Consider the following 119,791-nt stretch of genomic DNA (forward strand, 5'->3'; position numbering starts at 1 on the left):
TTCACCCTTGATGTCAGCACTAAACACTACATAAAATCCGTTGCTATTTCAATGAAGAGATGTTTTGAGGTTCGGCGCTGATTGTGTTTAAATTGCAATTCAGTGACTACAGAAAGTGGATTTGGTCCAGGTGAAACAAAACCTTATTTTTGGCCCACAAGAATTGTATTGTGGTTAGTGAATAATTTGTATACATCAGCAGTAGGTCATCCTAGATGTTTTAGGGAATGGTGCATGAAAGTCTGTAATCACAGGATCCTGCTGGCATAGGGAAAGGCATATATTATATATTTATATATTTGCACGCATACGTGTAAGATAACCACTGGTCTTGGTCATATGCTTGAAGCAGAGTGTGGCTGTCGGCAGCCTGTTGCTGCGTGAACTGTAGGTCACTGCAGTTGTGGCTACGTGCAAGTCTCGTCGTTGTTGCTCAGTCCTATCAAGTGTGAAAGGGGGATGCTTTGTTCCTGCATTACCAGGTGTCGTGAGCCAAATGACTATGAAACACTGGTAATGTCCAGCAGAACAGGGTATAGAAAGGGATTCATGGTATGCACTGTGCCATAGATCAAGGGTCTGGCTTTGCAGATTTTATATGTCCATTTTATACTCACTTTATTCTCCCTTACAAAGCTTTTATTGATGCTGTTAAATAATAAGATGCTACTGAAAACAGTAGGTGAGTGAGACATTACATTTTAATAAGGTGCACAGGAAAACGTAAATCCAGATAATGTTTCTAGGGTATAGACCCAGCAACATTAAGGGGAAAACTGAAGTAACTGTGTCCGGCTAATTACCCCCAAAATGACAACGCAAAGCTAACTACGCTTTGTTTTGGAGGACCCTAGGTATATAGGTAGCTGGTATCTCTTAAAGTTTTCTATAATTGCAAATAACCGGTATGCAAACTGAGCAACAGGGTGGAACTTCAGCCTTGGCAAAAGACACTTCTTGGGAATTGGCACTTTTTTACAACTGAAAAAAGAGCAGCACACTTCATCTTCCACCCTAGCCTACATATGGCGCAGGTTTGTATCTCACTCATGAGGAAAGGCTGAGAGAGCTGGGCCTGTTCAGCCTGGAGAAGACTGAGAGGGGATCTCATCAATGTATACAAATATCTTAAGGGAGTTGTCAAGAGGATGGGGCCAGGCTTTTTTCAGTGGTGCCCAATGACAGGACAAGGTCCAATGGGCACAAACAAACACAGGCAGTTCCATCTGAGTAGGAGGAAGAACTTCTTTGCCTTGATGGTGCACAGGCAGCCCAGAGAGGCTGTGGAGTCTCCTGCTCTGGAGACATTCAAACCCCACCGGGATGTGACCCTGTGCAACCTGCTCCAGGTGACCCTGCTTTAGCAGGGGTTGGACTGGATGGTCTCCAGAGGTGCCTTCCAACCCCGCCTGTTCTGTGATTCTGTGTGCTCTCTGTAAGTTCGTTTTTGGCTGAGGAAGGTCACTTGTGCACCTGATAGCTGCAGTATAACTGAAAGGATTCTTCAGCTTTCGAAGATGAGAGAAAATCAGGGAGATATGGTAATGATGTTTTGCTGAAGGCTGCTCTTCCCCAGTTTTAGGGGGATTGGCTATAATAAAGAACTGGTTATATGTGGGAATGGGAATTTTCCTTGTAAGTGAGATAGTTTGCTGTGGCAGGATTCACCACCAGGTGGAGATTTTATCTATCAACTAACAAGAAAAGTGCTGCTTTTTTTTTTTTTTTTTTTTTTAGGGATATAAACCATCTTTGCAAAGAATCAGTGTTGGTTTTACTTCTGCAAAAGTTGCTTTAAGTACTCTTTGGTCCAGATGAAAGCAGTTTGTGGAACCAGAGTAGTTTCCTCAACATCAGCATTCTTCCATTGGCTGAAATTTCTGGAGAGGAACACCTGAAAGCTGTTCCTGTTTCTATTTTATGTTTAACTGCCTACAAAAGGTTGGATATAGAATGTGTATCGAATTTATACCTCTTCACTGAGGTCAGGTTACTATTTCCAGACGGGGAGATGGAGCAGCAGCAGGGAAAATGTTGTCCCCCAGCACTGGTGCTGCTCCCCTTTTTTGGAGTCAGTTTGTACTGACTCCAGAAAATCAAAGGCAAATACTATTATTCTAATAATAATGATTTTTTCTGAGATGACATTTCTGTGGAAGGGAGATTGAGGCTTTGCAAACCCCACAGCATGTCTTCCTTGCAAGGCATGTACAGCCTTTAAGCACAGTTTTCAAAGCAACAAAATCTCACCAGCAGATGCATTTTTCACCCTGATTATTTTCATTCATTTTATCTGTAGCTATGGTTCAGTGGGAAAAATTAGTAAATTCCTCACTTCTCATTGGGAATACTTGCACCCCTGAAATAAAATTTGGCTCTGCCATTCTCAGATGTTTCTTAACATCTGCACATGGAACTTGTAATTCTATACATAGCGGAGTACAAACTAATACAGATTTTTTTGCCCCAGTAGTAGGTAGAACCCCCCATGACCTGTTTTTCACAACTTTTAAGGAAGCAGAAGGATTCGCTGAGGATTACTGCCCACTTTTGCTGGATGTTTGTTTATTATGGTATAACATAATAAATGATGATACGCAGCCCATTTTTACTCTTCTTACTACTTAGATGATACCTTATTTGAGAATAAGCTCTATCATTTACAATCCAAGCCACAGAAAGAGCTGTTTTGTAACTGAATGTTGCAAGGTTAAGCTGTCATCAGAAATTGTTAAATAGAAGACAGGAAAAAAAATAGAGTAATTTTAAGTAACTTGAATATAAAAAGATAAATGGATAACTTGAAATACTTTTTGTTCTTCCAGAATCTCAAGTTGTAGCTATCAAAAATGAATTTGAACAAATACTTGAACGACCAGCTGCTAAAAAATAATTAAAAAAATTACTTTGCCATCAAATGCATGGGAATGACCCCCAGGGGCTTTCACTGTGAGCTAGATGCTGTATACGTCAGGAAATGTGCTAACCAAAGGGCAAGGTGAATTAGGATTTATAATTTGCTGACGTGGGGAGGAGTAAACACTGCTTGTTTATAATATTACCACTTTATAATCATAGATTATCTCCACAAATTGGTTTTAAAATCAAATATTAAGACTTTTCAATGCATTTTTTTTCTTGTCTGTTGGTTTCTAGCTGTCCTCCTTCTGTATGGTCTAAGAACTTAAGGTTCACAGACAGCATGTGAGTTTATTCTTATTTTGTTCATATTTGGTGAAAACAACAAAATAATATACATTTAAGTTGCAGACCTGTTAAAATTGTGTCCATAGCAAGTAAAAGAGTTTTGGTGCCTATCTTAAGAGTTATAGTATCCCTAAGATTGCTTTTCCAGGAAAAAGAGTTGCATCTTCTTGCTAGTTCTGCTTGCTGATAAGTTGATTGCATGGTACGCTTTGGAGTTGAGACCAAGTAGAACACAAGTAGCTGTCTGAATGCCAGGATGCTTTTGACTTCTGCCAGGTTTCACCTGTGTAGTGGAGTGTCTGGCCATTTCCAAGATATGGCTGACTAACAGAAAGGCTCTGATGGAGCTGTGCTGCTGTGAATATTCAGGAGAGAGAGCACGAGGCTGCAAACACTGCTTTTTGTCCCTAGTGAGGTACTGATAAAGGGAGCTGCTCACAAGCACTTTAGTAAGCAACCAGTATTCTTCTGAAACAGCGAGTGGATGACACATGGTGTTGAACAAGGGTGTATTTCTATTCGTAGTTACAAAGATCCACATCAGAGCCCTGTCAGGTTTATGTTCACCATGAGCTCAGAGGTGTAACATGCAGCGTACGTACCTATCACAGCGGCTCCAAAGGGAAACTGGTGTTTGTGACACATGCACAGAAACATAAGTGAAATATTTATATGTATTTTATCAAATAGAATGAAAAAAACCATATTTTTTCCCTATCCATTTTTTGCATTTGCAGGTTTCTAATGAAAAGAAAAAATTGTCCAACTAGTAGGTTGTATAGTATCTGGGAGTTATATGGAAAGAATGTCGGTAAAACGGAGTCCTTGCATCAGCTGGTTCAAAGGAGTAAACGGAATTCAAATCAGTGGAGCTCTTTGCATGTAAACTAACAGTGAATTTATCCTCGAGCCTTTTTAATATGTTTCAAATGTTTTTCCTTCCCTTATGATTGTGGGAATCTCATCATCCTGTTTAATAGTGCAGTAATTTCCTGCCAAGTGAACCAGTTTTATTTCTTCAGTCTGTACTTTTCTATTCTTTTATTGCAAAACGATCAGTCTGAAGTTTGCTCTTACAGAAAATTTTAATACGTTGCATCCAAAGCGAAAACTGATGGGTACAATGATACAGTAACAATTCTGGATGTTCTGAAAATGCTCTTTGAAGTCTAAGGACCTTAGGAGGAGGTCGATGTCTTTAAGCTTGTTGTGCTGCCTTCTGCTAATCATAAATGTGTTAGCAGAAGTGTTTGGTTATGTAGTTACTTTGAACTTTCATGTAATCACCCATTGGTTTGGCTGCCAGTTTTCTGTCTCTTTATTCTGTCCTCATGGAACGCTCCCGTCATCTGGGTCCTGGCTTCATTGGCACCCCTAGGTTGTGCTGGAAAACAAAAATACTTCATTACCTGGATGTAAAACAAGGGAGTTTTGTTTATTTTTTCCAGGGAAATCACAGTAAAAAGTTGCCTTATTTGTGGAGTTTCTAAACTATGCAATTTTGGTATTGTTGTCCAGAACACAAAATAGATTTGTTCAGTCAAAACTACGTACGAATATAGAGTGTGCGAGATCTGGGAACTGGACTGCCTTGCACTTGACAAAAATACCATGGACAGTGATTGGCAAGAAGGGCTTGTGCACAGGCTCTGGCTGCCTACACAGACCTGTTTCAGGGGGACAAGGAGCATGAGGTTGGGGTGGGAGGTCAGTTAAATGGGGTAACTATGGCCATTGATCATTGCTTAGGAAAATGGGGGCATAACTTACTATCCAAATTAGTTTGGGTTGTTTTTTTTTCCTTCTGGAATTATCTCCACAAAAGTGTACAAAAAAATAGATGGGTAGCACAAAAAGTTATGGCTGATTTAGGCAAGACCTGAGCAAATTTGAGCCCCCCCCCCCCCCCCCCTTTTTTTTTTTTTTTCTTTTCCTTTTCAAAGAAGCCTGCCTTTGTACTCTAGCCACTGAAGAAGACACATAAATCCACAGCTTGTATTTTGTTTGGAAGCCAGTAGGGATTTTGGGGGATGCTTTCCAATATGGAAGACTGTCATTTCCATATAAAACATTTGCTTAGAGTAAACCCCATTCAAGGAACTCCTTCCATGCTTCTGTTTTTATTAATGTCTCCGAGTTCCTGCTTTAATCCTCTGACATTCTCGACAAATTCAGTTAAGAGTCAAAGATGGGAGTGAAACTAAGGTGAAAAGAGTGACTTTACATCAAATTTAACTGGTGAGATGAGCTGTGAAATGAGACACCTGTACTCTTCATTTTATCGTACTGCATTGTGGCCAGGTTTCTCCAAAACAGGCCTGTTTGCTTTGCAAATTCTTTGCCAGTTACCTGTATTATAATGTGGCTATAGGGCATCTGCGCACTTCTTGGTACGTGGTAAACATCGATTTGTTAGAAAACTAGAGAGAAAAAGAACACAAGAATTGCTTATTAATAACAGCTAAAATTCAAATCTCCGCCTTATCCAAACCTAGGTGACTGGACATTGAGTTCTCATTCTTTTAAATGAAAGTTAATGAATGAAGCCTTAGCAGAATGGCTTCCAGAACCGTGTTTTGTTTTTCAGATGAAGTGTATTAGACAATATTATTCTTTTCCTCATTGGCAAACTTGGTAGTCACAAATTTAGTCCTGCCGGACTAGTTCCTGAAAAACAAGCCCTAAATGACATAAACTAAGCTCGAAGCACTCTAGGACGAACTTTTTTCCAAGGAGTGTAGGTGAATGGAGTATGAAGTACAGCATCTTTATCCCATATGATAGTTTGAGTTTGAGGCAAAGACTGACTGAAAATTTCATCCTCGCTACCATTTTTTTTAGGTGGCAAGACTTACAGTGTCTTTTTATGGTGAATTTAAAGGAAAAGGCCATAAACAGAAGTTAGCAGGTTTTGGCACCTGCACTCTGGATCAGATCTGTGGAATATTTTTTTAATTTCAAATAATTTTTCAGAGACCTTGTTTGGATACACTCATCTATGGGATTTTCTTCCTATTTGAACTACACCTATTGGAATGGAAAAGATTTTTCTTTGTTACCTGAATGAAGAAAACCCTAGTTTTCTTTATTAGCAGTTGGCTACCAAACTTAAACTGTGATCTTCTCCACTGTTATGATTCAGTTTTCTGCAGTTTTTTGAACAGAGCCACTTTTTTTTTCCTCCATGCAGCCTCAATATACTTGGTATTTCCTATGTAGACATTTGATCATAGTTAGCTCTGAAAATACGTTAGCTCTGGAAATACGTAATGAGATTTTGTAACTCCCTTACATAAAGAAGCATCAGCTGACATTTTATCTGTTTTTTGTCATCTCGCAAAACGGCTGTAACTCATATCAGGGTAATTGCTTCTGTTATGCCATTTATAATAAGCACTGTATATCAAAACACTCAAAAGGAGATCTTGTGTGGAAAACTTCCACAGAAAATCCAACCGTTTGAGAGAAGATTTGCAAGTATTACGTTCCTCATTGCAGTCTCACGCTTTTTTGCTGTGCAGCTGGAAAGCTGGTCTGTTGTTACGCAGCAAATACCGTGCTTTGTAAGTTTTCATTGCTTTCCAGCATGCTGATGTTGAACTGGATAAAGCAAACTAGTAGGTTTTACTGAGTAGAAAATTATTTCAGCATAATGCCTTTTTACAAAAAGCACCTCTTTGGGTACTAAAGCTTATTTAGTTTAATTCTTTAATCCCTTTTCTCACTCAGTGTACAGAAAGTAAACATTATTTCTGCAAAGGGGACGTGGCTTTTTTTCTATAAGGGCATTTGCAGAATACATACCAGATCAATTTACAACAGTCCAAAAACTGCTGTTCCACCTAGAAACCTCTACGCTGCATGGTTTTGTAAGGCTTCCTGAGAATTCATAGTTTCATAAGGTGAGCTGCCTTTGGTGATTAAAAGAAGTCTACAGGTCCTGTAGCTACAACATGCATAGGTGTATTCATCAAATGCTTAAATATAAGAGCTGAACCTGGGATGTGATACAAATGCCCCTTTGTCATGTAGCTGAAACCCAGTCTTCTGTTACGGAGATTTATATTGTGTCTCAGATACAGTCACTTGCCAAAGGAGAAAAAAGGAAAAAAGCAGCAGCACTTTAGCATGAAGTGCATAAAAGAAACCATGATAGGGTTTACTGAGCAGAAGGTTGAATCTATCTCCAGTTAAAACATTTATCCACGTATGTATCTATATATAGCTAGTCCACATGCATAATCATATATGACTATAAATCATCTGTATTTTACATAATATCATCAGGCACTCAAACAAAAATATCAAGCTGCACAAAATTTGCACTGCCTAGGTGCAGTGTATATACTTCTTCTAATGTAGACATTTGTCTGCTGGGAAGCTGATTTTTTTCCTGGAAAGCTTTGATGTGCGGGGCTAGGCGGAGTGGTACAGTTCTGTGGGCGGTTACAGTTTATAAAGGTATGTGACTGCCTGTGACAGTGCAGGGATGGAGCTCAGGCAGTTCATGGTAAACTTCTGTCTGAAAAGCATGTTTAATGTAAGTATCCGGATATTTTTATAATCTTAAGTACATCCCATCATGATTTGCCACTCTTAGCTATGGATGAGTTTTCATCAAGGTCTAATATACTGCAATAATTTTTCTATATGTGAAACTCACCTGTGAATAATAATTGCGAAAGCTTATGCATCCAATGCAGTAGGACTTTTTGTTAGGGCTTTGACATTTTCAATACGTGATAGGACTTTGATGATCAATAGCAGAACCTCATGAGGTAGGTACAGCCACAGTGCGCATAATAACATTCAGCAGAGATTTATTTCGGTGCAAGTCTGTGGAAGCATGAGCTGACCTCAACTTGTCCTCCAGTTTTCAAACGCTGTTTTGCAAGTATTGCAAAGGTTGCTGTGTTGGTTGCTGTGACACTGCTGTATTTACTGTGGTCAGCAAAATAATTTTCAAGTAACTCCATTATGGTTTGCAGTATGATCAAGCATGGCTTGTCAGGTAATGACATTCAGTGCTCTCAGAAGGGGGCAGCTCCACTCTGCAACTTCTTGTGAGCCTTCACTCAGTGCCCACAGAAGATGCCATCAATGTATATTCTTCATTGTAAACTAGATGTGGATTAAAATGTTGATATTAAGATGCTGAATTCATTAAAACTTACTCTAGCTCTTCACAGCTGGGAGGCTGGAGCAGTCATCTGGTGTCAGACAAATAAAAATGTTCCATGACACAGATCCCATGGCAGCCCTTTGGGATGGACTGTTGACTGTGCCTGCACAAATTACAGTAATAGCATGTGCTGGGGTGAGGACATTCCTGGGGCAGGTTGTGCCCAGTGCAGGCTACCCAAACTCCCAAGTCTCCTTTCTAGTCATCTCCCTTTCCAGAATTGTCAGGAGTGTTTTCCAATATGTTTGTAATGCCTTGTCACTTTGCCTCGCTTTCAACATACTCTTACAATTCACAAAATCGGAAGAAATTAAGAAATAAAAGGGGTGAAATGATATTAAATGAGCTGGTTACTGTTGAAGGAAAAAAAGACACCAGGTAACTGTTCCCCGTTAACCTTTTCCTTAAAAGGCCTTTAGAAACTCAAGCAAGTGGGTGACTTGCTGTAATTATTCATAGCTACCAGTGGGAATTGAAGGCACTTGAAGAAATATTGTGAGTTAAACTACTCAGGTCAGAACAAGAATTTTAATCCAGGAATATTCTGCCAAGAAAATGTATGGCTCAAGAGAGAAAATCTGGAGAAACTCCTGCTTTTTTCTAAGTGAAATTAGATGATTACGAAGGAGACATCACATCATGTTATGTCTTGCCAAGACATATGACTCTAAGCAAGGGCAAATAATTTAGAAGTTGTTCAAATGCTTTTGTGCTTTTAGGGATAGCCAATTATGTAATGGCATAAAAAGCTGGCTGGCTTGCTGGGCTTAAAAGCAAGCCTCCAAGGGAAATAATGCCATTGTGATACTCATCAAGAAATAAAGTCTCACTGGTTTTAATTTCTTTTCCCTAGAATTTTCAGTTAGGGACAATGTATAATGATCAAAAATATAAAAATGGAAAATAAGGAGATACCAACACTGCAGCAGCTCTAAGAGATAAGACCCACAGCCCAGCTAGTTTAGTGCCTTCCAGGGAGAACATCTGACATATGCTTTTGGTGCTTGAGCTGTGTTACAGGTTTTGAACGGAGCATCATCTGCTTACCATTTCTGTTTGTGTTATCTTAGGGAAGCAGAACCTGGTGAGCTGCACTGCTGCAGAGCACCTTTTCCTGTAGGAACACTCCTTCACAAAAAGCCAAATGAGGAGATGCCTCCTGAAAGGATGTTTTCTCAGAAATGGCTGTGCTGGGTACTGAATTGTCAGCACACAGGTTAAAGGACTAAGCCATGCCTAGCTGAACATCTCGTTGCTGTTTGTAGGAGTAACACACACAATCCTGTGAACATTTTTTATTATTGTACTCCACATGATTTGTCCTGTATCATGACTTTTGCTGACATTTCTTTGGTAAGCAATTGCAAATTTGGTTTGATAGTAATGTGACTCTCTTCCACTATTTTTCTGTTTGTCCAGAGGTGGTCTTTAAAATATTTTTGGATTTATTTCTTATCCTAACCATGAGTGAAGAGAAGATAAATCATACCAACTCAACTGAAAACATTTCAGCTTGTCTTGTTCAGTTGTTTCCACCAGATGTGGCAATTCTGTGCTGGTGCCACTCTGTGCCTTGCTGTGAGTTCCTTATAGGTAGTTCATTAAGTAAATGAGGGCCCTGCAACATGTTCTGGCAATGCATGTTATTTTGGGTTTTCATTTCACATGACAGTTTTCCTGGGATTGTTGCCAGACAGTTGCCAAAGACCTCAGGCTCGTCAGCTCAGCTTTTTCTTGAGGCCAGGTTTGGGTGGAAATAGCAGGGTGTATTTCACCATTACAGAGTTCTGTCTAGGGAGCTCATTTTGTGCGGGTACCCCCAAGGAGGCATCGCTTCTTTAGGCCCTCACCAGTTCCTTTGAAGTGACTGGTTCCAGACCGTTGCAAAGGCCATCACATCTTGAGGTGGGCTCTCCGTGGTTTCTAGGTCAGCAGACAGTGGCAGGGCCCATGGGGATTACCGCTCCCAGCTGGCTCCCGGGGAGCTTTTCTTCTGTGCCTGCAGCTCCTCAAGAGTTTCAGCTCTTGCTGGGAAAAAAATGCCTGACACTGCAGCGTGTGTCGTTCCTCTTGACTTTTTTTGCAGGGAAGGGCCATAGCTCCCATGAAATAGCTCCCCTATGGCTCGCTCTAACCACAAACGTGGTCCTGAAAGGCTCCTCCACCCTCTCTCCTGGACTCGGTGAACTTCGATGATTCTGGGACAGGCCCCTGGGCATCCTGGGGTAGCTGTTAATGGAAGTGTGGATGTGGCAAGCAAAACCTCGTGAACTTCCTCTCAGTGAACTCATTTGAAATAGCTGGCACTCCTGCCTGTATCAATTAAATCCGAAGTCTTTAACGTAAAGTACTTCTTAGCTGTTGTAACTTGGCTCTTGGGGATTTTGAAATGTTTATGGACTTCCCAGAGGGTAGGAAAGAGGAGAAATATTTATGTGTAGAACATTTTGTCGTTTCACTTGGCTGGTAAGAATGTTAGCCCCCTTGCCCAAGGCTCCTTGTCCCCTGCTCTTTAACACTAATGAATGTAAATGACATAAAGGCAGTACTGTGAGAAGTCATATATTATTGTCACACTGTAAGCAATACTGAATGGGGAATTAAAAAAACAACAAATGCAAATCACTTTGCGCAGCAGGAATTACTAGGTAATCCAGGTGACATCCTGTAGTGGATTTGCGTGGCAAGGTTTTGGTAGTGGAGGGGCTACAGGGGCAGCTTCTGTGAGACGATGCCAGAAGCTTCCCCCGTGTCCAATGCACGCAACGCCAGCCAGCTCCCAGACAGACCCACCGCTGGCTAAGTCTGAGCAAGCACCTCAGGGATAGCACATTAAGAAGGGGGAGAAAAAAGATATGTGCAACACAACTGCAGTGGAAGAGAGGAGTGGGACTACGTGAGAGCAGCAGCGCTGGCACCCGGGTCGGGGCAGGGGGAGGCCGGGGGGCTCCAGGCCCGGAGCAGAGACTCCCCGGCAGCCCGTGGCGAAGCCCCCGGCGAGGCCAGCTGTGCCCCCAGCACATGGGGGGTCCATGGGGGGGCAGATCCCCACCTGCAGCTCATGGAGGACCCCACGCAGGAGCAAGTGGGTGCCCAAAGGAGGCTGTGACCTGTGGGAAGCCCACGCTGGAGCAGGTGGGTGCTCAAAGGGGGCTGTGAGCCATGAGAAGCCCACACTGGAGCAGGCTCCTGGCAGGACCCGCGGCCCCACGGAGAGGAGAGCCCAGGCTGCAGCAGGTTTGCTGGCAGGACTTGTGGCCCCGTGGGGGACCCACACTAGAGCAGTCCGTTCCTGAAGGACTGCACCCCATGAAAGGGACACATGCTGGAGCAGTTCTGGAAGAACTGCAGCCCATGGGAGGGACTCACGTTGGAGAAGGTCATGGAGAACAGTCTCCTGTGGGAGGGACCCCACGCTGGAGCAGGGGCAGAGTGTGAGGGGGAAGGAGCAGCAGAGACACCGTGCGATGAACTGACCGTCACCCCCATTCCCCGTCCCCCTGCACCGCTCAGGGGGAGGAGGCAGAGAAATCGGGAATGAAGTCTGGGAGGAAGGGAGGGGTGGGAGGAAGGTGTTTTTCTGATTTGAATGGTAATAAATTAAACTGATTTCCCAAGTAGATTGTTTTGCCCAGGATGGTAACTGCTGTTTGATCTCCTTGTCCTTATCTCAACCCATGAGCTTTCGTTATATTTTCTCTCCCGTCTGGTTGAAGACAGGAGTGATAGAGTGATTGTGGTGGGCACCTGGTATTCAGCCAGGGTCGAACCCCCACACATCCTTTTTCTATTTGCTGCATTTCACTGTGCATGTAGTGTAATGGTATCAGTTGATTTGTTCCAGCTCCCAAACAAGTCTCTGTAGCTCCGTCGAGATTTACATTGCAGTGTCTTCAAGTCTTATCCTGGGGGAGGAATATTGTAATGATTGCTGATTCCCTGGAAGTCCTCCTCAGCACAAGGCAGTGTGAGATTAAAGTGAAATGACGAACTTATGCACAACATCAAAATCTGAACAGTTAAAATGTTTGTGGTGAACAGGAGTAAACCAAGCCTGTACGCAGCTCTCTGTATTCAAACATCCAAAAGGTTTCTTACAAGGCTACCAGCCCATCAGCCGGATAACACTTCCCTAACTGTAACTTCGAATGAGTTCCTATGCAAAAACTGACTTTAGGCTTGCAGTCATCAAAAATAGTGTTGATTGGGATAATGTGTTTCATTTTATATCCTAAGCGTGTTTGGATTTTATTCACATGAAAATTTCAAAACCTCCCCTTCCCAGGGTGTTCTGATTCCAACTTAATTAGGAGGGTAATTTTAATTTTCCTCTTGATAAACTGTTTGGTGTTGGTTTTTGGGTTTTGGTTTGTTTGGTGGGTTTTTTTGCTCAGCTGCTTAACCAAAATATTAATAAATTCATGCAATCAGCAATCATAAAATCATTTAGGTTGGAAAAGACCTCCGAAATCATCAAGTCCAACAATTAACACAGGACTGCCAAGTACATCACTAAACCATGTCCTTAAGCACCACATTTTTTTTAATACCTCCAGGGATGGTGCTTCCACCACCTCCCTGGGCAGCCTGTCCCAAGGTTTGACAACCCTTTCAGTGACGAAATTTTTTCTAATATCCCATCTAAACCTCCCCTGGCACAACTTGAGGCCATTTCCTCTCGTCCTGTCACTTGTTATCTGGGAGAAGAGACTGACCCCCGCCTGCCTACAGCCCCTACAGTCAGGTAGTTGTAGAAAGTGGTAAGGTCCCCCCGAGCCTCCTCCTCTCTAGAAAAACAGCTGCTCCTCATCAGACTTTTTCTCTAGACTCTTCACCAGCTTCATTGCCCTTCTCTGCACACCAGCACCTCTACGTCCCTCCTAAAGTGAACACCCCTCCCAAAACTGAACACAGGATTGGAGGTGCAGCCTCACCAGTGCTGAGTACAGGGGGACAATCCCTTCCCTGGTCCTGCTGACCCCATGTGCTGGATACAAGCCAGGGTGCTGTTGGCTGGGCTGTTAAAGGCTGAGGCAAAGAAAGCATTAACTACCTCAGCCTTTTCCTCATCCTCTGTGGCAGTGTTCCCTGCCGCGTCCAATAAAGGATGCAGATTATCCTTGGCCCTCCTGTTTCTAATGTATTTGTAAAACCATTTATTGTTCTTTTACGGCAGTGGCCAGGCTGAGTTCTATACTGGGATTTGCCTCTCTAATCTCTGCCCTGCATAAACTCATGATATCCCTATTACAGTCCTCCGGAGCTGCCTCCCCCTTCTTCCATAGGTGGCAAACTCTCCTTTTTCCCCTGAGTTCCAGCCAAAGCTCTGTTCAGCCAGGCCGGTCTCCTTCCCCTCTGGCTCGTCTTCTGGCACATGGGGACGGGCTGCTCCTGCGCCTTTAAGACTTACTTCTTGAAGAATGTCCAGCCTTCCTGGACCCTTGGCCCTTCAGGAATGTCTCCCCAGGGACTCTGTCAACCAGGCTCTTAAACAGGCCAAAGTTGGCCCTCCAGATGTCCAAGGTAATGGTTCTGCTGACCCCCCCCACCTCCTCACTTCTCCAAGAATCAATAACTCTGTCATCTTGTGATCACTATGCCCAAGACATCCTCCGATCACCACATCACCCACCAGTCCCTCCCCGTTTGCAAACAGCGGGTCCAGCGGGGCATCTCCCCTGGCTGGCTCACTGACCCGCTGTCAGGAAGGTCTCTTCCACCCACTCCAGGAACCTCCTAGACCGTTTCCTCTCTGCTGTGCTGTATTTCCAGCAGACATTGGGGAAGTTGAAGTCCCCCACGAGAACAAGGGCTAGCGATTGTGAAATGTCTCCCAGCTGCTTATAGAATGTTTATCTGCCTCTTCATCCTGGCTGGGTGGTCTGTAACAGACTCCCACCAGGATATCTGCCTTGTTGGCCCTCCCCCTGATCCTTACCCGTAAACACTCAACCCTGCTGTCACCATCATTCAGCTCTAGGCAGTCAAAACACTCCCTGACAGAGAGCCACCCCATCACCTCTGTCTTTCTGTCTTGTCTGTCCTTTCTGAAGTTTTTGTAGTTATCCATTGCAGGACTCCAGTCACGTGAGTCCTCCCACCGTGTCTCTCTGATGGTGATTATGTCGCAGTCTTCCTGCTGCACGGTGGCTTCCAGCTCCTCCTGCTTGTGGCCCAATTTCAGACATTGGCATAGATGCACTTCAGCTGTGCTATCGATCTTGCCCCAGACACTGCCATGCCACCCCCAGGCTCAACTCTAACGAGCTTCATTTTATTCCCTTCCTGCCCTGAATCCAGTTTAACGCTCTCTCAATGAGCCCTGCTAACTCCTGATCTAGGATCCTTTTCCTGCTTTGACCCAGGTGAACCTGATCTGTTGCCAGCAGGCCTGGTGCTGCATAAACTGCCCCATGATCAAAAAAACCCTGAAATTCAGCCAGGGACACCAGGCCCAGAGCCAGGTGTTGATCTGTGCGATCTTCCAATTACACCCACCATCATTCCCCGCAACTGGCAGAATTGTTAACCTCCTTGGATTAAAAACATGCTTTCCCACCTGGCATAGCTATGTCCTCGCCTTAATGTGAATCTTTTTCTCTCACTTTGAATTTCGCATTTCATACAGGCATTTTTAAGTTAGCAGTATCTGGGGTCAATAGCAGTCTCAGTCCTGATTTTGGGACGGAGTGCTCAGCCCTGAGATCTAATCCCAGTTGTGCCCAAGGTCAGGCATTCATGATCAGGAACACTGCTAGGAAAGCTACAGAATGTGTCATTAAATGTGGTGATCTCTGCCATATCCATATTCCTATCCAGGTCTGAAAGGATGTATTCGAAGCTTGCAGCAAAAAATGTATTCCACATTTACATAATTTTTGTTTAAAATACAGCACAATGTTTTTTTTCCTGAGTCTACACAAAGTGCTTTGTTTTGACAAGAGCTGAAAGTGTTTTAGTCCAGCCTGGTATACAGACTTTCCCCTCTGCTCACTGCCTGCATCTGTTGTTGATTAGAACTGTGGCTCCCTAGAGAGGTTTTTTATGAGTATGGCTTGTGTTTTTTTCAGTTGTTTGAATTGATGCTGGAAAACAACAGGCAGTTAGGAAAACATGGAAAACAGAAGCTGGACAGACAGACTTGAAGAAACCTTGCTGTTGTTTTATGTCCAAGAGCACATCTAGAGCAGGAGAACTATCATGGTATGGTAGCCTGCACGGTTTTCAGATACAAGGTGAGCTGTGGCTGGAAAGCTTCCAAACAGACTTTCATGGATTTGTGTAAGGATTCACATAAAGCATTTCATTGTGTCTTGCAGTGGATGGAGGGTTGGAAGGATCCCTCTCCTACAGTGCTCACAAAAGTTACGGAACAAGAAGCTGCCAGCGTATTTGATTTGAATTTGTGCCTGTTTCCTTTGATGGATTTTGTGGGCCAAGAGCCGATTTCTTTGCTGAATTGAATATCACTTCAAAACTAGCTCCCTGTTCCTGCTGATTTGAGAACAAGTCATCATTTTGTTGACTTCTGTACAAAAAGGACTGCATAACTGAAATCTCTTTCTCTCCCAGCCTTCTAGCTTGTATTTTCATCTTCTTCCAGTGAGGAAAAAACTGAAAATGCCTATTTTGAGGCTTGGTATACCTGCTGGGTATTGCAGCTAAGGGGGAATATACATATAAAAGCCTCGGGGGAGGAGGGGTGGGGGGTGGGTGGGAAAGAAACAAACAAACTTTATTTTGCTAACTTCAAAAATAAAAGATAATAATTAACATTAAGGTAAACAGCACTAACAGAAATAAATGTATTGTTTAGTTACTGAATAAAGTACCATTAGACAAATTAGATCACAAATTTGAATTGATGCAAATGGTACAGGGAATTCATCCTAATATAATCCAGACAAATTTTGCGGTAGCGATAGTCACCTTTCTTGTCCTTTGAATTCACACCACCTGCTTTTGTCCATATGACGTGACTTGGTATGGGAATCATGCGAGAGGATTGTTTGCCTTCTCTAGTTACAAGAACTGTTCAGCTCACAGAGGTTGTCAAAACCCCCACCTCTTGGTTGGGGATTGGGAATTCTGGTGACCTGCAGGCTCTGCAGCACTAGGTTGTTCCTGTGTAGCTGGGACAGCGCCTTCAGTTCAGAGACTGGACTTAATAAATAATGGGCATGGCTAGTTGGTCATTTTTGGCTTGCTGTTGTTCTTTTGCCTGTTTGACAGCCCAGAGAACAAAGGTCAAAACTTAGCAAGACTGAAAACTATCATCAGTTTGTAGGTTCTCCTCCTGTTGTCTTTGCACTTCCTTCAAAAAATGAAAAATGTTGGTTTTCAAAATATTTCCCAAGGAAAATGCTCAGCATGTTTCTCTCAGCTGGTGTGCACATGCATATGATTCAGGTCCCTTTTTGCTGAAGTGTTTGGGAGTGCACCAGTCGTGAATAGCCATGTACATACATGCCCTCTGCGTCCTCCTCTCTCTCATTCTGACATCAACATTCTCCTTGCTGGGTTTCCAGTGTTTATGTTTTATGAACTCTACTAGATGAATATGTGTAAAGCATCATAAAGTATATCTAAACATAGAAAATTAAAAGTAATTGTAAAAGAAGTAACAGAAAGAAATGATGCCAAACAATTTAACATTTGTGGGAAAGTACACAAAGTTTACCTACACAACTGGTAGCTCCCAAAGACATTACTGATCTGCTTGCCAGGGAGTATGGTTAGAGAGGGCTAACCTGAGTAGGCTCAAACTTCTCGCAGGTTGTGGCAGTCTGCTTCAGCACCGCTGTAAGAACTAGTGCCGTACAACTTAAGCTGAGGCAGCCTTTTACATTTCTCACACTTGTTTTAGGTGTAAGTAAAAGTATGAAGGTTTTCCTTTGGCATACTTGCTCTTTGAGACAATGATGACATTTGGTAAAGGATCAAGTGTGGACATGGGGATCCACTGTATTGGTGTGATTTGTACACACACTCTATTGGGTATAGCTGGGTGTATTTCTGCGTACTTCTCTATAAGTATGTGCTTGAGTTTAAAAATGTGAACACCTAGACTAACAAGTCATAAAGAGCCCAACACATCTGTGCATAGCTTTTCAGGGCAACCACTTTGAGAGGAAGATGTCTGAGTAAATCGTAAAGACTCACAGGTATTTGACAAGATAGAGACTAAATACCGGCAGCTCCCAAAGGTACAGAAGACACAGCCAAAACCCAGCACACCCTTGTCAACACCACTTGAACAGAGGAGCTGTGATTAAGACTTGATAGCCGTTATCTCTTGTCCTTCATGTCATTGAAGGAAACCTGACTGCACAACCATGAAACACATTCTTGTTTTGAATGAATGTTTTTGAATGAAACACATGTGAACGCTGATCAGACTGCTTGGACACACACATCCTGGTGCTGGCCATCCTGTGGGTATGAGAGTGTGAATACGAGTAAATGAACTCAGTTTTGCTTAAAAAAAAAAAAGTCACCTTCCCCTTCTACAAGCTCTTGTACTCAACTTTGATCCATTGTTATTGTAATGTTATTTCCTCCACATTGTTTTTCAAAGGCAGCAGCAGTTTCTCATACCTATTATTTGGCTGACTTGGGCTTTATTAGGCTTTAACTTTGTAAAAAAAAAAAATAATGTTTTATGTCCTAATTTTTCAGTGACAAATCTATTATTCATTTTACTTATCCAAGCTTTAAATGCGTTTCAAAAAGCTTCTGTGAAGTAGTGGGGTTTTTTGTGCTGTTTCATCACAGCTGGAAAATAGGAAAGGTGGAGGCAAAATAAGTTTGGTCTTGTGAAGGACTTTGATTTAAAACACATCCTGTGAATATCTACATTGTGAGTGACACATCCTTGTTCCCAGGCTTTAATACACAGAATTATGGTGAGGAAAAGTGGTCAGTCATGAATTTGTCATTGTGACGGTGTGTACAGTGCGTAAAGTCCAGTCCATGAATTACACTCCTTTGCTGAATATGATTAACTAATGCTGACTTGAACTGACATACTTAGCTCTAAAAAGCCATGTATCTCCATAAAGGCAACAAAAACAGGAGTTAATACAAGTAAGTTCCTGCTGGAAAAGTTTAGAAATAGCTAAACCTGGAGAAAATTGAACGGGGAGTTGCTGGTTTTTTAAGCTACTAACACAAAGCCTAGAACAAAGATAGTGTAGGTTTATGTATTATGTTACAGATTTTTGTGTGATGCTTCTGCTGCTGTTCCACTGTGTGACCCATTCGGTTTAGGGGAGGATGAAGATCCATCTGTGTATTTCCATATACTAATCATAGATATTTATGTTCTGTGTTCAGGATTAGAGACAGTTACTTACGGACTGAGCATGATGTGCTATGGTATGGAATATCCCTTTGGCTAGTTCAGGTCAGCTCTGCTCCCTCCCAGCTCCTTGTGCACCTCCTCACTAGCAGAGCATGAGAGACTGGAAAGTCCTTGATTTTGACTAAGCGCTACTTAGCAACAACTAAAATGTCAGTGTGTTATCAACATTATTCTCATACCAAGTCCAAAACACAGCACTGCACCAGCTACTGAGATGAAAATTAACCCCAACCCAGCTGAAACCAGGACATCTGGGCAGGGGCAACCTTCTGTTAAATCCTACAGGATTTAATACACCTGGATTGCAGTGTCAGTAGGAATCTCTGGTGTTAATATATTGCAAATGATCTCCCTAGCAAGATGGATCGAAGGTTTATGATTGTGAACTCTGGATACTAGGTGTGATTTACGCTCATTGGGTTGGCCCTCTTTACACATTTTCAATTAAAATGAATTTTCCGGTACCTCTTAATGTACGCTGAGAAGGGATCTGCCAACATAATTGTATTTAGAGCAGATTTTTTGGGAAGTCCTCAAATAGGCTAAATTTAATACTGTGCCTGAAATACGTCTGCTGTGTCCCCCTACCTTTGACAGGTGTAGGTGTGATTCCATAATGGCTTTCTGCCTCAGGTGGGGTATTTTTTTTCTAACAGCAGCACTAGGTGGCACACAAGGTCAGGGCAGCACCATACTCCAGGAGCCAGGGCTCACCTGCTCCCTTGGGGCACCAGCTGAAATGACTGCGCTGAGCCTGCAGCTCACACTCCAAGGCCCGTTGCCATCTATTTCAGCTTTCTGCAAAACCCAAGAGATGCTGAAGCTGATCCTGACGACAGCCGCATTTATGTGCGATAGCCATTTGCCACATCTGGATGTATTGTGCTGCCTTCCTGCAAGTGTAGTTAATTCTACTCAAACTCTTAAAATGAAAAAATCACCTGAGAGTGAAATGCTCATAACCAACAAAAAGCAGCCTCAAGGTGGAATTGCATCCATTCTTCTCATAACTTACAAGGAAGATGGAGGCTTGGTGGTCTGTGGGGCTGCTTCAGTGCTGGATGGCTCTTGCTAAAAAGAGCGAGCTCTGCCTACAGTCTGTGCAGGGAATTCCTGCTGTAGCCGGGTCCCTGCAGTTCAAGGTGAGATCCTGGTGGGGAAGAGCATCATTGGGGCACCATGGGTTAACACTACCACTCTCACAGAAACTGTTTTCTGGTTCTGTTACACGTCATTTGTGTTGTCTTCTTGTACCTTAGCTTACTAGTACCATACTTTTTTTAGCGTACTCGAAAATGAATGAACTTTTGCATTTCTATCAATCAACTATTTTTTTCAGTTCTGGCTCATAGCCAGTATATTTCCATCTGAAGTTTTACAATCCTGATATTGATACCTATCTATCTACTTATGTATGTCTCACTTCTGGCAAATGTTTTAGCTATATCTTGTATTTCTTCCAGCAAAAAAACAGCGTGGTGGCATTTATGTCATATGTACATGTCTGTCACTATCCAAGAGACTGGATTTCTCTAGTCCTTCAGGCAAAGACAAAGGAGTGGCTGAGCAGGGTCACAGCTAGGAAGCTATGAGGCATCAAGACAAGTTGGCATATAAAACATCTAAGAGAAGAGCAAAGAATTAAAGCTGATAACGTAGTCAAGCCATCTTTCCACATGGTGAAGAGGTGGATGGGACTATGTCATGGGGAAATATCCGAGAATTGCAGTCTTTGGTGAACATTAGCCAGGTGAAAATTAAATCCAGAATCAACAAGGAATCAGAGAATGATGAGTCAGTTGACACAGGGAGATCTTTGTTATACAAGAGAGCAGCTGATGAGACCTGATGGAAAGCATCATTCTTAATCTTCAGCTTCGTTAACTTTAATTTGTTAAACCTGAGCAGGTCTAGTTGTATAGAGAAAACCTTGGCTGGTAGGTATTTCTCCTTTTTTTTTTTTAATCTTTCTTGGTTGTGAGTAATTGATGTTGTACACTATGATGCAGATTGTGTTTGCCTTGCTTTTTGTTCATGTTACTGGCTCATACCATACCAGACAGTTGTACTTACATACATACAGCGAGTGTGTGTGTGTTTTGTGTGTATATGTATGGATGTGGCACACCCAGCCACATAAACATGTACTTACAGGATTTTCTGAGACTCCAGTGTGAAAAAATAATTTGGTACGTTTGAAACTCCAGACTTGATTCCAATCTGGATAAGAAATCTATAGTATGTAATTTCTGAAGGGTCTGGGTGTAGATAAAATTGTAGATAAAATCTTGAACCATTTTTTGAACTTGTGGTCATCTCAATTTAGATGGAGATTATTTCAAGCTAATAAACCAAGTGATTCACAGGGACGCAGAGGCTTTGTGTGGTGCTGATGGTTTCAGAGTGTCACCCTGCTTGCTCTGTGGATCTCATTTGTACCAGGAGCCTGTTGCACCCAAGGTAAAATTAATGATGGAAGATCGATTTCCTGGCCTTCTTTCTCATCCTTTCCTCCTGCATTTCCATCCAATCGCTTCAGCCTGTGGATGAGAACACGGCACAGATAACTCCCTGATTTGGGAAGGAAGACTGTGTGTGTGTGCTGGGCAGCATAATCTGAGGCACTGCCTGGATCATTGCATTCCCTTCTGAGCAGAAGACAGCTGGAAGTTCAGAGCAGACCCAGAAGTAAAAAAGGTAATTAGCTGGAAGTTTTGGGTTAGCGAGGGTATTAAATTAGGTAAATATACTGCATAACTTGGCTAAATGACAATTCACTAGGCAGCTAAATATCTGCAGGTGTTGGAAGGGTATATGCAGGAGGATGAAAGAGGAGTTTCAGGTGTCTAAAAATAGCAAACAAAGTGATGGAGGAAACATCCACGCGGATGAAAGGGAGGGGATCCTTTCATAATGTCTCGCAGGCCATAACGTTCTCTCTGGGAAGTGGTGGGAGCAGGAGGGTGCTGAACAGCACGTGAGGAATGGGGAGGATGTGGCCTGGCAGCGAGAAGCAAAGCAGGCACAAAAAAAGAGGCAGGAGAGGTGGAAAAAAAAGAAATGTCCTGTTCTCTCCTCTTCTCGGCCATGCTTGGCCAGTCCTCCCGTTAGTGCGCTGCAGCTGACTTCTGGAGGCTGAGCAGCAGTGCTTTCATCTGCTAGAGCCTTTCCAGGCCCCGCTTATTTTATCTCAGTGCCTGAGAATTCATTCAGTCCTGCTTAGAGCATACATGCCATATGAATGACAGTGGATGTTTAGTTAGCAGCACGTGCATTACCTACCTATTCCCAAGAGACTGGGAGCAGGAAGCTCTGATGTTACGAGAGCCTGCGTTCAAGGTTGGCCTGGGACCAGGAGGGGTGCATGCCCATGCAGAGTAGTCAGAGCAAGAAATGCCCATTGCCTGTGCCCAGTGACGCCAACTGATGGGGTAGTTATTTCAGAAATGGCAATATGTCTGTTCTTTAGTGATGTGTTGTACTCCTAATGGGGCAACAGAAAAGAAATCAGAAGGCTTGAGAACATAACTGGAAAGAGGGAATATGAGTGGAAAAGGCTTGTGGCAGAAGGTTTTGTTTCATGACCTTTACCCATTGGTAGTGTTGTAATAAATTCTAAGGAAATTCACCTAGGAAATTGGTTGGTTGAAACAAATAATGGTCTGAAGGAGCACTTTGCAGCCATAGGCAAAGCTTAAAACCAAAGACCTGGGAAATTAATCATTAACCACAGTAGTCATTTGTTTTGAACAGTTTATTATAACAAAAGCAGTGTTTTAATGTCTCATGTCTGAGAATTATTACTCAAGCCTTACAAATTTCTCATGGTTAGGCTTAGGATAGTTTGCATACATAGAATGAAGAAAGGATTTTTTCTTGAAAAAATGAATGTGTGAACATGAGAATTAATTCCCCCAAGGGAAATGCAAGATCCTACAGGATTTGGAACGAATGTAGGTGGCCATCTATGACCCATTCCAGACCAGCCTTTAAGCATACAATTAAAATAAAGCATATGCCTACATTTCTTTGACGTCAGTTGAACTTCAACAGGGCTTAAGTGATATCCTGATTAGAGAAGCTTCCATCACCTCATACTTGTGCTGATTTAAAACTAGGATGAAACAGAAGTCCTTAAAGCCTGTGTGCCCTTTTATGTAGTATTAAAGTTCCACTGGCAAATGTGTGCACAACAGAATAAAAATGCAGCAACAAGTTATCTTCAGAACCAGAGCTAGCTGAATTATTTATTGCGAATTTTTATATAGCTTTTGCACAATTTTCTACACAGGAAGCTTTGTTTGGGGATGTACAGAAAGATGTTTCGTTACGGCAGAGGCTGCAGAGGCGGCTTTTATGTGCGCTGAATTAGATGCCGGCATGCCGCATGAGAAGGGAGGGAAGAGTTAGCCAGCAAGGAAATCAGTTGTATTCTGATAAGCATAATGCTGGAGTAAGCTCTGTGTTCTTGGCATCAAATTAGAAGGAATACTGATGTAAACTGTGCTGAACTTGCTGTCAAGTCTGGTTTGCTGTTTAGCAAGAAGAGTTGGGCTTGTTGAGATTTGGGTATTGATAATGCTTGCTGAAGGCTGGTAATGATTTATGTTACTTCTGTAGTTTAAAAAACAAACAAACAAACAAAAGCAAGCAGAATGAAAGAAGAAAGGTGGGGGTCTGTAAACCCAGAAGTGAAGAATGCAACTGCAGCTGAGGTACCTGGTCTATGTTCAGTGCTGTTTTCACAAGTGCAGCTGTGCAGAACTCCACCAAATAAAAGGAGGGACAAAGAAATGATAGATTATGGAAACACCTCAAGCATAAGAACGGCTGTGTTCTCTTCTGTTTTCTGCATCTTTACTCTTTCTAATAATTTGTGTGCTTGAGTTCCTTGTTACCATAATAATTCTTAGCTGGTGTCTTTATGAAAGTACCAATATAGTCAGCCTACTGTTTTTCTCAAGTGTTTCATTCACTTGACTGCTCCTCCAAGTGTTCTGACACGAGATGATGTCCTTCTGCCAGTAGTAGGCTGGTTTGTCTTACTGAAACATTTCACTGTCACACATTAGCAAAAATGTAGTTACACTTCAATATGTAATTATTTTTCTTCAGCTGTTTTACTTGGCAACTTTGCAGGAGTAAGCCCTGTTGTACTCATGGTAAATACAGAATTAGGTCCCCTGAGAGAATTTAATTTGGGCATATCCAGGAATGCAAAGAAGCATAATCATTGAGGACTAAGCTGTGGTACTCATTTAGTCACCAATAAAAGGGATTGTGCTCTAGCAAGTAATAATAACATCCTTACTAATTTGTGTATAAGGTTCATTTCATTCGGCAAATACTGTATATTCTTGTAATAGTGATAACTGTAAGGGGCAAGTAGATTAAGCATGAAGCTCAAGGGTGTTTTAAAAATTGCAACACTATCCTCTGATGAATACATCAAATAGGCTGAATTTACTGAAATAGGGGTTTGTAGTCGGTTCTTTTCCAGGCAAGAAAGCTGTTTTTCTGGTCTTCTGCAGTCAGATATCTGGTGCTCCCCCGAGGCAGTGGGTAAAGTGAGATTTGCAGTTTAACGGAAGGATTTGGGAGGGAGCCCTCCCAGCAGCGTGAGAAGCTGCCTGGTGGGAAGGAAGCCACCACAGCTGATGAGATGGTTGCACCTTCATTCACTGCTGCCTCGTTGGCATTGGACAGTAGCTATACTGGGGGAAATAAAGTAAGCAAAGGTCAAATACCCTGTCTGGTATTCAGCAAGCAGTTGTTTAGGAGCTCATTGAGGCTGAGGGAATGCCTGTAACATTGCATTTAATGGCTGCACGTGGACATACTCTTCATGTATTTCTCTAATCAATGAGTTCACATAGTATTTTGACCTTCACAGTGTCTTCCGGTAGTATCTTCTAGTATCTTTTGTCTTCTGTCACAAAAAAACTACCTGATTCTAGGAGGGTACAGTTCATTACTCTGAGATGTAATGAGTGAAAAGCCTAAGGCACAACCAGTGTTTATTTAGGAATCATCCACAGCAGAGATTTTAATTCTGTGTTAATTTAGCCACAGTAGATCCCCCAGATCACTCTGTCCCAGTGCACAGCATGCATCTTTGGAGCTGCAGAACAGGGTTCACAGGGCTGAAAGCCTTTTCTTGCTTTGTACAGACTTGAGCAGCAGTACTAGGGATGCAAGAGTGGGGTGAGAGGTGACCCACTCTGTGCTGTTACTGATTTATTGTTACAGTCTTGGGCTAGTAAGTTTGGCACTCCACACTGCTCAGCACTCCTCCCTCTCCTCATCTCTTTAGATTTAGGGAAACACATTTGCTAGCTGTGTTTTTGGAGGTCAGTTGCATCGGGGCCTTAGGCTTGGTGGAAGCCTAACAACTCAAATGACAAGATAGCTAATAACAGAAATGATGACTCTTTGTGAGGGGGAGAAAATTAATCCGACCCCCAAAAATTTCAGTCTGCTCTAGTACTGAATTGATGGAACAAAGCACGTTGTGTCAGTCTGCCTGCAGAACGAAATAGCCTCTGCTGTGTAGGTTCCTGCTTTAGAGATGATCTCTAGAATTAAAAAGATAACCAAAAGTTTAAGAGAATGAGGGAAGATATAGGAAAATTACCCAGAGTCTATTTGTAACTCAAAGTTGTGCAAAAAGACAAATCAAGATATTCCCAAGCCCTGGGTTCTGAGACATGAAACACAGATTTTTTTTCTTGCTATATTGGGTTGCCCAGGTATGCTGTAGAATTGTAAAACAATATTTCTAGAGGCTTCACAAGTTTTTCAGCTCTTCCGTGTTGATCTCTGTGTTGGTTGCTTTGGGTATTTTGAGATTTAGTTCTATTTCTTAACTTCTTGCAAAGTTGACTGTCAGTTTGTTATTTTGAGGAGAATGACAGATTGCTGCTGGGTAGGGTGTTGTTGGTGCAGTTTGTTTGGCCTTAATGCTTTCCAGCCGTTTCTGGGAGCAGATCAATCATTTGAGTACTTTGAATTCTTCCATTATTTATTTCTGAAGTATAACAGTACATGTGATTAACTGCCAGGATCAATTTGATAAGTAAGAGCAACTCAAAAATTCAGCTTTCAAATAGTGAGAAGTTTTCAGGTTTACTCTTATTTTGGAGGGCCTTTGACCATTTATAAGATAAAGAAAGGATTTTGTAGCTTCTCAGTGAGAGATATGTAAGTCTGTGTAATCTCTGAGAAACAGCTGGTTCCTGATTTTCTTGTTTCTATTTGTATATTAAAGCAAACATTTGAGATGTTTAACTTCCAGACTATCTATTCCTTATAGTGCAAAACAAAAACAAAGCCAGGAAAAAATAAAATATTTGCATACTACAAATGTAAAAATTGATCACTTCTGTGTGTATTCTGCAAATTTGGACTCAGTTCTTGGCAAACTTTAAAAATTCCAGGTTGGGAGATTGTTCCATACAAGAGTTTTTTTTGATTATTAGATGCTTGGTACCATCTAGATAGCATTTGCACATTGAAGTTCAGCTGTCCTAGACATATTTTGAAAATTCAAATTCAGCCTCAGTACACCAAAATATCTTAGTTGCCTTGTAACAGACAAGGACTGTGGGTCCATAGCTCTTACTGGTAGACCAGTTTCCTATTTGAGTTTAACTCGTTCTACAGAGTGCTTCTTTGTGGTTAGGGAACATTTATGTGTGTTTCTTTTGTCATAATAATGTAGTAGATTTAGGGCATTAAGGAACAAGTTTTCCTGAGAGCTGAAGACTCTTTAATGGTATCTATGAACTTCAGTGAATATTAGAACGTATTACAAAATAAAGCGACCTCTCTGCCTAGTGTAGTTTCTTATATTGGTCTTTGATATAGCGGGTTTTTATCTCTATCTTAGTTTATGGACATGAGACAAACAAAGTAACATTCGGGAGAATAAAGGCAAAATAACCTAGAGAGATTAAAGCAGAATTTATCAGCAGAAATTGCAATATCTAGCAGACACATGTGTCAAGAGCGTCTTCACCTCGGTCTGTCATACCTGGATTCCTGGGCAGTGAGCACTCCCTGGAGAATTCTCTGCTCTTTAGCAGCAGGGGCACTCTGGAAATAGCACCTGAGATTTTCACTACTCCTAGGTTTCCATTATCATTTCTGATATGGGTGTTGAGTCTCTTCTTGTGGTCACAGCAAAGCGCAGATTGATTTTAGTCAAACAAGAAGCAGAAGGGTAATGGGCATTGTGAAAGAAAAAGAATCCCTTTAGCATACGGGATAAATTGGAAATCTGGGTTTAAGTAACAAAGACAGCAGAGAATGCTGGAGTTGAAATGTTCATTGAGAGGGATGCAGCTGAAAAAATGCTTAAGCTTATTGTCACACATTCTCACTTTCTTAACTGCCTGAGCACATAGTTCCACTACAAACAGAATTGTATTAATCTGAATAAAAAAGACATTTCTGGAGTATTTTAAATGTTTAATAGAAACAGACTAATGCAAAAGAAGAAACTCTTAAAAAATACCTTGTAAGAATAAGTAATGCCTAAACGAGAAGATTATTTTTTTTTTCCAAAAAAGAAAAAAAAAGAGATTTGCTTGATATGTTACAGTACTGGAAATTTTATCATAAATAACACAACGAGAATCTTTGCCATTAAAAAAAAAAAAAAAGTACATTGTAACAGAAATGCACTCATTTAGGAGAGGAAATGTGCAAGTTAGTCTTTAACTGGAGTGTCGCCTTTGAAGAACCTGAATGAAGTATGCAGTGACCCATAATGTTCATAATAGTGTGTCAAGAGAATGTTTGTTATGCAGTAATTCTCAAAAGGGCAAACAAGGTTGTCCAAACATTACCTTTGAAACAGAACAAGGTCTTAAAAAAAAAAAAAAAAAAAAAAAGATTAGTCAGGATGAGTTTGGTACAATGCTCTGGGTGATGCTCTGTTTGTGTTGAGAAAGGAATGTACTCTGAACAATTAGAAAAGATAAGGTGGGCACCTGAAGGAGATAAGGAGACCATCAAGTCAGGAAATCGTTGAACAAAGAAGGTCTAGTCCACCTAGATCCCACCTATTGTGAATGGAATGATTGGGTGTCAAAATCAAATGAATATGTATGTAAAGATGTAACCTCTCACAAACTGTACAAAATACCTAACTTTTCACTGAAAACTTTGGAACTAGTTTGTCCGGTGCGAATAGGCTAGCTCCCCAACGTTGCACGAAGTAAATACCTTTGCTGCTTAAAGACAAAATTGGTGTCTGAGCAGTTACTCTGTGCCGTTTCGGCATCACCTTCAGCTTTTTAACAGAAATATTTTATCTCCTGAAAAGGGTCTCTCAAATACAAACTATGGGTTCCTTTCTGTTTTCTTGTGATACTTGTGTGAGTTCTTTGCAGGAAACATTTGCTTGACTGAAGCCTTAGCCCTCTCCAGGACTCTACACTTAAGCACAGCAAGTGTTCAGGCTGCTCTATACTGTCAGTGTCAGAAACAATTTCCATATTTTTTTTTTAATCATTTTTGAATCAAAAGGTTTTTCATAAGCCTCTTTGCACATGAAATACTTCCAAAAACAGAATAAGCAGTGAGTCCTGCAAATACTTATTTCCAAGACTAGTGGCATTTTCTTTATTTGAGCAACTTCCATGAATAAAGGTTTGTCAGAAGGAACATGATCATAAGGGATGGGACACGATGAAGTTCCTGAATGCCCTATATTCATATTCTTGTTATTGCTGTGATGAACAGAGTACAGTCCCCATGTGCACTTCTTTGCTTTTCACTGATGGGGCCTTCCACAGTCCTGGATATTTTGCTTTGAATATTTTGAACTACCATACTGATTAGTAGTGGGATCAAATTAACTTATTTTGATTTCTGTGTTGATGCAGTTTTTTCAGATCACAGTCTTCATTAGCTACTGGGTTTTAGATTGAATTTCAACCCAAAATGTATTTAATCTAGTTTTCTGTTTACACTTTTTTTGTACCTTTAGATGCATACAAGGTGTGAGAGGAGCACTCAAAGATGATAGCAAATTGTAGGAAATCTCCATAAATTTAATGCATCCATCCCCCATACAGCATAAGTCAATGAGATTCCCACAATGGAGCCATTCTTCATGGGATGGGGTTAGAGGTAAAGTCTTAGTAAAATAATTTTGGGGCAGATTGATAACACAAATAAAAGTGTAGCTCATGTAGCAGGATTTTGAACTGCTGATTTTGATGTTTGCAGCCTATCACTTGATTTGGTTTCACTGCAAGGTCAGTAGCTAGTGTACTACTTATCTTTGTAACTATGGTTGTAGGTCAGAACTGAGACTTCTAGAACAGTGAGTTCTTCTTCCCAGGCATTATTAAATTATATCTATAAATATGTGATAACAACATATTTTTTTCAAAGAAAAATCATGCCTCACAAATCCACTTTGAAGATGTCAACCACCCTTTAGGTGATACAATTTGGTAAACTTGATTTTTTGAAAAAGAAGGTAAAATATCCACGGTAGTCTCATGGATTAATAACCAGTTAACAGAGCGGGAAAAGGATAGGAAGGAGAGTTCAGTTTTCATAACTGACAGTGATAACCAGTGGAATCTCTTGCTGGCGCCTGTGCTATTTAATATATTTATTCAGGTAAAAAAAAAAAAAAAAAAAAAAAAAAGTTTAATAGCAAAGGAACCAGCTTTGCAGCTATCAGATTTATTCTGTGTAGCTAGAATTGCAGTACATATACACAGACATAGATCCAAATTCAGTATTACTGTTTAGGAAGGAGAGCTGGTCATCACTGTGGCTAGCTCAGCAGTCAGCAAAAGGCAAGTAGGAAATTAAAAATAGTTGGAAAGGAAACAGAAAGCAAGCAAAACTACAGTTACCATATGAACTCACAGCCCATGTTTTGAATGATGCATGTCATTCTACTTGGCTACCTTATGGAGAATATAGAAGACAGAAAAAGTAAATGAAAGACCAGTGACTTACACACCTCAAGAAAAAGCCTAAATAAACATGGGTTCTTCAGTTTGGAAAAGAGGTGACAGACCAAAGTCTGTCGGTGATTTGGAAAAGGTGTACAGGAAATTACTCACTGTTATAGCACAAAAACTGAGCTTCAGCGAATAAATGACCAGCCTGTAGAAAAAACAAACAAACAAAAGAAAGCAAGCTTTCTATCAACTCACATTGTGGGATTTCTATACATAGGAAGGCACCGAGGCTGAAGGTATTCCATCAGAAAGATTAGACAGTTATGATACAAGTTTTGTCCACAGACAGCAATTTAAAAATCATGGTCCTGGTGCAACCCCAAGGGTTGGGAGTCCCTAGTCTGCACATCACTGGCAGGGAAAGGAGCATATTACGCCCTTTCTGGTTCCTATGTTTTTTTTTCCTTAAGTCCTACTACTGGTCACAGGTGAAGACAAGATACTAGGCATGAAGGGAGGTGGGAAATTACAGTGAGGACAGCAGATCTTCAGGATAATGAACTCCATACCATTCATGGTGTTAGCATGATTTTTTTTTCTCTATATTGCTTCTTTTTGTGACTGGTTTTTGTTCACACTGAGGCAACTTTATTTACTTCTATAATGTAAATGGTACTCCAGGGTATAATTTAATAAAATATTTTGTCCTGTACTCATCTCGTTTAGAATGAATAAATTTAAGTGGTCCCAGTATAAATAAGACCAGCCTTAGTACATAATTTTTCTAATTTGTTGAAAAGTCACATGATATTCCTGTAAAGCATGTGACAAAGCAGCTGGTGATACCTTGTGTGAGTTTTAACTAACCTAAAACTATCATGAACTATCAACTGCTGTATGATTACTTAAACTGACCTGGTAGCCCACACACCGGCTATGTGGAGCGTTCAGCAGGGCCTTTGGGTTGCACTGATTTGGGGGGAATCCAAATGATGTGTCGCTTTGTGACAGACACACCTGTTCACCAGTTCAAGATCCAATGTGAAGTGGAACGGCTCTGCTTGCAGATCAAGAAGCTGATGATCCTGCGGGGGTCGAGAAGAGAGAGCTGGGTCCTTCACAGTGGTACATGACAGAGCGACCTTAGGTGATGGGTGGGAGTTGAAACAAGAGGCGTACAGAATGGATCTAAGGAGAAATGTTTCCTCCACAATGGCAGCCCAGCTGTGGCACAGGCTGCCCAGAGAGGTTGTGCCATCTCTGTCCTCAGAGGTTTTCAAGTTCCTGCTGGGCAACCTGGCCTGACCCCAGAGCTGCCTCTGCTTTGAGCAGGAGGTTGGACCAGAAACCTCCTGAGGTCCCTTCCAGCCAGAGTTATCCCACGATCCTATCATTTTATGAGATCAGGCATTATAATAGCAGACAATCACAGAGACTAACTTCTTCTCTAATAGGAAGGTTTCACCCAATGTGCTGCACTTCAAGGTCTCAGAAGATATTTCAGGATCAGAGGATTGTGTCTGAAACCTGCTGTTACTTTAGCCCTTCATGTTTGTTTCCATAACTGCCATGGGTGACTTGGCCACAACCCCAGAAAACTACCATGTAGGTGAAAGGAGGTACAGAAAGATGAGGTCTGTCAAGAAACCAGACACCTGAGAAGAATTCCCTTCAAGTGCAAATTTTCCTCATTCACAGTAGAAAGTCCTCCAGAATCATTACTTATTTTTTAAGTGATAGGGGAAATGTTCGCATGTGGATGTGGGGGAGTAAGTGCAGAGGCAAACTGGCTTAGAGGAAATTTTGCTTTTCTGCTCTACAGAAATGTCTGATAAATTGTCTTACAGCAGCAAACTGGAAATTAAACATGTATTTATTCTGCCAAATGTCAATGATAGGAGGCACTGGATAGCTGCTGCTAGCTGAAAATTCAGCTTTAGGCAGGGACCCAGCTACACCATTTCAGGTTATGCAATTGATAAGCAAATGACTTTTTCTCTAGAAGCAATCTTAATAGCAAGATTTACAATATGCCTCTCCCGGTGTTACACACAATGGATTGAATTATTTTCACCACAGAAAGAGATATTTTATCTTGACAAGAGCAAATGTCTCAGGCCTCGTGGAGGCCTCAGGAATGTGGAGTAAGAGGTAGTCCTCCACGGAATTGCTGGAGTTTTTAGGCCTGATCAAAGAGTGATTTTTTTTCTGACACATTGTGAAATGTCTGTGCTTAAAAATGACTGGAAGAAAATACTAGGTTTGTGTTAAGTGTCTAACAAAATATCCCTTTTTGTTTACTTAGGTGCTTGTTTGTCCTGATATGCCCAGTCTCGCATTTCCATGGGTTGCTTAAAGTTGTGTCTGAGCTTTGATGCTCTTGAGCAGCACACTAAAACGGCCTCTGTAATTTGCCATAGTTTCCCCTGCGAGTCTGCTTTAGAAAAGACCTTTGTGTTTCACAATGCCATTTTCTGCACCCTCTAATTACCTCACCACAGTTCATGGCTTGTTTCCACTGTGGACCAGCCACCATCAGGGAGAAAAGCTGAGGAGGCAGCTCATGGTCTGGGGGCTTTGGCAGATCGAAACATATATACAGCGTATGTTGATGAGTGGATGGCAGAAATGACATCTCACATGGCGGGATATTGCAGAATGAACAGCGGCAGCAGGTAGGTAGTGGGTTGAAATAATATGAAATAATAATAAAAAGCCCCTTCACATGAAACAGAATGGAAGGACGTTTCTTAACCCATATCACTCAGACACTAGTTGATGAGGCACCCCACAAAATCTCACACAGGCACAGCGAAGTGAGTAAGGGCCTGCAGTGTGTGGGAAGAATGAGAGATGGGGGAAGGTATCTACTAAACTTATTTTGTCACAGGAAAAAAAATATCATGAAACCCTAACCATAATTTTCCTAAAGAGACAGGATTAAGACCAAAAATAACTTTCATAATATTATATGAAATAACAGGAACAGTCATAATGTAAAAGAAAACTTTTCATTCTTTGCGTCAGAAGAAGAGGAATTTTTGCTTGCTGGTTAGTCAGCTTCTTATCAAGAGCCTGCGTTGTTTCCTTGGACAAGGATAAATCAGAGTTTTGCTACTCAGAACTAAAGTCAGGGAGTTTTCATGGTAATAATGGAATTCCCCCATTTGCTGGGTTTTGTGTTTATTTTTGCACATGCTATCTGTAAAATCAAAGAAAGAATATAACCAGAGCCATACCCTGGGAATCGTGTTTTGCATAAATTTAAAATGCCAGGAAAGAGAGCTGGAGATTAAACCGCCATTTCCAGATAACCCTTCCTTGGTTTGGGGAAACCTAACCAAACCTGTGAGCAACGTGTGGCTCCACAGAAGTTTGTATGGGGCTTGAGCAGGACTGTGCCAGGGTGGAGATGCCTGGAAGAAGCAACAAGACCCCTGGGAACACGGTTCATACCTGCTCTGGAGTGATGGGCGCTTACGGTCAGCTCTGAGATGTACACAGCTTCTGGAAACTCTGCCTCTCCAGCGCTCAGCAATATGTATTACATGCCTTGGACACTTCAAAATAGGAAAATCTGGGGGATTTAGGACACTGGAAAGGTAGTCATACCCTCAGCCTTGCTGATCAATCACTAGTCAAAGGGAAGAAAGTAACTAACTTACTAAGAGCAATTCGTCTTCATGCCTTTTGTCATTTCTACATGTCTCAAGACGATTACTGAGCTCTTCTGACATGTTTTAAAGAGTCCTTTCCTACCAAGAGATGAGTTGATGGTGATCTTCAGACAGTAGTTGACATGGAAGTCAAAAGGACCTGAATAATGACACCATTGTGGTTTTGCTGCATTTTTCTGGTTAATGTTCCCTTGAATAGGCACGACAAGGAAGTGGGTGAAGAGGTTGTCCACATCAAATAAGTGCCTTCTGAGCTGGCAGTCCCAGGTTTGCTTTCTAAACATAAACTTGCCCTTCTTTGTGATGGCACTTACAGGACAGCACTTTCTTACCATGCCTTTTTTCCTTACAAGATGAGACAGAAAATGAGGTTAAAAGTAATGGCCAGAGTTGCTCAGCTCTTGCAGTGCATCATAGCAGGAGGCCAGTAAGATGATGGAGAAAATGAGGTTTCTGGCTTACATTGCTTTGCACCAAGGAGTGGCTTGCTGTCCTCTAATTACAGCTACCGCTTTACTACACATTAAGGACCCTCGTTAACAGAATGTGAATGCCACTTATTTACCTCTCACTTGTGGAAGTGTACCCTTCAGTCTTCTGTACTTTGAAGAGGTCCTAGTTGAGTAATTTAGGCCTTTTTTTTCCTTTATCTTTGCCTTTTTATGGCCACATTTTTCTAAGAATTGAGGTCCTATTTACATGCTAAGTATGTGCAAAGCCTGGGAAAATTCTAGCATAGAACTGGGTATTTGGAAAGAGCTTGACATCAACATCAAAGTGAAACTCAAGTCTCCTCTTTTGGTGCATCTAGAGAAGAATGGGTTTCCTTGGCATCTGTTATGTTGAGAGCACCAAGGTATGGGTGAGCAGCAGCTGAGCCTGTCAGCTTCTCTCACTGACTCATTGTGAAGTCCACACACCCAGGTGGGAAATATTTTTTTGGTATTAATAATGTAGCAAATAATACAATACTTTATAAATATGCATCTGTATATTTCAAAATACTTCGATTTTAAATCCTTTAAAGCAAAACAGAAAAAATGGGGATGGGAACTTTAAGGTCATTTTAAGTCTTCACAAACGGCAAAAGTGATAGAATCAATAAAAATGAACGTGTTGTCATTAAAAACAACCAAACCCAGCCAGCTGCTCCCCTTAATCCCCTCCCCACTTCCCCTTTCTCCAGGAAAGACCATTGCAGGCAGCCAAAACGTGCAACTTTTAACTTCCTATGTGCCAGATGAGAAGCCAGTGGCATAATTTGAATAAGGCGTGATGGGGGTGTGGTTCAGGCTAAAATCTTTACCAACGCTCAATTGTGAGAGGAACCAGTTGCCTGACAGTGAAAAGACTTATGGTGACAAGGAATGACTTCCATCTGTGCATAAGCTCAGCTGCTTCACATTTGTAAGCCTTAGGGTGGTAAAACACTAGCCTGAAAGCCAGGTTCGGCACTGCAGAGGTTTTCTTGCCACTGTGCTGAAGGATTTCCATGCGGATCAAGTCAGAGAGCCCTCACGGGTGGCAGCAAGCCCATGGGCATGGCTCGGTGTGGAGCCGCGCAGGCGGGCAGGCTGGGCCTGGGCGGTGTAGCCATGGCTATGGGGCACTGACCCCACACTAACACCTTGTGTCCTTGGTTAGCCTACACTGTTGGTGTGGGGCTTCTGGATCCAAACTGCTCCTTTACTGGTGTCCTGTGCTACCAGTTTAGGTACCTCTGCACTGAAGTGGGCATAATTTAAGTGTTGGTCTCCCACTTTGGTGTCTTTTTTTTTGAAATTCAGGCCCATGGAAGGGAGGAGAAGCATCGCTTGACCGTTTTAAAAGGAGATTGTGGTAAATGTTGTGTTTAATGGGCAGAATTGACATTCCCATCCATAGCTCTGAGGGTATGGGATGCGTTTTTATCAGCTTACACCTGACAAAGCCTGGTGTATAGGCCCAAAGCATGCGGCTGGGTCACAGACCAGAGGGCGGGTGCTCTTCCATCTGCATCGGGAAGCAGCCATGGGCTGAGGTGGCAGCATCAGGCCGGGAGCTGCACACCCATGACAAGCAGAACTGGGCACTTCAGCCTCCCGGGCGACGCTGAGGCTCGCTGCCCTGCCCAGCTGCCCAGCAGGACTCGGCCACCACCACCCCTCTCCCTCAGCGCCCACCGCAGCGCTGCGGGCACGCACACGTGGTGCTGAGCAACACACCTACTCCCACATGGAGCAATGAAAGGTGTTGACTTTTTATTTAAAGTTACTTTAATGAAAAATTCCATTTAGCCACCTGTTAGATAATTGATTATTTATGGGTTTTTTTTTGGTCACAGCCAGTACTTGGTTGATTTTACACGGCTTCAAGCTGACGCCGCTCGCGCCCCGCGGCGCGCCGGTACCGCCCGCTGCGCCGCCGGCCGCTGCCCTGCTCTGCTCACGGGAGCGCGGCCGACGGGCGGCCAGGTGGCCTCTTAAGGCTGCTCGCCACACCTGGAGGCTGCTCGCCACTCCGCGGAGCCTGACGGCCGCGTGTGCTCCCCCTCGCTACGCGGCCGCCGGCAGGAGCCGTCCCGCAGCCGGCGCTCCCCCCTCGCGGCCGGCCGGCGGCTCCTCACGCCTCCTTAAGAGGCGGCGGTCAGCTGACGGCTGGCGCCTCCCCCGCCGCGAGGGAGAAAAGTGCCGCATGCCCGCCGTGGGGAACGGGACCGCGCGCCAGCCGAGAGGGATGGCCGAGCCCGCGGGACCCCAGGCAACCGTAAGCGCGGTGCCGCCTTCGTACGCGCTCAACAGCGGCTCCTCCGCGGGGTGGGAGGGTAGGGCTGGGGGTGCGCGGCTCCCGCGCCCAGCCCCGCGGGCAAGCAGGGCACGGCGCACCCGGGCTGGGGCGGCTGCGGCGCCCGTCGGGCCGGGCCGGAGCGCGGCGGTGAGGAGAGGGGCCGGCCGCCCTCCCCCGCGGCGGGGCAGGAGGCTGGCCCGGCGCCGTCTGCGGGGGGCGGCGAGGCCGGGCGGGGAGCGCCGGGCGGCGCGGAGCGGTGTCCTCCCGCGGGCGCCCCCGCCAGGCACCTGCCGCCCTGCCCGCCCCGCTGCGGGCGGCCCGCCCGGGGAGCGCTGTCCACTCGCCGCTCCCGCAGCCGCCGCGCCCTGTGTCTCCCCCCCCCCCCCCCCCCCCCCCCCCCCCCGGCACACGGGCGCGTACGGCCAGGCGTACGTGAGGGAGAAGGGAGGCAGCGGGGGGTAACGGCGTGTGCGCCACGGCTGCGTGCGCAGCGAGGGGTACGAGGCAGGGCCGTGGCGGTGGAGCAGCGAGTGGGGGGCGGGACCGCAAGTGACACAAACCGCGTTAGTCAGGGTCAGCCCCCGCGCCCGCGGAGCGCGGTTCGCCCGGCCCTGGCCCTGTCACCGGGGACGGTGCTGGCAGCGCTTACCGCGAGCTCCTTCGCTTGTCCCTCCGCAGCGCGTGTGGTGAAGCAATCCGTTCTGAAACTTATAGGGAAGTAAAACAGTATGTCTGTTGAGGAAAAATGTCACAAAATGTCTGCAACAGCAGCTTTTCTTTTGGGTCTGATACGAAAAAAACCGTGCATAAGTTCCTGTTGGTGACTTACAGCAGGCATCTGCTGATATATGTTAGAAGTACAATTGCAGACTGTAATCCCTTGTTTTCATGGGGTTATGTGTTCCTCTCTGAGCCTAAAACTTGCACACTTCCAGGTAGACGTTAATTTGCCATCCTGGTTGACTTCTGGACAGTCCCACTGCAGCGTTTGGAGAAGCTGCTGCCTCGGCTGCGCGGCGGTGGGACCCCATCAGCGCCAGGGCTTGCCTCGGAGCGCTCTGGCACTTTCCCTCCAGCAGCTGCTGACAGCGGGTTTGAACGACTGGGCTGTGAACTGGAGCTGCTGCTGGCAGTGTGACACCATCGCCCCCCGCCCCCCCCCCCCCCCCCGCCCCCGAGCTGTGCAGACCTTGTCTGTTGGAGCCTTGTGGGTTTTTTGGGACCTTTGGGGCAAATCCCTTCGGCCACCCTAACTGCAGAGTGTGGATCTTTCAGTTTGGAGGCTCCTTGCAGATGAAGGCAGGCAGACTCTCAGACTAGATAAAGATCTAATACCCCGTGAGGAGCAGTGGTGTGGGTAGGACTTCTAACTGCGGTGGATGTTCCTGGCAGGAAGATGGTCTGCGCCTTGGTAGCCTCAGATACTTACTGTATCAAACAACCGATTCATAGGATCAGCTGCTTTGTGGTTACCAACAGTTGTTCAGCCTACTAAGAATTTCGGAGAGAAAATGTGAACCTGAAACTGATGTGCTTATTTTACTTACTTTCTAGAGTTAGGAGGAAGGTTTGGAATATATGGTGTAGAGTTAAGTGCTCCTTGCCATTGTCATCTCTCAAAATCTCCACGTTGTCCCTCTGTGACCACCTTTCTGCACTCTCAGGTGCCATGGCAGGGATATATAATAAAAAAAATAGAAGTATTTATGCTTGAACCATGTAATTTAATCTCCTGCATGGCTGGTTAATCTGCAATAGGAAAAATACTGGTTTGACTCTTGGCAGTAAGTGCTGTTTATGACTTACTTTTCTTAGAAGAAAGCCCCCTGCCAGAAAAAGGAATCCAATGCTGTTGCTTCACTGATGTTGCATACTTGATTTCATCTTAATTTGAGTGTATTTTATTGAACATTGTTATCGTAAGGTGCCCTTCTTGAATTTGTAAGATATTTTGAATAGATTACTTTTGTCAGCTGGCCTGAAATAGCTAGAATAGGAAGTGTTTCAGCCAATCTGTTTTTGCCTTAGCATACTTCAGTTCATAACTTTTAGCCATACATATGGGAAAAATAATGAGTGTGGAGTGCGCCCTGACTATTTCCTTCACAGGTATTCCTGCAAAGCTGTTGAGCAGGATTCACTGACGTTTTGGGTAACCTCTGCTCTCTTCCTTGGCCTGTATTCTTAACTGTGCCAAAGCACTGAATCCAGTGCAATGTAGCAATGTCTCTTCAGGTGCCTGTTGCTTCAGGAGTGATAGGAAATGGTTCTATTTGAGTCTGTTTAATTGACGTGGAATATTCAGGTATGTGGCAACTTCAGTGACTGCCGTATCAGTTGGAAGAGGACAGTGTTGGCAGTAGAACTGAAGCTGTTCTAGAGACTTTGGAACTGTGAATTCAAATTTAAGTTAATTGAATGGCTTGGTCTGGAAAATATCAGGGATAGACTCGCATAGTGACCAGAGAAGGAGGTGTCTCCTGCTTGTACCCAGAAGTTCAAGTGTATGAAAACTGACTACAAAATTAAAGAAAAGACTTCATTTCCCGTGAAACTTTCTAGCAGAACAAGTAGAGCCTCAGAGTAAGGTATGGGCCATGGTTGGTGCATGGAGTTGAGAGATGGCAGATTGAGTTCAAATTTATTCTTTACCTGATACAAAATACTGATGGGGATCAAAGTCCCCATATCCTAAGAAAGGGAGTGACCTCGAGGGAGCAAAATGGAGTTATTGACTAACTGTTTACCTGACATTGATGGGGAAGCCCATGTTTCGGAAATATCTGTGACTTACAGTCTGGAGGTGATTTAAGCAGTACAATTGAGTGCTTGCTTACAGCTGTGGTTCAGCTGATGTTTGAACTCCCAGCTAAGGCCTGGAGGGCAGGTCAGGAGACACATCTTTTACAGCTGGTCTGTTTTTGTTTCATTTGTCTCTTTCTAAACAGAAGCTTCATGTAATCTGTGGAAGGATTTCTCTTTGATTTCGTGGGCAATAGCAGCAGAATTGGCTATTTTCTTCCTGAGAGGTGATGAACTCTCTTGTGTGTGTTTGCAGTGCCTCACTGATATAACTGCGTCTTTCTCACTAGCCTGAAAAACAAATCCCAGAACCTGTCTTAGTAATGGAAATGATCTCATTGCTGCCCTGGGTTATAATAATGTGATGTAGTAACAGAATGCTTTCCATTTCCAAAGAACGCGCGCTCTTTTTTTTTTTTTTTTTTTTGTTAAAAAAAAAATCCAAACAAAACACCCTGGTATTCAGACTTTCCTGAGGGCTTTCATTTACTGTTTACCTCAGAGAAATGATACGAATTTCCTGACTGTACCAATTTCCAGTAGCCTGTGTGTCAACGTCTGGAGCAGTGTTACTCAGCCAATGGTGCAGGGATGGGAGGTGGTCTCTAGGACATCTGAAAGTGGTCCAGAAAGCTGAAGCAAAGCACCAAGAAGCTCCAAAGAATTGTTTTGTTTTAGTTTTGAACAGATTGTGGGGAAACTAAAAGCAACTACTGAACATTTAAACCTTACCCCCATTTTTTTAAATGGCAAATGTAGTGGCAATACTGCAAGTGAGAATTGGTGGGCTTTACTTAGGAATATCAATTAGTTCTTCAGCATGAAAGTATTGTATAGAATGAGATGATTTCTATAAAAAATAAGACTGCGGTGTTGGTGAGGGGAAAAATATCGGACATAGATGGGTAGATTAATAAAATCTGTCCAGATTTTGTTTTCTCTAACATTCATAATGAAACCCATGGACTGTCACCAGGGGTAACTCTGAAGCCTGTGTTGGTCCTGTATCAGCTGGCAGGTGTGGTAGGGGGCATGAACACTGCAGCTTTTCTCCCAACATGTTTTCCTTTTCCAGAGAGATAGTTGCTGAGATGATGCTTTCCATCTCGGTTCATGCTTTTGCTGCATGCTATGGCTTCCAAGACAGTCAGTGTGTGTAGTGATGGAAGCTTTTGGGATCTGGACTGACAAATACAGACATTGTGGAGGCTGATGTGTGAGTTGCCCAGATTCTTCAAGTGATCCCTAGAGGAATAACAGGTGCTTCCAGTATAAAATTAACGTGATCCTAAAGCAGATACCCAACAGACCACAGCAATTATGTGCTAGGAGTGTCTTTTTCTGCTAGCTAAGCACAGATGAAGACTGCTGTATGGTAGAATTTGAAGTGAATTGAGGTAAACCTTTCCTCTGATGTCTGTGTTTCTTGAGCACAGTAGTCCCCTGTGCAGGCTGCTCAGCTCTGTTTGCAAGCACTCTTTTTAAGTTTTGAGGTACAATCTCCTTTCAGATGGGTGGTGGCATTAGTAATGGTGCATCCTAGAGCTCAGAGCAAGGAACACAGTGCTTGTTTTTGTCTGCAGATAACAAAATCACTTTGGCAGACATTTATAGGCTTAATTACTAAGTTAAATGTTGCTCATTGTTTGCTTTTACCACCTTAGGATGCAGAATGCATATTTTTCAAAATATAAAGTAGGCTGTTTGCAAACAAGAATCCTGGCCTCTCTACCGCTCCAGCTTTGATCCCTAAATATGCAGATTTAGGAAGGAGACAGAAAACATGGGGTCAAAAGCTTCCACACATGCAGAAGTTCAGAACTATGTGTTTTGACTCTTATCACATTTGTGTTTTGGGGTTTTTTTGTGGTTATAAGCCATTGAACTGACTCATCTTTAGTATCTATCTGATGTTTTCCTTAAAATGATCTCAGCATAAATCAGTAAAACTTTTATTTCTTTTCCTACTAGTATTATCAGTCAGTTATAACAGTGTTTATATTCTTAGCCAAGATCTGTAGGAATCTGCATTTTTAGAATAATGACCCTTTTATATCTATAGTGATTATAAAGTTTGCATGCACACAAACACACAGAGTTTATAGTACATTCTGTACACATGTTTATTTGTTGTAATAAGTGGCAATCACAGCCCCAAGGGATTGCGTTTTAGAACACATGCATGATGAACAAGTCTCATAAGTGGAATGTTGTGGTGGATGGAGATGATTGGAGTAAGAAGCATAGTGAATGCATATGTGTGGGCTGTCTTACCCTGTTTGGTCCATTTCCCTGGCCAGACTATGAAATAGAAAGCTCTGGCTTTTGGAAAGCCTTGTACATTGCGTGGGGTTTTTTTGGTTTGATTTTGGTGGCGTAGCCCCCCATCACCCTCTCTGTGTCTCAAGGATATAGATTGTAAATGGGGCTTAACCACTGGAGCTGTATTTCTCACGCATTTAATGTACTGCATTGTCAACTTGGGGCATTTATTTTTAGCATCAAATAGAGGATTCATTTTGGCCGGTCCAAACCCCGTTAAGGTTAGAAGGAAAACAAACAACGCTCATGGGCAATTGTCACACCAAACACGGAGAAGCTCTGACTGTGGCATGAACCATTACTTTGCATGCTCCATCAGAAAAAAATTGTGCCTTTGTACTCAACATGCAAAAGTGTAACTCTATGCAAAATCAGCAGCTGCTGCCTAATTTTGACAGTGCTGTTTGGAAAAAACCCACAGAACTACAAATCATTTTGGGGAGAAGATGTCTGTGTAGACCTGTGGAATGTAACTAATTGGAGATTTTCTGGTTGTTACTCTTGTGTGCCATCTTTTTGAAAGAACCTATAATGGAGAATTGTGAAAGATAATGGCCCTTTTGAGGTACTTCTGTTCCTTAAAGTTTCATAAGCATGGGTGCCTGGTTAAATGAACATCTGCAATTATGATCATATCTTGACCTAGGCAATTTCTAGAAAATATGAAACTAACAGTTCTTATGCTGCTGTTTGTTTTTAATCCTTTTTCCTCCTAATCCAAGGAGAATTGCTAATGATTTTCTAACCATAGCAGTAAGTGCACCACCCCTTTATCTTATGATAAAGGCATGAATCTGTTTTCACAACCATGGTGTTTTTGTACTGTCATCTTATGTGGAAAAATACTTTTTCTTTGTGTAACAAAGACCTTGCAACTATAAATCTGGGACAGTGCTAGTGAAAAACCTCAAGACAAATGAGAATAGTAGCTCATACAATATCGGAGAGGAAGACGCTAGGAAGCAAGTTCTAGCTTTTCTTATATCAGGTTATTTCTATGGGTTTGTGTGTGTTTGGTGGTGGTACTTGTAGATTTTATTTTTTTTTACCAGGCAGTTTAAGGTTCCTGTAGGAAGATGGTGTGATGTCTGTGCTGACAGTAATGAAAACCAGTTCTTTACTAACTGCAAACTCTCCCAACATCTTGCATTTCTCTGGCATTTTCCACTTTGAATAGCACATGATTATGTAGACCTTCCTGGTAAGTGACTGAATACGTTTAACTATGACATACTTCCAAGTATTTTGCTTTTCATACTTAAGTTCCTTTTTCCAAGAATCCCAAATCTATTAATTTAATGAGCTCTTCAACTCTCTTGTGGTCTAGTGAATATAGGTTTAGTTTTTAGAAGGGTGTTCTTGATTATAGAGATATTAAATAGCTTCTTCCTAGTCATTAAGTCAAATATGAATCAAAATCACGTATAAAACTCTGAAATCTTGTCTCTTAGTCTCACCTTAGACATTCTCCCCTCCCAAATCAGCAGTGTTGTGAAAAAATGGCTGCTATAATTACGGTGAATTTTATTAGGCGGTGTTGTCGGGGGGGGGGGAAGAAAAAGTTAAGGCAAGAGGTTTTGGTTTGGTTTGGCTTATATTTTATATGCTTCTGAGGATTATCCCTTGTAATTTAGGAACTGAAATAATGCATGTGTGAAAAAGATGTTTGATATGGGTAAAGTGGAAGGGAAACAGGTTTTGTTGCTTTTAAAACCTCTTACCAGTGAGTGCAAGATAAGAAGGATTGGGTGAACTGAGCCTGACTTCTCCCTCCAGTTACCTCTCTTTAATATTACTGCTTTACTTAAGTCTGTCTATGATCAGCTGTAATGCTGAAAGAACCTCAGAAAAAATGATGGTGCTACATAGAGCAGAGCAGGAGAGTGCTGGCTAACATACCGGTGTGCGCAGGAGGAGAGCAGTGCCCAGCCTGTCTTCTGCGTATTTTAGATTAAGAATTCGACACCGAGTTTTTGGCATGCTAGAGCAGAACATGCAGTTGTGGAGCAATCTTGCTTCTTGGTATAGCTCGCTATGCATAAATGAAGAGTCAGAGAAAGAAAAAGCATCGGGCATTAGTGACATCAATACACATATGCCTGCTCTGAAATTAATAGTGTGGAAAGTGAAATTAATCTCTTCCAACTGAGAGTGATCTGGCCATGTACAGACTGGCTGTTTTGAATTAACTTAGTTTTGAATAGAAATGTGATTAAACTCTCAAAAGTTTTATTAAAACTGATTTAGTTTTCTAATGACAACTTGCTTTGACAAATGTCATTTTCTGAACAAAAACTCCTGTTGAAAAGTGATTGAACATCTCCACTGTGTATTTCCCTGTCCTGTAATATGTGGCAGTCATTTCCCTTTCAGCACAGAGCGGGTACGTCAGCTGGTGTTTTAACATGCTGAGAGGGAGGTTGCCTTGGCAAGGGAGGTAGTAAGCCCTTGGTGTCTTAAGAAATAGTTAAATTAAAAGCTTAGACATTTTGGTAAGAGAGTAGTCATAGTTAACCTAAGTTTTGCTGAACTTTCTCTGGCTGACCAACCCTCTATGCCTCAGAGAAGAGCATGAAAGTCCCCCTTATGTCCCTAATTTTGCAAAGCTGTTTTAACAAGGGAGTGTGTAAAATTTGGGGTTTCTTCCTGACTTTGATTGCTGTCCACTCACTTCTTGAGTCATCATTTGTGGCTCCTCAGTGAACGAGATTGTTTGTATCGCATTCCTGAAGGCCACATTTAAGGTCTGGGTAGCTAGCAGTTACTGCTTTTTTGTTAGTTTTGTGGGTTATTTGTTTGCTTTATGTAACCATTGGTGTAGCTAGCCTCTTAGTACTGCTAGAATCAGGATATACTAAGGTTTGACATACCTTCTTGCTTATGATAAATGGAAAAATTTCCAATAGTTGTAGTAAATAAAAATGTTATTTTCAGTTTCAACCAACCTCCAAAGCCTTAGTTGTTAATGTTGTGCATCCCTTAATAGTTGCTTAGATCCTCATTCTCTCAGGTCTTGACTGTGTTGCTAACAGTAGCACTTTGAGATAGTTGCCTAAAAAATGAAGAAAGCGTCACCTAATCAAAGCTTCCTAAATCAGCAGAGACAGAGAGATTGCACTAGAGCTCTTGCAGCAGCTTGGTGTTTTTGTTGCTGTGTGGAGGGTTGACCTTGACTGGATGCCTGGTGCTCACCAAGCTGCTGTACTAGTCCCCTCTGCAGTGGCATGGGGGGAGATAAGGTGAAATAAAACATTGTGGGTCAAGATAAAGGCTGTTTAATGAAAGCAATAGCACAAGTAAGTCACTTGTGTGGAAGCAAAGGAAAAAAGATGTTATTTTCTACTTTGCATCAGCAGGCCATGTTCAGCCCCTTCCCGGGAAGCAGGGCTTCAGTACACAGAGGTTGCTCTGGAAGACAAATGTCATAAATAACGAACGCCCCACTTCCTCCTCCTTTCTCTTAGCTTTTATATCTGAGCAGACGTCATATGGTATGGAATATCCCTCTGGTCAGTTTGGGCCATCTGTCCTATGTCCCCTCCCAAGACGTTGCCCACCCCCAGCTGCTGGTGAGGGGAGGGGGGATGCTGGAGCGGCAGCCCTGGTGCTGTGAGCCCTGCTCAGCAGCAGCCCAACACGGGGGTGTTATCGGCACCTCTCTAGCTACAGGAGCAAAGCACAGCACCGTGGGGGCTGCTGTGGGGCTCAGCCGGACCCAATACATGCTGTTACTCTGAACTCAGCCAAAATATTTGGCTGGAGCATAAAATTCAGGCCCTTTTGATGCTGCCATGATAGCCCCAGGAAGAGAGCAGGTGCAGGCTCTTGTTGGCCGGAGCACAGATGGCAGGGATGACTGGGAACAGAGAGAGGTGGGGGGAGGTTGAGAGCCACGCTACAGAGAGAGGAAGCTCAAGAAGGGGCAGATGAAGATGCCACTCCCTTGTGCAGTCTCCACGCAGGAATACAGCCTGCTGCTTACCCTCCTCAGCCTGAGAGCAGGGCTGTGGACCTGCAACAAAGTCTTACTTGAATTTGTAGAGAAAATCAGAACTGAGTAAATGCTTTGCTGATGTAATTTTGGTTTCAAACACGACCTGGTAATTCAGGAGCTTTTTTCTAACTGCTCAAATCCTGGACTGAATGCCTCCGGTTAGAGGCTTGGCTGTGAGGTCAGGCAGGCTCGTGCCAGGCTGTTTGGTTTTGTGTGGAAGCTGGGTGTTAGATACACGATGAAGACTGCTGGTATTGATGCACTTACTACTGCAAAAGTGTCCAACTACAGACTTCTCAAGAAAATGGATAGGCAGTTGGTCTGTCCTGGTGGGTCTAGTATTTATTTAGTAAATCTGTTATTTGTATGTGAAAGGGGCAAAGAAATGTTTTGTAGTAAAGTTTACCGCTTAATCTCTCCCCTCAAGTATGTAACATACCCAGTAGGGATGTCTGTATTTGCCTTTTTGTGTGTAAAACATCACTTACTCAAACTCCAGCTTGTCAATGGCCATAAAATATTTCCATGTAAATTTTACTTACGTTATTTAAAAGGGGCTGAAAAATCTCAGCGCCAGAAGTTTGCTCATGACTACTTTTACTAGAAAGTCATGACAAATTTCCTTGAGTCACTCCTAATTTGTCATACTTTTAATATTATGACCATATAGACCAAAGGAAGTGCAGCATAATTGTCCCCTTTATTGCAGACAGTGACCAGAACTCATATTTTGAGTAAATAGTCCAAAACTAGAATATGGAAGTTGTAATGTTGAGTCGCATTGTACAGACACTATGAGTGTAAAATGACGAAACACACCTTCTATGTGCAGTCCTTTCTTCATCCCTCCAGTGCCAGCATGACAGGAGCTTGTGTGTGCTGACTGGCATTACAGTTTGCACTGAAATGCCAGGACATTCAGAAAAAAAGAGCAGCTTGGGTAACTTACTCAGGATACTAATTGAATTGAAAAAGGATTTTAAAAGATACTTAAAGGAAGTGTTTGCCTAACTTTCAGCTAAATTCATTTCATTGTTGAAGTGTTACCTGAACAGAAGCCAGCTGTTAATTTCAGCAGCTCCTTGCATTTTTAGCTGTTATTACGGTGGTTCTTCTGTGTGTAACCACTGTGTAACTGTAATGCAGAAGGATTGCCATCTGCAACTGAAGCCTGGGCAGCCTTGCATGCTTCTCTCTTCCCCCAAAAGTGGAACATAAATACTTCAATAAAAATGTATTCTAACATTTTCTAAAGCTTCTTTATTTTGAACCATCCCTATTTTACAGCAGGGAAGCAAAAGAAGGAATGAAGGCATAGATAAATGAAAAATATGTAAGAACCAAACTCCTATTATTTTAATAAAATCTTTAAAAGGTGTTGGCCCAGAAATATTTAGAAATTAGATAACATCCCTGTTGTCACCAAGGGCATGTGAGGGATTCAGGTTGAGATCTTTGAAGTCCAAATCTAGTGCCCTAAAATATTCAGCAACAGTTCTTTCCATAGGACCAGGGAGGCCTCTTAAAGGAGGTTCCTGGAGGTTTTGGCAGGGAGCAGCTCTTCAGCAGCACACTGCAGCACAGTAGGGGAAGTGGAAAATTTTGTCAAAGATTCGGGTAAGAATGAAATGCCGGGGAGTTTTTTTTCTTCTCCTCCCTTCACCTAAGTTTTAAAGGAAGGTAATCAACAAAACCCTCTGTTCAGTCAGGTGTTGCATTTGAGATGTGTATCGTTTAATTTTAGAAGTTATTATTTAAGTGTTTGCATTTTTGGCAACACTTTTAAAGCTCCCACAGGTATTGAGTTTTTCCATTTTGGAGAGCCTGGCGTGACGTCTCAAACATGCTAGGTACTTGGGGTACCCATTATCTTGAATTGTTTTTGTTCTCTGATGCCTTAATTTAAGTTGGTCTTCCAAAAGTAAGACTACCCTTAAACAAATAACTGTCATACATAAAAGATTTGTTTGTGGAATAACTCAATTCTGAAATCCTAATGTACAGAGATGATGGGAATTTTAAAATCTTGCTTTCTCTTAATTGCAGTGTGTATATAACAAATAGCCTGCATGGATGGTCTTGGAATGATTTAAATAATAGGTGGATTTGACTAGTGTACTGTAATTGTTTTTACAGAGGATATATCCTAATAATTCTTCTTTTTCATGGAACTTCCATCAGATTTTTTACCTTCTTTGGTTTTTGGCCTTTCTGGGGGAAAACAAGCTAGCTGGTTCCCACATAAGCTACAGGGAGTCTGGCCAATGCAGTGGGGATTACTTATTGGCTTTCTTGAGGCTCTTTGATAAATTTTGAGCCTGCCATCTGAACTACCTATGGCTTGAATTTCTGTGGAAGACGACAGTGATCCTTTCCATTTTTAAAGAATATTATTGAAGTCCCTCAGCTGAGCTTTTTTTTTTTGACATCCAAGCCTGTAGTTAGTGTTCATGATGAAACTACAGTACTTGGCTGGATAGGAAATGTACTGGGAACTTCCATGACCGATGTGAAGTAAGTCCAGGTATTCAGGCAGAAGTGCTTCTAGCCTCTTGAATGTTGCTGTTGGTAAGGTCATTCCCTGAAGAATGTAAGATAGGGATTTTTGTTTTCTCTTGGACTAATCCAGCTTAATTACGTTTATTACGGGAGCATGTCTGGTTTCCCCTGACTTGCCAAGTCTTGCCTCCTGTTACAGGAGGTTACTGTGACAGCTCTCCAGAAGGTACTGGGCAGCTGTATGTGGAGAACTGGCCTGATGATTTTACCACTTCTGTCTTGCTTGCTTTTGGCCTCTGAAGTAGCCTCCAGCACTAGATAAAGTGTAAATTTACCTTGCTCAAGATTTCTGTGAAATTTCCTGAGTTTCAGCCCTGCTGGGGTATTTTTGTAGCGCTCCCTTTCCATTGAAAGGAAATCTTAATTACACTGTCACCTGCAGTTTCAGTAATTGCTTGAAGGCTGACAGGTCATCTCTAAATCTTTTCATCTGTTACATCCTCTTTAACAGGAAGTCAGATGTGGTTTCCCAATCTTAAAATCTCCTGTCTAGCTATTTATGCTGTGTCAACTTCCTTGCCAAACTTCACCCTGGAGCATCCTCCAAATATATGGCACAAAGGGTCAAGCTTTTGCTTTTCTGCTCAGAATCCTTCCTTCCAGCCATGCTCTTTTAGCAAGGCATGGGAAGAACAGTCCTTGCATGTCAGCGAAGCATGTACTTTTTCATTTGTGGTGAAAATGGAGTGGTGGGTGCTCGACAGAGAGTAAGAGGTAAACCTTGTTTCTTTTGTGGGAAGACCTAAATTAAGAAATAACATTACAGTGATTTTCCAGGATGCTGGGCTAAATCATGTAGAAACAGACTATTTGTTATTTCTGTTATACAATCACAGGATCAATCTGTAACTGAAAACAGTTCTGTAGATTTGATAAAAAAGGATGGTGACATTCATACCAAAAGCCTGACTCAGTTCTTAGCTTACTCTGTACCCCTTACCCAATCTAATATGATAAGAGTATTAATGACTGTACTGGCAAGTTGCACTTATTCACTTATTTTTGTAATTGTCTGTCTCTTTGATTCTTAAGAATTGGCCAGTTTAACATAAACAGTCTCTCTTATGATTTTTCTTACAATCTTGAGGATGTATTTTGCTGGTGATATTTATACTGTGTTGTGCTTTACTCATTTTCAGAGCTTTTCCGCTTGGTGAGACTAACTGTAGACTAAGCTCATACTCAGCATGAAGTGGGAAAATCTCATTCTTCTTCTTGTCCTTTGTCCTCAACATATCCTGTGAAATTGAACTATCTGTAGGAATTTACTGGATCAACACTGAGAATGAAAATGTTCCAGTAATAATCTCTGTCCATGTGTGTGTAATTTGTTTGTGGAGTTGCCTTGATATTGTTGGTTTTTAGAGACAATAATCCCTTATCCATTTCAGTCTGTCACCTCAAATGAAAATAAGTTAAGATCCAGAAGAGTCTTGATTTTAAACAGTGATCCACCTATCTACTAATAGCTTTTTACTTTTGATGTCTGAAACTGTGCCTAACAATTAAGTGCTCTTGGGCTGACAAAACTAGCGTTCACTTTTGGCTAAAAGTGGAATTTAGGAATTTAGCAGAAAGCTCTCTATGTATTACATGACCAAGCTATAAACTGTGACCTGTTCAAGAGGCTATGTTTGCTATGGTGTTTTGTAAATTTGGACATTTGTCAATAAAATGTCAAGAAATGCAACATTAATCAGCCTGGCCAGCTTAGTTAATTTTGGTGATACTGTATGAATTGACAGAATTTATGCTTGTGGTGTTGAAGAGGCACTGCCTGCGAGGTGCTTTTCTAGTTGTTCAGGAAGGAAAGCAATCAGCCCTGAGAACAGCAGAGTTCCCAGATGATGCAATACCAGCAGATATCAGGGAAACAAACAATACACGTTAATAATGTTAAAGTGTCCTTGAAGATCTGCTCAGAGGTGCTGTTTTCCCTGCAATTTGTCAAGGGTTGGCCTGTCACCAGCTTCAGCTTGAGTTCGGTTCTTTGTATGTGCGTGTGATGGAGTCCTTAATTAGTTGATGATGTTTCCATTGGGCTTTGTGGGATGGACAGTGTATAGTACCAGTGTTAAGTAAGATAATTTTGGGATCACAACTCTATTTACTGCAGATGTTTGAAGTAAACGTTCTTCAAGACTTTCTCTTTGCAGTTTTTGGTGACCGTAATAGGTAGCTTCTGTTAGTGCCGTGTTTTGGCTCCTCTGCCACACTAAGATTTTAGGTACAGAAATATATTAGTGTCCTTAACCCAAACTCCATTGATAATGTAGTGCAAGCTTGCAGAGGGTACAGTGTAATTATATTAGGGTATATATAGTAACTCTGATTTGAATTAAATTCATTGTGAAGTACATAAGTATTCAAGTCACTTGAATGTAGATGTCTGCTACCCACTTGAGATGTCCTGCTGGCTCCTGTCAGAGCACGGATACCTGCACATCTGTCAGCCCCTTGGGACACTCGGTACCAAGATACAGCCTCGGGTACACTCACATGTCTGAAATGGCACTGGGTGCCTGTGTTTGGGTACCTGCCTCTGTTTAGCACATCCGGAAAGATGGTTATTAAGGTAGTGAACCAAGAGCTTCAATGTGGAGTAATACCAGCATGACTAGGGCTGGCACCTGTCATGCTGTTGGCTGGAACCATATGGAAAACTGAGACACTAAGCTTTGTGTATCACATCAGGGTTTACTTGCTCCCTGGCCCTTTTCTCCCTATTCAGACACTCTACCTCTGTATCTTTAGCTTGCAGTTTGTGCGTGTGTGTTCATGATGCAGTTGTTAATTACGTGATTGCATATTTGTCTGTCTGCATGCTCCTTGCCTCATTCAGTGTAAGAGGACACATGGCGCTCGGGGACTCATTACAGCTCTGTAGTCAAAGAGACCGTTGTTTGCAGGATCACAAATGTGTTTCCTGCAGATGTTGAAATAAGTGAGGCAGGGGGTTACAGGAGAACAGAGGATGATCTCATGTGGAAGCCAGTCGACCAGTTGAGTGGTGATCTGGAGAACTGGAAGTCTGCCTCTAGGATGCTAGAGAAATAACTTGAGCTAGGCTTTGCGTCCTAGGCATGACCCATTTTCTTATTTCTGCAGATAGAGAGCAGTATCCTCAGCTTGGCGTTGTGCATCGTCAAAATGAGTGTGGTAACTTGCTGGTAGTTGACTGTGCAGTTAGGGGAAATGGTGTGTTTTCTATTTTATGACTTATAAATTTCCTTTTCGTTATAGTGATTGAATAGCCCTCACTGATCCCTTTTCTTGATTGCCTTTTAAGTTTGCAACAAACGGATGTTGCAGGGCCTGTTTACAAAGGTTCTCCAATGTCATACTGCAAGTAGGACCCAAAGTAACATAAACTTGAATATAACAAACCAGCTATACAATACATCATCTATAATGTTACTTCCCTCCCATCTGCCGTTTATGCCACTGCTGAACGTAGCTGGTAGAATGTTAATAAAAATAATTCCTGCAATTATTATTGCAGTAGAAGAAATAATGTTGGATTTTTGTGTTGGAGATCTTGCTTTCTATGATAAAGATGGCTTGTTCCTGTTGTCCTGGCATTGAACTGCCTTCAGTGAAAGCTATGAACTGAATGTATGTTAAAAATCTTACTCAGACTTCTCTAGATAAATTAACCTGGGTTTATTTATTTGTTTTTTTAGCCTCTAGCTGATGTTAGGCCTGACAGGATTAAAGAGGGAACATCGTAATGTTTCAATGGTTGTAACGAAACAAAATTTTTATGGAAATGCCTGGACATAATTGCTCAAGAGCAAGGGTTTTGGGAATGACATAAATCATCATTCTTTAGGGCTTGTTCTGGCCTTTCAAAATTGAGGATTAGGAATCCTTTCCTTGAAACCAAGCACCGTGTGGTACTTACTTTCTTTTTACTCTGAAGCTTCGGCGTATGGTCCAGCTGAATCTGAGAACTGATGCTGTCCAGCAGATTCCATTGGGGTTTTTTAGTGTTGCAGAAGGGTATAAGCTCTCTTAATGTGTTTTATTTTGATGGTTGTTATCAGTTCTGAAATTTAAGGCCTCTGGTGGACCCTGATTTCAGTAGAAATCTTCTGAGAGTGTTCAGAAGACAGTGGCCTGTGAAGAACCTGTTCAGATCTTGCCAGCTGGTTTGCAGTTTGCGATTCCAAGCCTCTTGTGACTCTCTGGATAGCTGGGGTGGCCGGGGAGGTTATACACAGCTTCAGCTGGAATTCCCTTCCCAGGTTTATGGAGGGCACTATTGCAGCTCCTTTACAGTTAAATGAACAGCTGCCAAATGAACTGTGCTGCATGTTAGATGCTGGAATTTTTTGTTTTCTGTTATTTTCTTAGGTGCAGTTAGGTGCAACTTTGGGAAATTTCTATTTGTGCACTTTCAAAGTGAAGGTGGTGTGAAAAGCTGCGTTAAAATGGCTAAACAGACCCTTACTACAAAGGGTTGCAGTTACCTGCTGCAGGTTGCTGACAAGTGTACTTACGCTCTCCAACTGGCTTTCAGTTTGAAAATTTGTGTCCCTTGGTGTGAGTGCAGGATGTATCCTTGTACTTCGCCTTGTACACAAGGAAGATACAAAGAGGAACTTCATCTCTCTCCTGTCCTAATCATGTGACCATCTTCATATAGAAGCAGAGCATGGGAACTAATAATTTGTTATTACAGGAAAAAGGCTATCAACTAAAACCTGATGGTTTAGTTGGGTTTTTTTGTGTGTGGTTTTTGGTTTTATTTTAACTGGGGTTGTAATGCATGGAAGCATATACATTTGAATGTGATGAATATAATTGCTGATAAATATAATGCTTATTATATTTATAATTGCTCTATTCTTTTATTTATCTGTAGAGCTGCTAGAAACACTTGGATGACTGAAATTCAAGATATTTGGTTTGTGATATTACCCTGAGGTAGAGAAAATAAGCATAAGAAGCTCCTCTAGATCAGGCAAGTAAATATTTATACTTCCATAGCTTATATGAAATGAAGTTCTTGGTAAACAATGAATTGTGGGAACCTTCCTAAAGGAATTAATTTTCTCTGTTACAAAATATAGTTTACAAGGAACATAAGAATTGTACTTTTTTTTTTTCTTTATTTATTAGTTAAAGGATCTGTTGTACTGAACTCTGAAAAACTGGGAGGCCTCTTCTGTGTAGAATTGAAACAGACATTTGACAGTTGTCTTAAATTAAGGCAAAAATGTCCGTCATAGATCCTTATCAACACATTGTGGTAAGTAGCTTTGAATCTTTTATGTATGCTGGTTTATATACTGTCTTGTATAATGTATCCTATTAGAAGTTACTTTAAATAAGTGCACAGCATTGACTTACCATTAAATCCTTAAAGAAATGGCAACTGTGGCTAGAGCAGTCTTCTTCAGAAATTATTTGAATGAAATCTGAAAAATTCAGGTTAGCTTTTCGAAAGCATGTCATGGCTTCGAGTGTAGTTACTCATGTGTAAGTCAAAATGGAATAAGGGCTCCTAACAACCGCGTGGGTACAGTGTGATGGGCTGTGGTTCTAGAGGACCTGCATGTTCAAAGTGCCTGTAGTTGACAGTTTCATACAAACTTTTCCACATACTGGTTGTCGAACTGAACTGTAGTCTACAGCAGTAACATCACATCTAACTTTCTCCCTTACAGTACAGTTTTTTTGCCGTACAGTTCTAGTTGGTGAATAACTTTTCCCTTTTCATCACTATAGATAGAGGGATAAGTGGGCAATTTTCAATATTTAGATCTTAAACTAGTGTGTATTAGTGATGTTGATTCAGGAAGAATCTTCAAAATACAGCCTGCAGACTCTAGGTATAAGTGAAAAGATTTGTGCCACTCAACACCACAAAGGCTCCTGCTTCCTCCTTCCCGCTCTATTCCAGAGTTCCCGCTGCATCCTTCGTACCAGCTATTGAATGCTGGTGATTGTAGTGAGCCAACTGACCTTGCTGAACTGGCAGGAAAACAATTCAATGCAAAAGATTAGTTTTTTGCTGTCAGAGCTGGGGCAAGGGAAGGGCACAACCATGTGAGCACAACCTGTGTAAGTAGAGAAGTAGGGGCAAGGAAAGGAGGAGAAAGGAAAGAAAGGAGAAAGGAGCAGAAGTGCCCTTTGGGAAGCCAGTGGAGTGGCTCTGCAGCTTGTTGAACGCTGGCTTTCAGCCATTAATGTTCCCACACATCTTTGCTTGAGTGACTTTCCAAAGTAAACATTGAAATTGGCATTCCTACTCAAACTGAAATCTTGAAACAAGCTGGGTGTGTTCATATCAGGCACTTTTCATAACAGTCCCAGAATCGCATGCAGGAAAAGTGATACGTACTCAAAGATAGTTACCATACACTTGTCATAATGTTGAACTTTTACATTGCTAAAAATATAGTATATGCTTCCTTGAAGTTATCTCTAATCAATTATGTGGTTTCTACTCCACACAGTCACATCCTCTATGTGAATTTGCAGCCAGCAGATGTCAAACTTGGGTTTTACTCACTCTGTAGTCCTGTGAGCAGCGCTGTAAAGACAAGTTTCAGGTTGATGTCTCTATTTAAGGGCATTAAAAAAAAATACAGACTCCTTTCCGTGTCAGTGCCCTCTCCTGGATGGAATGTTTGACCAGATCTGTACCTTTATGGGAGAGGTCTCCGAAACACTTGGTTATATTTCATTGAGTCATTCACATAAAAGTTATTTTTTGATACCAATATATATCATAATGAACAAAATGGAGCCTTAGAAGTGTATGTAGTTACAGTACTCTGGCAGTGCTTAACTGCTGCTGTGGGAATGTTGCTAACGCAGGAAGGAGCACTGTTAATGCAAGAGCTAATCCTGTAATTGCTTCAAAAGCGAATAGAAATCTTTGAGCTTTCTTAATTCAAAAATTGAAATTGCATGGGAAGTTTAATAAAATATCAGTGAAAAAATCTTGACTTGTTAATGACATTTGACATTAAAAGACTCAAAAGAATTCTGCATTATGCCCGGAGTCCTTCTGTTAACTATTATGTTTTCTGATCTATTTATTTTTTTCTTTTTTCTCACTTTATGAAAGTCTCAGAGGAATGAAATAAGGCATTAACAAAGTTACTGCAGGTACAAACAGAACTGACTGTACCAAAATATCTTTTAGAATCATAGAATAAAGAATTAAGATGTGTAATACATCTTCAGTTACATTGATATGGGGGATAAATATTACAACAATGGGGAAAATCACTTCAAGATAAAATTTGTGGGTGTGTATGCACAAACATTTGTCTTAATTGTAATACCCTGTGAAAGAAGAGCATAGACTTTATGAAAATCTGTTACTTAAGAAAACAGGCAAACATTTTCATTTGTCCAGCCCAATCATCAGCTTCAAGTGTCCTTAATGTTAAGGAAGTAAAAGTAATAAATACCTACTACATGATCTATCTATACCAGAGCTTCCTGATTGGTATTTTTGTCTGCAAGTATGTCTCCTGATTGAATTACGTTTTGTGACTCAGCATTCTGGGATATGAAAAATATTATATTCAAAGCATGCAAATCGTTTGCTTTCTCAATAAGCGTGGAAAGTTCGTAGGTAAAACTTGGTAGTGTTACAGGAGAGCTTAGCATGCTGTTCGGTTTCCCAGTCCTGTAGTGGGAAGGTAATGGTGTTTAGGTACACACCAAACCAGTGATATGTAAAATAGAGGAAATCAGATAATTAGTGACATTTTACTGGGAGTTGAAAAACAGTGAAAGGTGGAAGAGGAACAAAGGAGGCAGAAGGAGTTAGAAGAGCTGGAGAGCTGTGGTGTTAGAACAGGAGATACTGAATCATTGCTGTGCAGGATAATTGGAAAACCTTGTGGACGGAACTAGCAGAGAGTGAACGCTGTCTGCAGGATTTTCAGTAGTTCAGAGTGGGTATATTGAAAATTATTTTTTTCTCCTTTTAAATTTATGGAGAAAGAAGTGAAATGAAACATATGTAAAGCGAGGTCACTTTGGATGATATGATTTAGATTTTTGAGTTTAATTGTGAGGTTCTGAAATTTTAAACCTGGCTTAGATTTTTAAAGGTATGCAGATGTTGCTCCACTCAGTATTGCAACATTTAAGCCATTTGCATACCATTGTCTTATTTTTCAGAAGTAATTGAGGAGTTGGCAATGTACAGATTTTTATCAAGACTTGAGGTGAATGTAAGTCACTTTAGAAAATGCAGCTTAGTCATCTAAACTAACGAGGGCTGGATTTACAAAGATATTTGGAGTCAATACATTTCTTTTGGTATTTTCAGGGAGCGTATAAATTCTTTATAATTCAGTTTTTCTAAAAACTGATGAAAAAATGCTTCTAAAGTTGTGCAAGCTGTTAATGTGGACGTTTAGGCCTTCTAATACCCTTAGAAACTGGATCCTAAGTGGAAAATTGCCTTAATTTCCAATTACTCTTAAGTTGCATGAAAAACATTTATTTTGGTGTAAGAAAAGACTTAGACTTTCGAACTTTCTGTGTATCTCAGTATATTTTTTTTTTTTTTTACTAAGAGGGGGATCGTTTATTTTAGTAGTTGCAAATTTCTTCCAAACATGTGATTATGGCCAGATATTGAAAACTCTATAATTATAAGCCTCTGTGTTATTTTGGGTGAGGCACAAGGAAAGGAGATAATGTTTTTCTGTTTTGCCAGACCTCTGCATACTTACATTCATTTCAGAGGACACCAGATCTTAAACCAGACTTAACTTAGCAGAACAACAGCTGGAATTACGGGGTTTGCTGCCTAAGTCAATAAAAAGTAGTTCTCATGATAGTGTAGAACAGTTCATAGAATTGTAAAATGGCTTGGGTTGGAAGGGACCTTAAAGATAATCTAGCTCCAACCCCCCACTGTGGGCAAGGACACCTTCCACCAGACCAGGCTCCTCCAAGCCCCGTCCAACCTGGTGTTCAACACTTCCAGGGATGGGGCATCCACAGCTGCTCTGGGCAACCTGCTGCAGTGCCTTGCCCTTGTAGTGAAGAATTTCTTCCTAATAGCTAATCTATACCTCCCCTCCTTTGGCTCAAAGCCATTCCCCCCTGTCCTATCACTACCTGCCCTTGTAACAAGTCCCTCTCCAGCTCCCCTGTCAGCCCCATCAGGCACCGGCAGCTGCTGTAAGGTCCCCCCGGAGCCTTCTCTTCCCCAGGCTGAGCAACCCCAACTCTCTCAGCCTGTCTCCACAGCAGAGGTGCTCCAGCCCTCTGACCACCTTTGTGGCCTCCCCTGGACTTACTCCAACAGGTCCATGTCCTCCCTACGGTGGGGGCCCCAGAGCTGGGTGCAGCACTCCAGAGCCGAGGGGCAGAATCACCTCCCTCCACCTGCTTTTGATGCAGCCCAGGATTCAGTTTGCTTTCTGGGCTGTGAGTGCACATTGCTGGGCCATTTTGAACTCTTTGTCCACCAGCACCCCAAGTCCTTCTCAGGGCTGCTCTCAATCTGTTCTCCACCCAGCCTGTATTTGTGCTTGGGATTGCCCTGACCCAAGTGCAGGACCTTGCGTTGGGCCTTGCTGAACTTTGTGAGGTTTGCTTGGGCCCCCCTCTGGAGCCTGGCAAGGCCCCTCTGGGTGGCATCGACTGGTAATAGAAAGTGGTGATGATCTGTGTGCTGTGGTATTGAGAACACACTAGTAAGCGGTGTTTTTTTTGATGTAGGCCTTGTTTTGATGGTAGGCATTTTATTTAAGCACATGAGTTTTGTGAGTAGAACTGGGAGATGCAAGAAAACTACATTACAGAAGTGCTTTTTGTCAGTGAGCATCTTGTAGTGTCCCCATTTTACAGACAGGACTCTGGGGCACCAGAATTGCACACGAGTTCCACATAGCAGCTGAGAACTAAATCCAGCATGCCCATATCCCAAACTTGTAACTTAATTATAACTCCATCCTTCTCTTTGTTCCTGAACGTTTGGTGATCTCTGATTTGTGGTCTCCAGTGAGGAGAGACTCATTTCTTAATAGCTAAGAATAAGGATATGGGTGGTGTGTTTGTACTTCAGGCTGTTTCTTTTAATTATAAGGTTGTATATGACAAAGGAACTACATCAGTCTGTGTGAACGAAGTCTGAGGCCAGTGCTGCATTGTGAAACCAACACTTAAGTGATCTGACATGCGTGTGAAGGTGGCGCACTGATAAGGGCTTCCAGCACTTTCAAGAAGCAAACTGAAAACAAGGGACAGTGAGAGTCATTGTTTTCTGGAGATGCACAGCTTGTAAATGTTCCTGAAGCAGGGTAAAGGACAGAGCTCGAGTAACTTCATGTAGCTGTGTTCACGGTGGTACCAGCTGTTCCCAGATGCCCACTAAAATCCCCTTTACCCTGCTGTGATGGACAGCTGGACTTTTTTTTACCATGTGGCAGAGGCAGAAGTTTCTTCAGAGAAGAGTCCCATCCTCCTTCCAATTCCACTGTTGGAAGCTGTGGTGCAAAAGGTGATGGATGTCACAAAAATCATTGGTATGTCTTCATGTCAGCAGAAGACAGGCTGGTAAATAGGTGTTGCTTCTTAACAGCTTTGAATTCCCACATCTAAACCCTTTCTGCTGGGTTTGATACTTTTGAAGGTGAGTTAACAGTCTTGACTGGGAGAATCTGTTAGAATCTGGATTCCATTTTTACTGTGGTTGGGGAGCCACTTGCTGTGCAATGATGATTTCAGAATACCACTCGTAAGAGAATAGTTCACACTGCCACAGTTTTCCCCCTGCCTGCTTACTTGTCCTTTGAATCAGACAACCCCTGCAGCTTACAGGGGAAGAATTGCACAGTTTAAATTTGCTGTTGGGCAGACTATCATGAAATGAGCCTCCAGCAGTTGTCACAACATGTGGGTGGTTACAGCCTTAATAAAGATGCAACAATTCAGTGTCTGGGTCAGCCAGTGTCTGCAGTGAAGTCATACCCTTGGTATCACTGTGGGCATTTTCTCCTAGATATTTTGCCGTGATGATGTGGCTGTGCCTTTGCAGACCTCTAGATTACAGACTTGTGGAGGAGTGTTTGTTGGTATAATTTTGCTTTGTTTTTTAATGTGTCCTGACTCAACTGTTACTTAAGCATTCACAAGCTTCTTTTTCTGTCTTTAGAAGATTGGGTTTGGGTCTTTTATTTTTTTCTGAGAAAATGATAATATAACGTATAAGAAAGAGTAGTTTCTCTTTTTTTTTTTTTTTTTTTTTTTTGTATTAGAGGAATCCAATTTGGTTCTAGTTTCTGGGTGTAAGCATGTTGTAGATGTGAAATAATGAGGCTTGGCTGAAACAACCAGTTCTGAAATATCTAGAAGAACCACCTGAAGGCCCTTATAAAGTCTAGCAGTTGAAGCAGCAGTAACTTAAATTGGAGGCATGTGCCACTGTTGAAAACTAAGCCATGTATGGGTTGAAGGGTTTTGTTGGCTTATTTGTTTGTTCCTTTAAGAAGGGTTTTAAGAAAAAAGGAAGTATCCAGATGAAAACAGCAAGAAAGCACCAGGCATAGCCTGAATAAACATGTCCCGTATCAAGGGTATTGTCTATCATTTTAAATAAACTTCAGTGAATTTCCTGATTCTGGTACTTTCCCCTTTTCTTTCTGATTGGAATGTATCATAAGACCTTTAATATTTGGTTAGTTGTTTTGATCCCAATGACTGATATGCAGTGCTTATTTTAGTGTAATTCACAAAGTTGATGGCTGGTTAGGAAAAGATAGAAATAATCATTGTTTCAGTTTTAGGAATGGAAACCCGAGGTAGGACTTATCATTATAGATAGGTCACTACCTGAGGTCCCTTAAGAGGTACACTTTTGATACAGTGTCTTGAGCTATAAGAGCCAGGCAGCTTGGATCTGATGCTTTTTGTAGAGGCATAACTCGGGTGTGTGGTCATCCCTTCCCTGTGTCTGAGTTTCTGTTGCAGGAGATCGAGCTGGAGCCCTCCGGGTTGTACCAGTGCATGAGTCCATGTCTAGGCACTGTGGGCAGCCAGACAACTTGAGTGTCCTAAGACTGGCTTTAAGATAGCAGCATAGATGTAAGTGCTGAGAGGCAATTGTGTGAGACCTGATCCTGGCTTTAATACATAAAACTTGCAGAGGCCAATGTCGTCTGCCTTGCGATATGCAGTGGTCATTCTCATAATGGTATTCAGTAGGTTGGTCAAACTTACAGCTGTGTAGATGAAGTAACAATAGATGTGAGTTACTGACCTCTTTTCATTAAGGTTTTTACTTTTTTTTTCTTTTTTTTTTTTCTTAATTTCACATCTCTTTCTACTTCCCTAGTTTGTTCAGGGAAGACACAGCTCCTGCTGTGTGCTTGGGCTTTGCAGGAAACCGGAAGCTCCAGAAACTGTGAAATTTGCTTGTGAATGTTTTAACAGCTTGCTTTTTACCTTCCCTCCATTGTCTTAAGGGCACTTGCACTCTGAATATTGATGTGTACTAAAAAGGTGTATTCCATGCATTACTAACTATATCCCTTGCATGTGCAGTGTGAATATATCTGTTCCAGAACATATACTTTGAAATAATTGCACCCATTCTTTTTACTGGGGGAAGGTAATTACAAAGACAAGCACACTGTAAAATAGCCCCCTTCTAATTTTTTTCTTACTGTACCAAGTTGTCTTTGGCTGACTAAATGCCTTAAAGCAAGTTCTGCAGAGAGGAGGAGTGTTACTCATTGAGATTAGTAGGTGTGGCTGCAGCAAAATCAAGCAACCTGAGTTTAAGGTCTGACCTTTCAGTAAAACTACAGGGTGCAGTTCAGCTTTAAGATGCTCTATCCAGTATGAGTTTCACTTACATTTTGACTGGGTGATTTCTCTCTCTGTTTTTGGTCAAAATGAAACCTAATTTGGTAGGTGGTTTTTGGTTCTGAAGCTTAATGACCTCTAACTCTCTGACTTCCAGGTGGAACACCAGTATTCACACATATTCACTGTGACAGTAAGGAAAGCCACAAATGTCACAAAAGGAGCGATTGGTGACATGCGTGAGTATTTCTCTTTCTATTTTGTCTCTTCCTTTTAGGAGACTGTTGCTGTAGGCAAGGGGAGATGACACATCAAGCTTGTCGTGCATTAAATGATTGTTAGTGGGTTGGTGTTGTTCTTTTTTGTTTTGCTTGTTAAATCTAGGGCAATGTACCCATTTCATTGCTCACTCAAACTCCAAAAGCAGATTTGCCACTCCTTCTTTCCATTGATCCAAAAAAGCTGAGTGCATTGTAAACAATTTGCTTACAAGCAACCAACACCTACACTTAGTTCTTTGGCTCAGTTGGTGGAGGTGCTGTTTTGCGTACAGTGAAACTGGCAATTGCTGTATCTTCAAAAGGCTATGGTTTGGTGGTTGGGAACACTTAAAAAAAAAAAAAAAGGCCCAGAGCTCTGCTGCGTCAGTGCAGTAAGAAGAAAAAAATCTAAATGGGATAAGCAGATCTCATGGTGGAGAGCTATATGACAGCAGCACTTCTTCCCCTTTGCGTTGGGCTTCTGAGCCTCTGGCTGAACAGGAAACCACCAGGAAGAATGACCCATGAAAACTCTTGTCTGCTCTTAAGGGTGAAAGAAGGGGAGGATAATATATTGGCTGTTCTGTAAGAAGAATGTTCCTGCTTCCTTGATTCTGACTTTTGCTGTCAGGTCATCTCTCCCCCTTTCCCTGGCACTTCATGCAGAGCATTGCATAGCCCAAGAGTTGCAGGCTGGGGCTGGGCGGATGAGCATGGTGCCTTGCTCCTGCTCTCTTATCAGCCTCATTTGATGTGCAATTCGGTGTCTTCCAGCTCGTTCCTGGTAACTGCTTTCAGCTGAAACTACAGCAGCTGCTCTGACACACAGCTCTGATTCAGTTAACAGGATTTTCAGAATTAGTGTTGACTGTTGTTATTAAACTTGAGGGGTAAGTGGAAGGGACAGTTGGAAGGGGAATGTTCAAGACCCTCAGGTGTGAGGGGAGAGAGGGGAGCCCTGGCAGAAGGGAAGAAGAAAGAACTGGGAATTATTTAACATCTATTGTGGGGTGAAGGAAAGGAGCACGCAGAGAAGATGCAGTGGGGTGTTACCCTGGTGGCCTGTGAGAGGGTCTTTATATAAGATGACCTCAGGAAAAGTGCCATAAAGAGTCGAATGAGGTGCCCACAAGTTTGCGTGTGTAAGAAGATAGGTGAACTGGAAAGACACAGAGGTCTTTGTCAGGAGACAGCGTGGGGAACGTGGGAAGGGAAGAAAGGGGGTTGCCGTGGTATATTAAAGGGAGTATGGAAAGGGCGAAGAAAGCCAGAAGACCATGGTATTTCCCGCCAAGCCAGGACAAGTGTGGTCCTGTAATATAAATTCCAAATATTATTCATCAATATAACTGGATTTTTTTTTTCCCAGACAAAACCCTTATCTTACCAAACCATCAAAACCAGAAAGTTACTCAGGAGGAAATTTCTATTTTGATAAAACCTGACAGAACTGTGCTCAAGGGCCACTGAAACCTGCTTGGTTTCCTGTCTGCAGCAGCTAGTAGCTCTGTAGCCTGAGGCACCTGCAGTCTGGGGCATCTCTGAGTGAGCTTACAAGTTCCTGGGGCTTGTTCTTGGAGTGCTGGCAAATCCTCTGAAGTGAGAGAGAGAAAAAGAAAAAAAAAAACCCAACCAACCAACCAAAACCCCCAGAACAAAAACCCAAACAGATTGCTTCTGTTTTTATTTTGGGAAAATAAAAAAATGTTTTTATTTCCCATGTGTATATACAAAGCTTGGTGTGTTGGAACCTTGAAGCTATTTGATCAAATCTGTAATCATGTTAATTAAATATGCCTGAAGCTGTGAGCGGCGGAGGGTCTTTACAGTTGATCATGCCTTTTTTTAAATTTAATTTTTATTTATTATTTTTTTTGTTTATTTATGTGTTTGATTTGCCAAAACTGTAAGTTGAAAGAATTTCTGAACTTTTACGCTGGGTTTCTGATCTCAAGGCTTCACTGCCAGGGAGGGTGGATGTGCTGAGTAGTATGAGATGCCTTGGTTGAGGTGGGTACCTGAGTGTTGCTCTCCCATGATGGGCACTATCAAGCTGACTCTTCTGGTGGGTTTCTCCTGATTTGTTCTGTTGTTGTTGTTGCTCCAGTTTGTGTAGACAGTGACTGCTCTGTGGGCAAGAGAAGTAATTTTACATTTTGGTAGTGATGGAGGTCCTGGGGAATTTAAGAGATTTTGTACAATGTTTTACTTTTTTTCCATATCAGTCTTTCCAAGACTTTCTGGTATAGCTGTTGAACATCTGAGTAAATCTAAGTTTATTAAATATCTGGAAGTGCTTATAATTTTACTGTTTGTGTGGTATTTTTCATCTTAAGGATCGGAGGTCTAGCTCTGCTCAAGGAGTTTTGGATGAAAGGTCTAGCGTGCATGGTGCCCCAAGTCTGTGGGTGGGCATGGAGGGCCTGACTTCTCTGGCATAGTTATCCACACCTCTGTCTCCTCAAGTCTGGGCTGGGGAGACCTGCAGTACTGTAAGCAAGTTTTTCAGTATTTCTTACGCACGTGCGCGCCCCGCGCACACACACACACACACACACACACGTCTTGGCTGATCTGGTGGAACAAGAATGAAAGCTGGAACTAGGATAGCTTCCAGCCCTCTATTTTTTGTAGTGATCTGACAAAGGCAAACAATCAAATCTGAATCTGGGTCATACCGGGACCGAGTATCTAAGCTGCGGTACCTGCTTTTGTTTCTCACTGATGAAGCCCATCAAAATAAAAATGGCAATAATTGCATCATAGAAACTTTCCATGCAAATGCTTTTCATGTATGAAAGAAGTTAGTTTACTGGCACCACTTTGGCATTCTGTGAATGTATGTGTGTATGATAAACAAGAATTACTGTAGAACACATGATCCAGGGTGTTTGGGAGGGGGTGAAAAAATTTTTGAGCTCAGATTCCCTCTTTCCCAGGAGTTCATTCAAGTCCCTTCTTATTTCGGGTGTGCGCCCATTTACTGTTGCCTTTGTATACGAGTAACAGAGTGGGATAGTTGGAAATTACACTAAAGACACCTTCTCTATACCTCCTTTTCTGGCTCAACATCACTCCTGACTCTTCTACATCTCCCCAAGTGATGCAGGGGGATGGGGAGTTGGGGTTGGAGCCAGTTCATAACATGGTGTCTCTGCCACTCCTTCCTCACACTTTTCCTCTGCTCTAGTGTGTGATCCTTCCCACAGCATGAAGTCCTTCATGACCTTCTCCAACGTGGGTCCTTCCTATGGGCTGTAGTCCTTCCAGAACTGCTCCAGCATGGGCCCTTTCTGTGGGATACAGTCCTTCAGAGACAGACTGCTCTAGTGTGGGTCTCCCATGGGCCACAGTTCCTGTCAGAAAACCTGTTCCTGCCTGGGCTTATCTCCATGGGCCACACGATGGGAGTCTGCTCCTGTGTGGGTTCTACATGGGCTGCAGTTTCCTTCAGGGTGCATCTACCTGCTCCAGCATGGGATCTTCCACAGGCTTCAGTGTGGTTCTCTACTCCACTGTGGTCCTGCATGGGCTGCAGGGGGACAGCCTGTGTCACTAGGGGCGTCTGTGCTCTGGCACCTGGAGCCACCTCCTCCCCCCCCTTCATCACTGACCTGGGTATCTGCAGAGTTGCTTCTCTCACATTTTCTCCTTCCTCTCTGATAGCTACTGTGCTGTGGTTTTTTATGATTTCTTAAATATGTTACCACAGAGGTACCCCAGTGCTCCTTATGTGCTCAGCCTTGGCTAGGCAGCTGGGCCACCTTGGAGCAGCTAAAACTGGCTCTGTGTGACATGAGAGCAGCTTCTGGTATCTTCTTACAGAAGCTCCCTCACACCCCCCGTAGCCCCCTGCTGCCCAAAACCTGCTGCATAAACCTAATACGAGATGGAATATCTCAAAATCTGCATCTTTTTGGTGAGGATTTAATTACCTTAATTGCTTAGCTTTCTGATGGTTGCTGGGATCAATAGACCCTGTAAAATCAGTTCTCTGGAGCTTTTGGAAAAGACCTTGCCTCCAATCCAGTATATAATGGATGTTTAGGTTTGAATCTATTCCAGATACCACTGTACTGTAGAGCCTTTGCTTCCAGACTTACTTTCTACAAGAACTTGTAGAAAAAGCTCAGAACCCCAAACTGCAGCATTTTGGAAGAGAAATGCTTGAAACTGTGGTTCTTCTTTCCATAGCGTCTTTTCCCTTCTGGACTTTTCAGGGGTTTTGGTGGAAAACTGGCCAAAGGAAGCATTGTAAATTTTGTCTTAAATCTTTAAGGATCTGTTTTTGTTCAAGTGTACTGGCTTTCAAAATAATTGGTAGCATCTACAAAGGAAACTAGTTGTGTGACTCTGCTGTTACTGATCACTAATCTTGCTTAATCCTGTTGTGGATTTGCAATTTTTGTTTGCTTCATCTACTTTTGATGCTATGATATTACGCAGTATGATTCCAGGCATTTTAAGGAAAAAGTATTTTCTTAAAAATTAAAGTATTTCAGATTTGGATAGCTTGTGGCACTGGTACTTAGCTTCTATCCCAGTTTTTGTTCACCCAGTTGGAATTAAGGATGCATTTCCACCTAGTTAGGCTGGTCAGATAAACAGATTAAAGTATTGGGAGCAGTCTAGTCAACAGAGCTCAACCCTTGTTGCAAAACTTGCTAATGTGGAGAGGGAAAGCAACTCCTCTAAGTAGCTCTTGACACAGCCCATGCTGCTGCAACCAGCAACAGACATCCCCCGCAAGTCAAGGAGACATTCTTCTGCTGCGGCAGTGTCACCGATACCCTTCCTGGTTGCCTCCTGCTTCTCCAAAGGAAACGAGGAGCTGTGGCATTGTGTGGGACAAGTGAGCGTCTTTCCCTGCCTGCAGTGCCAGCCTGGCCCTAGCTGTAGGATCTGCTTCAGCAATGTGGATCAAAAGAGGAGGGGGTGTCCGGCGCAGTTCCAGTCTCCATTTCTCTCTTCGTAGGCCTTTGCTCTGGGCTTCTATTAGCTGTGAGCCATAGCTCCTGATGTTGAAGCTGCCTTATTTAAAGCCATATTCATAGTAGTTCAGTGCAGTTTAGGCATATGTGTACAGTGTTTTAAACTTGAGCTAGCTGAAATGGAAGAATCGGAGATTTGCGTGCTTGTATTGGGGCAGGGACACAACTGTGTCTTACAGCAGCTCAGTCAGGACTAATCCAGCTGCTCTCTGTATTGCAGCTGGCCAGCATTGTACCCTAACTCAGCTACAGTATACTTGATTTAACTGTTGAAGCGTCACTAGATAATGCTCTTCCTGCAAAGCCCTGAAGCAGGACCTGGTTTTTGGAAGGGAGCTTCCAGAGGAAAGCAAGCCAAACTACTCCCCCTTTTCAGCCAGACAGCCTGGAGAGTTGGCCAGTCTTCTGTACATGCAGATCTTCACGTGGCCGGCAGCTGTAAGATGTACGGTGTGTCTGAACAGAACAGAACCAAGGAGGAGACCTGGAAGTATCTCACAGGAAGGAGATAGAAATGTTCCCATTCGGATCCATCCTGCTCTAGTCTGTGGTAGGGTGGCCTGGATGGGCAACTGAGTCCCAGGGTGACCGAGACCTATTTAGTTTGACTCTTCCTGACAGCCCTTGAACCAGCCCTGCTGTGAGTCATGTTGTGTAGTGGTCCGTGCTCCTTGTTAACCATAGCAGATGCCTCTGGCTCCAGAGCCATAGGCTGGTAATGAAATATGCATCCTTAAAAGATGTGTATCTTCAAAAATGAACCATACTAGTAGCAACCGCTGCTGCAATGTCTACTACAGATCACAGTCTAACACTGAGGCAACTGTAGACTAGATTTCAGTTTCCTTTGCCCTGTTGTAGTTTTAGCGAGAAGCAGTGCTGGGAGGTGGAATTTGTGTTGGAAACAGGCTCATGCGTTCCCCAGTGATCCAGATGTTGCTCTTTCCGGTTGCAAAAAATATATTTTCAATGAGAACCAAATTCTGTCTCTGAGTAGTTGCCATGTAGTTATTGAGACATGGACTGTTTCTGTAAAATGTTTGTGAAAACTTTTCATCCTAGAGGAAGGCTCTCCTGTTACTCCATTACACTGTAATGATAACATTAAAGCAGTCATGCTGGCTTAGCGCAGGGATCCATCTTACCTGATACTCTGGTTGAGGGACCTCCTTGTCTCTCTGCTTGAGGCCCTTGCCATGCTGTGACCAACTGCAGCTGCAGGAGAACAGAGCTTGACAGTGGTTGGGAACTGTTTGTTTCATGTGCTGTCATGTCTCCAGGCAGAACTTTGTGGTGGGGCTCTCCTCCAGGGACTCCTGGACACCACTGTTGCTCCAGTTTGAGCTGTTCACTTCCATTTAGGAGGGGTCTCCCTCCTTTTATTCCATTTGTCCTCTGTAATAATTTGATTTCTTCCTGCTCTTTTCTTTTTCCTTTCATCCCCCTTCCCAGGGAGGGCTTTGAAGTTGTGTTAGGGTTGAGCTAATGCCTGATCCTAAGGGAGAATCGGGAAGAACATCAGTCATAGTCAGATACAAAGGAAAAACATGAACGGGGTAAGCATGTGGTACTTCCCAAGCACTCTGCTGTCGTCAGTAAGGGACTCCCTGAGCTGGACGTGCTTCTTACGTAATTAGTAGCCCTTGCTGAGTTTCTCTTGAATGAACTTCATCTCTCCTAAGTCTTCTTGTGCACAGCTCCTTTGATAAGGAGTTCTGTAGGTTGCTGTCTACTGTGTGAAGATGACTTTTTATTTGTTTTGAAAATGTTTTTTTAAAAGTGTGATTTGAAGCATCCTCTGGTTACTGTCTTGCATTTTGTGGGATGCTAACTGTTCCACATATCAGTCTGTATCAAAAAGAAGTTCTTACAAATAAATGGATGTGTTCATTTATCTATTTCTGACTGGAAGGGAGGGAAAAAAATCAGCCTTCTCATCTTCATCACTACAGAAAGGAACGCTGTTGTAAAGCCTGTCACTAAAAACTATGCTCTGTCAAAGCATCTGGCCAACAGTGTTACAGGAAAGTTGAAATACAGGGAATGTCTGCTTAATGCTAGGTTGTATCATGCTTAGCTGGACAGATTAACTCAACCTGCACAATCAGCCCTTTCCCTTTATGGACCTGTTAACATGGATGTGCACACACTGTTCTGACTAAGCATTTTGCAATCCATTCTTCAGTCCTGTAAATGAAACTCCTGTAATAACCCGAGCGAGCAGCGAGGTTGGGGCAGAAACAATTCACAGGTGTCACTTTGTTTTTGAGTGTCCTGTAATCGCTTGTATTTGCAATGATGATGCTTTTACTAAGATGTGGTGTTTATGTAGCCATCCTGAGCCTATGCTTAGTTACGATTCTGCCCAGTTAGGACAGCTCCAGGTTTTTAAAATGATCCTGACAATTGTCTGAGTTAAAAAGTCAAGGGAAGATCCTTTTCTCACTCAAAGGCCTGGAGGCTGCACCTCATCAACATAGTAAATCAAGCTCTAGGGCTGCTGGTAGAGGACCAAAACCTCTAAAGCCTTTTGATACCAGACACAGATCCAGTGTAAACTTGTTCTGCGGATTCAGAAAATGTTGCCAATTTAAATTTTTATTAGCAGACTGTATGCCAGACTAGGAATAATCTATACTCCATCAACTAATATAAATCTGGAATAAAAGTCATAGTGTGGGTTTTGAGTAATTTATCAGGAATGTGATGATATGCCTGAACCTCCTCTAGACCAAATTATGACTGCCCAGATCTGGCATTACTGTGGACCCACAGTCATAGCTGAGCTAGGCAGGCACGCCGCCTGTTCCTTCTCTCCTGCTTGTGTGTTTGTTGGTGGAGTGAGAAGTTTCACAAATTTAACACTGAGAAGGCTCTTAAGACCTAGGCATTTAAATTGACTTTAAAAAAACCCAAAGCCTTTAGTTTCTGGCACACTGCTAGAAAAAGATTTTTCTCTGGGTTATTGAAAGCTAACATTTTAGTCACTTTTCACTGCTGTCTGTCTGCAAAGAGAACTGTAAAGATAATCTAGAGAAGTGAATGTTTTTTTTTTTTGTTGTTCTTGGCACTTCTAATTTGGTTTGAACCTATGGAGGTTCAGCTGACTGGTTTGGTTTTGGTTTTTTTTCCTTCCAAGGCTGGATCAGCGATGTGGCTAGAGGTGTCCCACCCCAGTAAACTGGGTGGTAGTACAGTGCCTGTGCTGGGAGTTCAGTTCTTTCCTTCACTTAAGTAACACCAGAGATGAAAAGCACTGTAATAAAAGACAGTAATAATCTCTAATAAATGTATTACCCAATTACAGGATTTCTCATAGCATAACTGCTTCTTTGAGAGCTGCCTTACTTGTAGTCACCTTCCGCTCATGAAATCTTGCACTGCATCATCCCCTTTGCAAAATTCCTCTTGAAGATGAAGGCCAAAAGCCCTGGCATTGCCTGCAGTACCTTAAACAGAGATAGCAAATAACCTGTCACCTCCTTCTTGGGACCCCTTACTAGCAATGTCTTTGTGTACTCTTGGATATTTTAGGTTCCCTGTGGTCTTCTGGCATGTTTCCAGACTCTTGGTCTAGCATCTGTATTACTGCTAGCCTGCGAATTTGGTCTGTTTGAAGACTCTCAGATGTATCTGCTCCATATGAATGGGAGGCCTGAATTCATAGTGGACTCAACAACAGTCCTCTTTGAAAATGGCAATTCAGAACAAATCTAAAAAGAGAGATCAAAACTTGAGCCTTATGGTTGTTAGCTACTGCAGAGTTTTATGGTATTGAATGGAGGGCTTGTGATTGTGTGGCTGTGGTGGTTTTTAAAGCAAAGATTACCTACGAGGGTAACAAGATGGTTTCTTATGTGGCAGCCTGACACAACCACTTCTGCTCCTGGCATTCCTGGGCTCCACCTCTTCATGCAGGAGAAGAACTTGGTTTCCAAAATCACACCACCAGCCTCCACAGCAAAGACTACATACTGGTTCGTTGCCTGAGAATTGGCAGGGAGGGTACACCAAGCTGATGTGCACCCCGAGGACCAGCAGCCTGGTCGGACTGCTTACCACCCCTTGGTCCCACCACAGCCTGGTCGGACTGCTTACCATCCCTTGGTCCCACCACACAGCCAGGGGGTGTTGCTGGCTGCTCAGTGGGGGACCTTGTGGCACTGCTTTTTGTCTGTTTCTCCTTGCCTGTCTGATACTGAATTAAGTGATCAGTTACTGGTGCCTGTGTTCTCCAGGAGACATCTTTATTTAGGCCCTTGTGTTAGTCTGTCCTTTCACTAGCATGCAGCAGAGCAAGGGTAAGCCAAGTCCAATAATTCATATATTTGTTAGTATGTTGTTCGTGAGACACTTTTTTTTTTGCAATTATTGATATTTATGATTATTGATAGATACTATTTTATTCCCTTTTTAAAAACTGGAATATCACTTTAAACTGGGAAAAAACATGATTTGAAAATTCATTACATTTTCACTTGGCTCAAGCAGAGAGAGCAAATCATATTTCCATGCCACTGCAAAGCATATTGAGCCCCATAAAATTAACTATTTTAATAAAAAATATTATTTAATAATAAGTAATTGAGTTGTTCTTTTTGAATACACATTAAAACTGTGTTTCTTACTTAGGAAGAGATTCATGTACTTGTGCCATGCTGGTTTATTGCGATTGATACTAGTTAACGTTCAACCTGTTGGAAATGCCTTCATGCCCCCTGCTTCGGGTTTCTCTAGGGAATTGGTAGGTTTGGTAATTTCTGTAAAATTTAGACAGCAGTGAGTGTGCTGCACAGCCTGCTGCACTCCCTTCTCCAGCGAGATCCGCTTGTGCGCAAGGCAGAGCTGGCATTTTTTAGTTTACCTCCCCTTGGAAGACAGAGAGGTAGTCCAGCAATGCCTGTTCCTAGCTTGGCATCAGTCAAGCCACTCAGCTGCATGTAACTTCGTACTAACAAAGTAGTCTGGTTAGTGTAACTCTTAAGTAACTGTAGTGCAGTAAGCCAAAACCATGGTGGAAAGTATTGGGACCTAGTGGGATTCTCTGAATGGGGTTGGACTTCATGGTAGAGGGTGTTGGTTAACCACAAGGCAAAAAAACTACAATGGACCAAATTAACGTAGTTCTTCAAGGAAGTTCTGCCATGTCCTTGCTGTAATATTCCTGTAATTGCATAAACATGGTATCTGGAGATCATGGATCCAAAAAATCTGGATCCAGATTTACTTTCTATAATGGGGATGCATATATTAATTGAAATTAAAGTTGATATAGTTGTATTTAACATCCATTATGTTTGCAAGTGTTTACGACATGCTCACGTGGCAGAAAAAAGACAAATTCTTATGGTGCAGAGTCTTCTTGCAGCAAACCAGATTTTAGAATACTTCAAGAACTTTGCATTTCTTTCAACTTTTGGTGGACAAATGAGAAAAATTTTAATAGATGATGGTAGTGGCTTCATCCTTGGCATTTTGTATTTGAACAGGCTTTCTATAGTTTGTCTGTTATGCTATTGAAATTGGAATGACTGAAATATATATTTGAAATATTAATTATATTAATATGAGGGCCTGATGACAGTCATCTCACCAAATAAATAATGTAAGATCCAATGGTTTCCAATCATTATAGAAGAGTTTACAGGTTTCTTTAATAGACAGATTGCTTAAAGCATTGCTCATTTTTAATGTGAAAATGATTGATCCTAATTACTGTCCATTGTATGTTTCACTTCATGATTCATAATGTAATTTAGAGATAGAATTCTATAGCAATTACTTAACCAGGTGATAAATTAAACAAAGAGAAGTCAATGAATCCTTACTTCCTACCTCTCAGCTATTTCTTAAGCCATTGTGTTTAAAAAGAGAAGTTTAGATGCCAACTCTGCTTTTGTTACTGGATATCTGTCTTCAGCCCCTAGAGATTTGCTGAAGGCTTTAAATCTTGCAAGGGATTGTTAAGAACATTTTGTTAATTACCTTTATAATTCATCTAGTTTAAGCTGTTCGTTGCAAGACCCTCTGTTATTTCCATTGACATCAATGCTGAAACTTGATTTTATTTTGTAGTGTAAAAGCGGCATTTTAGACATACTTGTACTTAGTTGTCACTTCATATTATTTTTTTCCTGAGAAATACTAATGGAGTCTGGTCCCTCTATTCTGGAGTGTTATATCTATGCCATTATGTATGAAGTATGATCTTTTAGTTGCATGCACATATTGAGGCACTTACTGTAAATAGTCAAAGAGTGCCAGAAGAGAGGAATATGGAATCATACCATGCAGTTGCTATCTTATGGTAGTGCCTGTGTCCATTTGCAAACCTTCCAAGTTTTCCATTTGCAAACCTTCCAAAACTTTACCTACAATAAGAAGCTGAGATGCACTGCAGGTAGCTAACCAACAAGGAGGAGTCATGTGAGAATGCTTGTGTAAAGAATAGAACAGAGCCTAGCTGAGCTGTATAGAAACTTCGGGTTTTTTTCAGAAGTGTCCTGAGGAAGAAGTACACCTTGCTTCTTTTGAAAAGTCTGTGGTTCGTAATTCAACTAGTCTGCTAAAATTGAAAAGTAATTGTATGACAGTGTTACTTCTACACAGATAATTCTCTTGTATTGACTGCACTTGCAAAACACCACCTGTTGACCCATAAACTGTTTTGTAAAGGTGCTGCCTTTTATAATAAAAAAAAACTTTTAAAATCAAAATACAGGTAACAGCAGTGGTCAACTTTTCACTTATATTCACTTATATTTTCAGATTAGTTTTTTGGAAAAAACACACTTGGCAAATTATCCAGCAAAACCGCAAACAGGCTTAAATACATCCATGCAAAAGGATACACACTCTGTCTGTTTTATCTGCTTTTGATAACTTTAATTTTTGAAATACATTAAGTCGATACTTCCGTATTACTTGCCAGATTGCTGGTAGCTAGTTTTTGGTCCCCTGCCAATAACGAGGAGTAAGATTTTGATTAATATAGTATAGCTTATAGCAATACCTTAATCAGAGCACACAGTCTTCCAGTATTTTTCCTCTTCATCTGAAGAAGGAAGTTATAAAATAATAGATTTTCATTTTCTTAATTGAAAATAGCACAAAATAAACTTTCAAACATGAAAGGGCAGATGATTAACTCTTTGCCTCAGGTCAAAAAAGATAATAAAGTCAGGGAATGAGGGTGTGGCTTGGCAGTACTGAGTTACGAAGACTGATTTTTCTAAGTTTAGTTGTTTTGTGCCTTGGGTTTAGTTTCTTTTTCAACACTTACTTGGAGTCTGTCTGATAGGAAGTTAGTAATAGTATCTGTATGCCAACTGTGCAGCGGGATGGGGTTTCCACATGCTTCAGGATTTTGAATACAGATAGGAAACCATTTGCTGCTTGTGTTTAAAAGCAGAAATTCGACTTCTGTAACTTATAGTTAAGGCTGATCACATAATCACATAAAAATCTGAACGGAAAGGGAGGCATTGACGTTTTGCCCAGAACACTGTTCAGCACCAGTATTCTGGTTAAACCACAAGCTTTAGTAGACAAGTTCAGTCTCTTGGCAGAGCAAGTCTGTAGTGTTCATTGCCAAAGTAGCGCTCAACATCCAGACTGACCAGATGTGATCTTGTCACTTTTGATTTTGCTAGATATTTTGCTGTTTTGTTTCAAGGGGCCTTATTTCTGGCACAATTTTGTGTTGTAATTCAGGGGAGCTAATTATTTCAGTAAAACGTAGCAATTAGTTACATCTGTCAGTGAGAAAACAGATATAAAAAACACTTGAGGGTTGATCCCCCTGTTCCCCTGTCTTTAAAGAAGAGACAAGATCAGACAGATTCTTAGGAGCTAATAAAGATTTGCTATTTAAAGGCTTTCCACACTGATCCCCAACTTTAAATAGCTGCTTGTTAATTATACAGGCAGTGTGACCTGCCAAATCGTAGCAATTAGCTAAGCCCCACAGATATGGTGTAAAACTCAAGATGTTCTGGGGAATGCTGTAGCAGTCCAAGGACATTCTGACACAGTGAAATCTTTGAATCACAAATATTTACATAAAAAATTTTAATTGAGTAAACCAAAGTCTAGAAGGTTTGTTTACTGTCACTAAAGCTTCTCTAGCTAGAGGAATATTTAATTCAAACCACGAGCCTTGTGTATTATTCTGCATCTCCAGAGATATTTGAAGTACTTTGTGTGTAAGTTCAGTCTCCCTTTATTTTTGGTGATGGCATCAGAAGATGCATTAATTCTGGCAGGTAGTCCCCCTTAGAATTGCTGGGAGGCCAAACACTTTTAGTTTGGATTCCATTCTGCCCCGGTACATAGACAGAACTTCCTAAGTGGTTTCAAAAAGCCTTTTTTTTGGTTGTTGGGTTGGTTTTTTTCCAAAAGACGATTGATTCCCTTTTGAAAGTATCAAGCTTTTTTGTTTTGTTCTTTTCCTCCTTCTCCCAGCTGAAATGACCATGTGGTTCTGGGCCTCAGCAGTCTCACTGATAATGTTGTACTGAAATCCAAGAGGCTCTTTTTTTTTTGTTGAAAAAACTATCTTTAGACTTGAAGTGTGTACAAGGAGGAATGTTCAGACATGTTTCACCTAGTAATGCGTTTTAATCTCTTTCAAAAAGAGATCTTCAAGGAAAGGATTCTTCTTTGTGGTGGGTGTTGTATTTGCTTGGAAACGTTTTGCTAAAGCAGAGGACAAACTTTGCAGAGGGGACGCTGGAAGAATGTGTGTGTTCTACTACAGCAGAGCAGGTGGCTTCTCATGGTCACCAAAACCACAGAAATAACCTCCCATGCTCTCCTGTGAAGGATTTGAGCAATGCTTTAGAGAAATCTGTAAAGGGCTACATTGGCCTTGGCCTAATTTGACAGGAAAAAAAATATCTCATTGTTCAGAAAACCCCTCACTGGACAGGAAAAAAATTACATGCTTTAGCTGTTTGGAAAGGTAGGATTTTTAGGGCTGCCAACAATGCATCCTCTGCTCTCAGGAATGGCTGTTACTAGACACATCAGATGAGTTTTGTCAATGTGTGTTTTTTGCCTACTGATAATTCTGATTAGCTATAGTTGCCATAAGTTTCTATATTTTCAGTTAGTGTTCTGTGCAGTTGTTACTCAAATATACTGTGTAAATAAGATCTTGTTTCTGTGGTGACCTCCAAAAGCTGTGGTGATTGCAATGGCTTCAGATTTGAGCAGCTCTCCTTATGCTGTGTGTAGCAGTACATAACCGGCCTGGCTGATTTTCTTGAATGGCAGACCAACAAAGGTGAAAAAGGATCCAAAACTCTACCAAGCTGCTTGTTTTCCTTAACTGAAGGCTGGTTTTGTGTAATACTTATTTCTGTGACAGAGGCCAAAGTAATTAAAGGCTAGAAAGAGAGGAAGGGGTAAAAGCTTTCTGAAATAATTGCCACTGCCTGGTGAAGTATACATATTTCCAATAAACATCAGTCCCAGTGCCATTCTGTTTGTTCAAGGCTTTTTTTCTCTGCTCTTATATGTATAATGGCTGTTTCTTTTTGGGAGATTGTTACTATCATTGTATCATTCATATATTTGTTATTTATTTGTTAAAGATTTTCCTGTTATAGACTATGAGGTGATATGTGGTTTCACTTTTGTATTGATTATTACAACCCAAACCTGAGTTTTACCTAATTTGAACGTCTCTCTTGATCTGTAGTGGACACTCCAGATCCCTACGTGGAGCTGTTCATCCCATCTGCACCTGATTGCAGGAAGAGAACAAAACATTTCAATAACGATGTGAATCCTGTGTGGAACGAGACCTTTGAGTTCATTTTGGACCCCAACCAAGAGAATGTTCTTGAGGTAAATCGCATGGCTGAGCTGCATCTGGGAAAACGGAAGTGGTGCAGTGTCTGCAAGGTTAAAAATACGGTAGTTTGTACGTGTATGGCATCTGTTTTCTCAAGATTACAACTTTTTTTAGAACATTAAAGGCTGGCTTTTACCTTTAGGCATGATGCTAAGCAAGAGGTGTTGTGTAAATTGAATTATTCAAGGAGTAGCCTTGAGAGTCATTATAAGATATGCCTCTGAGTCATCTCTCAGACTATGCCTGAGGGCTAGCAGCATACTGTTCTTTACATCAGCCACAAATTATTTTCGCCCTGCTTTCTACGCTGATTCAGCTATTATGGACAGTCAGTAGGTGCAGGTGAAGTCAAGTTTCTGCCCATTCCCTGCTTCTCTTATTTGTAAGATCTGCAGGAGCTACAGCTGAAATAACTGATGTGATCTGTAGTAGCTCTTATGATACTCAAAAGATGAGTGGAATGGTAACTGGGGAATAGCAGGTAATAATTAAAATATAGTCCCTTGGTTTTACTAGAACTGTATAAAGACTGGGTCAGATTGTGCTTGTAGTTACACTTAGGCAACTTCTCTAGTCATGTATGAATTTATTGAGTACAAAACTTGGTTCAAGGGTTTTTAAAGGATAAATTAAAGTCACTGAAAGCAGCGGTCAGTGGCTTACCAGCTGTCTTCTTGGGAACAGTACCACCTCTTATACTCTGCATCTTTATGCATTCTTACATGAAGAAGTTTAGATGCTGGCAAGCCATCAATTTTGTACTGTTACATGATCTCAGATATTTTTGACCACGTGGAGGGCTGGATCGTTCACTTCCTGCTGTGGTAATGTGACTGCCTCATTGCCCACCAGGGTGAGAACCCCCAGTTATTAGAACACCTTTTATAATTTGGCTGACATTTTGTAAGGTGTTTCTCAGTTTTTGGGACCTTTTTTTTCAGTTGTTGTAAAGTACAGGATTTTACGAGCTGGCATGCTGTTGATTTCCAGCACAGTATGGCCACAGCATACTGCCAGGTTCTGCAAGTCTCTTTCTCCTGTAACAGAACATAACAAGACTGATTATAAATAGAACTCAGAAATGTATCTTTACAATAACTAAAGGCTGTTGTTGATTTCTGAGACACATGCTGTAAAACTCCATGAAAATTGCCTGCAAAGAGCTGGTGATGGTGATAACATGTAATAATGGTGAATCATGGACCTAGCTGACACATATATTTACATACACATATATGTGTTCATGGTAGACATTCTCTTCACCATGTTTGGTGATGTTTGTGTGCTCCCATTGTTGCACGCACACACAGTGCCTGGCAGAGCCTTTGGATTCTGCGTGGAGTGCAGCGTCCAAATTCAAATCTGTGAAACCACCTTCCCACCCAAAACCTCTGAATTCCCAAGCTTACACAGACTCTGCAGTCTTCTCAACTCCTCAGATTATTTTAATCTAAATCTTTAATTCCATCTCAAGTGCACTTTTCACTCTGAAGTGTAAGAAGCTCTCCAAAATCTGATTAAGAAGTTTGTGCTGTTACTGATTTTCAAAGACATCCCTCAGGGATTACAGCGATAAAGTTCTGCAAGGAAACAGAAGGAATGTAGATGCCATTAAAATAATGAATTCTGTCCTAAAATACAGTTCATCATTTCAAAGCATTGCTCGTGGCACAGGATGAAGAAGATTCTTTATAGCTGAGAAGAGGCGGAACCCAAATGCAGCAACTAGTTATTCAAGTGATTGTATCTTGATTCCATTTGGTTTATGCAAAAGAAAATAGTCCAAGCCGCAAACATATGATAATTTTGAAGATACAATTCCACAGAGTGGAAAAAAATCATAAGCCAAATGAGTTCAGAGAACTCATTTAATAGAAACCATGTAAATGGTAATTCGAAATTCTGAGTTTCTTACTTGAGAATTTGGAAGGCTGCCACTGAGGAAAAAAACTGCTAGATGTAGACCCACATGGATAAGAGCAAAAGCATTGAAAGTGTTCTGTGGTATCCACACTCACCTGTGGATAGCATCACATTTTGAAAAGGTAGATGCTCTGACATGGAGAATATGAGAAGAGACTTGAAGATCTGGCTGACTACAGGGAAAAGCTTTGTGTAATTCGGAATGCTGTACATTTGGCCAAATCATTGGTATAAAAATCTTGGTCTGTAGATACAAGGCTAGGATTTCTGGATTCTATCTTCACTAAAAAGTTGTTGTATGTTTTTTGGTGTGTCATATTTAAAACTATAGAAGTTTCTCCATAGAGAAGTGTTCCCAACTGGAAATGTGAAGTAATTGTATATTTGATATGTATAATGTGAAGTTATTATGTCTGCTTAGAAGGGTGGTGAGATATACTGACAGAAGGTTGCTCAGATAAAAACCCCTTTGTAAATGGTGCTGTCACACTCGTGCCAACTGCATGTCTTGAAGGTGCCACCGACACTATACATAAGCTTACCCTGTTTTAAAAGAAGATGTCTGTTGGCATTGGGTGTGTTAACTGGGTTGGGTTAGGCCTATTCTTTTTCCATATAGGGTTTTTAAAAAAACTTTAGACACAGACTGTATGGAATGAAAAAAGGGATTTATCAAAGTAGATTTGAATACCCGTTAATTTTTTCTAGGTTACCTTGATGGATGCCAACTACGTTATGGATGAGACTCTTGGCACATCCACATTTCCTATATCTTCTCTGAAACTGGGAGAGAAGAAAGAGGTCCAGTTAACTTTCAATGATGTAAGTTGCAACATTCATGGCTTTGTTGGTGCAGCTTTGAATATGATGGAAAGCTCTTAAAAGAGCACCTGAATCGAGGGACCTAAACTATTGTGTAGACCAGGGTGTACCACGTTTCAGTCCTTTATTAAGTGTCTGAATTTTATCTGTGCCGCATTCTGGTGAGATAAAGCTGCTTCACAAATCAATAGAGAATGGTGCTTATAAAGGCCAAGTGGTGTGGCCTGAGGACTCTCACTGAGTCTGTTATACAAGTATTCCCCTCAATCATTTTGTTGAAGGGTAAGGAAAACATTTGCCCTGCTCATGATACTGGTCACAATTAGATGTTCCTAGATGAAAGGAAATCTGAGACTATTTCTGATCCCATCGGTCTACCTCAGTACTACGTATGTGTGTGTTTTCTTAAGATAGAACTAAGTTTTGAATTCAGTAAGAGATTAGAATATATCATGGAGGGGACAAGGGTGACAGCCTTTCAATCAGGAAATCGCTAAATATTTTGGGGCACAGGACTGGTTATCTCAGATGAGGATTGTTGTCTGTGTATGCTGCTCTGAGGCTCATTTTCTAAGTATTCACTGTTGACCGTGGTTAAACACAAGAGTGCTGGCCTAAAGGCACTGTATTTATCTTCTTACAGTCCTTCTGAGAGGAGAATTAAGAGGAACACTGCCATTGAATGCCTTAGTTGTCCCTGCTGAGAGAATCCTCCTTCAAAGTCTAGTTTCAAACTTTCACTTGCTAAACCAGTTTCTGCACCACTTGATTCAATCAATTTAGTTTAATGGTCTTTGTAAGCGTGAGAGGTTATGCCAGGTTTGCTGGTCAGTATATTACTATTGATGCTTGTGGCTTCCAGAAAGCTAACAGAAATTCTTTTATTATTACATGTTTCGCTTTCAATAAATGGCTTTTTTGTAACACAGCCCTAGTTAATATGCAATAATGCAGTAATTGGATTATTGTCTTTAAACATGTACACAAAACAGATGGAGTCAGTCTAGCAGGGATTGTCTGCCTGCACGGTAACTCCTGGAACTTGTCAAATCTGTGTGTAATTGAGCTTGTTTTGCATGTATTAAAATATTGTCATTTGTAAGAGTAACATATCACAGGCCGTTCTGAATATAATTCAGTACTTGTATTTATATCCATCACATCTGGTTATCTTTATATGTATGTATATTGTATGGATACTGTCTGCATTTCTGTTTTGGGCTATGGCTTATTATATGATCAGAGGCCTTGATTTGACTGCTCTGCTGTTCTCCACGTGATATAACTTTAGAAGTGTGGTTACAGCAAATAACTGGTCAAGGCCTATTTACTGGAAACTGGAGAGTCTCATATATAAGATTCAGTGTTTGATTAGGCATAGCCTTAGGGCAGCTGGAATTTTGATACCCTCCTATTTTTTTCTTTTTTCTTTTTTTTAAAGTTCCTGCATATTTATTTCTCTTTAAGTGCTTCTGTAACTCTTGGACTTCTGGAGTGTGGGCTGACTGCAGATGCTTGGTTCTGCTAGGCATGAGGTGAGGTAGTGAGAAAGAGCTGAGGAATAAATTTTGAAAACATAGTTTACAAAGCTCATGCCAATAATATAAGGCCTCATCACATTACAGATATGCTTTAACTTCTCATCAGCACTCAGCAAAACTGGTAGAGAACATGGGGGGCAAAAAAGTGAAAAAAGCCAAATACACTTTGAAATTTTTAAGCAAATAGTAAGGGAACATCAAGTCAGGTTGAGCCTTGTATAGACAATTTTATACACAACCTGTATTCCTGAGATTCTGAGGCAGTCTGTATATGGTATAGAAAGTGGCATGCTATTCCCCCATTGGAACATTTCAGTTCAAGGCTTTATTTAATACTGTGTACTTTTTTTCAACCATTGGATCACTGCATGGTTTCTGAAGTGCTTTCTAAATTAGTAATATCAGGTGCTGGAATAATGTAATTGCAACCCTGTCTTTGAAGTATTTCCGTAAATTACTCTTCACTCTGTTTCTTCATGTTCTCTCTTTGTTATTTCTTTGCCTTTTCTTTCTGCCACCACCCTGTTAATATGCTGCCTCATTTACAATTCCCATTTCAGAGGGCAGGAGTGGAGTGCCAGGTCTTACCTGGCCCGTCAGCAGGTATGCGAGATGTGGGAGGCCAGAGGCAGCTTTGGGCTTTTGTATCCTTAAGTACTCTGTATGTGTCAAGCAGATATTCAGTCTGAGGTGTCCTGGCTCTGTCTGTAGTGCTCACATACCGCAAACGGGGAAGATAATCCGTCTATAGCTAGAGGCAGAGTGAAACAGGACACTGCTGAGTGTTACAGTCCTACAGGGCTGTACCAGTGTGTCAATGGCCATAGCGTATGAGGGAGCTCGGGGAGGTGAAAATGCTTGTCCATTCTGTCTTAGTTCTAGCAACCTCATACTCTTGGATTTTGCCTACCATGCAATTTGTGCATTAACCACCATTTTTTAACCTCTTGCCTGCAGGCAACCCCTTTTCAGTGCTCTATGAAAGGCAGAGGAGACCAGCCTGTAGCTTATGGGTCAGGTAGTTCTATGTGTCTAAGTGAAATCATTATGTAGTGACATTTATTAATTTACTTGATCTTCCAGAAACTTGTAAACCATCACTCTTCCATGAATTGATAATTTAAGCATATTTAACGGTGGAAAGCGCTTGGTGGCTCTTGTGGGACACAGAGCAGTCATTCCTTTACAAGTCTTTTTTTCAGATACAAGTTGAGTATGAAGTTTACCCAGTGAACTGGGAAGCAACTGGCAGATAGACTGTGGCTGGCAGTAGAAACAAAAGGTCATAAGTGTATGAAGACAATTTGATCCCTTCAGGCCAAAGATGAATAGCACTGTAAAACAGTGATTGTCAGTGGAAGAAAGCCAAGACCATGGGATCTGATGAATGAAAGTTAGGACCTAGCAGCACCTAGCAGCATTTTCAGTGAAAATCACATTGTATGCTTTTAAAAAAATATATTCCTTAGAAACTCATTCATGAATTTCAGAAATGTCCTCCTTTTAAAAAAAAAAATAGTTTAAAAAAATATCTGACGGCAGTAGTTCTTTTGAGGTGTGTTTGTAGGTTTTTCCCTCTGTAAGTGGTGTAACCATATTTAAATACTTCTTGTTTAGGTCACAGAAATGACTTTGGAATTGTCTCTTGAAGTATGGTAAGTATCCCTTTTTTTTTTTAAAGTTGGAAAATGTATTAGCAGCAAAGGTATTTTTTATATTACTCTGTTTGTTAGAATTTTCTTAAAAACATCTCAGGTAAAGTACAAATATTCCTTGTTCTAACATAGAAATACCAAGTACTGAAAAGTCAGGGAATTGTAAAATTGAGGGTTATTTTCACATTGTAATTCTATCATGGACTTAAGCACCATTACTTGGACTAAAGGTGTGCCCTTACCAAATGTTTGCTGGGACAAGGCCATCATGTATGAGTTTATCTTCCTGGTTCATGTTAAGTGCTTTCCTTTTCAAGGGCCTTTTCTCTGATAAACTCACAGACATCAGGTCCAGCTGTTATCCTCATTATTTTACCTTCTGCGGTAACTTTGCAACTCATGTTAACTTCCAGCATATATGGATGCTCGTTACAAAGCTGCCCCTGAAATGTATTTGAACGCTAATACAATGCAGTGCTGAAGTCAAAGGTGGAGGATCTCAGTAGGGCCACGTTTTCACCATGTGTAAAGCTAAGCGATTTCCTACCTTTGTTTTTTTTCTCTCCTCTCTACCTGTCTTTCTCCCTCTTTCTTAGCCTATCTAGGCGAAAGACCAAAAATTACTTTGAAGTATTATCAGAAAAATGTCTTTTAAGTCTAAAAATGAGTAACTGAGAACAAGGCATTTAATGAGTCTTTTTCTGTCTGTAACTATAAATAGCATTGCTGAGCACTGTAACTGCAAATGTAGAACTCTTTTTCATAATGACTCCGGAGGCTGACAAATATCCCCCCGGGATAATTTCTGCTCATCGCTTTGTACTAGTAAAGATGCATATTTGGGTGGTCCTTGAGACCACCCCCAAGTCTTCCAGGGCTCGTACATTACAAGTATTTCATATCTTTGAGATTAAATGAACTGAAGATGCTTGGCTATGTCTTGTTGCTCTTAGGCAGTAGGCTTTGAAATATGTTAAACAAAAGGATCTGATCAAGTTCTGCTCTGTTATTCTTGGATGGCCACATGGATTTTGGATTCTGCGTGGACCTCTTGTTCACGGTGTCATATATACCTTCATGGAACATTACTTGTAGGTCATCTTTTCCCCCATTTTACTTAATCCCATTATTATTTTACATAATAGTTTTTTGAAAAACCGAGGAATTACTATCTGTGCTTAAATAGATCCATTTCACCATTTATTTTTTCATAAAGGACTCTTAAAAATGCTGCCTTGCAACTAATGTGTCAAAGCATTCACAAATATTTTTAACTCATTTTCTTAAATATGGAAATTTCAATGATGCAGATACTGGGACGAGCTTGTACACTCTTCTTGCTGCTCTCTGCTAGAGGCAGTGCTGCTGGAAACTACTGTAGTTCAAACGCTTTGAATGATGTACAGGCTCGGTGAGTTAACTAGTCCAAAAGAGATGACAGTTCAAATTGTTTGTCTCATATCCATGAGATGAGAAGTGGGAGCTGAAATTGTAGCTTTTATTTAAGTACAGTATTGAGGTCTTTATGCAACCTTGTGTACTTTTTGATCAGAGGATGTGGGGGAAGAAGCTAGAGAAAAAGATTTAGATGTTTTCCTGTGGCCAGCCAGTACCGTTTGTGCTGAGATCCATGTGGGTTTTGATCATAAGACTGAATGGATACAGAGTCAAAATTACCCTTTTCTCCCTTAACTTGAACCTGTAACTTAAGAACAGTGTATGTTAGTGAGAATGTAAGAAAATTTTTCATTGCAGTTCTTTGTTCAGTGGATAAGCAGAAAATTCAAATCTATAGACTAAATTTATAATTGTATGTGAGTGGTGAACTCACTTGCTATATTTTAATTTAGAGGATTTTAAGACCATGTAATATAACACTAGAAGCTGTGTATTTTGTGTTTGGTTTTCACTAGTATGTGAAGAATGAGGGTTCTGTATAAAATGCATGTCTTAAAGATGCAGTGTGCCATTGTTCCTTGCATCTGTCACTCCATGGAATCAGCAGATACAATGTTGCATGAACAATCATTATTTTATGTTATTTTATTTTATTTTATTTCATCTTATTTAAGTTAATGAGGAATTTACTCTTACTCCCGCTCATTTCCCTAGGTGGTATTTTTAATTCTCTTTTGAATTAAGCCTTTTGTTAAAGTCTGTCTGTTTTGCTACACAGCTCTTCAACTGATCTCCGGTTCAGCATGGCTCTGTGTGATGAGGAAAAGAAATTTCGGCAGCAGCGAAAAGATAATATCATGCACAGTATGAAAACATTTCTAGGAGAGGAAAACAGCAAGAACTTGACCACTTCCCGTGATGTAAGTTTGGAGAATTGACATCTAGATTAGTATCACCTTTGGAGTCATGCATTTGTCTCTCAAAAGAATGAATGAGACATATGAGGTAGAAGGGTTCAATGTAAAGACAGGTGAAAGAACCAGTAAGATCTCTTTTTCCTCTATGCGCATACAGTATTTAGGCAGGAGAATAATTTTTCTTTGCTCTAAATTTATAGATTAAAGTTTAAGGAGACAAATTCCTGTGCCAAAATAAAGCTGCACTTAAATAAGATATGCCCAGTATGTGTAAGAGGACTATACTATATGCCATCATAGGATAGAAATCACAGCTTTTCATTTCCACTGGCACCTGAACATACTGCTGTGACTTTTATCGGGTTCTTTATTGTTTTAATCCTTAGCAGGCTGTGCCTAGGTTAAAATTGGGCAAAGGAGATAAATCCATGCTTTTCATTTTGCTCTGCTTTTGAATTCCATGCTGCTTTGAGGTGTTGCTTCTGAGTTGAGATTGTCATCTGAAAAATGCCTAAAGGGTGTGTGAAATACCTGCCGCAGAAGAAGCATGCGGTGGCTCTGGGCACGCGCTGAACTGCAGAATCTGCCCTTGCATGCTTGATATCCAGCCTGTGCTCTTTAAGTGGCCTTGGCTGTGTGGCCTTCATGTCTAAAAGATTAGGCAAGGAGTGAGATGTTTTAATGTTAAAGTCATCTTCGAAATTATTTTCTTTCTTTCCTTTCTTCTTTTCCTTTAGCCCATTTTATAGGATTAGGATGATGAAATTTATTGCTTAGAGAATGTGGGAAACTGCAGCTTTCATTGACTTGCTGGTGCTCAGTCAGAAAGTTAAGCCAACAGATCTAGATGGACTGATTGTGGTTTGGGTCACATCAAAGTGAGGAAGGGTGCCAAACCCTGCTGATCTTTATGGTGATTTCATAAAACACAGCGTTATTTTGAGTTAATTAAGGGTAAACTTGGTACAGATCCACTTGTTTTGTAGTAGCTTTTCCATCCTCCTCTTTCTAACTTGCTTTTCCCCTCCTTGTTATGCTTCTTCTCTTGTTCTTGTGGCAGGAAGACTGTGCCTGTGGGGTGTGCGTGTCAAGCAATGAACGTTCCTTTTGCACATTTTTAGTATAAGCAAAATGTGACAGTCTTTTGTGAAACTGGAACCAACAATGAAGAATTACTTTTTAGTTTCTGTGAAGTTTTTTAAGCAGGTGGTAAATGTGTTACTGTTGTATACTTTTAAACCCTGTTGCATAATAAAATGTGCTTGTGTGAGCTTTCTGAAGAAGATGAAAGAATTTGACACGCATCGTACACATTTTATTTGTAGTGATATGAATTGTGCATATTGTGAAGGAACATTTTCAAGGTTTTTTAAATTTTGGTTCAGTTATTTTAATCTTAACGCATGCAAATCTTATCAGAATAGCTATTTGTGAGCGTGACATTGGTCTGACCTTCTGCAGCAGAATATCTTTGTCAGAAAGGATGCAGATACTCTGCCAAGATCCATTTAGAACTGGAGTGATAGTCAATGCCTGAAGTATCAGTTCTGTGCAGGTGGGATGTATGCATGAATTATTGTAAATGCTAGGTAGATTTCGTATTCTTTTTGACATCATCTTCCCTTCTTATTCCTCGCCGTCTGAAATACTGAAATTTTATCAGTTAAATTACATCTTCCAAGACCAGACAGTAATTTTTAATTGTAGGCTTATCAGCCCTAGGAAGGATTGAGGTAATGTGATCCTCCCGGTTTTCATACACCAAGTGTGTATTTCCAAGCTGACTTATCAGAATTTTTAGCTGCTTCGAGCGATGAGAAAAACCTTTTTGTCAAATTAAAATATAGTTTTGTCCTTTTAGCATGTCATTTTAACTTTTATTGCTACAGATGGAAGAAGCAGGAAGATTTATAGGATGTCTGTAGTCTTAACATAGCATCAGAAGTCAGGAGACATAATGAGCATTCTTAGCTGCCTCCGAGTCATTGTTTAATCTTAAACAAGTCACTTACTCAAAGTTCACCTAAGTTTCTTCATCTGTGAATAGCAATATATGTGCCTTGCAGGAATGCTGTAAGACTGTAATACTAGTGAAGTAATTATACAACCCTGGATGGGGAAGTGAGTACTTCCAAATTTCCTTTATCTTGAGGCACATTCTGAAAACGCAGAGGATGAGATTTCTTGTACCTGTGTTTTTGCTCCATTTATTTTGTTAATTTTTGTTCCTTTAAACAATTTTCTAGAAACACTGTAATCAATTAAAGAAAGTGTCTTCTCTAAGACTGGATTTGAAGACAAAAAACCTAATAATCATCTCTGTACCTCATAGCAAACCACCACAGGTATTCTTGTCCAGATTTTGTGCACTATGTTTCCAGGGCATTTAGTTCAAAACATCTGCTCCACTCATTGCCAAAACAAGATTTAATAGATTTTAGTTGGGTTTTTTTTTTTTTTTTTTTTTTTTTTGCCAGATTACTGGAAAATATGATTGAGTGGCTGTGTCCAAAGCTTGTTTTTCTGAAAAAATATCTTCTTTCCCAAATCCTTTCCATTTTTGTGCCCAGTTTGGTGATTAAGCAGTCAGCACTTGAGATGAGGCGCCTATTGATTGAAGTGGAACTGTGTGGTGCTGAGTTTGTCCACATCGTACAGTGCCCCGTGGATCCTAGAAACAGTACAGATGTATTGACAAAACACTTCGTAGTGTTGTTAAATCCTGTTCAGTGGTGTTTGGTGATGTCTAAGCTAGTTTGTTCAAAGCTAGCTTCAGTCCCGCAGCACTGTGCCGTGCAGACCAGCCATAGGAAAAAGAAATCCATGCTGGCATGGCCTTTTGGTTGTTCAAAGTGGGCTCAACCATATAGAATTGAGCATGGCATTGTGGCCAGGGATGGGAGCAACGGGCTTTTTTCTCCAGCACTTTCAAATCCAATTCACATTTTTGCCATTGACTCACCACACCACTTTCTTCTGAGTCACTCTACCCTTTTGATCTGAGTTTACTCATCTGCCTGAATGGGTTTGGTACCTCTGCCATGGTTTTACTGGTTATGTACAAAGGACTTGGGGTTCAGAGTGCCTGAGTGTGGAGTGTGTCAGCCCCAGCCTGGGTACGTGGAGAAGTGTGCATGCCTTGGGATCCTACCTAGTCTCCATTCTTTCCTGATTGTGAGATGGCTTCTTGGTTCTTTTCCCTTTGTACTCTGCAGCTACTCCCCCCTGCCCCTGCCTTGTTTATCCTAGAGGACAGCTTGTAAGATGGGTTTATATAATTTCAAATTTTACCGTTTTTTGCCCTTAAATGTGTTGGAAACCAGTTTTCAGCTAAAAAGCTGCTTTGACAAACCTAACTGCTTGGAAATGTGCTCTACCTTACTCTGCAAAGCAGGAAAGGACTCAGGCTTCACCACCTGACTTACGCCTACAAGTCAGCTTGTATTCAGCTGGCTGAAATAAATGAATGTAAATGTCTAGTAGGTGCTTCTCTTCAGTTATTTTTTCATCATTTAAAAACTTCATTTACTGTGGGAAGCTTAACTTAAGCTGCTGCTCTCTGCTCTAGAACTCTTTATTTGAATTTCATTTATGGAAATAAAGTAGTGATTGCAGCTCTTCATACTTTGCTATCAAGTGGAAATTAAGAGGTACTATACTTCCCCCTACCTCTCAGTATACCCACCCTCCCCCAGTATAGGAACCTATGATTCCCAGAATGCCTGTGAAGATTAAGTGTACAGCAAGCATTTGCAGTCAGGATACCAGTGACTCTTCTTGACATTCTTTATTGATCCTCCTTCTGGATTTCTCTGGATCCTGAAGAAAACTCAGATTTTCCCTTGTGCTCATGCCACCTCACTGATGAATAGGTTTGTTGAATAGTGGTGCTTTGGAAGTGTTCTTGCATACTTTTTCCAGGCTTGCACCTGCAGACCACTGTCTTCATCCTGTTTGGATTTGTCTGTGTAGGTTAATTAGGTAGTGGTTATAAAGAGCTTTCAAAGCCTAACGTACATGATTAAATTTGTGATTAGTAATACGGTTCTTCTGTACAAAGCAACTGCTCCGTTATTGGGGTGTTGGCTTAACAAAACAGGCATGTCCTAAATCATTACCTTTGTTTTGTCATTTTTTTGATAGATAGCTATCTCTGGAGGTGCATCATGAATGCTGATGCCAGTAAATACCTGTGGTTTCTATTACTAAAGCTTAACACTTATGAAGAAGATAATCAGATAATCTTACTGCATCAAGAATAAGCAGGTTTTGAGGAATGGAAGCCTCGAGAAATGTCTCAACTTACTTGGTCATTGTGCATGGTCATTTCCATGTGACTGCGTTTTCAGTCTGCGTGGAGTTGCGTTGCTTAGAGTGTGGAGTCTGCAGAAGGAAACTGAGCTCAGTAGTCATGTGATTCCTTTTCTTATAACTAATCCTATCTATTGGCACCTTAAATTATGTTTCAGTGAAATTTTTGACGACTTATCCATTTGATCAAACAGGGGCTTTCGGCACAACTGTGTAATTCTTTTTATGCTTAGTAACAACCAAGAGGTTGCTACCCTATCACCATGGAACAGTGGAAAATTCTACATCTCAGAAACTGGGAACCAGATAGGACCTTTCCTTAGTCTAAAATACTTGATGATGGTAGCAAATGAATTCCTATTTTATTTTGTCTTCTTTTTAAATACTTGGGGAAATTATGTAGTGGAGGGGAACCACTTTGAAGGCAGGCTGGGAAGGCTGGGAAGTAAGAAGGAAAGAAGTATAAAACCCCTGTACATATATTTTCAATATGGTGTCATTTGTTATTGGGTCTGCTTTTGCTCACTTCGCTATCTCTTGATAGGTGAGTAGGTGTATAGGTGCACCTAAATTATTCTTCTCTCTCCTGTAGTTTTTGCAAGGTAGTTGTAAATTTGAGACTGTCTTCATGCTATGTAGTAATATCAGATGTTTTTATTATAAAATGTGTTTTTAAACTCTTGGCCAAAATATTATTTGTCTCTCTTCTCTTTCTCAGTAGTAACTTTTACTGCTTTTGGCTCTGTTACAAAGATACAATTTGGATTAAAGCTGGTGTTTGGATTGTCTTAAAAATTTCTGTGGTCTTGTAACGAAATAGTTTATTTAATAACTGAATTCAATATCTTCTCTGTTTTGAATTATGGATAAATAAATTCTGACTATGTTTTCATTTAGAAATTTTGCTAAAAGCGATGATTTCTTCAAACAAGTTCTAATTCTTCAGATACCAGGGAAACAGAGTTCTAAGTAACAGGGCATCATGGGGCAGGTCCTTAGTAATGCTGAGACCTGACATGGTTTATTCACCTAGTTGTAGACCTTTTGATTAGATTTCAAGGTCTGAAGCAGTGCCACAAATCTGTTTGAGTGAACTGAACCTGGAATTCTATACATTATTTCAGTAGGCAGGAAGCTAAGGGGGATCTTAATTACAGCATTTGACTATCTGTGTGTGTGTTTATATAAATGTATTTTACTACTTGACCTGAAGAATCGGAAAAGTCAGACATTACCTTTCTGTGCCTGTAAGGAACCTAGAGTGGAGGAGTCTGCGCAGATATTGTGTGCTATTAGCAAACAGCAGTGAATAAAAAGTATGATAGAACAGAGTCATAGAGATACTGCTTAGAAGGGACCTCTGGAGGTTGGCTTGTCCTGGTGGTCTCTGGAAGGAAGGCTATTGCCAACACTCAGTTTACTGCCATCAGAGAAAATTAGGGGGATTCTGCCTAGCAAGTCCCAGAACAATCCAGAGTTTAGTGAGTTCCAGAGTCATAACTCTAATGTTCATTTCCCAGCCTTGGTCTGATCTGAACTCAGTTACTTTGGGAGGACTGCAGCCCAAGCAGCTCTCAATGGCCACATTTGCCCCTGGTTCTGTATTGTTAGTGTACAGCAGGTGAGGTACAGCATTGATCAGCCCCTCCAGCATTTGCATTAGGAAATTGTCACCAAGGCTGCCTACAAACTTCCTCGATGGCTTACACAATGCTGACCTTTCAGTAGGGGATTAAAATCCCCACCCTGTGAGGACCACAGCCAGATGAGGAGACTTCTGGTTTTTAGAGAAAGCCTTACCCCACTTCATCCCCTTGGTTATCTGTCTGAATCAAACTGCCACAACATCCCTAGTGTTACTTTCTTTCTGATCATGACCCAGAAGCTCCCAAAAGATGTGTCTCTGGTTGCATCCCGATATTTTCTGCAATCAAGGAGCTGCTTTCTTGTAGAGCACAGCCCCCTTGCACCCTTTTCCCCCCCTCCTGTCTTCCCAGCCTCTACCCATCCATGGCATGGCATGGCCAGGCATGCGTGCTGTCCCACCACATCTGTGGTGTTCTGCTTGTATCATAGACTTGGTGGCTGCACTTGAACTTCCAATTTTTTTTTTTGTTTGATGTCTCTGTGCATTAATATAGAGACATTTGAGGTAAGCCTCTGAACACTCTTCCTTTTGAGCAGAAACATGCAGGTCTCACTACGAACATTGTCCCATGCATTTGCAACATTTGCGCCCTTTGTTCACTTACCCTGTTGGTGAAGTTAGTGTGAAGTCTTCCTCATTAGCAAGTGTGTTCATGAAGGTGTTCCTCACTTTGTTAGTCAGCTGGATTCTTCATATTTGCATGGACCATCTTCATCAGCAAGCAAGGCTTCGTGGTCAAGAAGCCAGGAGTCTCACTAGTGACACCACCTGAGCATGACAGCATCTTCTTGAGCCATTCCTCTTCTGGACTAGAAAGATCAAGTTCACAGGCTACAGTCTCAGCTGCCTGTGCCCCTCATTCTTGTTCCAAGAAAGGGGCAAAGCACCTCTCATCTACTCAGGGTCTCCCTTGCTCGTATCACTGTTGCCCACATGGATGAGCAGCAAGGAGTAGCATCTAGAAGGCCAGGTGATATTCAGCCATTTCTCCATGTCTTCATGCACTTGGAGTCTGGGCAAGCAGCAAACCCCCCTTAAACAATCAGTCTGACTGGCCGGTTGGCCTGGGTCCCATAGAAGAGGGAGTCGTCAGCTACTGTCATGTGTCATTTTATATCACTGTTTCTTATCCAGTAAACTGTGATATCTGGTCCAAAATCCTCCCTGACAGCATTTGTTCCTCTTCTGTCACCAGGGCTCTGAACTGAGGTGAAGGACTGCAGGTGGAAGGGGGGATTTCTCTCACTGCCAGAAGCAGCAAGCTTGCAGCTCCCCCTCTCCTGGGAATTCCTGCTTTCTTCTGCCCTTGTGTTGCATCAGTCACATCTTCCTTCTTGCCTGCATGGGAATTAGGCACATTAGCTTCCCTTTATATCCCTGTATGCCGGGTGCTTTGTTACATGCCATCTGTTTGCACCTCCTGGTTGCTAATGGTCCCTAGGTAGAAGGTAAATAGGAAGCTGGAAGGAAGCGAGTTTTCTACCTTGGCAGAACCTCTCATGCTGCCAGCTAGTTCCTGGCTTCCCTTGCTTGTGATCGGCTCTGCCCTCCTCCTGTGCTGCAGTCCAAAAGTAATCCTGCCATCCAGCTTCTTTGTGAAGCAGAAGGGACTAAGTAAATGACATACAAATATTGTACATCACTCTTGGCCCCAGAGAACAGGTAAATTCATGGGTGGGATCACCCATGTTGCATTCTAACGTACTGTGTTTAAAAGTAGTATCTCGAAGCGCTTTAATAAAGTATTTTGCCATTCTCTTATACATGTGCCACTAAAAGACTGCAGATTACCTTCTTTTTGGCTTGTTAGAACTTCTATGCACAAGTTTGGGAAAGCACAGCTTTCTTCTCTGCTGTGAGTATCTCTGGATGGTGACCTATTAATTGCACAAGACTGGTATGTTTGGCCAGTGATCAGTGAACAATGTTTATTTACTACTTTTAAGTCTTTACCAGAATTGATGTGGAATTCTGCTATTCTTCTCATCTATGCAGGTACCAGTGATAGCAATACTGGGTTCAGGAGGTGGATTTCGTGCCATGGTAGGGTTTGCTGGAGTCATGAAAGCACTTTATGAATCAGGAGTTTTAGACTGTGCGACTTACATTGCTGGTCTCTCAGGATCCACGTGGTAAGGTTTTTTTTCTTTTGTTTTTCTTCAGTTTTTCTTCAGGAAGTTCAAGAATGAATTTTCATGAGAGTTAACTTACATCTAAGGTTATAATTCACAGCAAATTCTGTGTGTGCACTGTCAGTATGGAAAAGACATATGGGGACAGCTGTCTTGCAGCATAGCGGGTCAGTGGAGCACGTCTGCAGGTGGAGGTGTTTCAGAATGCCTCAGAGGGTGAAGACAGCTCAGTCTCCAGGTGATCTTAGGAGCTTTGATAAGTAGGAATGGATGGAAAGAGGTGTTACACCCCCCCCCCATGTTTCTGTATGAACAGCCAATACTGTTTGTACTAGAACTGTGTAACTGATTCTTTCGTCTTGATACCAAAAAATTAAGACTTCAAGCTGTTGATATAAATCCAAAATATTTTTGTATTGTTTTGTTTTGCTGATGAAATGGAAAAAAAAATAAATTCTTGTGATTTGAAGATAATGACTCATTCAACCCAAAATGGATTGTATGCTTTTGGGGGACTTTGCAGAGATTCTCAAAATCACTGAAAGATCTTTTGTTCCATTATAGACTGAGTAATCCCCTTCTTAGTGGATGGATTTACTGGGGATGTCTAGGACTAGGACCTGTTACACTGATTCTTTCTTAGGAGATTTGAGCAGGTGTATTTCAGCTTGTAGGAAAGAATGCTGACTGACTGCTATGCTGCAGGGCATCCTGCTATGGATTACCTTGTTATCACTCCTATTGTCACTGTTTAATTTAGAAATTACATTGTTTTTCAAAATAGTTTGTTAGTCAGATGGGAGTAAAGATCTTCAAAGATGTCTCAATTAGAATGCCCTTATCAGGTAGTTATGATGGCCTTCTGTCTGACTCGATAAATACTTCAGCCCATTAACAGGAACCACGTGAGCAGGAGAAAATCAGAGTGATGTCACTGTGTGAAAGGCACTGTCTGCACATTATGAGCTCAAGGGTTTGTAGGCAGTAGAGTGCTCTGAACCCCCAGTATTATGTGTCCCTCAACCACTCTTCTGAATGAAGGTCTTTCTCTTCTCCCTGCCCAGTGCTATGAACCTGCCGTCTTTTGTCTCCTTGGCTTCTATAAAAGTTGTCCCGAGTTACACTTACTACAAATGTTGAAACTATTTGTTTTCGCATTTCTTAAAAGAAATGATGAAACACATTTCAAAGCGGTGTAATTTTCATCAGCCAAAGACATCTGACAAATTTAGCCCCAATTTCTTAACTGCTTGGACTCCTTCACACTACGTATTTTTTTCATTAAGTGCAAAGTTGCAGATTTGGTTTTAATGTCAGTGGATTGGGTTGCAGTAGAGGGTGTTACATCTTAAGAAAACTTTGAAATTTTCAAGGGGGTATTGCAAATGTCACATAATACAATTTTATCATAACCGGTACTAGTCTGAATAGTGGAGCTGCATCTGGATCCAGTTTAGGGCCACCTAGTACAAGAAAGGCATTGACAAACTGGAGTAATTCCATCAGAGTACGACCAAGGCATTTAGGGGACTAGAGCACATGAGAAAGTGAGGCAGCTCGGTTTCTTTAGCCTTGAGGACTAGGCAAAGGTAGCGGTGAGGGGAGATCTTTCTGTTGTCTTCAGCTACCTAATGAGTAGCTGTAAAGAAAACAGTCGCTTTGGAGATGCACAGAGAAAGGGCAAGGAGTAATGGCCTTAAGTTAACAGCAAGAGAAATTAGATTAGCTATTAGGAATTAGCTGTTTTGCAGTGAGAGTGGTCAGGCACTGGAACGTATTGCCCCATCCTTGCTTGGCTAGGCTGGATAAGGTGTCGTCCTCTCTCTGCATGACTCGGTGAGTGCTTACTGTGAAAGCAGCACTTGACTGAAGAAAGCTCTGAGCAACCTGATCTGACTTTTAAGTTGGCTCTGCATTGAGCAGGAGTTTGGAATAGAGACCTTGAGGTTCCTGCCAGTCTAATGCCAGTTGGGGTTAAACCACAACAATTATGAGCTTATACGGATGTCTCCTTTCTTCAAGAATAAGGGAGAAAGACTTTTGTTGGAATAGCTAAATATAAATGAGCAGGGAATCTGCCTGGGATTAGTTTTATCCCCTGGTTTAACCTCTAAGGAAGCACATGAATTTTGGTTCCACACGTTCTGAGGAAATACTCTAACCCCAATGTTGCTAAACCTTCTGAAATAGGTGATGGTCTGTTCTATTCCTTGTGTGTTGGTTTTTTTCAATCATTTTTCACTTGTGAAGCTTGATTCCCCCCTCCCAAACTAGATAGAAAGCTTTCAGAATGCCAGAAGGTTTTGAAATGCTGGAAGTGTCTAGAAACTACAGTAAATTTCTTATTCATATTGGACTATAAAAGGTTGGCATCCCAGGAACCTGGTTTTTTTTTATCACTAGTGATTGAGGGGGCAGATTTATCAGACATCTCAATGTACTTTTGTCAGATTTGTGAAAAGTGGATGGTATCATTTGGCTGGATGAAGAGCAGTTGAACAGTGCAACACAGTGTGAAAAAATTTCACTGTGTTTCTAGGCAATGGTATGTAGTCCGTATTCTGAAAAGATGTCAGTCAGATGTCCATGAGGTCTTTTTTTGGGGAAAACTCAGTTGTGAATACTTGGTTGATCTAATGTAAACTTATAAAATCTGTACTAAAATAGCAAGATTATCTGAACTCTCTTGTTTGATGAATAAATTAATTGACACTTTGAAACTCTTTTTTTTCTATGCAGTCTATTACTTGGGAATAATGCTCTTTTCTTTTTCTAAAGGGTGGAGAATTGCTTTTCTGGAGGGAGAGGCAGGTTTTTGCTTGTTCACTCAGATGCATGCCTAACCTTGAAGCAGTGCATTTACCTCCCTGATGGTTTCTGTCATCTTGCTTCAACCTTGTACTGAATTCTTCATCCTGCATTTTCCTTTCTCTGCTCACATGGAAGCTTGCTGCTGAGTTTGTTCCACCCACGAGCTGACGTGCATGCTAGGCTTTAGAGACTGCACAAGGACTATGGAGCAAGTTCTTACATCAGGCATGTGGTGGGGTTCATCACGCTGTCAAGTGAATTGGTGGGCAGTGGTCTCAGGGCCAGGCTCACACAGTGCATATCTCACTGCTGTGCAGAACTATGCCTGCCAGTGTGGTATGTTTACCTGAGCCAGCTAACTGAACAAATAACAATGAAATGAACATCTAGAAGATGGGAATGGCCTATCTTGAGTCTTCACTCATCGTGTTACTTAAGCCAACCAAGTGCAAGCCACAGTTGTCTGCATGTGTGCCTAAACTTTATTTTGAGTAAAAAAACCTTCAGTTTCCAGAGTTACTCAGTGACAAAATCAAGATTGCCCGATAGGCCTCTTCTCAGTCCTGCGAGTCAATTAAATCTCTGCACAGGTTGTAGTTACTGTGCTTCATCTTACTATGAAAACATCTAGATCCTGGAAAGCCAGCCATACGCTAATATATTTTAGGAATTTTTGGATAGTGATAATGAACTGGAGAGTGAGAGAGAGACATCTTAGAGTGAAAGAACTGCACGTGTATATATCTGTGACCTCCAGTCTCCCAAATTTTTGTATGCTGTGACAACTTGAGAAACTTTTTTCAACTTAAGAGGATTCTGTCCATTATCCCTTAAACATATAAATGAGGAACACTTTAATCTTCTACATCATACACATTATGAAAATGTATGTTGAGTTTTTGATTATATGCTTACATCTAGAACAAATTGTTTGGCTTTCTGTGCCTTGAGAGAAAGGAAATGGCATTTTACTGTATAAATGGTGAATAAATTAACCTGATTTAATCAGTAATCGTATCAAATTATTTATGAGCTTATTGTACATTTCAGGCAGCTGACATTGAACCAGGCTTTGATAACTTACAGAGCCTGTTTTCCATTGCAGGTACATGTCAACTTTGTATTCGCACCCAGATTTTCCAGAAAAAGGACCAAAGGAGATTAATCAAGAGTTGATGAACTCCGTGAGTCACAACCCACTTCTGCTGCTCACTCCTCAGAAAGTCAAACGCTATATTGAAGCACTGTGGAATAAGAAAAGCTCAGGGCAGCCTGTCACCTTCACAGATATCTTTGGAATGCTGATAGGTGAAACACTTATCCATAATGTGAGTTCATCTTTTTATGGTTATTAGAGTTATGAAACTGTTGCATAATAAACGCTGCTAATATTTTTTTGAAATGACCTTGGTAACATTTAACAAAGCGTATTTAGTAATCGGGATATTTAAAGTTACAGCTGAAAAGATACTGGGTAAGAAACTTGTAAATGCTTTCCTTGCTCTGGGATGTTTCTGAATGGTACTCATTTCTTTAACAGCTAGGAAAACATCATGCATTCACGTGCAACAGAAATGAACTCAGTTGCTGGGTACCTGCAGCAAGCTCTTAACATTGTGTATTAAAATCACTTGCTCAAGCAATTTCAACAACAAAATTACAATGTGGTGCAACCTCTTTATGCACATTTTGCTATAAGAAAAAGAGCATTTGTTTAACCAAATAGTAATTCCAAGGTAAAGATCCATATCTATCTCTATTAATTATTGTTTTTCTGGGAAACGGGACAATAGGAGGGCTTCATACTGTTGTATTTAATTATTGAAAAATCCTAATTGACTGAATCAGGCACACAGACTTTAAGCTCAAATGAGTCAGGTGATTGGATCAGTCAGAACTTGGATTTGGTCTTATGGTAGGATTGAAATGTGTTACTAAATTCAAAGACGTTTTTTTGTGTCTTTCATGAGTATACATTGCCATTAGGTTTTAAACACTTTAAAGTACTGAGAAGCAGGCGACACAGCTTTTAGGAACTGTGATATATAGCATAGGTTTCTGATGATGAAGGAATGTTAATGATCATGTGAGGTTGGTTAGAAGTCACTGTTTACTAAGAGGTTAAACAAATGCACAAATGTTTAGCTTAAATCTGAACCTGATACAGTCAGTGAAAAGTGGAAATGAAGATTTTGGTTACTCACAGATAACACATCTTAGCACTATTATGTCATAATGACTTTCAGTCTGTCTTGATTGCAGACTCCAGAATGGTTTCTGGGGGAGATGCAGATCCTTGGTTAGCAAATGTAAACCTCTTAATAGTCCATTTGCTTTTCTTAGTTATCTTTGCTGACTTTTCAGAAACAGCACAGATTGAAAAGCATTATATGATCATTATTGGCAGTTCTGCCTAAGAGGTTTTTCCTTCTTTTCATCTTTTACAGTAGCAGAGGGAAAGAACTTGCTTTGTCAAGCAATACTGTTTTCATTTTGGCCATGTTACTTTGGATTCTTTAACAGATGCTTCTGTCATTTTCCTATCATGTCTTCTCCCACTCCCTCCTTCCTGAACTGTGCAGATCAAAGACATTCAGGCAGAGTACTTCCTTTTACAAATTCTTCTGTTCTGTTTGTCTTAAGGAGCTGGGTTTGTCCATTTTCCTTCTCTTTGAGAATTTGAGAGAAATGAGTACTCTCCCAAATATCATCAGGCCTTTACAGGATCCATTTTGACATAATGTCTTCCTTTCCATGCAGAGAATGGACACCACTTTGAGCAACATGAAAGAGAAAATCAATAATGCTCAGTGTGCTCTCCCACTCTTTACATGTCTCCACGTCAAACCAGATGTCTCAGAGCTGATGTTTGCAGGTATGTTTCCAATCTGTATTGAGACACTTGTGAAAAGAAGAGAGCAGTGTATGGCTGACCAAAAAGCCTGGGTTTTTAATAATTCTGAGAATAATTGTATCCTGCAACCTGGTACGCTTAGAAATTATTAGTCTTGCAGCAAGGATTAGGAAGGAATTTGCCATGATATGAAACATTCTTTGGGGCTTAACAAAATTTGCATTGTTACAAACTGAGTACTGGGAGATTTTAACTTACAAAAAGAATAGGAAGTTGTGATGTTGAAGGGTACATCAAACAGGCACATCATAAAGACAGTTCTGGTGGGTTTTAAAAAGTGATTGGGAAATGGACAGGGTTGTGTTCAGCAGCTTCTGGGAATCTGACAGTAGAGGCTGATAACAAGGAGTTACGTAGGGATAAGTTAACCCATACTTAGGTAGGTGGATACACACTTGATTGGTGCAGTATTTGCACCAAGGTTACAGGGCTGTGGAGAACAGGCATCAAATGGATGTCTTCCTCATGGCATACCACGGAACTGAGCCTTCTCTTGGCTTTTAAGGTGCATCTTTTTGTCCATGGAAAGACAAACAGACTGGTTTAGATTATTGGCCTTTATTTCTCCATCATTCTTGCAGTTTAGAGACATACTCTTGGACCATTTTGTAACAGTTAGTATTTAATTTTTTTTTTACCTGAAAGTAAGTCTAACACTATAATAACAGCCTCTTTAGGTTTCTGTGAAATATTAAGTGGTGGCCAAGTTTTGTTCTCTATATGTTACCAAAAAAAAGATTCCCTACCAATGAAAAGAATACTGCTTATCCATGTAGTAACTAAGTACATTGCAGGAGTCAAGAGAAAAAGAAAGCTGGCGTTTCTCCAACAGCAGAAAGCTGCTTAACATTAGTATATCAAACAGGTAAAGGGAAATTTCTTCAATCACACAGAATTATTCCTCTTTTTAAGAAGAGTGAAATTAGAATTGAACAAATTACACTACCTCTTTTTTACCTGTGGCACAGTGTAAAGTACTGTTGGTAACACCAAAGTGGCTTTTGCTTTTATTTATTCCATAGGTTTCAATCCCATCTAGTAGCCTCAATTCTGTGGGTCCAATTATGCTAGATGCTGTACAAAGAAAAGGGTATATATGTATATATAGTCATATATTAAGTCTGAGAAGGGAAACACCAAGTGGCTTGCCCAGGGTTTATAAGTCAGACATTGTATCCACATTTCCTAAAAAGATTATTTGGAGAAGTTCCTGTTGTAACTTTGTAATTGAAAATGAGGTGGTAAATTAAGTCAAATTTTTCATGGGAGAATGCCTACTTTCCTCCTTAGGGGACTGAAACTTTTTTTTTTTACAATAAAAGTGTTTTGGTTTTTCATGAGCTTCTGTTTTCTGAGAAATTTTGCTGGGTTACTTATTTACCATTTTACAAACAAAATTATGGTTAGTTAATAATGGCCTTCTCTAAGCAAGGCCAGAACACCTGAAGGCTGGTCATAATTTCTCTAGCCTTACCAATTGGTCTAAAAAATGTATTGTGCCTGCCAGGGGTTCTTGGTTTTGCTTTTTTGAGGCTGTCATCTGTATCAATATATAGGATGCTAGATCTTGATCATTTCCATTGTAAGCTTTTTTTTCTCCTTTTAGAACTGAACAGCTATTCTTGAAGTGAATTACATAGTAAACTGAGCAGAAATATTTACACTTTCTTATTTACTAGATTATAGATTTAGGTGAGGTCTTTCATGTTGTTTCAAGTTGACATGCATTAATTATATAAGATAACATTCCTTCCGTGATGGTGCAAGATTTCATGCAGCTGTTGATAGCTTTCATGCCTCGGGCTCTGCATGTTCTCCCTGCTGATGGCATTTCTGACCCAGGTGGTGCTGGCCATACCCAAAACTGCAGTAATATTTTTAACTGAACATAATTACAGTGATTTAGTTAGATGACTTTTTTATTATTATTTTTTAATTACGATAGCTTCTTTAATAATGAGAAATTACCTGAGAATACTGATATCCAGTGTTAAAGAGGGGACTGGAATTTAATGTTTGGCTTTGGTATTGTGTGCTTCCATCCCCTAACAGCCTTGTTCACCACCATCGCTGCTGCTGCGGTGCCAGACCAGTCAAATTTTGGATTTTGGTGTTTTGCTCTTGAAAGTCATTATGGTAAACTGGTGGTTCGACCCTGGCTGAATACCAGGTGCCCACCACAATCACTCTATCACTCCTGTCTTCAACCAGACGGGAGAGAAAATATAACGAAAGCTCATGGGTTGAGATAAGGACAAGGAGATCAAACAGCAGTTACCATCCTGGGCAAAACAATCTCTACTTGGGAAATCAGTTTAATTTATTACCATTCAAATCAGAAAAACACCTTCCTCCCACCCCTCCCTTCCTCCCAGACTTCATTCCCGATTTCTCTGCCTCCTCCCCCTGAGCGGTGCAGGGGGACGGGGAATGGGGGTGACGGTCAGTTCATCGCACGGTGTCTCTGCTGCTCCTTCCCCCTCACACTCTGCCCCTGCTCCAGCGTGGGGTCCCTCCCACAGGAGACTGTTCTCCATGACCTTCTCCAACGTGAGTCCCTCCCATGGGCTGCAGTTCTTCCAGAACTGCTCCAGCATGTGTCCCTTTCATGGGGTGCAGTCCTTCAGGAACGGACTGCTCTAGTGTGGGTCCCCCACGGGGCCACAAGTCCTGCCAGCAAACCTGCTGCAGCCTGGGCTCTCCTCTCCGTGGGGCCGCGGGTCCTGCCAGGAGCCTGCTCCAGTGTGGGCTTCTCATGGCTCACAGCCCCCTTTGAGCACCCACCTGCTCCAGCGTGGGCTTCCCACAGGTCACAGCCTCCTTTGGGCACCCACTTGCTCCTGCGTGGGGTCCTCCATGAGCTGCAGGTGGGGATCTGCCCCCCCATGGACCCCCCATGTGCTGGGGGCACAGCTGGCCTCGCCGGGGGCTTCGCCACGGGCTGCCGGGGAGTCTCTGCTCCGGGCCTGGAGCCCCCCGGCCTCCCCCTGCCCCGACCCGGGTGCCAGCGCTGCTGCTCTCACGTAGTCCCACTCCTCTCTTCCACTGCAGTTGTGTTGCACATATTTTGGTTTTTTCCCCTTCTTAATCCCCTCCCCTGAGGCGCTGCCGCCGGCACCGAGGGGCTCGGCCTGGGCCAGCAGCGGGTCCGTCTGGGAGCCAGCCGGCATGGGCTCCACTGGGCACGGGGGAAGCTTCTGGCATCTTCTCACAGAAGCTGCCCCTGTAGCCCCTCCACTACCAAAACCTTGCCATGCAAATCCACTACATAAACGTATGTCGGTGACGGGGTGAGAGTGTGTGTTGCTCCGTACCAGCAGGTGCGATGGAATTCCTTCTGGAGGCATGGCTGCCTTGAGGAGGACTCATGGCAGTCGGATCCCGGGCTCCAGGTTTCAGAGGGATCCGTCAGTTGGTGCGTGGTTAGCCACGTCCATCACACATGCTGCCTACGGTGTGTGGTTTGATCTGCCCGCATGCAGCAAGGCTGGACTCTAAAGTGAGTCTGGTCTCTGTGTTGTAGTACAGTGGAGGCGTTTATGTGCCCCATCCTGCATCTGCCAAATGTTTAATGTTGGCAAATTACCACCTGTTTTTCCTCCTGAGAACAGGAAAAATCTGTTGCATCTTCAGCTGGTAAGCAGCAGTGTAGAGTTACGATCAAACTTACATCAGGGCCACATCCAAAATGCATTGAACACAGCTGAGAGGTTTGATTTTAGTACATTTTGGATTAAGTCACAGCCAAGAAACTAGCCCGATTTACTGGGATATATATATATAAACACTATATATTTCTCTTGGTATAGAGTTCTTGTCTCTTGGGACATTCAAGTCCTGCTCATTTAAATGGCCACTGTCTCAAGAAATTTCTGGAATGGCAGAAGCTAATGCTGAAACCCTTTAATTTTAAGGCAGAAATCTTATTTCCCTATGCAGGATATGTGATTTAGAAATTATCTTCTTTAGATATAAGGCCTATCACTGATTAAATGAATTCTAATTATAAATCTAGTCTTCCCGTCAACACATTTCTGAATACATATCTGCCAATTCCTGTTTATATATCTCAAGGGAAATACCATTAAATTCCTGGACTAGGTCTTCAAAGGAATTTCCTTCTGCTGCAGTAAATGTGAAGATTTGTGGGTGGTTTATTTGGAAAATAGGATGTTGTATTTGACTTAGCATAGATAAGCATTGCCCCATGAAACAAAACTCTCAGCAGTCATGATTAGATCATTCCTATCCAGGACAAGTGGTTAACCTTACACTCAACATTTCAACAGAAACACCGAGTATCTTGAGGAGTGGACACATCCTATGACTTGTGGGGATTTTTCAAAGCTGTTTCTTCTGCCTTCATATTTCAGAATTACCTCCAATTTGTTTACAGAAGTAATCACTACTAAAAATATGGAAGACAAAACAGTTGAATGGGTGAAATACTAAAAATGTAGGGTATCTTTTGTTTGTCATTGCTCCCTTTGTGAAATTGTCTGATCTAAGCAAATCCACTTGTATCAAAGAAAATATTTCAAAGTCAGCTGAATCCATTTTCAAAAAAGGCATATATCATTACTGGTATACTTCTACTAAGATCAGAAAATGCATTTGAACATTTTATTCCATATTTTTATTGAGCTCTGTATTCAATAAAATGGAACGTACTTTTAAAAATATTTGGCATTGTTTGGTATTAGTAAGTTTCTCAGCTGCCTCTCAGCTTTGCCTTTTCATACTGGATTTCACTAGAAATTTTAGGTTTTGGTGGAATTCAAATGCCTGTCCTAGAATGTTTCAAAACTTTTGTGATACTAGATGATTTTTCTGCTGCCTTTGTTACTGCTCTCTGTTTTTCATAGGATGACAGTGAAAGAAAAGAAACTTGGAAACTTAGACCCACGTTGCGTTTCATGTGACAGGGAGTCATACTGAAGCATGAGATGAAAACCAGATGCAATTTTGTTTTTCTCATTATGATCTCATTCATGATTGCTTTATACTTCTGTTTCTGCAACCTCATTTTTTCAAAAGTTTGTTGTGATAACAGAGGAGAATGAGAATTCCTTCTCTGCTGAGACATTAGTTTGTCTCATTTGAAATCAAAATTTTGACTTCATCACAACCTAAGAAGTATTCCTGTTGGTTATTTAACTTCCATTTTAACTAAAATTTCTTCACTCGGACAGAGGTTTCATTCATTTATGTATTTTCATCCTCTGTTTCTATTCAGGCTGAGATTGCTAAATAAAGCACAATTTTGTTTCTTATTTTGCAGACTGGGTGGAATTCAGTCCATATGAGATTGGTATGGCAAAGTATGGCACTTTTATGTCTCCTGATTTGTTTGGAAGCAAATTTTTTATGGGGACAGTGGTGAAGAAGTATAGTGAAAATCCCTTGCATTTCTTGATGGGTGAGTATGTGACAGAAGGAGACTTTAAAATAAGACTAATTTCAGCAGTTCATGGGGAAGGGCTTTTAAATGCAGTCACACAGAGTGTGAGACAAGAAGTAGAGTTCTCAGTTTGTTGGAAGACATCCATTTGAAGGATTTCGCAGACATGGGCTGGCATTCCCTTTTTTATTGTTTCTGGTATGTACATCTGACTTGGCATGTTCCGAAATCAGGGTTGTGTTCAGAGAGCAAGCAACTACTTGTATATGGGGTTTTTTTTTCCCTTCTACCAGCCAGCATTCATTGTTTATTTTTTCCCTTTCAGGTGTCTGGGGCAGTGCATTTTCTATATTATTTAACAGAGTACTTGGCGTCTCCAATTCTCAAAATAAAGGTCCCACCATGGAAGAAGAATTAGGTAACATTAGTAAATAATGCTTCTGCTACGCAAAACAATTACTAGCAAGATTTAGTGTGCTCTCACTCTGTGGAAGGATGGCAGTCTGCTGGTAGTTATTTTAAGAATGTGGAATTCAAGTAACTTTAATTGCTGCCATTGCTAGATTCTAATGAGGTCAGTGAAAGACGGTCAGTAATTTTCTTTCTTTCCCTTTTGTTTCTGATCAGAGGCACTGAAAGTCACATGCATATATCCCAACTATTTTCATGAAATTAACCCAACTCCCTTTTTAATGTTACGCTAGTTTTTGGAGATCAGAAGCTGACAAATACTTGATAGTTATTTGCATATTCTCTTGACACTGCACTGTATTACGCAAGGGATTATTAGTAAAGTAAAACCGAATTTTATCATCTCTGCATTGTTAGATTTTTCCATTCAAGTCACCTGTTCGTATCTGATGACTTCAGTTTCATTCCTAATGCACAAATGGCATAATGACTCTAAGAAAAGAGTTGTAGCTTAGTTTAGCTATTGTGTTTTATTCCAGAGTGCAGTTGATAATGAAAGGGTTTTTACACTTTTTTCCTCTTCAGAAGGCGGCATTCCAGAGAATTGTATAACCAATAAATATACTGTACTAGACAGCCAGTTTTTTCTGAAGAGTGTGGAGAGAAAATGCAGATGGAGTTGATTTTTTTAAAAAAACAAAACACACACACACGCACACCCAAGCCCCTTAGCTGTCTCTGTCTCCCGGTAGATGGTATTCAGCTCTTTGATAATGTACGATTTATGGGTGAAAATGAGACCTGTGCTTCCAGATTCATATTCCTGATACACCTCATGAGTGTTAACGCTTAGTAATGGAGGATCTCTGTCAATAAATGTGGTAGTTGAAAAGTCTGTGTTACTGCTTTTTAAGATGTTGAGAGACAGATTGTTATCTCTCACCTGTGGCTCATTTCACATATAATTTAAAAAATATGCTTTGAAGTGAGATTAGATGTGAGAATACTAATGTGACTTGAACCACAGTCTGTTACCAGTGCTGAAGATGTCCCAGATGCCAATGGACATCAGAAGAGCCAGTGTTGCACACAGCAGTAAATAATAAATTTTGCATAGAGGTTGCTTTAAAGAGGTGATTGAAGTCCAAAAATGGCATTTGTTGGTTTTGTTAGCTTCCTTTTTTGGTCACTAATTTTTATTTTGACCTGCCTCCTTCTTTCATTGCTCAGGAGTTTGCACGTGGGTTTTTTTGGTGCATCTTTGTCCATATTTGAGTAGTGATTGAGGACCCACTGAATATTAAACAGAAAAAGTATTGAAGGAACAACACATGATGACTAAGCTCTTCTGTTTCTGTGGGGATTTTTACAGTGTTGTATGTAAATCTAAGAGGGCGTAATCCTCTTCAGAAAAAAAGCAACAGTGGTGGCCATGTGTCCAGTATTCATTACCAAGGGTAATAAAGCTGTGGGTTTTTTACACTTGATGTTACAGTGACTCTCTGTTCAGTCTTTTCTTTCAGCCAGGTGTGCTTGTAGATTTAGAGGTAAGCTAAAAGTGCAAAGTGTAATCGACATTGTTTTGGTACTGCATTTAGTAGAAATTATAGCATTTGTAGGAAATTACAGCCCAAAGCAGAGGTATGCCACCAGAAACAACATACGTTTTCATTCTGTGATGAAAAGTAGATATTATTTTATTTTAATTTTTTAATGGAAAAAAGAATTAGTTGATAGTATGTTCAAGTTCATTAGGAAACAACCCTCATTCAGTTTATTTTAGCTGGCTTCAGATTTCAACTAGAGATGATTCCTAGCATATGTTGTACTAGGGAATAAAGGGGTTGTTTTCAAGTCTTCTCTTGGATACATTTGCATCACTGGAATTTGCTGAGTGTCTTCAGCCTCTGTAGGATAGAAGCTTCTGAGATCAGGCTGCTCATAAAATGTTGCAAATGTTTGTATTTCAAGTCTCCCCTCCATAATTAGCAAAAATAATATTGTCAGCCTATAATCCATTCTCACGTGAATTCACCTCCACTACAAACCTTACCTGAGACATGGAATGTGTTGCTTTTTCAGTATTCGTTTTGACTTTGAAATAATGCCTTGGAATAGTAATGAACAGTTAACAATGACTTTGCGGTTGTTTTGGAAACAAAGCTGTTAACCCTAACAAAATGCAGGGGTTTGCCAGAGAAGTTCACTCATTTCTAGTTTTATTTCTCACACTTAATGTTATGAAGTGAAAACCAATGTCTTTCCTGCCCATGTAACTGCATTGGACTTTTTCACACATACTCCAGTAAAACTTTCATAACCATCTTGGCTTTTGTTCTTCTGTTATTACTAAATATATATATTTAATAATATGTATATTTATACATATTAAAATGGCTATTTTTAAGGTTATCCATTCTTCTATGTATAAATGGGGTTAAGCGTTCCTCTTTTTTTTTTTTCTTTTTTTTTAAATTGGCAAGTAACTAACAGAACTTAACATTGTCTTTCTAGTTCACTAGGAGTTATTGAGAGAACAGAATGTATACGTCTGAGTTTTATTCGAGGTGAATGAAATGTGTCAGATATGTAGTGCAGAGGTAAGCGGTAGGTACCAGTTTAGAATTACATTCTGTTTTCTCAGCCGTTTGGCTAATCTGCCTAGTGCAGGAGCTCTGCAGAAATCGCAGCCTAAAGCCAGTATATTCTGATCAGATTCTGAATGTAAAGATGGCCACAGAAGACTGAATTTCTTCAGCTGTGTTTTCTCATATGAAGACTACGATAGTTTTATGACCCAGATTTTTTTGAAATTCTTAGCTGCTCTGACAATTAAACCCTAGCAGTTTAAAGTAATTTTGTATTTCTTTCGACAGAAAATATTAGGCTAAAGCATCTTGTAAGCAACGACAGTTCAGACAGCGAAGATGAATCACAGCATCCAAAAGGTAAGGAAGTCCTCAGATTCTGTTTCAGTTTACTCTTTTCATTGGCTTTCCAGTAGATTGGTCAGGTTTGTGGATGTTGGTAATCAGCCACAGCTGGTTTTCCATAGTCTTAGCAATAATCTCTTACGACTGAGAGCTCTGCTCTCATTTATACCAATGGTAAAACTTAATTGCCTAGCCCAAGGATCTTAAAGGAGCCAGTGGCTCAAGCAAAATAGGGAAGTGTTGAACAAGAGACCTCAGGAGATCCTTTGGCTTGACTTCATGGCTCCTGGTCAAGCTGATGATCAAGTGATTCTCTCACAGATCTTCAGTCTTGGCGTCAGCCCAACAGGGCCTTGCAGCCGTCTGCAGTTTTGCATACAACCAAAAATGAGTGTTGCTGAGCCAATGATCTCTAGAAGTCTGTCGCCAGCAACCTGCTGAGCTCAGAGGCATGTTCAGATTGTTACTGGCCCAGCAAACTAACACTGTCCATTGTTTTCAGGGGCTCCTTGATGAACTGTTTAACCTGAGAATGGTTTAATTTATGTTTTCAGCATTCATGGTGTCTTCTAGCATGTTTGCAAATGACATCTGATATAGGAACTCCCTGGTGCTTGGCACAGTGCTTTAAACAGTGTCCAAATCCAGTTTCTTAGAAGAGGCACAACTACAAGGGCAACATTGCATGGTGGGAAGAAAAGATCCTATTGATAGTTATCTTTAGGTACCTAAACCACCTGGGGATTTTGGTGATTTTAGTCAGGGTCTCTGTCTCGTCCTAATAAGGCTTCCTGTATTTGATGATACTTTTGGGGACAACAGTGATTTTCACCTGTTTTTAACAACGAAAGATGGGAATGCAGCTCTTTGTAATTCTAGGATCTACAGGAAGAAAAGAAAATCTTGTATGATGAGGCAGTGAATTATGTCATTAGCTCAGTTAAATTATTACTTTTTCAATTCCCATTATGTGTAAAATAATAGGGAGAGGGTGGTACCACATTTTGTGTTCATTTGCAGATTTCCTATTTAAGCCTATAGCTAGCACGTAACACTACGTTTCTCTCAAAGTTTGTAGCCACAACGGGCAACCTACAACTCTGCGATTTGTAAACACTTGGTAATCCCTGTCACTTCTATAGAATATTGTACAGATGTTGGACCTCTACATTTTGTGGTGTTTGATGCTTGGTTTTTCTCTGCTTATATAAAAATCAGATCCTTTAAAGTCTGGATTAAAGAGGCATGTTTCAATGCTGGATTTAAAGTATCAAGCCTGAGTCTGAATTGTCTTCTCACACAAAACACCCCAAAAAGTCAACTTTGATAGTTTATGAATGCAAGGTGACACCAATCCAAGTCGTTTTCACTGCAACATCTAGCTATAGACATTCAAGTCTGGATGTTTCATTGCACTCTTTAGTTAATTAAAACAGATACTGATTGTAGTCTACAGTTTACTGTAAGAGTATTTTCAGGTATTTGAGAATTCTGATGCTGTAGCATTCTGCTTTATGCAGACTAACCTTGCCTTAAGGAAAGCTGAGTTTCTAGCAATCAGCAAAAGATGGAGAAAGGTGTCAGTATACATCCAGATGAATTTAGGTCTACACAGAGTATGGATCTTGGCGACTCAAGTCTGTCCCCTGAGTCCAGGAGAGTTTGTCTTCCAGGTGCTGGCACCCAGATAAAGCATAAAGCTAGCACAGATAAAGCCATATGTAGTGTCATTGTCCTTTCTATCCAGACTGAGTCTGGCTCAGGTCATCTTACACATTCCCAGCCGATTTTTCTGATGGACACATCCACACTGCTATACTGCAGATGAAAAGTATCACTGGCCTGTGACGTTAAGAGCGCGGTTTCTCTCCATTCCTCTGAAATTCCTGCAGCAGAACTCCTTCAGTCCACGGCTCCTTGAAAGAAGGCTGTGACCCAGTTCCTTTTATTTTAATAGGTCCTTTATTTTAGTAGACCCAGAAATCTCGGGTTTATACTTTATACGTTAACTGTCTCACCATTGGTTATTTTAATTTTCCTCTCCAGGCACTGAAAATGCTGAGGCAAATCAAGAGTATCAGAACAACAGCCAAGAGAGCTGGGTGCAGCGAATGCTGATGGCTTTGGTGGGTGATAGTGCCCTTTTCAACACCAGGGAAGGGCGTGCTGGGAAAGTGCACAACTTCATGCTGGGATTGAACCTCAACAGCTGTTACCCGCTCTCTCCTCTGGCAGAGCTTCTTACTCAGGAGTCCGTGGAGGAAGATGAACTAGATGCAGCGGTTGCAGGTTAGTTTGCAGAAAGCCTATGTGGCTGCGTATTCATTAGTAAAACCAGAAACTTGAGTTCTCAGGGTGGTAACATCAAACTGTGAGGCTTACGACAGCACATACCTGAAGGCAGGAGAAGGGTTCTGTAGTGGCAGTCGTTAGTACTGATCAGCATCAGAGGTTTTGAGGTGACTGGGTGTTTCACAGGGCACCACGCGGTGACTGCTGCCTTACTCCCCTGTCCCCTGGCAGAGCATACAGAACAGTCAGTGCCTCGTGGAGGGGAGGTGGCTCTTTAGGTCTGAAGGAATTGCTGGCTGAGTTGACAGAGCTGCTTTTGTGCATGGTGCCCTTCATTAAGGCCACTTTCTCACTCTCTTGGACTTCTCCATAAGGTATCCTGTGGTGTTCCTTTTCTCTTCCTGGTTCTAAGCCTTCTGGTGGAAATAAAACCTTTCCTTGTTCTACAGGGCTTCCCTGTTGCAAAAATTTTGTCGCCCTTCTACTGACTTTGTCTCCCTCTGAAAAACCTGTGGGAGCAACACACTTTTTTACTTCTGGATCCTTGCTTTGCTGACACCATGTTCTTCCCGGTGTCACTGATCTGTCAGGTGCATCCACATTTCACATGTGACTGATGTGTAGGTGCATCTGCACCTTTATGTTGGCTTAAGCAGGAATGAGGAGGCAAAATAAGACTTTCAGAAAAATATTAATTTACAAAAGAAATTCAGTGTCTTCCCCCACTCCATGAAGTATGTGGTGTCTGAGACGGTAGCTGCAAAGAATTAGGAATCACGTTCAATTAGCAGTTTGAAGATTTGCTATAGACAGTGTTCATTACAATCTTCTCAATGAAAGCCAATTGATTTCTTAGTATTCTTCTGGCACTAGTGCTTTTTTTTTTCTTCCTCAGTAGGTAACAGAACACTGAGCTAAGGGTATGAGTTGCCTTATAGAAAAGTTGCATCCCGGTGAAAATGCATGCTTGGTGGAGCCTCCACATACAGTTTCTGTGATACAGACTATAGTGCTTCTAGATTATTGTGGATCACTACTGACATCCATCAAGCCAAAGAACTACAAATCTCTGAAAGTGCTGTTCCTTCCATGTTCCTGTGTTGCAGCACAGCACCGCCAACCATCCCTCAGAGTAACAGTACTCACTTCAGCCCTTATTTCTGTGCAGAGGAAAGAGATTGTACTGGCTGGTCGTTATGCAAGAGTAAATACCAGATGTCATTTAAAAGCTTAAGTAGCAGATGCGCTCTAATTTGTATTTGTTAATGTAACAAATCCCTTTGAGTGGTTGTATAGTAATTTCCATCTGTACTCCACTTTCTAAATATTTTTATCATCTCAGAGGTGTTTACAACTGAGTAATCTTAATATTTATAGTAGTCGTAAAAGAGGCAGGAAAGCGGGTAGTAAATTACGATTGGAAAAATGACAGTTGATGAGAATTTTGCATAATTAAGACATGTGAATAACCTTCAGAATCTACTGTCAACTTCCTGGGTTTTAATTCCAATTGAATTAAAATGCTGGTTTGACAGAATGAGCCTGTACCTCTGAGACAATTACTTTTGAGTGCCTGAAATTTCTTTTGGTAAAATGTCTGGCAAAACTTTGACATAACTCCAATCGTTTTAGTGTTATCTGAAGCCCACACTTGTAAACCTGAACTAACAACTTGAGTCTAACAGGTATGAGTGGTTGCAATATTATGGTCAAGAACAGTTAAAAAGCCCATGAGATTTCAGTAGTTAATATAACATGTAGTTGTTCAGTAGTGTGATAAGTGTATCCACATTTTAATGCTGTGAATTTTGCTAACGTATGTACGAGCCTAGGAGCCCAGAGGAGCAGACAGAAAACTTTGGTGTAAATCTAAAATATTGTGTATTACCAAGGCACTGGATGCATTTAAACTTTGCATATTTATTCCTACCACTAGCAGTTTACCTGTCTGCTTGAGTACAGAGAGAAGTCTGAATTGCTTTAGGACTTAATTTCTCTTTATTACCAGACACTCCAAAGGAGAAGTAAATGAATCGGAAAGGATACCAATAATACTTTACATCTCCAGTTGTCTTGAACCTTCGTAGACCCACTGGGTCGCGCTGCAGAGGATGAACTGTGGCAGACCTAAGCAGATGCTGCAGTCATTACTGCGGATTCAATTTAGGGCCTGCAGTGCATGCAGACGGGATCTCAGCTGCTCGATCAGAAAGTCAGATGCTTGGCTTCACTTTGCTACAGGTTCGATTTATGCTGAGCATTTTATTAATTGATCTCAAATAAGCTTTAAAACTTTACACCCCTTGACTGATGTCATTGTGAACTCAGAGTTGTTCTGTTCTGTGCCTTGATGTTATGACACACCAGAATCACTTGAGAAAAAGCAGAGTGAATAACAATAGGGAAAAAATAACTCATAAGCTCTGCTTCCTTATTTCAGTATTTATGGAAACTGTTACAGTGGATGCATGTCAGCAGCAAATGCCCTTTTCATCTCCCATACTTCCATTGAAGCTGCTATCTGTGACAAAGTCTGGTCTCTAGAACATGCTCTTTCTTATTTCCAAACAATTCTTAATATCCATTTGTGTATCCAGTTACTGCAAATCAGGTAGGCGTACTGCGCTAGCTCACACAGAGCTGTAGTCACGCTTCTCCCAGTTTGCTGTTTGATGGACTTCTCATAATACGGATGCATCTTTCATAAAAGCAGTCTGCACGGACTGAAAATTCATGTCCCAGGCTCCCAGAGGATAAATACTTCATTCAGTCTTCATACCATTTGATGAATAACAATGGACTGACTTAGCAGGGCTGCTAGAGTATATGGAATGATTCTCCTGGATTCATGTGCTGTAAAGTACAAAAATCCCAAAACTTTCTTTTCCAGCGCTTCAGAATAACTACCACACAGGTTATAGAGCAGGTGGCACTTCTTTTACCGTCAGGGATACTTACTGTACATTACATCTCTCCCAGGAGCAATGGCAGGCTCACCTGCAGGTCCTGGGCGGCAGTCGGTCCTGCCTGCCCTCCTTGTCTCACCCAGTGCCGTGTGCTGCCTCTGGCCCTGGCTCCAGACCCTGTGTGCATCAACTCGGCTCACACGCTCAGTCTGCCTTTAAGGTCACGTCATGAAAATAACCAGATTGTCTTTATTGCTTTTGAATTCTGACCCTGTAACATGGACACAAGTTGCATTTTGGGACTTTTCTTCTCAGTTCAAAGATTAGAAGTGTACATCTAAGAGGAATTACAATAAAAAGGAGAAATTCAACTTGCATTTTTTTCTGTAATTACAGAAGACCACAACTAATAAAAACGATCTGTGTGGTCATTATATATTTATTGATGGCATTATGATATTTTATCATTTCAAATATCATACGATTATTATCATAAATTTGATTATAGAGTCATGAAGGCTGTAAGCAATAGGAACTGTCTTGTTCTTCAATGCCTTTGTCATAGGAAGTTTGTGTATGCAGTAGCATACCTATCACAAACATTATGAGAGGTGGTACTGTTGTTTAAAGGATCACTGTTGACTTTAAAATTCAAATTTTGTAAAATAAGATAATACAAAACTTAAACAGAAATGTTTCTGCTATTTTTAGAAATCCTATTGAGTACATGGGTTAAATTATATTTGAAATGTTGACATTAAAAAAGGGGAGGAAAACAAAACTGGTCTACTTGTGCTGAAAGGATCTGTAGTAAGTGCAGTTTTTTACCAGTGTTTTTAAAATGATTAATTTGATAGACCTATGTTTTCATTGATTTATGCTAATTCATGGTTATGAATTATATCTGGTTCTAAAATAGGTCTGTAAACGCACTTAGCCCTTTAGCAACAGGCAATGATTTGAAAGTGTTTTCTCCCTTAGAAATCAAAGCAAATACTAGGAAACCGGTGCCTCATTTCTTATCAAAGTGCCCTCAAATAATAACAAAAATAAAAGGTCAAAATATGAGCTCTGAGAATCTTTTTGCTGCTCATAACAGTATATTTTTCTCATGGATCCTGGAATGATAGGTACTAGAGTTTGAATTATTTTTGATGGATTTACTTCACGCTAAAATATCTTTTTCAGATTACTTCCATTGCCAATAAGTAGGTGCTAGAAAATTTAATTATACAAGAAATAATTATATCATTCTATCCAGCATTCCTTAGATTACACTGCCCTCTACAGATATGAGCATTAGTTTTTAGTTAAAAGGCAAAAACATGCACTGGAAATATTTTTAAGCTTTAAAGCAAGAAATTACTGTTATGAGGAAAGTTTTAAGTACTTCAGGGATCATTTAGCAGCACCCAGAGACTTGGGTAAGTGCAAAGACACTTAGGAAAAATTGCTTGTTTTTTCCTGAGCTGCACCCAGGGAGTATTTGGGTTAAAGGGGAAACAACATCTTCTTCAGCCCTCCGTTTGGGCGTTAGAGATAGACTATTTTATACTATACCATGACAGTAATAGTGGTAAGGCACTTCCATGTAATTCTGCCCAGTGCTTAAATTTCAGATACAGATACGAGTTACTGTTTCTTTTTGTTCCTAGCCTAGTAGTGAGTATGGTGTCATGAGGTTTGGTGTAGGCTGAAAAAAGAACTTGAAAGTCCTAATTTTACTGGACAGAAGCAGACACAGACAAGTGTCACACAAGAGCAGAGCCATGTTAAGGTTTTTTAGGCAAATTTCAGTTATTTGGGGAAGAGGAGCTGGGAAGGAACCTGGGGAAGAGGTTTGGGCATGGGTTGTAGGAATCTGTCTCCTTAACATCCCATAAACGCTTTCCTTTATGTGTGGGTGGTTTGGGATGATGGGTAAGGGTGGGAAGGCTAGGGTCAAACCTGGGCATTTGACCCCTTCAGTTTTGCCTCTAGCCACCTCAGCTTCTGCCTGGGGACAGGACGTTTGTGTACTTGACCTGTGACTTCACTGAGGTCCCTTCCAGCTCTGGTTTTTTCATCTCATTTTGCTGCTGTTGAGTGTTAAGGTTACACATGAGTTCGTGGTATGTTTAGCTGGGATACTGTACATTTTTAAATTCTGTGGAATCTTCAGTACTTGGGGAAACACTGGAAAGCCCATCAAAACTTCAGTTCTTAACTCCTGTGTTCCTGTTTTGTTTTGTTTTCATTTGTTCTGTGCAGATCCTGATGAGTTTGAGAGGATATATGAGCCACTAGATGTGAAGAGCAAAAAGATTCATATAGTGGACAGTGGGCTTACATTTAACCTGCCATACCCACTTATCTTAAGACCTCAAAGAGGTGTGGATCTCATCATCTCTTTTGATTTTTCAGCAAGGCCAAGTGATTCCAGTCCGCCTTTCAAAGTAAGTAAGACAGGCCATTCCATTCTTTGTGTTCATAAATATAAACTGTCTCAGTTTTATTCTTCCAGCCGGTTTGGTTGCACATTTCATGGTTCCAGAAGGCCTTAGTGCTATTGTAGCAACAGCATTGGAGCAATTTGTTTCCACGTCAAGGAGGAATATTACGCTCTGCCTCAGTTCCTGTTTACATGACTCACATGAGACCACTGACACAAAGGAGGCTAATATAATTTGTTTGAAGTAGTAGCTTTTTTGTTTTTATGGAAGTCTTGCCTTCATGCTTAATTGCAGAATTTTATTTTATGTCAGTATTAAACAATTAAGTAAGTAATTTTACCATTGTGCTAGTGCTCTAGGTCTGTACAGCTGTTCTCCTCCATGATGCTGTGATGTGCATGTACAGTTTTCTGTCATCATCTTGCAGAAGTGTGTCTCAGTCACGGTGGTATTGTTAAATATGTAACACTTTGGAAGTGGGGCTAACTGTTCGTTTACATCTCACTAGGATAATCCCAGAACTGGTGTAAGTAGGATTCCTAAATCCATTCAGGCCAGAACAAAGCAACAGCAGAAAAATACAGATTAAATGATGTGGCTGTTTTCTGTACAGGCGTGGAAAGCACAGCTGTCAGTCAGTACAGCCTGGGCCAGCCCTGTATCCAGACAGCTCCAGCAGGAAGGGTTAAGGTTGGATCACGTTGGTAGCTGATGCAGAAGCAGCAGCACTTAGGAGACTATTGTGAGGTTGTCAAAAAAAGGAGGCAATATTTATGTGAAACCCAAGTGGACTTTTAAAAATAATAATTAAGGAAACCAAGAAAACATGCCTGTTTGAGAAACAACTAGCATCCTTTGTTGCTTTACAGACAGATTGTAATTAGAACAAACAAGACTATTTTTTTTCTTCTTCTTGCTATCAAGGGACAAAACCTCCAAACAATGTTAGAAAATGACAGCAGTAGCAAAATGAACTCTAGATCAGTGTTGTCAAATGCAAAGAAAAACAAGTACAAGATTCAGGAGAATAAAAAGGAGTAACTTCTGTAATCTCTGGGTCTCTCGGGGACTACTTGGAAGAACAGAGCACTGAGAAGACTTACTAGTGCTGAGATCTTTCATTTTTCCTTAATTGACTGAATCCCACCATCTGTTTCTTCCTTTAATTTTCTGTTTGTTTAAGAATTTGTCTCTTTTTTTGTCATGACTATTTTCCCCATCAGCTAAATTCACTGACACAGTATTACCATCTCCTCTGAAACATCTTTTTCCTCCCTTCATTAAGGCTCTGCACGTGAGTCTGTGCAAAAGGCAGTGTATAGTCAGCTCTGTTGCTCTTAGCCTATGCATTGAGCTTTCTGTCTCCGTCAGCTGCAATTACCTGTGTTATTTTTGGGGACCATACTGTAACATGGAGGGACTGACTGGAAGTCAAGTGGTATCCCAAAGGTTTTTCTGTAAACTGTAATTTAAAAAAGGCAAAATCCTTTTACGCAAGAAGAAATGGTGGGAAAATTAAATGATGCCTTAGGTTTTCATGAAGCCAGCGTTGAAGGGAATGGTTCATTATTTCCGAGGCACAAATATGTGTATAGTAAAAGGAGTGGCATAGCTCCAGCTAATACGCAAGTATAGTCCACAAGCAGAGGCTGTATGCTAATGGCCTAAAGGACAGAAACCAGTTTTGTTTACTGGCTGTGCAATCCCATTGGTTCTGCTTGCGTTACAAAGAGTAATTGCCAGTTCAAGACTTGGCCTGTAGCTATGGTAGCACTCTAATATACTTTTATTACTCCAATACATAGGAAAATCAGCCAGCTGAAGTCAATGACTCTACTCTTGTTTCATCATTTTACACCCACTATCTTTTAATCTCTTGCGTATCCAAAACAGTTGCCCAAAGAAGGGTCCTATTTCATTCAAAACCAAGATTAAAGATGTTGACCTTCCCTCTCCTCCCTCTCACACGCCCTTATTACATGCTTTTGAGTCATTATTTACAAATTATTTTGTTTACTGAGTTGTCACGAGGAAAAAAAGCCTATTTTCCACATTTACTTCTTCCCTTAGCATGCTTTCAAATGTTGTTCTGTCTGTGATGTGACTGAACATAACAACACGTTGGATTGGTGTTTATTAACTCTCATTGGTCTCCATAGCACTGATACTCAGTTTGCAAGTAAAAGTAAGGATGGGTTTTTTTCTGGCTGTTGGCTCTGTAAATTCACCCAAAGTTTTATGTGACAGGCCAGCTCTTTCCTTCCTGTGAATCAGCGCAGATGGGGAAGATTGGGCAGGCTGAATTAGGTGCTCAGTTTGCCGTACTGGTTCATCTATGCAAAGACTGACTTGATCAGTCCTTCAGCTGTAAAGAAGCACGAGTTACTAAAACAGCTTCTAGTAGCGCGTGTGACGTGTCTCCACATAAAATCTCACGTTGCAGTGAATGCTTATATGCACCTGAGTCTTGGTTATCTTTTCAGGAAATTTTGCTTGCGGAAAAATGGGCCAAAATGAACAAGCTGCCTTTCCCCAAAATAGACCCAAATGTATTTGATCGAGAGGGCATGAAGGAGTGCTATGTTTTCAAACCAAAGGATACCTCTTCGGAGAAGGACTGTCCAACGATAATCCATTTTGTTTTGGCCAACATCAACTTCCGGAAGTACAAAGCTCCAGGTCAGCGCAGAGTTTCTGATGCTAAATCTAGCTGTTCCTTTGAAGCTTTATAATGGCATGGTGATTATATACTAGAAATGTTTTAGCTCTGAAGTAACTCTGAAGTCTGTCGGTAGCGTTTAGGGATTTCGAAAGAGCCATTAAAAAATAAGACAGCAAGTCCTCGGACCTAACATTTAGATTGTGGTATTGTATTGATCTGTATGCAGGCTTTCCAAGAGAAACACAGGAAGAGAAGGATTTTGCAGACTTTGACATCTTTGATGATCCAAATACACCATTCTCTACCTTCAACTTCCAGTATCCCAACGAGGCTTTCAAGAGGCTTCATGATCTAATGGAGTTCAACACCCTCAATAACATAGATGTACGTATGCCAGTGTGGAAGGGGCTTGAAAGGTCTAGGTTGTTAAGGGAAGGTAGGTGACGTGAGTAAGATAAGAGCGAGGCCCTAAACGTGCCATACAGAAGGTACAGGGGGTTACTTCAGCGTTTGCCTGATGATTGTGACATACAGAGTACCTCCCGCGCTTAGCTGTGCCCCTTGCTATTCTCAAAGTTGAGGCCGGATCAAAACCCATTATAGCCAGTGGAAGAAATCTGCTTTATTTTAGTGAGGGCTGGAGTGAGTATACCCCAGGTAAGTTCTTCATGAGCTTGAGTAGAAGCAGCATGCACAAACTGTGCCATGGTCAACTTGCATCCTTCCAGCCTGGGAAGGAGTGGGGGATCCAGTCGCTGTAGGTAATACGGTGGCTGGAGTTACCTGAAGAGAATTGAGTGACACACAAAGAATTAGGTGAAGAGAATTTAGTCTTTTCACTTGACCTCTATTTCTGAAGTACTGAAACGCCAGTGTTGTAGGGAGTATTGCCGTATGTGATCCTCTGTCAATAATAAACCACTAAGCAAATATGCTGCTGAAAAGGCCAGAGGTGCTTTCAGGTGGAGATTAAAAAAAAAAAAAAAAGTCTAAATGGTATTTCTGGGGCTAAGCTTGATATAATAATGTCACCACCTTCCAAACAGAGGAACTATTAGAGCGTAGCATGTGTGCTTTTCATAATGTGTGAGCCTGTGCTTGTTAGGATCCATTCCAATACATATTCTTTTCTAATTTGGTCCCTGTTTGATTTTGCTGTTTTTACCATCAAAAGCCCTGCAGGGTGGCTGAGCAAAGGTGACTGTGTAGGATGGAGACATTATGTTCAGGATTGTATACTCAGTTCTTTATGCATGATGATTTTCTAACTGGAAAAAAAAAAAAAAAACAAACAACCCAACTTGGCAATTTTCTGTAAAGATCTCTGGAAATTTCTTTATCAACTAACTCGGTAATGGTTATTTTCAACTGGTACTAGCTGTAACACGACACCATGATCCCAGCATCCATAGAGCGACTTGTCATGTTCACAAGTGTAAATGATCATCCCAGATATTTTTTTTTTTTTTTCTCAGCATAGTAAAGAAATCTTGTTACTTCAGGACAAGGGAGCCAAAAGTGGACATTTAACCTTTCTCAAGATAATAATTATTTCCTATATCCTTTACGTATGGATTTTCTCAGTGTTGGTTTACCATTCAGAATTTCTTTAGGACTTGGTTTAAATGGTGTATATTCATGTGTGACTTCTTTGACATTAGTGGTATCCCATCATATCTTTACTAACTACATTTAAATCAGTGGTTTGTACAATCAAGAAGTAGTATTCATAATAATACTCAGCAATCCTGTTGTTCAGTGATGGAGCAGTGCTAAAAGTATGAGCAACAGTAGTTCATATCTAAAGGGCTCTTTTCTGTTAATAAATCATTAAGATGTTAATTATTTCCCTGAATGACACGTTGTTCACCATTTTCCAGGTGATCAAGCAAGCTATGATGGAAAGCATCGAATACAGGAAAGAGAATCCATCTCGCTGCTCTGTGTCTCTTAGCAGTGTTGAAGCAAGGAGATTCTTTAACAAGAACAATCTTAACAACAACCATACGTAGAGCACGTGTCCTAGGTCCCACTCCTTCAAGAAACTGGTTCTGTCTTTATAACTGGAGGGAAAAGACATTATCAGAGCATCACTGCTCCCGATCAGGGCTGTGCAAAACTCCCCAAACCATTTTCTTGTGAGTTTTTAAGTTTCAATATAATTTTGTACTTGGTGTTTTTTTTTTTTTTTTAAACTAAAAACGCTGAAAACATTTCAGTACACTGATATCCTTATTTTAAAAACTATGGAATTAGTGGGTTTAGTCTATGGTGATTGGGTTCAGTGTCTTTTTTTTTTTTTTTTTACAAAATTTTATACGCTGGTTTCTCATAGTGGGGCAATTGTCTGATTTGTAATTGATGTAAACTGGGCATATCTTGAAACTTAAGTTGGAATTAGAAACACAACAGAAAAAACTGTAGTAATAGAGACAATAGGTATACCTGGGCTTGGTCCAGGTGCATGATACTCTACTTTCTATCAATGAGATTTCCTCTGACTTTGGTTTGAAGTCAATAATTGCTAACCACTGCTACTAGGGAACAGGAGCTCCCTGGTATATTAGCTGCTTGGCTGCTTACTAGCTCTCTTAAGGTTGATTTTACAATACTGGAAGAGGTTTTGCTCATTAGTAACCATTGGCTATGTTGCCCTTACCAGAGCTCTGTCATCAAGCTGTGTTTCTAATTTAACTTTTCCTGCCTGAGTGGCGTCTCTTTAAAAAAAACACCCAAACTTTGGTAACAAACGGGGATCAAAAAAATGTGGTTTATACATCTTTGATATTACAAGTAGGATCCTCAGCTGGTTATTAATGCTAGTAGAGCTTTTGTGGCTGATGCTAAAAGAATCTGCTCTGGAATCTTTTGATCTCAAATATTTTCACAGAAGCTGAACTCCACTTTTTCTACTACTATTTAAGAACTGTGTATCCACTCAGCAAACAGTCCAACCTCTTATATTTTCCACATT

General features: G+C 41.2%; 1 protein-coding gene and 1 long non-coding RNA gene across 4 annotated transcripts; one reads left to right on the forward strand and one right to left on the reverse strand.

Moving 5' to 3' along the window:
- Positions 1–17,776: 17,776 nt before the first annotated feature.
- On the reverse strand, positions 17,777–38,897 carry LOC308071285. Of its 2 annotated transcripts, none has more exons than XR_013931065.1 (4): positions 36,776–38,897; positions 26,785–29,888; positions 22,035–22,236; positions 17,777–21,292 (listed from the first exon to the last, which is right to left on the reverse strand). It is a non-coding gene; the product is annotated as an uncharacterized lncRNA (long non-coding RNA). The 2 variants fall into 2 exon arrangements; XR_013931066.1 differs by having other exon boundaries at positions 26,785–30,768.
- PLA2G4A (phospholipase A2 group IVA) lies at positions 35,813–119,118 on the forward strand. Of its 2 annotated transcripts, XM_080406453.1 has the most exons (19): positions 35,813–36,105; positions 52,671–52,769; positions 52,928–53,057; positions 60,756–60,837; positions 75,553–75,701; positions 78,340–78,453; positions 81,612–81,649; positions 83,826–83,967; positions 91,919–92,055; positions 95,972–96,194; positions 97,627–97,741; positions 103,062–103,199; positions 103,507–103,599; positions 106,469–106,540; positions 108,572–108,814; positions 113,974–114,158; positions 116,639–116,834; positions 117,044–117,201; positions 118,698–119,118. In XM_080406453.1, exons 3-19 carry the CDS (start codon positions 53,025–53,027, stop codon positions 118,827–118,829), a joined length of 2,250 nt encoding a protein of 749 aa, XP_080262579.1. In that variant the 5' UTR covers positions 35,813–36,105; positions 52,671–52,769; positions 52,928–53,024; the 3' UTR covers positions 118,830–119,118. The 2 variants fall into 2 exon arrangements, with proteins under 2 accessions (XP_080262579.1, XP_080262580.1); XM_080406454.1 differs by lacking the exons at positions 35,813–36,105; positions 52,671–52,769; positions 52,928–53,057 and adding an exon at positions 57,173–59,875.
- Positions 119,119–119,791: the final 673 nt, after the last annotated feature.

Source organism: Falco punctatus, assembly GCF_963210335.1.
Source record: "Falco punctatus genome assembly, chromosome: 11".
In the NCBI taxonomy this organism is placed as follows: domain Eukaryota; kingdom Metazoa; phylum Chordata; class Aves; order Falconiformes; family Falconidae; genus Falco; species Falco punctatus.

Excerpts from the sequence above, each read along its gene's own strand:
- PLA2G4A (XM_080406453.1), top strand. The coding sequence starts at position 53,025 with ATGTCCGTCATAGATCCTTATCAACACATTGTG. Across the intron at positions 81,650-83,825 it reads GAATTGTCTCTTGAAGTATG|CTCTTCAACTGATCTCCGGT; the intron begins GTAAGTATCCCT and ends TTTGCTACACAG. Across the intron at positions 103,600-106,468 it reads CACCATGGAAGAAGAATTAG|AAAATATTAGGCTAAAGCAT; the intron begins GTAACATTAGTA and ends TTCTTTCGACAG.